This window comes from Dama dama, unplaced genomic scaffold (genome assembly GCF_033118175.1).
Source record: "Dama dama isolate Ldn47 unplaced genomic scaffold, ASM3311817v1 ptg000064l, whole genome shotgun sequence".
NCBI lineage: Eukaryota > Metazoa > Chordata > Mammalia > Artiodactyla > Cervidae > Dama > Dama dama.
Window position 1 is genome coordinate 21647 of NW_026870889.1, and position 144179 is coordinate 165825.

Genomic DNA, 144179 nt, shown 5'->3' on the forward strand with positions numbered 1-144179 from the left:
TGAAGCTTTTCATATTTTTCACAACTTTTCAGGCTCTTCAGGTTTTTGAACACCGCTTCATGCTTATCCTATTTTTCACACCATATCATGCTCCTCATATTTCTCACACCTTTTGAAGCTTTTCATATTTTTCACACATTTTCAGGCTCTTCAGGTTTTTCAACACCACTTCATGCTTCTCATATTTTTCAGCCCATTTCATGCTCCCCATGTATTTCACACCTTTTGAAGCTCTTCATATTTTTCACACCTTTTCTGGCTCTTCATGTTTTTGGTCACCGTTACATGCTCCTCCTATTTTTCAGACCGTTTCATGCTCCTCATATTTTTGACACCTATTGAAGCTCTTCATATTTTTCACATCTTTTCAGGCTCTTCATGTTTTTGAACACCGCTTTATCTTCCTCCTATTTTTCAGACCGTTTCATGCTCCTCATATTTTTGACACCTTTTGAAGCTCTTCATATTTTTCGCACCTTTTCATGCTCTTCATGTTTTTCAACACCACTTCATGCTCCTCCTATTTTTCAGACCGTTTAATGCTCCTCATATTTTTGACACCTTTAGAAACTCCTCAGAATTTTCACACCTTTTCAGGCTCTTCATGTTTTTAAACACCGATTCATGCTCCTCCTATTTTTCAGACCATTTCATTCTCCTCATATTTTTGCCACCTTTTGAAGCTCTTCATATATTTCACACCTTTTCAGGCTCTTCATTTTTTTCAACACCACTTCATGCTCCTCCTATTATTCAGACCGTTTCATGGTCATCTCATTTTTGACACCTTTTAAAGCTCTTCATATTTTTCACACCTTTTGAAGCTCTTCATATTTTTCACACCTTTTCAGACTCTTCATGTTTTTCAACACCGCTTCATGCTCCTCCTATTTTTCAGACCGTTTCATGCTCCTCATATTTTTGACACCTTTTGAAGCTCTTCATATTTATCACACGTTTTCAGGCTCTTCATGTTTTTCAACAACACTTCATGCTCCTCCTATTTTTAAGACCGTTTCATGCTCCTCATATTTTTGACACCTTTTGAAGCTCTTAATATTTTTCACACTTTTTCAGGCTCTTCATGTTTTCAAACACCGCTTCATACTCCTGCTATTTTTCAGACCGTTTCATGCTCCTCATATATTTGACACGTTTTGAAGCTCTTCATATTTTTCACACCTTTTCAGGCTCTTCATGTTTTTGAACACCGTTTCATGCTCCTCCTATTTTTCAGACCGTTTCATGCTCCTCATATTTTTGACACGTTTTGAAGCTCTTCATATTTTTCACGCCTTTTCAGGCTCTTCATGATTTTCAACACCGCTTCATGCCCTCCTATATTTCAGACCGTTTCATGCTCATCTAAATTTTGACAACTTTTGAAGCTCTTCATATTTTTCACACCTTTTGAAGCTCTTCATATTTTTCACACTTTTTCAGGCTCTTCATGTTTTTCAACACCGTTTCATGCTGGTTCTATTTTTCAGACCTTTCATGCTCATCTCATTTTGACACCTTTTGAAGCTCTTCATATTTTTCACACCTTTTGAAGCTCTTCATATTTTTCATATTTTTGAAGCTCTTCATACTTTCACACCTTTTCAGGCTCTTCATGTTTTTCAATACCGCTTCATGCTCCTCCTCTTTTTCAGACCATTTCATGCTCCTCTTATTTTTGACAACTTTTGGAACTCTTCATATTTTTCACACCTTTTCAGGCTCTTCATGTTTTTCATCACCGTTTCATGCTCCTCCTATTTTTCAGATCTTTTCATGCTCCTCATATTTTTGAAAATTTTGAAGTTCTTCATATTTTTCAGACGTTTTCAGGCTCTTCATATTACTGAACACCGCTTCATGCTCCTATTTTTCAGACGGTTTCATGCTCCTCATATTTTTCACACTTTTTGAAGTTCTTCATATTTTTCACGCCTTCTGAGGCTCTTCATGTTTTTGAGCACAGCTTCATGCTCCTCCTATATTTCAGACCGTTTCATGCTCCTCATGTATTTCAAACCTTTTGAAGCTCTTCATATATTTCACACCTTTTCAGTCTCTTCATGATTTTCAACACCACTTCATGCTCCTCGTATTTTTAAGACCGTTACATGCTCCTCATATTTTTGACTCCTTTAGAAGCTCTTCATATTTTTCACACCTTTTCAGGCTCTTCATGTTTTTCAATACCGCTTCATGCTCCTCCTCTTTTTCAGACCGTTTCATGCTCCTCATATTTTTGACACTTTTTGAAGCTCTTCATATTTCTCACACCTTTTCAGGTTCTTCATGTTTTTCAACACCGCTTCATGCTCCTACTATTTTTCAGACCGTTTCATGCTCATCTCATTTTTGACACCTTTTGAAGCTCTTCATATTTTTCACATCTTTTGAAGCTCTTCATATTTTTCACACGTTTTCAGGCTCTTCATGTTTTTCAACACCCTTTCTTGCTCCTCCTTTTTTTCAGACCCTGTCATGCTCCTCATATTTTTGACACCTTTTGAAGCTCTTCATATTCCTCACACCTTTCAGGCTGTTCATGTTTTTCAACACCGCTTCATGCACCTCCTATTTTTCTGAAAGTTTCATGCTCATCTCATTTTTGACAACTTTTGAAGCTTTTCATATTTTTCACAACTTTTCAGGCTCTTCAGGTTTTTGAACACCGCTTCATGCTAATCCTATTTTTCAAACCATATCATGCTCCTCATATTTCTCACACCTTTTGAAGCTCTTCATATTTTTCACACCTTTTCAGGCTTTTCATGTTTTTGAAAACCACTTCATGCTCCTTCTATTTTCCAGAGAGTTTCATGCTCCTCATGTATTTCACACCTTTTCAAGCTCTTCATATTTTTCCCACCTTTTCAGGCTCTTCAGGTTTTTCCACACCTCTTCATGCTTCTCCTATTTTTCAGCCCGTTTCATGCTCCCCATGTATTTCACACCTTTTGAAGCTCTTCATATTTATCACACCTTTTCTGGCTCTTCATGTTTTTTGTCACCGTTACATGCTCCTCCTATTTTTCAGACCGTTTCATGCTCCTCATATTTTTGACACCTATTGAAGCTCTTCATATTTTTCACACCTTTTCAGGCTCTTCATGTTTTTGAAAACCGCTTCATGTTCCTCCTATTTTTCAGACCGTTTCATGCTCCTCATATTTTTGACTCCTTTAGAAGCTCTTCATATTTTTCTCAGCTTTTCAGGCTCTTCATGTTTTTGAACAACGCTTCATGCTCCTCCTATTTTTCAGACGGTTTCATGCTCCCCATATTTTTCACACTTTTTGAAGTTCTTCATATTTTTCACGCCTTCTGAGGCTCTTCATGTTTTTGAGCACAGCTTCATGCTCCTCCTATATTTCAGACCGTTTCATGCTCCTCATGTATTTCAATCCTTTTGAAGCTCTTCATATATTTCACACCTTTTCAGTCTCTTCATGATTTTCAACACCACTTCATGCTCCTCGTATATTTAAGACCGTTACATGCTCCTCATATTTTTGACTCCTTTAGAAGCTCTTCATATTTTTCACACCTTTTCAGGCTCTTCATGTTTTTCAATACCGCTTCATGCTCCTCCTCTTTTTCAGACCATTTCATGCTCCTCTTATTTTTGACAACTTTTGGAACTCTTCATATTTTTCACACCTTTTCAGGCTCTTCATGTTTTTCAACACCGTTTCATGCTCCTCTTATTTTTCAGATCTTTTCATGCTCCTCATATTTTTGAAAATTTTGAAGTTCTTCATATTTTTCAGACGTTTTCAGGCTCTTCATATTACTGAACACCGCTTCATGCTCCTATTTTTCAGACGGTTTCATGCTCCTCATATTTTTCACACTTTTTGAAGTTCTTCATATTTTTCACGCCTTCTGAGGCTCTTCATGTTTTTGAGCACAGCTTCATGCTCCTCCTATATTTCAGACCGTTTCATGCTCCTCATGTATTTCAAACCTTTTGAAGCTCTTCATATATTTCACACCTTTTCAGTCTCTTCATGATTTTCAACACCACTTCATGCTCCTCGTATTTTTAAGACCGTTACATGCTCCTCATATTTTTGACTCCTTTAGAAGCTCTTCATATTTTTCACACCTTTTCAGGCTCTTCATGTTTTTCAATACCGCTTCATGCTCCTCCTCTTTTTCAGACCGTTTCATGCTCCTCATATTTTTGACACTTTTTGAAGCTCTTCATATTTCTCACACCTTTTCAGGTTCTTCATGTTTTTCAACACCGCTTCATGCTCCTACTATTTTTCAGACCGTTTCATGCTCATCTCATTTTTGACACCTTTTGAAGCTCTTCATATTTTTCACATCTTTTGAAGCTCTTCATATTTTTCACACGTTTTCAGGCTCTTCATGTTTTTCAACACCCTTTCTTGCTCCTCCTTTTTTTCAGACCCTGTCATGCTCCTCATATTTTTGACACCTTTTGAAGCTCTTCATATTTCTCACACCTTTCAGGCTGTTCATGTTTTTCAACACCGCTTCATGCACCTCCTATTTTTCTGAAAGTTTCATGCTCATCTCATTTTTGACAACTTTTGAAGCTTTTCATATTTTTCACAACTTTTCAGGCTCTTCAGGTTTTTGAACACCGCTTCATGCTAATCCTATTTTTCAAACCATATCATGCTCCTCATATTTCTCACACCTTTTGAAGCTCTTCATATTTTTCACACCTTTTCAGGCTTTTCATGTTTTTGAAAACCACTTCATGCTCCTTCTATTTTCCAGAGAGTTTCATGCTCCTCATGTATTTCACACCTTTTCAAGCTCTTCATATTTTTCACACCTTTTCAGGCTCTTCAGGTTTTTCCACACCACTTCATGCTTCTCCTATTTTTCAGCCCGTTTCATGCTCCACATGTATTTCACACCTTTTGAAGCTCTTCATATTTATCACACCTTTTCTGGCTCTTCATGTTTTTGGTCACCGTTACATGCTCCTCCTATTTTTCAGACCGTTTCATGCTCCTCATATTTTTGACACCTATTGAAGCTCTTCATATTTTTCACACCTTTTCAGGCTCTTCATGTTTTTGAAAACCGCTTCATGTTCCTCCTATTTTTCAGACCGTTTCATGCTCCTCATATTTTTGACTCCTTTAGAAGCTCTTCATATTTTTCTCAGCTTTTCAGGCTCTTCATGTTTTTGAACAACGCTTCATGCTCCTCCTATTTTTCAAACCGTTTCATGCTCCTCATGTATTTCACAATTTTTGAAGCTCTTCATACTTTTCCCACCTTTTCAGGCTCTTCATGTTTTAGAACAGGGTTTCATGCTCCTCCTATTTTTCAGACCGTTTCATGCTCCTCATATTTTTCACACCTTTTGAAGCTCTTCATATTTTTGAACACCGTTTCATGCTCCTCCTATTTTTCAGGCCGTTTCATGCTCCTCATATTTTGACAACTTTTGAAGCTCTTCATATTTTTCACACCTTTTCAGGCTCTTCATGTTTTTCAACACCGCTTCATGCTCCTCTTCTTTTTCAGACCCTTTCATGCTCCTCATATTTTTGACACCTTTAGAAGCTCTTCATATTTTTCACACCTTTTCAGACTCTTCATGTTTTTCAACACCGCTTCTTGCTCCTCCTCTTCTTCAGACCGTTTCATGCTCCTCATATTTTTGACACCTGTTGAAGCTCTTCGTATTTCTCACAACTTTTCAGGTTCTTCATGCTTTTCAACACCGCTTCATGCTCCTCCTATTTTTCAGAGCGTTTCATGCTCATCTCATTTTTGACCCCTTTTGAAGCTCTTCATATTTTTCACATCTTTTGAATCTCTTTATATTTTTGACACATTTTCAGGCTCTTCATGTTTTTCAATACCCCTTCCTGCTCCTCCTATTTTTTACACCTTTTCATGCTCCTCATATTTTTGACACCTTTTGAAGCTCTTCATATTTCTCACACCTTTTCAGGCTCTTCATGTTTTTGAACACCGCTTCTTGCTCCTCCTATTTTTCAGACCGTTTCATGCTCCTCATATTTTTCACACATTTTGAAGCTCTTCATATTTTTCACACCTCTTCTGGCTCTTCATGTTTTTGAACACCGCTTCATGCTCCTCCTATTTTTCAGACCATTTAATCCTCCTCATGTATTACACAACTATTGAAGCTCTTCATATTTTTCACACCTTTTCATGCTCTTCATGTTTTTGAACACCATTTCATGGTCCTCCTATTTTGCAGACCGTTTCATTCTCCTCATATTTTTGAAACCTTTTGAAGCTCTTCATATATTTCACAACTTTTCAGGCTTTTCATTTTTTTCAACACCATTTCATGCTCCTCCTATTTTTTAGACCGTTTCATGCTCATCTCATTTTGACACCTTTTGAAGCTCTTCATATTTTTCACGCGTTTTCAGGCTCTTCATGATTTTCAACATCGCTTCATGCTCCTCGTATTTTTCAGACCGTTTCATGCTCCTCATATTTTTGACAACTTTTGAAGCTCTTCATATTTTTCACACCTTTTGAAGGTCTTCATATTTTTCACACCTTTTGAAGCTCTTCATATTTTTCACACTTTTTCAGGCTCTTCATGTTTTTCAACACCGTTTCATGCTGGTTCTATTTTTCAGAACGTTTCATGCTCATCTCATTTTGACAACTTTTGAAGCTCTTCATATTTTTCACATCTTTTGAAGCTCTTCATATTTTTCACACTTTTTCAGGCTCTTCATGTTTTTCAACACCGTTTCATGCTGCTTCTATTTTTCAGACCTTTTCATGCTCATCTCATTTTGACACCTTTTGAAGCTCTTCATATTTTTCACACCTTTTCTGGCTCCTCATGTTTTTGGTCACCGTTACATGCTCCTCCTATTTTTCAGACCGTTTCATGCTCCTCATATTTTTGACACTTTTTGAAGCTCTTCATATTTTTCACACCTTTTCAGACTCTTCATGTTTTTGAACACCGTTTCATGCTCCTCCTATTTTTCAGACCGTTTCATGCTCCTCATATTTTTGACACGTTTTGAAGCTCTTCATATTTTTCACGCCTTTTCAGGCTCTTCATGTTTTTCAACACCGCTTCATGCTCCTCCTGTTTTTCAGAGCATTTCATGCTCTTCATGTATTTCACATCTTTGAAGCTCTTCATATTTTTGACACTTTTTGAAGCTCTTCATATTTTCCACAACTTTTCAGGCTCTTCATTTTTTTGAACACCGCTTCATGCTCCTCCTATTTTTCAGACCGTTTCATGCTCCTCATATATTTCACACCTTTTGAAGCTCTTCCTATTTTTCACACCTTTTGAAGCTCTTCGTATTTTTTACAACTTTTCAGGCTCTTCATGTTTTTCTACACCGCTTCATGCTCCTCCTATTTTTCAGACCATTTCATGCTCATCTCATTCTTGACACTTTTTGCAGCTCTTCATATTTTTCACACGTTTTCAGGCTCTTCATGTTTATGAACACCGTTTCATGCTCCTCCTATTTTTCAGACCGTTTCATGCTGCTCAAATTGTTGACACCTTTTCAAGCTCTTCATATTTTTCATACCTTTTCAGGCTCTTCATGGTTTTGAAGACCGTTTCATGCTGCTCAAATTGTTGACACCTTTTGAAGCTCTTCATATATTTCACACCTTTTCAGGCTCTTCATGTTTTTGAACACAACTTCAAGCTCTTCCTATTTTTAAGACAGTTTCATGGTCCTCATATATTTCTCACCTTTTGAAGCTCTTCATATTTTTCACACCTTTCAGGCTCTTTATGTTTTTCACCACCGCTTCATGCTCCTCCTATTTTTCAGACCGTTTCATGCTCCTCATATTTTTGACACCTTTTGAAGCTCTTCATATTTTTCACAAATTTTCAGGCTCTTCATATTTTTGAACACCGCTTCATGCTCCTCCTATTTTTCAGAGCGTTTCATGCTCATCTCATTTTTGACACCTTCTGAAGCGCTTCATAGTTTTCACAAATTTTCAGGCTCTTCATATTTTTGAACACCGCTTCATGCTCCTCCTATTTTTTAGACCGTTTCATGCTCCTCATATTTTTGACACCTTTTTAAGCTCTTCATATTTTTCACACTTTTCAGGCTCTTTATGTATTTGAAAACCGTCTCATGCTCCTCCTATTTTTCAGACCGTTTCATGTCCAAATGTATTTCACACCTTTTGAAGCTCTTTATATTTTTCAAAACTTTTCAGGCCCTTCATGTGTTTGATCACCATTTCATGCTCCTCCTATTTTTCAGACCGTTTCATGCTCCTCATATATTTGACACCTTTTGAAGCTCTTCATATTTTTCACACCTTTACAGGCTCTTCATATTTTTGAACACCCCTTCATGCTCCACCTATTTTTCAAACCGTTTCATTCTCCTCATATTTTTGACACCTTTTGAAGCTCTTCATATATTTCACACCTTTTCAGGCTCTTCCTTTTTTTCAACACCACTTCATGCTCGTCCTATTTGTCAGACCCTTTCATGCTCATCTCATTTTTGACACCTTTTGAAGCTCTTCATATTTTTCACACCTTTTGAAGCTCTTCATATTTTCCACACGTTTTCAGGCTCTTCATGTTTTTGAACACCGCTTCATGCTCCTCATATTTTTCAGACCGTTTCGTTCTCCTCATATTCTTGACACCTTATGAAGCTCTTCATATTTTTCACACCTATTCAGGCTCTTCATGTTTTTGAACACCGCTTCATGCTCCTCCTATATTTCAGACCGTTTCATTCTCCTCATAGTTTTCACACCTTTTGACGCTCTTCATATTTTTCACAACTTTTCAAGCTCTTCATGTAATTGAACATCGCTTCATGCTCCTCCTATTTTTCAGACCGTTTCATGCTCATCTCATCTTTAACACCTTTAGAAGCTTTTCATATTTTTCACAAATTTTCAGGCTCTTCATGTTTTTGAACACCACTTCATGCTCCTCCTATTTTTCAGAGAGTTTCATGCTCATCATGAATTTCACACCTTTTGAAGCTCTTCATATTTTTCATAACTTTTCAGGCTCTTCAGGTTTTTCAACACCGCTTCATGCTTCTCCTATTTTTCAGACCGTTTCATGCTCCTCATATTTTTGACAGCTTTTGAAGCTCTTCATATTTGTCATATATTTTCAGGCTCTTCATGTTTTTGAACACCGCTTCATGCTCCTCTTATTTTTCAGACCGTTTCATGCTCATTTCATTTTTGACACCTTTTGAAGCTCTTCATATTTTTCACACCTTTTCAAGCTCTTCATGCTTTTCAACACCGTTTCATGCTCCTCCTATTTTTCAGACCGTTTCATGCTCATCTCATTTTCGACACCTTTTGAAGCTCTTCATATTCTTCACACATTTTGAAGCTCTTCATATTTTTTCACACGTTTTCAGGCTCTTCATGTTTTTCAACACCGCTTCATGCTCCTCCTATTTTTCAGACCGTTTCATGCTCCTCGTATTCTTCACACATTTTGAAGCTCTTCATATTTTTTCACACGTTTTCAGGCTCTTCATTTTCTTCAACATCTCTTCATGTTCCTCGTATTTTTCAGACCGTTTCTTGCTCCTCGTATTTTTGACACTTTTTGAAGCTCCTCATATTTTTCACATATTTTGAAGCTCTTCATATATTTCACACCATTTCAGGCTTTTCATGTTTTTCAACACCACTTCATGATCCTCCTAATTTTCAGACCGTTTCATTCTCCTCATATTTTTGACACCTTTTGAAGCTCTTCATATATTTCACACCTTTTCAGGCTTTTCATGTTTTTAACACCACTTCATGCTCCTCCTATTTTTCAGACCATTTCCTGATCTTCGATTTTTGACACCTTTTGAAGTTCTTCATATTTTTCACACCTTTTGAAGCTCTTAATATTTTACACACGTTTTCAGGCTCTTCACGTTTTTTAACAATGCTTCATGCTCCTCCTATTTTTCAGACCGTTTCATGCTCCTCATATATTTGACACGTTTTGAAGCTCTTCATATTTTTCACACCTTTTCAGGCTCTTCATGTTTTTGAACACCGTTTCATGCTATTCCTATTTTTCAAACTGTTTCATGGTCCTCATATTTGTTACACCTTTTGAAGCTATTCATATATTTTACACCTTTTCAGTGTCTTCTTGTTTTTCAACACAGCTTCATTCTCCTCCTATTTTACAGACCGTTTCATGCTCCTCATATTTTTGACACCTTTTGAAGCTCTTCATATTTTTCACACTTTTCAGGCTCTTCATGTATTTGAAAACCGCCTCATGCTCCTCCTATTTTTCAGACCGTTTCATGTCCAAATGTATTTCACACCTTTTGAAGCTCTTTATATTTTTCAAAACTTTTCAGGCCCTTCATGTGTTTGATCAGCATTTCATGCTCCTCCAATTTTTCAGACCGTTTCATGTCCAAATGTATTTCACACCGTTTGAAGCTCTTTATATTTTTCAAAACTTTTCAGGCCCTTCATGTGTTTGATCAGCATTTCATGCTCCTCCTATTTTTCAGACCGTTTCATGCTCCTCATATTTTTGACACCTTTTGTACCTCTTCATATTTTACACGTATTGAGGCTCTTCATGTTTTTCAACACCGTTTCTTGATCCTCCTATTTTTCAGACCGTTTCAAGCTCTTTATATTTTTCACAACTTTTGAAGCTCTTCATATTTTTCACACCTTTTCAGGCTATTCATGTTATTCAACACCGCTTCATGCTCGTCCTATTTTTCAGACCTTTTCATGCTCCTCATATTTTTGACACCTTTTGAAGCTCTTCATATTTTTCACATTATTTCAGGCTCTTCATGTATTTGAACTCCGCTTCATGCTCCTCCTATTTTTCAGACCGTTTCATGCTCCTCATATATTTCACACCTTTTGAAGCTCTTCCTATTTTTCACACCTTTTGAAGCTCTTCGTATTTTTTACAACTTTTCAGGCTCTTCATGTTTTTCTACACCGCTTCATGCTCCTCCTATTTTTCAGACCATTTCATGCTCATCTCATTCTTGACACTTTTTGCAGCTCTTCATATTTTTCACACGTTTTCAGGCTCTTCATGTTTATGAACACCGTTTCATGCTCCTCCTATTTTTCAGACCGTTTCATGCTGCTCAAATTGTTGACACCTTTTCAAGCTCTTCATATTTTTCACATTATTTCAGGCTCTTCATTTTTTTGAACACCGCTTCATGCTCCTCCTATTTTTCAGACCGTTTCATGCTCCTCATATATTTCACACCTTTTGAAGCTCTTCCTATTTTTCACACCTTTTGAAGCTCTTCGTATTTTTTACAACTTTTCAGGCTCTTCATGTTTTTCTACACCGCTTCATGCTCCTCCTATTTTTCAGACCATTTCATGCTCATCTCATTCTTGACACTTTTTGCAGCTCTTCATATTTTTCACACGTTTTCAGGCTCTTCATGTTTATGAACACCGTTTCATGCTCCTCCTATTTTTCAGACCGTTTCATGCTGCTCAAATTGTTGACACCTTTTCAAGCTCTTCATATTTTTCATACCTTTTCAGGCTCTTCATGGTTTTGAAGACCGTTTCATGCTGCTCAAATTGTTGACACCTTTTGAAGCTCTTCATATATTTCACACCTTTTCAGGCTCTTCATGTTTTTGAACACAACTTCAAGCTCTTCCTATTTTTAAGACAGTTTCATGGTCCTCATATATTTCTCACCTTTTGAAGCTCTTCATATTTTTCACACCTTTCAGGCTCTTTATGTTTTTCACCACCGCTTCATGCTCCTCCTATTTTTCAGACCGTTTCATGCTCCTCATATTTTTGACACCTTTTGAAGCTCTTCATATTTTTCACAAATTTTCAGGCTCTTCATATTTTTGAACACCGCTTCATGCTCCTCCTATTTTTCAGAGCGTTTCATGCTCATCTCATTTTTGACACCTTCTGAAGCGCTTCATAGTTTTCACAAATTTTCAGGCTCTTCATATTTTTGAACACCGCTTCATGCTCCTCCTATTTTTTAGACCGTTTCATGCTCCTCATATTTTTGACACCTTTTTAAGCTCTTCATATTTTTCACACTTTTCAGGCTCTTTATGTATTTGAAAACCGTCTCATGCTCCTCCTATTTTTCAGACCGTTTCATGTCCAAATGTATTTCACACCTTTTGAAGCTCTTTATATTTTTCAAAACTTTTCAGGCCCTTCATGTGTTTGATCACCATTTCATGCTCCTCCTATTTTTCAGACCGTTTCATGCTCCTCATATATTTGACACCTTTTGAAGCTCTTCATATTTTTCACACCTTTACAGGCTCTTCATATTTTTGAACACCCCTTCATGCTCCACCTATTTTTCAAACCGTTTCATTCTCCTCATATTTTTGACACCTTTTGAAGCTCTTCATATATTTCACACCTTTTCAGGCTCTTCCTTTTTTTCAACACCACTTCATGCTCGTCCTATTTGTCAGACCCTTTCATGCTCATCTCATTTTTGACACCTTTTGAAGCTCTTCATATTTTTCACACCTTTTGAAGCTCTTCATATTTTCCACACGTTTTCAGGCTCTTCATGTTTTTGAACACCGCTTCATGCTCCTCATATTTTTCAGACCGTTTCGTTCTCCTCATATTCTTGACACCTTATGAAGCTCTTCATATTTTTCACACCTATTCAGGCTCTTCATGTTTTTGAACACCGCTTCATGCTCCTCCTATATTTCAGACCGTTTCATTCTCCTCATAGTTTTCACACCTTTTGACGCTCTTCATATTTTTCACAACTTTTCAAGCTCTTCATGTAATTGAACATCGCTTCATGCTCCTCCTATTTTTCAGACCGTTTCATGCTCATCTCATCTTTAACACCTTTAGAAGCTTTTCATATTTTTCACAAATTTTCAGGCTCTTCATGTTTTTGAACACCACTTCATGCTCCTCCTATTTTTCAGAGAGTTTCATGCTCATCATGAATTTCACACCTTTTGAAGCTCTTCATATTTTTCATAACTTTTCAGGCTCTTCAGGTTTTTCAACACCGCTTCATGCTTCTCCTATTTTTCAGACCGTTTCATGCTCCTCATATTTTTGACAGCTTTTGAAGCTCTTCATATTTGTCATATATTTTCAGGCTCTTCATGTTTTTGAACACCGCTTCATGCTCCTCTTATTTTTCAGACCGTTTCATGCTCATTTCATTTTTGACACCTTTTGAAGCTCTTCATATTTTTCACACCTTTTCAAGCTCTTCATGCTTTTCAACACCGTTTCATGCTCCTCCTATTTTTCAGACCGTTTCATGCTCATCTCATTTTCGACACCTTTTGAAGCTCTTCATATTCTTCACACATTTTGAAGCTCTTCATATTTTTTCACACGTTTTCAGGCTCTTCATGTTTTTCAACACCGCTTCATGCTCCTCCTATTTTTCAGACCGTTTCATGCTCCTCGTATTCTTCACACATTTTGAAGCTCTTCATATTTTTTCACACGTTTTCAGGCTCTTCATTTTCTTCAACATCTCTTCATGTTCCTCGTATTTTTCAGACCGTTTCTTGCTCCTCGTATTTTTGACACTTTTTGAAGCTCCTCATATTTTTCACATATTTTGAAGCTCTTCATATATTTCACACCATTTCAGGCTTTTCATGTTTTTCAACACCACTTCATGATCCTCCTAATTTTCAGACCGTTTCATTCTCCTCATATTTTTGACACCTTTTGAAGCTCTTCATATATTTCACACCTTTTCAGGCTTTTCATGTTTCTAACACCACTTCATGCTCCTCCTATTTTTCAGACCATTTCCTGATCTTCGATTTTTGACACCTTTTGAAGTTCTTCATATTTTTCACACCTTTTGAAGCTCTTAATATTTTACACACGTTTTCAGGCTCTTCACGTTTTTTAACAATGCTTCATGCTCCTCCTATTTTTCAGACCGTTTCATGCTCCTCATATATTTGACACGTTTTGAAGCTCTTCATATTTTTCACACCTTTTCAGGCTCTTCATGTTTTTGAACACCGTTTCATGCTATTCCTATTTTTCAAACTGTTTCATGGTCCTCATATTTGTTACACCTTTTGAAGCTATTCATATATTTTACACCTTTTCAGTGTCTTCTTGTTTTTCAACACAGCTTCATTCTCCTCCTATTTTACAGACCGTTTCATGCTCCTCATATTTTTGACACCTTTTGAAGCTCTTCATATTTTTCACACTTTTCAGGCTCTTCATGTATTTGAAAACCGCCTCATGCTCCTCCTATTTTTCAGACCGTTTCATGTCCAAATGTATTTCACACCTTTTGAAGCTCTTTATATTTTTCAAAACTTTTCAGGCCCTTCATGTGTTTGATCAGCATTTCATGCTCCTCCAATTTTTCAGACCGTTTCATGTCCAAATGTATTTCACACCGTTTGAAGCTCTTTATATTTTTCAAAACTTTTCAGGCCCTTCATGTGTTTGATCAGCATTTCATGCTCCTCCTATTTTTCAGACCGTTTCATGCTCCTCATATTTTTGACACCTTTTGTACCTCTTCATATTTTACACGTATTGAGGCTCTTCATGTTTTTCAACACCGTTTCTTGATCCTCCTATTTTTCAGACCGTTTCAAGCTCTTTATATTTTTCACAACTTTTGAAGCTCTTCATATTTTTCACACCTTTTCAGGCTATTCATGTTATTCAACACCGCTTCATGCTCGTCCTATTTTTCAGACCTTTTCATGCTCCTCATATTTTTGACACCTTTTGAAGCTCTTCATATTTTTCACATTATTTCAGGCTCTTCATGTATTTGAACTCCGCTTCATGCTCCTCCTATTTTTCAGACCGTTTTATCCTACTCATATTTTTGACACCTTTTGAAGCTCTTCATATTTTTCACAACTTTTCAGGCTCTTCATGTTTTTGAGCACATCTTCATGCTCCTCCTATTTTTCAGAGAGTTTCATGTTCCTCATGTATTTTAAACCTTTTGAAGCTCTTCCTATTTTTCACACCTTTTCAGGCTCTTCAAGTTTTTCCACAACACTTCATGCTTCTCCTATTTTTCAGCCCGTTTCATGCTCATCATGTATTTCACACCTTTTGCAGCTCTTCATATTTTTCACACCTTTTCAGGCTCTTCATGTTTTTGATCAATGTTTCATGCACCTCCTATTTTTCAGACCGTTTCATGCTCCTCATAATTTTCACATCTTTTGAAGCTCTTCATATTTTTCACACTTTTTCAGGCTCTTCAGGTTTTTGAACACGGCTTCATGCTCCTCCTATTTTTCAGACCGTTTCATGCTCCTCATATTTTTGATACCTTTAGAAGCTCTTCATATATTTCAAGCCTTTTCAGGCTCTTCTTTTTTTTCAACAAGACTTCATGCTCCTCCTATTTTTCAGACCGTTTCATGCGCATCGCATTTTTGACACCTTTTGAATCTCTTCATATTTTTCACACCTTTGGAAGCTCTTCATATTTTTTCACACGTTTTCAGGCTCTTCATGTTTTTCAACACTGCTTCATGCTCCTCCTATTATTCAGACCGTTTCATGCTCCTCATATTTTTGACACTTTTGAAGCTCTTCATATTTTTCACATATTTTCACGCTCTTCAGGTTTTTGAACACCGCTTCATGCTCCTCCTATTTTTCAGACCGTGTCATGCTCCTCATATTTTTGACTCTTTTTGAAGCTCTTCATATTTTTAACACTTTTCAGGCTCTTCATGTTTTTCAACACCACTTCATGCTCTTCCTATTTTTCAGACCTTCATGCTCCTCATATTTTTGACACCTTTAGAAGCTCTTCATATTTTTCACACCTTTTCAGGCTCTTCATTTTCTTCAACACCTCTTCATGCTCCTCGTATTTTTCAAACCGTTTCTTGCTCCTCATATTTTAGACACTTTTTGGAGCTCCTCATATTTTTCACACATTTTGAACCTCTTCATATTTTTCACACCTTTTCAGGCTCTTCATGTTTTTCAACACTGCTTCATGCTCCTCCTATTTTTCAGACCTTTTCATGCTCCTCATATTTTTGACAACTTTTGAAGCTCTTCATATTTTCCACACCTTTTCAGGCTCTTCATATTTATGAACACCGTTTCATGCTCCTCCTATATTTCAGACCGTTTCATGCTCCTCATATTTTTGACACCTTTTGAAGCTCTTCATATTTTTCACAAACTTTCAGGCTCTTCATGTTTTTCAACATGGATTCATGATCCTCCTATATTTCAGATCGTTTCATGCTCCTCATATTTTTGACACATTTTGAAGCTCTACATATTTTTCAAACCTTTTCAGGCTCTTCATGTCTTTCAACACCACTTCATGCCTCTCCTATTTTTCAGACCGTTTAATGTTCCTCCTATTTTTCAGATCATTTCATGCTCCTCATATTTTTGACACCTTTTGAAGCTCTTCATATTTTTCACCCCTTTTCAGGCTCTTCATTTTTTTCAACATCGCGTCATGCTCCTCCTTTTTTTCAGAACGTTTCATGCTCCTCATGTATTTCACACCTTTTGAAGCTCTTCATTTTTCACACCTTTTCAAGCTCTTCATGTTTTCGAACACCGTTTCATGCTCCTCCTATTTATCAGACAGTTTCATGCTCCTCATATTTTTGACACCTTTTGAAGCTCTCCATATATTTCATACCTTTTCAGACTCTTCATGTTTTTGAACACCGCTTCATGCTCCTCCTATTTTTCAGACTGTTTCATGTTCCTCCTATTTTTCAGTTCATTTCATTCTCCTCATATTTTTGACACCTTTTAAAGCTCTTCATATTTTTCACACCTTTTCAGGCTCTTCATGTTTTTCAACACCGCTTCATGCTCCTCCTATTTTTCAGACCTTTTCATGCTCCTCATATTTTTGACTCCTTTTGAAGGTCTTCATATTTTTCACAGCTTTTCATGCTCTTCATATTTTTCAACACCGTGTCATGCTCCTCCTATTTTTCACAGGGTTTCATGCTCCTCATATTTTTCACACCTTTAAATCTCTTCATATTTTTCTCACATTTTAAGGCTCTTCATGTTTTTCAACACCGTGTCATGCTCCTCCTATTTTTCAGATGGTATCATGCTCCTCATAATGTTCACACCTTTAAAGCTCTTCATATTTTTCACACCTTTTAAGGCTCTTCATGTTTTTGAACACCACTTCATGCCCCTCCTATTTTTCAGACCGTTTCATGTTCCTCCTATTTTTCAGATCATTTCATGCTCCTCATATTTTTGACACCTTTTGAAGCTCTTCATATTTTTCACACATTTTCATGCTCTTCATGTTTTTCAACACCACTTCATGCTCCTCCTATTTTTCAGACAGTTTCATGCTCCTCATGTATTTCACACCATTTGAAGCTCTTCATATTTTTCACACCTTTTCAGGCTCTTCATGTTTTTGGACACCGTTTCCTGTTACTCCTCTTCTTCAGACAGTTTCAGGCTCCTCATATTTTTTACTCATTTTGAAGCACTTCATATTTCTCACACCTTTTCTCTTTCATGATGTTTTTCAACACCGCTTCATGCTCCTCCTATTTTTCAGGCTGTTTCATGCTCCTCTTGTATTTCACACCTTTGGAAGCTCTTCATATTTTTCACACCTTTTCATGCTCTTCATGTTTTTGAACATCGCTACAATCCTCCTCCTACTCTTCAGACCGTTTCATGCTCCTCATATTTTTCAAACCTTTTGAAGCTCTTCATATTTTTCACACCTTTTCAGGCTCTTCATATTTTTCAACACCGCTTCATGCTCCTCCGTTTTTTAAGACCGTTTCATGCTCCTCATATTTTTGACACCTTTTGAAGCTCTTCATATATTTCACACTTTTTCAGTATCTTCATGTTTTCAACACCACTTCATGCTCCTCCTATTTTTCAGACCGTTTCATGCTCATCTCATTATTGACAGCTTTTGAAGCTCTTCATATATTTCACACCTTTTGAAGCTCTTCATATTTTTCACACCTTTTCAGGCTCTTCATATTTTTGAACATCGTTTCATGCACCTCCTATTTTTCAGACCATTTCATGCTCCTCATATTTTTGACACTTTTTGAAGCTCTTCATATATTTCACACCTTTTCAGGCTCTCCATGTTTTTGAACACCGCTTCATGCTCCTCCTATTTTTCAGACCGTTTCATGCTCCTCATAGTTTTGACACCATTTGAACCTCTTCATATATTTCACACCTTTTCATGCTCTTCATGTTTTTCAACAACGCTTCATGCTCCTCCTACTTTTCAGAACTTTTCATGCTCCTCATATTTTTGACTCCTTTTGAAGCTCTTCATATTTTTCACACCTTTTCATTCTCTTCATATTTTTCAACACCGTGTCATGCTCCTCCGATTTTTCACACGGTTTCATGCTCCTCATATTTTTCACACCTTTAAAGCTCTTCATATTTTTCTCACATTTTAAGGCTCTTCATGTTTTTCAACACCGTGTCATGCTCCTCCTATTTTTCAGACGGTTTCATGCTCCTCATAATTTTCACACCTTTAAGCTCTTCATATTTTTCACACCTTTTAAGGCTCTTCATGTTTTTGAACACCACTTCAAGCTCCTAATATTTTTCAGACCGTTTCATGCTCCTCATATTTTTCAGATCATTTCATGCTGCTGATATATTTGACACCTTTTGAATCTCTTCATATTTTTCACACCTTTCCAGGCTCTTCATGATTTTCAACACCGCTTCATGCTCCTCCTTCTTTTCAGACCGTTTCATGCTCCTCATATTTTTGACACCTTTTGAAGCTCTTCATATATTTCACACCTTTTCAGACTCTTCATGTTTTTGAACACCGCTTCATGCTCCTCCTATTTTTCACACCGTTTCATGTTCCTCCTATTTTTCAGATCATTTCATGCTCCTCATATTTTTGACACAGTTTGAAGCTCTTCATATTTTTAACACCTTTTCAGGCTCTTCATGTTTTTCAACACCGCTTCATGCTCCTCCTTGTTTTCAGACCATTTCATGCTCATCTCATTTTTGACACCTGTTGAAGCTCTTCATATTGCTCACACCTATTGAAGCTCTTCATTTATTTCACTCGTTTACAGGCTCTTCGTTTTTTTCAACAAGACTTCATGCTCCTCCTATTTTTCAGACCGTTTCATGCGCATCGCATTTTTGACACCTTTGAATCTCTTCATATTTTTCACACCTTTTGAAGCTCTTCATATTTTTTCACACGTTTTCAGGCTCTTCATGTTTTTCAACACCGCTTCATGCTCCTCCTATTATTCAGAGCGTTTCATTCTCCTCATATTTTTGATACTTTTTGAAGCTCCTCATATTTTCACACATTTTGAAGCTCTTCATATATTTCACACCATTTCAGGCTCTTTATGTTTTTCAACACCACTTCATGCTCCTCCTATTTTTCAGACCGTTTCATTCTCCTCATATTTTTGACACCTTTTGAAGCTCTTCATATTTTTCACAAATTTTCAGGCTCTTCAAGTTTTTCCACACCACTTCATGCTTCTCCTATTTTTCAGCCCGTTTCATGCTCATCATGTATTTCACACCTTTTGAAGCTCTTCATATATTTCACACCATTTCAGGCTCTTTATGTTTTTCAACACCACTTCATGCTCCTCCTATTTTTCAGACCGTTTCATGCTCCTCATATTTTTGACACCTTTTGAAGCTCTTCATATTTTTCACACTTTTCAGGCTCTTCATGTATTTGAAAACCGCCTCATGCTCCTCCTATTTTTCAGACCGTTTCATGCTCCCCATATTCTTCACACCTTTTGAAGCTCTTCATATTTTTTCACACGTGTTCAGGCTCTTCATGTTTTTCAACACCACTTCATGCTTCTCCTATTTCTCAGACCGTTTCATGCTCATCTCATTTTTGACAGCTTTTGAAGTTCTTCATATTTTTCACATCTTTTGAAACTCTTCATATTTTTCACACCTTTTCAGGCTTTTCATGTTTTTCAACACCGCTTCATGCTCCTCCTATTATTCAGACCGTTTAATGCTCCTCATATTTTTGACACCTTTTGAAGCTCTTCATATTTTTCACACCTTTTCACGCTCTTCATGTTTTTCAACACCGCTTCATGCTCCTCCTATTTTTCAGACCGTTTCATGCTCCTCATATTTTTGACACCTTTAGAAGCTCTTCATATTTTTCACACCTTTTCACGCTCTTCATGTTTTTCAACACCGCTTCATGCTCCTCCTATATTTCAGACCGTTTCATGCTCCTCATATTTTTGACACCTTTTGAAGCTCTTCATATATTTCACAGCTTTTCAGGCTCTTCTTTCTTTTTCAACACCACTTCATGCTCCTCCTATTTTTCAGACCGTTTCATGCTCATCTCATTTTTGACACCTTTTGTAGCTCTTCATATTCTTCACACATTTTGAAGCTCTTCATATATTTCACACCATTTCAGGCTCTTCATGTTTTTCAACACCACTTCATGCTCCTCCTATTTTTCAGACCGTTTCAGTCTCCTCATATATTTGACACCTTTTGAACCTCTTCATATTTTTCACACTTTTCAGGCTCTTCATGTATTTGAAAACCGCCTCATGCTCCTCCTATTTTTCAGACCGTTTCATGTCCAAATGTATTTCACACCTTTTGAAGCTCTTTATATTTTTCAAAACTTTTCAGGCCCTTCATGTGTTTGATCAGCATTTCATGCTCCTCCTATTTTTCAGACCGTTTCATGCTCATCTCATATTTGACACCTTTTGAAGCTCTTCATATTTTTCACACATTTTCAGGCTCTTCATGTTTTTCAGCACCGTTTTATGATCCTCCTATTTTTAAGAACTTCTCATGCTCATCTCATTTTTGACAGCTTTTGAAGCGTTTCATATTTTTCACAAATTTTGAGGCTCCTCATGTTTTTGAACCCCGCTTCATGATCCTCTTATTTTTCAGAGAGTTTCATGCTCCTCATGTATTTCACACCTTTTGAAGCTCTTCGTATTTTTCACACCTTTTCAGGCTCTTCATGTTTTTCCACACCACTTCATGCTTCTCCTATTTTTCAGCCCGTTTCATGCTCCTCATGTATTTCACACCTTTTGAAGCTCTTCATATTTTTCACACCTTTTCAGGCTCTTCATGTTTTTGAACACCGCTTCATGCTCCTCCTATATTTCAGACCGTTTCTTGCTCCTCATATTTTTGACACTTTTTGAAACTCTTCATATTTTTCACACCTTTTCAGGTTTTCCATGTTTTTGAACCCCGCTTCATGATCCTCCTCTTTTTCAGACCGTTTCATGCTCCTCGTATTTTTGACACCTTTTGAAGCTCTTCATGTTTTTCACACCTTCAGGGTCTTCATGTTTTTCAACACCACTTCATGCTCCTCCCATTTTTCAGACCGTTTCATTCTCCTCATATTTTTCATACCTTTAGAAGCTCTTCATATTTTTCAAACCTTTTCAGGCTCTTCATGTTTTCAACACAGCTTCATGCTCCTCCTATTTTTGAGACGCTTTCATTCTCCTCATATTTTTGACACCTTTTGAGGCTGTGATATTTTTCACAAATTTTCAGTTTCTTCCTCTTTTTGAACACCGTTTCATGCTCCTCCTATTTTTCAGACCGTTTCATGATCCTCATGTATTTCACACCTTTTGAAGCTCTTCATATTTTTCACACCTTTTCAGGCTCTTCATGTTTTTCCACACCACTTCATGCTTCTCCTATTATTCAGACCGTTTCTTGCTCCCCATGTATTTCACACCTTTTGAAGGTCTTCATATTTTTCACACATTTTCAGGCTCCTCATATTTTTGATCATCGCTTCATACTCCTCCTATTTTTCAGACCGTTTCATGCTCCTCATATTTTTGACACCTTTTGAAGCTCTTCATATTTTTCACACCTTTTCAGGCTCTTCATGTTTTTGAACACCGCTTCATGCTCCTCCTATTTTTTCAGACCGTTTCATGATCCTCATATTTTTGACTCCTTTTGAAGCTCTACATATTTTTCACACTTTTTCAGACTCTTCATGTTTCTCAACACCACTTCATGCTCCTCCTATTTTTCAGACCGTTTCATTCTCCTCATATTTTTGACACCTTTTGAAGCTCTTCATATATTTCACACCTTTTCAGGCTCTTCATGTTTTTAACACCACTTCATGCTCCTCCTGTTTTTCAGACCATTTCCTGCTCTTCGATTTTTGACACCTTTTGAAGTTCTTCATATATTTCACACCTTTTGAAGCTCTTAATATTTTTCACACCTTTTCAGGCTCTTCATGTTTTTCAACACCGCTTCATGCTCCTCCTATTTTTCAGACCGTTTCATGCTCCTCATATATTTGACACGTTTTGAAGCTCTTCATATTTTTCACACCTTTTCAGGCTCTTCATATTTTTGAACATTGCTTCATGATGCTCCTATTTTTCAGACCGTTTCATGCTCATCTCATTTTTGACACCTTTGAAGCTCTTCATATTTTTCACACCTTTTGAAAGTCTTCATATATTTCACACCTTTTCAGGCTCTTCATGTTTTTCAACACCGCTTCATGCTCCGCCTATTTTTCAGACCGTTCATTCTCCTCATAATTTTGAAACATTTTGAAGCTCTTCTTATTTTTCACACCTTTTCAGGCTCTTTATGGTTTTCAAGACCGCTTCATGCTCCTGCTATTTTCCAGACTGTTCATGCTCCTCATATTTTTGACACCTTTTGAAGGTCTTCATATTTTTCACACTTTTCAGGCTCTTCATGTTTTTCAACACCGCTTCATGCTCCTCCTAATTTTCAGACGGTTTCATACTCCTCATATTTTTGACACCTTTTGAAGCTCTTCATATATTTCACACTTTTTCAGGCTCATCATGTTTTTCAACACCACTTCATGCTCCTCCTATTTTTCGGGCCGTTTCATGCTCGTCTCATTTTTGACACCTTTTGAAGCTCTTCATATTTTTCACACCTTTAGAAGCTCTTCATATCTTTCACACATTTTTAGGCTCTTCACGTTTTTCAACACCACTTCATGCTTCTCATATTATTGAGACAGTTTCATGCTCCTAATATTTTTGACACCTTATGAAGCTCTTCATATTTTTCACACCTTTTCAGACTCTTCATGCTTTTCAAAACCGCTTCATGCTCCTCCTATTTTTCAGACCGGTTCATGCTCCTCATATTTTTCACATCTTTTGATGATCTTCATATTTTTCACACCTTTTCAGGCTCTTCATGTTTTTAAACATCACTTCTTGCTCCTCCTATTTTTCAGACCGTTTCATGCTCCTCTTATTTTTGACGCATTTTGAAGATCTTCATATTTCTCACACCTTTTCAGGGTCTTCATGTTTTTCAACACCGCTTCATGCCCCTCCTATCTTTCAGAACTTTTCATGCTCATCTCATTTTTGAAACATTTTGAAGCTCTTCATATATTTCAAACCTTTTGAAGCTCTTCATAATTTTCACACGTTTTCAGGCTCTTCATGTTTTTCAACACGGCTTCATGATCCTCCTATTTTCATACCGTTCATGCTCCTCATATTTTTGACACCTTTTGAAGTTCTTCCTATTTTTCACAACTCTTCATGCTCTTCATGTTTTTCGACACCGCTTCATGCTCCTCCTATTTTTCAGCCTGTTTCATGCTCCTCATATTTTTGACACCTTTTGAAGCTCTTCATATTTTTCACACCTTTTCATGCTCTTCATGATTATCAACAACGTCTCATGCTCCTCCTATTTTTTTGACCGTTTCATGCTCCTCATATTTTTGACACCTTTTTAAGCTCTTCATGTTTTTCACACCCTTTCATGGTCTTCATATTTTTCAACACCGTTTCATGCTTCTTCTAATTTTCAGACCGTTTCATGCTCCTCATAATTTTGACGCCTTTTGCAGCTCTTCTTATACTTCACAACTTTTCAGGCTCTTCATGATTTTCAACACATTTTCAGGCTCCTTCTATTTTTCAGACCGTTTCGTGCTCCTCATATTTTTTACACCTTTTGACGCTCTTTATATTATTCAGACCTTTCCATGCTCTTCATGTTTTAGAACACCGCTTCATGCTCCTCCTATTTTTCAGACCGTTTCATGCTCCTCATATTTTTGATACCTTTTGAAGCTCTTCATATTTTTCACACCTTTTCAGGCTCTTCATGTTTTTCAACAACACTTCATGCTTCTCCTACTTTTTAAGACCGTTTCATGCTCCTCATATATTTGACACCTTTTGAAGCTCTTCATATTTTTCACACCTTTTCAGGCTCTTCATTTTTTTCAACACCGCTTAATGCTCCTCCTGTTTTTCAGACCTTTTCATGCTCCTCATTTTTTGACACCTTTTGAAGCTCTTCATATATTTCACACCTTCAGGCTCTTCATGTTTTTCAACACCGCTTCATGATCCTCCTATTTTTCAAACCTTTTCATGCTCCTCATATGTTTCACACCTTTTCAAGTTCTTCATGTTTTTTAACACCTTTTCTTGCTCCTGCTATATTTCAGACCGTTTCATGTTCCTCATATTTTGACACCTTTTGAAGCTCTTCAAGTTTTTCACACCTTTCCATGCTCTTCATGTTTTTCAAATCCGTTTCATGCTCCTCCTATTTTTCAGACCGTTTCAGGCTCCTCATATTTTTCAGATCGTTTTATGGTCCTCATATTTTTGACACCTTTTGAAGCTCTTCATATTTTTCACACCTTTTCAGGCTCTTCATGTGTTTCAACACCGTTTCTTGCTCCTCATATTTTTGACACCTTTTTAAGCTCTTCATATTTTTAACACCTTTTCATGCTCTTCATGTTTATCATCAACGTCTCATGCTCCTCCTATTTTTTGACCGTTTCATGCTCCTCATACTTTTGACACCTTTTTAAGCTCTTCATGTTTTTCACACCTTTTCATGGTCTTCATATTTTTCAACACCATTTCATGCTTCTTCTAATTTTCAGACCGTTTCATGCTCCTCATAATTTTGACGCCTTTTGCAGCTCTTCTTATTCTTCACACGTTTTCAGGCTCTTCATGATTTTCAACACCTTTTCAGGATCCTCCTATTTTTCAGACCGTTTCTTGCTCCTCATAATTTTTACACCTTTGAAGCTCTTCATATTTTTCACACGTTTTTAGGCTCTTCATGTTTTTGAACACCGTTTCATGCTCCTCCTAATTTTCAGACCTTTTCATGCACTTCATATTTTTGACATCTTTTGAAGCTCTTCATAATTTTCACACCTTTCAAGGACTTTATGTTTTTCAACACCATTTCATGCTCCTCCTATTTTTCAGACCGTTTCATGCACTTCATATTTTTGACACCTTTTGAAGCTTCATATATTTCACACCTTTTCTGGCTCTTCATGTTTCTCTACACCGCTTCATTCTCCTCCTAATTTTAATACTGTTTCATGCTCTTCATAATTTTGGCACCTTTTGAACCTCTTCATATTATTCACACCTTTTCTGGCTCTTCATGTTTTTCAACACCGCTTCATGCTCCTCCTATTTATCAGACGATTTCATGCTCCTCCTATTTTTCAGACAGTTTCATGCTCTTCATATTTTTGACACCTTTTGAAGCTCTTCATATATTTCACACCTTTTCAGGCTCTTCATGTTTTTGAACACAGTTACATGCTCCTCATATTTTTCAGACCATATCATGCTCTTCATATTTTTGACACCTTTTGAAGCTCTTCATATTTTTCACACCTTTTCAGGCTTTTCATGTTTTTCAACGCCGCTTCATGCTCCTCGTATTTTTCAGACCGTTTCATGCTCTTCATATTTTTGACACCTTTTGAAACTCTTCATATATTTCACACCTTTTCAGACTCTTCATGTTTTTGAACACAGTTTCATGCTGCTCCTATTTTTCAGACCCTTTCATGCTCCTCATATTTTTGACACCTTTTGAAGTTCCTCATATTTTTTCACACCATTTCAGGCTCTTCATGTTTTTGAACACCGTTTCATGCTCCTCCTACTTTTCAGAGCGTTTCATGCTCCTCTTATTTTTGACACCTTTTGAAGTTCCTCATATTTTTCACACCTTTTCAGGGTCTTCATGTTTTTCTACACCACTTCATGCTCCTCCTATTTTTCAGACCGTTTCATGCCCCTCATATTTTTGACACCTTTTGAAGCTCTTTATATGTTTCACACCTTTTGATGCTCTTCATGTTTTTTAACAACGTTTCATGCTCCTCCTATGTTTCAGACCGTTTCATGCCCCTCATATTTTCGACACCTTTTGAAGCTCTTCATGTTTTTTAACACCGTTTCATGCTCCTACTATTTTTCAGACCGTTTCCTGCTCCTCATATTTTCCACACCTTTGAAGCTTGACATAATTTCACAGCTTTTCAGGATCTTCATGTTTTTGAATACCGCTTCATGCTCCTCCTATTTTTCAGACCGTTTCATGCTCCTTATATTTTTGACACCTTTTGAAGCTCTTCGTATTTTTCACACCTTTTCTGGCTCTTCATGTTTTTGAATACCGCTTCATGCTCCTCCTAATTTTCGGACCGTTTCATGCTCCTCATATATATGACACCTTTTGAAGCTCTTCATATTTTTCACACCTTTTCAGGCTCTTCATGTTTTTGAACTCCGTTTCTTGCTCCTCCGATTTTTCAGACCATTTCATTCTCCTCATATTTTTGACAACTTTTAAAGCTCCTCATATTTTTCACACATTTTCAGGCTCTTCATGTTTTTCAACACCGCTTCATGCTCCTCCTATTTTTCAGACCGTTTCATGCTCCTCATATTTTTGACACCTTTTGAAGCTCTTCATATTTTTCACACCTTTTCAGGTTCTTCATGTTTTTCAACACAACTTCATGCTCATCCTATTTTTCACACCGTTTCATGCTCCTCATATTTTTGACACCATTTGAAGCTCTTCATATGTTTCACACCTCTTCAGGCTCTTCATGTATTTCAACACCGTTTCATGCTACTCCTATTTTTCAGACCGTTTCATGCTCCTCATATTTTTGACACCTTTTGAAGCTCTTCATATATTTCACACCTGTTCAGGCTCTTCATGTTCTTTAACACCGCTTCATGCTCCAACTATTTTTCAGACCGTTTCCTGCTCCTCATATTTTTCACACCTTTTGAAGCTTCACATAATTTCACAGCTTTTCAGGCTCTTCATGTTTTGAATACCGCTTCATGCTCCTCCTATTTTTCAGATAGTTTCATGCTCTTCATATATATGACACCTTTTGAAGCTCTTCATATTTTTCTCACCTTTTCAGGGTTTTCATGTTTTTGAACACCGCTTCATGCTCCTCCTATTTTTCAGACAGTTTCATGCTCTTCATAATTTTGGCACCTTTTGTAGCTCTTCATATTATTCACACCTTTTCAGGCTCTTCATGTTTTTGAACACCGCTTCATGCTCCTCCTATTTTTCAGACCGTTTCATGCTCTTCATAATTTTGACACCTTTTAAAGCTCTTCATATTTTACCCACCTTTTCAGCTGTTCATGTTTTCAACACCGCTTCATGCTCCTCCTATTTTTCAGACCGTTTCATGCTCCACATGTATTTCCAACCTTTTGAAGCTCTTCATATTTTTCACACCATTTCACGCTCTTCATGTTTTTGAACACCGTTTAATGCTGCTCCTATTTTTCAGACCGTTTCATGCTCCTCATATTTTTGACACCTTTTGAAGCTCTTCATATTTTACCCACCTTTTCAGGCTCTTCATGTTTTTGAACACCGCTTCATGCTCCTCCTATTTTTCAGACCATTTCATGCTCCTCATGTATTTCCAAACTTTTGAAGCTCTTCATATTTTTTACACCCTTTCAGGCTCTTCATGTTTTTCAAGACGGCTTCATGCTCCTCCTATTTTTCAGACAGTTTCATGCTCCTCATATTTTACACATTTTGTGAAGCTCATCATATTTTTCACACCTTTTCAGGCTCTTCATGTTTTTCAACACCGCTTCATGCTCCTCCTATTTTTCAGACCGTTTCATGCTCCTCATGTATTTCACACCTTTTGAAGCTCTTCATATTTTTCACACCTTTTGAAGCTCTTCATATTTTTCACACCTTTTGAAGCTCTTCATATTTTTCACACCTTTTCAGGCTATTCATGTTTTGAACACCGTTTCATGCTCCTCATAATATTGACACCTTTTGAAGCTCTTCATATTTTTCACACCTTTTCAGGCTCTTCATGTTTTTCAAACCTCTTCATGCTCCTCCAATTTTCGATCGTTTCATGCTTCTCATATTTTTGACACCTTTTGAAGCTCTTCATATTTTTGACACCTTTTGAAGCTCTTCATATTTTTCACACCTTTTGAAGCTCTTCATATTTTTCACACCTTTTCAGGCTATTCATGTTTTTGAACACCGTTTCATGCTCCTCATAATTTTGACACCTTTTGAAGCTCTTCATATTTTTCACACCTTTTCAGGTTCTTCATGTTTTTCAACACCACTTCATGTTCCTCCTATTATTCAGACCATTTCATTCTCATCGCTTTTTTGACACCTTTTGAAGCTCTTCATATTTTTCACACCTTTTGAAGCTCTTCATATTTTTCACACGTTTTCAGGCTCTTCATGTTTTTCAACACTGCTTCATGCTCCTCTTGTTTTTCAGACCGTTTCAAGCTCCTCATGCATTTCACACCTTTTGAAGCTCTTCATATTTTTCACACCTTTTCAGGCTCTTCATGTTTTTCCACACCGCTTCATGATCCTCCTATTTTTCAGACCGTTTCATGCTCTTCATATTTTTGACAGCTTTTGAAGCTCTTCATATTTTTCACACCTTTCCAGGCTCTACATGTTTTTGAACACTGCTTCCTATTCCTCCTATTTTTCAGACCGTTTCATGCTCCTCATATTTTTGACACCTTTTGAAGCTCTTCATATTTTTTCACACCTTTTCAGGCTCTTCAAGTTTTTGAACACCGTTTCATGCTCCTCCTATTTTTCAGACCGTTACATTCTCCTCATATTTTTGACACCTTTTGAAGCTCTTCATATTTTTCACACCTTTTCAGGCTCTTCAAGTTTTTGAACACCGTTTCATGCTCCTCCTATTTTTCAGACCGTTTGATGCTCCTCATATTTTAACACCTTTTGAAGCTCTTCATATTGTTCACACCTTTTCATGCTCTTCATGTTTTTGAACACCATTTCATGTTCCTCCTATTTTGCAGACCGTTTCATTCTCATCTCATTTTGACACCTTTTGAAGCTCTTCATATTTTTCACGCCTTTTCACGCTCTTCATGATTTTCAACACTGCTTCATGCTCCTCGTATTTTTCAGACCGTTTCATGCTCTTCATATTTTTGACACCTTTAGAACCTCTTAATATTTTACATACCTTTTCAGGCTCTTCATGTTTTTCAACACCGCTTCATACTCCTCCTCTTTTTCAGACCGTTTCATGCTCCTCATATTTTTGACAGGATTTGAGGCTTTTCATATATTTCACACATTTTCATGCTCTTCATGTTTTTCAACTCCACTTCATTCTCCTCGTATTTTTCAGACCGTTTCATGCTCCTCATATTTTTGACACCTTTAGAACCTCTTAATATTTTACACACCTTTTCAGGCTCTTCATGTTTTTCAACACCGCTTCATACTCCTCCTCTTTTTCAGACCGTTTCATGCTCCTCATATATTTGACACCTTTTGAAGTTCTTCATATTTCTCACACCTTTTCAGGTTCTTCATGTTTTTAAACACCGCTTCATTCTCCTACTATTTTTCAGACCGTTTCATGCTCATCTCATTTTTGACACCTTTTAAAGCTCTTCATATTTTTCACATCTTTTGAAGCTCTTCGTATTTTTCACACGTTTTCAGGCTCTACATGTTTTTCAACCCTGCTTCTTGCTCCTCCTATTTTTCAGACCGTTTCATGCTCCTCATATTTTTGACAACTTTTGAAGCTCTTCATATTTTTCACACCTTTTCAGGCTCTTCATGTTTTTGAACACCGTTTCATGCTCCTCCTATTTTTCAGACCGTTTCCTGCTCCTCATATTTTTGACACGTTTTGAAGCTCTTCATATTTTTCACAGCTTTTCAGGCTCTTCATGTTTTTCAACACCGCTTCATGCCCTCCTATATTTCAGACCGTTTCATGCTCATCTAATTTTTGACACCTTTTGAAGCTCTTCATATTTTTCACACCTTTTGAAGCTCTTCATATTTTTCACACTTTTTCAGGTTCTTCATGTTTTTCAACACCGTTTCATGCTGCTTCTATTTTTCAGACCGTTTCATGCTCATCTCATTTTGTCACCTTTTGAAGCTCTTCATATTTTTCACATCTTTGAAGCTCTTCATATTTTTCACACCTCTTCTGGCTCTTCATGTTTTTGAACACCACTTTATGCTCCTCCTATTTTTCAGACCATTTAATCCTCCTCATGTATTTCACAACTTTTGAAGCTCTTCATATTGTTCACACCTTTTCATGCTCTTCATGTTTTTGAACACCGCTTCATGCTAATCCTATTTTTCAAACCATATCATGCTCCTCATATTTCTCACACCTTTTGAATCTCTTCATATTTTTCACACTTTTTCAGGCTCTTCAGGTTTTTCCACACCACTTCATGCTTCTCATATTTTTCAGCCCATTTCATGCTCCCCATGTATTTCACACCTTTTGAAGCTCTTCATATTTTTCACACCTTTTCTGGCTCTTCATGTTTTTGGTCACCGTTACATGCTCCTCCTATTTTTCAGACCGTTTCATGCTCCTCATATTTTTGACACCTATTGAAGCTCTTCATATTTTTCACACCTTTTCAGGCTCTTCATGTTTTTGAACACCGCTTTATCTTCCTCCTATTTTTCAGACCGTTTCATGCTCCTCATATTTTTGACACCTTTTGAAGCTCTTCATATTTTTCGCACCTTTTCATGCTCTTCATGTTTTTCAACACCACTTCATGCTCCTCCTATTTTTCAGACTGTTTAATGCTCCTCATATTTTTGACACCTTTAGAAACTCCTCATAATTTTCACACCTTTTCAGGCTCTTCATGTTTTTAAACACCGATTCATGCTCCTCCTATTTTTCAGACCATTTCATTCTCCTCATATTTTTGCCACCTTTTGAAGCTCTTAATATTTTACACACCTTTTCAGGCTCTTCATGTTTTTCAACACCGCTTCATGTTCCTCCTCTTTTTCAGACCGTTTCATGCTCCTCATATTTTTGACAGGATTTGAGGCTTTTCATATATTTCACACATTTTCACGCTCTTCATGTTTTTCAACTCCACTTCATTCTCCTGGTATTTTTAAGACCGTTTCATGCTCCACATATTTTTTACACCTTTAGAACCTCTTAATATTTTACACACCTTTTTAGGCTCTTCATGTTTTTCAACACCTCTTCATTCTCCTACTATTTTTCAGACCGTTTCATGCTCATCTCATTTTTGACACCTTTTAAAGCTCTTCATATTTTCCACATCTTTTGAAGCTCTTCGTATTTTTCACACGTTTTCAGGCTCTACATGTTTTTCAACCCTGCTTCTTGCTCCTCCTCTTTTTCAGACCGTTTCATGCTCCTCATATTTTTGACAACTTTTGAAGCTCTTCATATTTTTCACAACTTTTCAGGCTCTTCATGTTTTTGAACACCGTTTCATGCTCCTCTTATTTTTCAGACCGTTTCGTGCTCCTCATATTTTTGACACGTTTTGAAGCTCTTCATATTTTTCACACCTTTTCAGGCTCTTCATGTTTTTCAACACCGCTTCATGCCCTCCTATATTTCAGACCGTTTCATGCTCATCTAATTTTTGACACCTTTTGAAGCTCTTCAGATTTTTCACACCTTTTGAAGCTCTTAATATTTTTCACACTTTTTCAGGCTCTTCATGTTTTTCAACACAGTTTCATGCTGCTTCTATTTTTCAGACCGTTTCATGCTCATCTCATTTTGACACCTTTTGAAGCTCTTCATATTTTTCACATCTGTGAAGCTCTTCATATTTTTCACGCCTTTTCAGGCTCTTCATGATTTTCAACACCGCTTCATGCTCCTCGTATTTTTCAGACTGTTTCATGCTCATCTCATTTTTGACACCTTTTGAAGCTCTTCATATTTTTCACACCTTTTGAAGCTGTTCATATATTTCATATTTTTGAAGCTCTTCATACTTTCACACGTTTTCAGACTCTTCATGTTTTTCAACACCGCTTCATGCTCCTCCTATTTTTCAGACCGTTTCATGCTCCTCATATTTTTGACAACTTTTGGAACTCCTCATATTTTTCACACCTTTTCAGGCTCTTCATGTTTTAGAACACGGTTTCATGCTCCTCCTATTTTTCAGACCGTTTCATGCTCCTCATATTTTTCACACCTTTTGAAGCTCTTCATATTTCTCACACCTTTCAGGCTGTTCATGTTTTTCAACACCGATTCATGCACCTCCTATTTTTCAGACCGTTTCATGCTCATCTCATTTTTGACACCTTTTGAAGCTTTTCATATTTTTCACAACTTTTCAGGCTCTTCAGGATTTTGAACACCGCTTCATGCTAATCCTATTTTTCAAACCATATCATGCTCCTCATATTTCTCACACCTTTTGAATCTCTTCATATTTTTCACACATTTTCAGGCTCTTCAGGTTTTTCCACACCACTTCATGCTTCTCATATTTTTCAGCCCATTTCATGCTCCCCATGTATTTCACACCTTTTGAAGCTCTTCATATTTTTCACACCTTTTCTGGCTCTTCATGTTTTTGGTCACCGTTACATGCTCCTCCTATTTTTCAGACCGTTTCATGCTCCTCATATTATTGACACCTATTGAAGCTCTTCATATTTTTCACACTTTTTCAGGCTCTTCATGTTTTTGAACACCACTTTATCTTCCTCCTATTTTTCAGACCGTTTCATGCTCCTCATATTTTTGACACCTTTTGAAGCTCTTCATATTTTTCACACCTTTTCATGCTCTTCATGTTTTTCAACACCACTTCATGCTCCTCCTATTTTTCAGACCGTTTAATGCTCCTCATATTTTTGACACCTTTAGAAACTCCTCATAATTTTCACACATTTTCAGGCTCTTCATGTTTTTAAACACCGATTCATGCTCCTCCTATTTTTCAGACCATTTCATTCTCCTCATATTTTTGCCACCTTTTGAAGCTCTTAATATTTTACACACCTTTTCAGGCTCTACATGTTTTTCAACCCTGCTTCTTGCTCCTCCTCTTTTTCAGACCGTTTCATGCTCCTCATATTTTTGACAACTTTTGAAGCTCTTCATATTTTTCACACCTTTTCAGGCTCTTCATGTTTTTCAACACCACTTCATGCCCTCCTATATTTCAGACCGTTTCATGCTCATCTAATTTTTGACACCTTTTGAAGCTCTTCAGATTTTTCACACCTTTTGAAGCTCTTAATATTTTTCACACTTTTTCAGGCTCTTCATGTTTTTCAACACCGTTTCATGCTGCTTCTATTTTTCAGACCGTTTCATGCTCATCTCATTTTGACACCTTTTGAAGCTCTTCATATTTTTCACACCTTTTCAGGCTCTTCATGATTTTCAACACCGCTTCATGCTCCTCGTATTTTTCAGACCGTTTCATGCTCATCTCATTTTTGACACCTTTTGAAGCTCTTCATATTTTTCACACCTTTTGAAGCTGTTCATATTTTTCATATTTTTGAAGCTCTTCATACTTTCACACGTTTTCAGACTCTTCATGTTTTTCAACACCGCTTCATGCTCCTCCTATTTTTCAGACCGTTTCATGCTCCTCATATTTTTGACAACTTTTGGAACTCCTCATATTTTTCACACCTTTTCAGGCTCTTCATGTTTTAGAACACGGTTTCATGCTCCTCCTATTTTTCAGACCGTTTCATGCTCCTCATATTTTTCACACCTTTTGAAGCTCTTCATATTTTTGAACACCGCTTCATGCTCCTCCTCTTTTTCAGACCGTTTCACGCTCCTCATATTTTTCACACCTTTTGAAGCTCTTCATATTTTTCACACCTTTTCAGGCTTCATGTTTTTGAACACCGTTTCATGCTCCTCCTGTTTTTCAAACCATTTCATGCTCCTCATATTTTTGACACCTTTTGAAGCTCCTCATATTTTTCACACCTTTTGAAGCTCTTCATATATTTCACACTTTTTTAGGCTCTTCATGTTTTTCAACACCGCTTCATGCTCCTCCTATTTTTCAGACCGTTTCATGCTCATCTCTTTTTTGACAGCTTTTGAAGCTCATGATATTTATCACACCTTTTGAAGCTCTTCATATATTTCACACCTTTTCATGCTCTTAATGTTTTCATCACCGACTCATGCTCCTCCTATTTTTCAGACCGTTTCATGCTCCTCCTCTTTTTCAGACCGATTCATGCACCTCATATTTTTGACACCTTTAGAAGCTCTTCATATTTTTCACACCTTTTGAGGCTCTTCATGTTTTTCAACACGGCTTCTTGCTCCTCCTCTTTTTCAGACCGTTTCATTCTCCTCATATTTTTGACACCTGTTGAAGCTCTTCATATTTCTCACAACTTTTCAGGTTCTTCATGTTTTTCAACACCGCTTCATGCTCCTCCTATTTTTCAGAGCGTTTCTTGCTCATCTCATTTTTGACTCCTTTTGAAGCTCTTCATATTTTTCACATCTTTTGAAGCTCTTTATATTTTTCACACATTTTCAGGCTCTTCATGTTTTTCAACACCCCTTCTTGCTCCTCCTATTTTTCACACCGTTTCATGCTCCTCATATTTTTGACACCTTTTGAAGCTCTTCATATTTCTCACACCTTTTCTGGCTCTTCATGTTTTTGGTCACCGTTACATGCTCCTCCTATTTTTCAGACCGTTTCATGCTCCTCATATTTTTGACACCTATTGAAGCTCTTCATATTTTTCAAACCTTTTCAGGCTCTTCATGTTTTTGAACACCGCTTTATCTTCCTCCTATTTTTCAGACCGTTTCATGCTCCTCATATTTTTGACACCTTTTGAAGCTCTTCATATTTTTCGCACCTTTTCATGCTCTTCATGTTTTTCAACACCACTTCATGCTCCTCCTATTTTGCAGACCGTTTAATGCTCCTCATATTTTTGACACCTTTAGAAACTCCTCATAATTTTCACACCTTTTCAGGCTCTTCATGTTTTTAAACACCGATTCATGCTCCTCCTATTTTTCAGACCATTTCATTCTCCTCATATTTTTGCCACCTTTTGAAGCTCTTAATATTTTACACACCTTTTCAGGCTCTTCATGTTTTTCAACACCGCTTCATACTCCTCCTCTTTTTCAGACCGTTTCATGCTCCTCATATTTTTGACAGGATTTGAGGCTTTTCATATATTTCACACATTTTCACGCTCTTCATGTTTTTCAAGTCCACTTCATTCTCCTCGTATTTTTAAGACCGTTTCATGCTCCTCATATTTTTTACACCTTTAGAACCTCTTAATATTTTACACACCTTTTCAGGCTCTTCATGCTTTTCAACACCGCTTCATACTCCTCCTCTTTTTCAGACCGTTTCATGCTCCTCATATATTTGACACCTTTTGAAGTTCTTCATATTTCTCACACCTTTTCAGGTTCTTCATGTTTTTAAACACCGCTTCATTCTCCTACTATTTTTCAGACCGTTTCATGCTCATCTCATTTTTGACACCTTTTAAAGCTCTTCATATTTTTCACATCTTTTGAAGCTCTTCGTATTTTTCACACGTTTTCAGGCTCTACATGTTTTTCAACCCTGCTTCTTGCTCCTCCTATTTTTCAGACCGTTTCATGCTCCTCATATTTTTGACAACTTTTGAAGCTCTTCATATTTTTCACACCTTTTCAGGCTCTTCATGTTTTTGAACACCGTTTCATGCTCCTCCTATTTTTCAGACCGTTTCCTGCTCCTCATATTTTTGACACGTTTTGAAGCTCTTCATATTTTTCACACCTTTTCAGGCTCTTCATGTTTTTCAACACCGCTTCATGCCCTCCTATATTTCAGACCGTTTCATGCTCATCTAATTTTTGACACCTTTTGAAGCTCTTCATATTTTTCACACCTTTTGAAGCTCTTCATATTTTTCACACTTTTTCAGGCTCTTCATGTTTTTCAACACCGTTTCATGCTGCTTCTATTTTTCAGACCGTTTCATGCTCATCTGATTTTGACACCTTTTGAAGCTCTTCATATTTTTCACATCTTTTGAAGCTCTTCATATTTTTCACACCTTTTCAGGCTCTTCATGATTTTCAACACCGCTTCATGCTCCTCGTATTTTTCAGACCGTTTCATGCTCATCTCATTTTTGACACCTTTTGAAGCTCTTCATATTTTTCACACCTTTTGAAGCTCTTCATATTTTTCATATTTTTGAAGCTCTTCATACTTTCACACGTTTTCAGACTCTTCATGTTTTTCAACACCGCTTCATGCTCCTCCTATTTTTCAGACCGTTTCATGCTCCTCATATTTTTGACAACTTTTGGAACTCTTCATATTTTTCACACCTTTTCAGGCTCTTCATGTTTTTCAACACCGCTTCATGCTCCTCCTATTTTTCAGACCTTTGCATGCTCCTCATATTTTTGAAAATTTTGAAGTTCTTCATATTTTTCACACGTTTTCTGGCTCTTGATATTATTGAACACCGCTTCATGCTCCTCCTATTTTTCAGACGGTTTCATGCTCCTCATATTTTTCACACCTTTTGAAGTTCTTCATATTTTTCACGCCTTCTGAGGCTCTTCATGTTTTTGAGCACAGCTTCATGCTCCTCCTATATTTCAGACCGTTTCATCCTCCTCATGTATTTCAAACCTTTTGAAGCTCTTCATATATTTCACACCTTTTCAGGCTCTTCATGATTTTCAACAGCACTTCATGCTCCTTGTATTTATAAGACCGTTTCATGCTCCTCATATTTTTGACTCCTTTAGAAACTCTTCATATTTTTCACACCATTTCAGGCTCTTCATGTTTTTCAACACCGCTTCATGCTCCTACTATTTTTCAGACCGTTTCATGCTCACCTCATTTTTGACACCTTTTGAAGCTCTTCATATTTTTCACATCTTTTGAAGCTCTTCATATTTTTCACACGTTTTCAGGCTCTTCATGTTTTTCAATACCGCTTCATGCTCCTCCTCTTTTTCAGACCGTTTCATGCTCCTCATATTTTTGACACTTTTTGAAGCTCTTCATATTTCTCACACCTTTTCAGGTTCTTCATGTTTTTCAACACCGCTTCATGCTCCTACTATTTTTCAGACCGTTTCATGCTCATCTCATTTTTGACACCTTTTGAAGCTCTTCATATTTTTCACATCTTTTGAAGCTCTTCATATTTTTCACACGTTTTCAGGCTCTTCATGTTTTTCAACACCCTTTCTTGCTCCTCCTTTTTTTCAGACCCTGTCATACTCCTCATATTTTTGACACCTTTTGAAGCTCTTCATATTTCTCACACCTTTCAGGCTGTTCATGTTTTTCAACACCGCTTCATGCACCTCCTATTTTTCTGAAAGTTTCATGCTCATCTCATTTTTGACAACTTTTAAAGCTTTTCATATTTTTCACAACTTTTCAGGTTCTTCAGGTTTTTGAACACCGCTTCATGCTAATCCTATTTTTCAAACCATAACATGCTCCTCATATTTCTCACACCTTTTGAAGCTCTTCATATTTTTCACACCTTTTCAGGCTTTTCATGTTTTTGAAAACCACTTCATGCTCCTTCTATTTTCCAGAGAGTTTCATGCTCCTCATGTATTTCACACCTTTTCAAGCTCTTCATATTTTTCACACCTTTTCAGGCTCTTCAGGTTTTTCCACACCACTTCATGCTTCTCCTATTTTTCAGCCCATTTCATGCTCCCCATGTATTTCACACCTTTTGAAGCTCTTCATATTTATCACACCTTTTCTGGCTCTTCATGTTTTTGGTCACCGTTACATGCTCCTCCTATTTTTCAGACCGTTTCATGCTCCTCATATTTTTGACACCTATTGAAGCTCTTCATATTTTTCACACCTTTTCAGGCTCTTCATGTTTTTGAAAACCGCTTCATGTTCCTCCTATTTTTCAGACCGTTTCATGCTCCTCATATTTTTGACTCCTTTAGAAGCTCTTCATATTTTTCTCAGCTTTTCAGGCTCTTCATGTTTTTGAACAACGCTTCATGCTCCTCCTATTTTTCAAACCGTTTCATGCTCCTCATGTATTTCACAATTTTTGAAGCTCTTCATACTTTTCCCACCTTTTCAGGCTCTTCATGTTTTAGAACAGGGTTTCATGCTCCTCTTCTTTTTCAGACCGTTTCACGCTCCTCATATTTTTCACACCTTTTGAAGCTCTTCATATTTTTCACTCCTTTTCAGGCTCTTCATGTTTTTCAACACCGCTTCTTGCTCCTCCTATTTTTCAGACCGTTTCATGCTCCTCCTATTTTTCAGGCCGTTTCATGCTCCTCATATTTTGACAACTTTTGAAGCTCTTCATATTTTTCACACCTTTTCAGGCTCTTCATGTTTTTCAACACCGCTTCATGCTCCTCTTCTTTTTCAGACCCTTTCATGCTCCTCATATTTTTGACACCTTTAGAAGCTCTTCATATTTTTCACACCTTTTCAGACTCTTCATGTTTTTCAACACCGCTTCTTGCTCCTCCTCTTCTTCAGACCGTTTCATGCTCCTCATATTTTTGACACCTGTTGAAGCTCTTCATATTTCTCACAACTTTTCAGGTTCTTCATGCTTTTCAACACCGCTTCATGCTCCTCCTATTTTTCAGAGCGTTTCATGCTCATCTCATTTTTGACCCCTTTTGAAGCTCTTCATATTTTTCACATCTTTTGAAACTCTTTATATTTTTCACACATTTTCAGGCTCTTCATGTTTTTCAATACCCCCTCCTGCTCCTCCTATTTTTTACACCTTTTCATGCTCCTCATATTTTTGACACCTTTTGAAGCTCTTCATATTTCTCACACCTTTTCAGGCTCTTCATGTTTTTGAACACCGCTTCTTGCTCCTCCTATTTTTCAGACCGTTTCATGCTCCTCATATTTTTCACACATTTTGAAGCTCTTCATATTTTTCACACCTCTTCTGGCTCTTCATGTTGTTGAACACCGCTTCATGCTCCTCCTATTTTTCAGACCATTTAATCCTCCTCATGTATTACACAACTATTGAAGCTCTTCATATTTTTCACACCTTTTCATGCTCTTCATGTTTTTGAACACCATTTCATGCTCCTCCTATTTTGCAGACCGTTTCATTCTCCTCATATTTTTGAAACCTTTTGAAGCTCTTCATATATTTCACAACTTTTCAGGCTTTTCATTTTTTTCAACACCATTTCATGCTCCTCCTATTTTTTAGACCGTTTCATGCTCATCTCATTTTGACACCTTTTGAAGCTCTTCATATTTTTCACGCGTTTTCAGGCTCTTCATGATTTTCAACATCGCTTCATGCTCCTCGTATTTTTCAGACCGTTTCATGCTCCTCATATTTTTGACAACTTTTGAAGCTCTTCATATTTTTCACACCTTTTGAAGCTCTTCATATTTTTCACACCTTTTGAAGCTCTTCATATTTTTCACACTTTTTCAGGCTCTTCATGTTTTTCAACACCGTTTCATGCTGGTTCTATTTTTCAGAACGTTTCATGCTCATCTCATTTTGACAATTTTGAAGCTCTTCATATTTTTCACATCTTTTGAAGCTCTTCATATTTTTCACACTTTTTCAGGCTCTTCATGTTTTTCAACACCGTTTCATGCTGCTTCTATTTTTCAGACCTTTTCATGCTCATCTCATTTTGACACGTTTTGAAGCTCTTCATATTTTTCACACCTTTTCAGACTCTTCATGTTTTTCAACACCACTTCTTGCTCCTCCTATTTTTCAGACCGTTTCATGCTCCTCATATTTTTGACACTTTTTGAAGCTCTTCATATTTTTCACACCTTTTCAGACTCTTCATGTTTTTGAACACCGTTTCATGCTCCTCCTATTTTTCAGACCGTTTCATGCTCCTCATATTTTTGACACGTTTTGAAGCTCTTCATATTTTTCACGCCTTTTCAGGCTCTTCATGTTTTTCAACACCGCTTCATGCCCTCCTATATTTCAGACCGTTTCATGCTCATCTAAATTTTGACACCTTTTGAAGCTCTTCATATTTTTCACACCTTTTGAACCTCTTCATATTTTCACACTTTTTCAGGCTCTTCATGTTTTTCAACACCGTTTCATGCTGCTTCTATTTTTCAGACCGTTTCATGCTCATCTCATTTTGACACCTTTTGAAGCTCTTCATATTTTTCACATCTTTTGAAGCTCTTCATATTTTTCACGCCTTTTCAGGCTCTTCATGATTTTCAATACCGCTTCATGCTCCTCGTATTTTTCAGACCGTTTCATGCTCATCTCATTTTTTACACCTTTTGAAGCTCTTCATATTTTTCACAACTTTTGAAGCTCTTCATATTTTTCATATTTTTGAAGCTCTTCATACTTTCACACGTTTTCAGACTCTTCATGTTTTTCAACACCGCTTCATGCTCCTCCTATTTTTCAGACCGTTTCATGCTCCTCTTATTTTTGACAACTTTTGGAACTCTTCATATTTTTCACACCTTTTCAGGCTCTTCATGTTTTTCAACACCGTTTCATGCTCCTCCTATTTTTCAGACCTTTTCATGCTCCTCATATTTTTGAAAATTTTGAAGTTCTTCATATTTTTCACACGTTTTCAGGCTCTTCATATTACTGAACACCGCTTCATGCTCCTATTTTTCAGACGGTTTCATGCTCCTCATATTTTTCACACTTTTTGAAGTTCTTCATATTTTTCACGCCTTCTGAGGCTCTTCATGTTTTTGAGCACAGCTTCATGCTCCTCCTATATTTCAGACCGTTTCATGCTCCTCATGTATTTCAAACCTTTTGAAGCTCTTCATATATTTCACACCTTTTCAGTCTCTTCATGATTTTCAACACCACTTCATGCTCCTCGTATTTTTAAGACCGTTACATGCTCCTCATATTTTTGACTCCTTTAGAAGCTCTTAATATTTTTCACACCTTTTCAGGCTCTTCATGTTTTTCAATACCGCTTCATGCTCCTCCTCTTTTTCAGACCATTTCATGCTCCTCATATTTTTGACACTTTTTGAAGCTCTTCATATTTCTCACACCTTTTCAGGTTCTTCATGTTTTTCAACACCGCTTCATGCTCCTACTATTTTTCAGACCGTTTCATGCTCATCTCATTTTTGACACCTTTTGAAGCTCTTCATATTTTTCACATCTTTTGAAGCTCTTCATATTTTTCACACGTTTTCAGGCTCTTCATGTTTTTCAACACCCTTTCTTGCTCCTCCTTTTTTTCAGACCCTGTCATGCTCCTCATATTTTTGACACCTTTTGAAGCTCTTCATATTTCTCACACCTTTCAGGCTGTTCATGTTTTTCAACACCACTTCATGCACCTCCTATTTTCCTGAAAGTTTCATGCTCATCTCATTTTTGACAACTTTTGAAGCTTTTCATATTTTTCACAACTTTTCAGGCTCTTCAGGTTTTTGAACACCGCTTCATGCTAATCCTATTTTTCAAACCATATCATGCTCCTCATATTTCTCACACCTTTTGAAGCTCTTCATATTTTTCACACCTTCTCAGGCTCTTCAGGTTTTTCCACACCACTTCATGCTTCTCCTAATTTTCAGCCCGTTTCATGCTCACCATGTATTTCACACATTTTGAAGCTCTTCATATTTTTCACACCTTTTCTGGCTCTTCATGTTTTTGGTCACCGTTACATGCTCCTCCTATTTTTCAGACCGTTTCATGCTCCTCATATTTTTGACACCTATTGAAGCTCTTCATATTTTTCACACCTTTTCAGGCTCTTCATGTTTTTGAAAACCGCTTCATGTTCCTCCTATTTTTCAGACCGTTTCATGCTCCTAATATTTTTGACACCTTTTGAAGCTCTTCATATTTTTCGCACCTTTTCATGCTCTTCATGTTTTTCAACACCACTTCATGCTCCTCCTATTTTTCAGACCGTTTAATGCTCCTCATATTTTTGACACCTTTAGAAACTCTTCATATTTTTCACACCTTTTCAGGCTCTTCATGTTTTTCAACACTGATTCATGCTCCTCTTATTTACAGACCGTTACATGCTCCTCATAATTTTGACACCTTTAGAAGCTCTTCATATTTTTCACACCTTTTCAGGCTCTTCATGTTTTTCAACACTGCTTCTTGCTCCTCCTCTTTTTCAGACCATTTCATTCTCCTCATATTTTTGACACCTGTTGAAGCTCTTCATATTTCTCACAACTTTTCAGGTTCTTCATGTTTTTCAACACCGCTTCATGCTCCTCCTATTTTTCAGAGCATTTCTTGCTCATCGCATTTTTTACTCCTTTTGAAGCTCTTCATATTTTTCACTTCTTTTGAAGCTCTTTATATTTTTCACACATTTTCAGGCTCTTCATGTTTTTCAACACCCCTTCTTGCTCCTCCTATTTTTCACACCGTTTCATGCTCCTCATATTTTTGACACCTTTTGAAGCTCTTCATATTTCTCACACCTTTTCAGGCTCTTCATGTTTTTGAACACCGCTTCTTGCTCCTCCGATATTTCAGACCGTTTCATGCTCCTCATATTTTTCACACCTTTTGAAGCTCTTCATATTTTTCACACCTCTTCTGGCTCTTCATGTTTTTGAACACCGCTTCATGCTCCTCCTATTTTTCAGACCATTTAATCCTCCTCATGTATTTCACAACTTTTGAAGCTCTTCATATTTTTCACACCTTTTCATGCTCTTCATGTTTTTGAACACCATTTCATGCTCCTCCTATTTTGCAGACCGTTTCATTCTCCTCATATTTTTGAAACCTTTTGAAGCTCTTCATATATTTCACTCCTTTTCAGGCTTTTCATTTTTTTCAACACCATTTCATGCTCCTCCTATTTTTTACACCGTTTCATGCTCATCTCATTTTGACAGCTTTTGAAGCTCTTCATATTTTTCACGCATTTTCAGGCTCTTCATGATTTTCAACACCGCTTCATGCTCCTCGTATTTTTCAGACCGTTTCATGCTCCTCATATTTTGACACCTTTAGAACCTCTTAATATTTTACACACCTTTTCAGGCTCTTCATGTTTTTCCACACCGCTTCATACTCCTCCTCTTTTTCAGACCGTTTCATGCTCCTCATATATTTGACACCTTTTGAAGCTCTTCATATTTCTCACACCTTTTCAGGTTCTTCATGTTTTTCAACACCGCTTCATTCTCCTACTATTTTTCAGAGCGTTTCATGCTCATCTCATTTTTGACACCTTTTAAAGCTCTTCATATTTTTCACATCTTTTGAAGCTCTTCGTATTTTTCACACGTTTTCAGGCTCTACATGTTTTTCAACACTGCTTCTTGCTCCTCCTATTTTTCAGACCGTTTCATGCTCATCTCATTTTTGACACCTTTTGAAGCTCTTCATATTTTTCACACCTTTAGAAGCTCTTCATATTTTTCATATTTTTGAAGCTCTTCATACTTTCACACGTTTTCAGACTCTTCATGTTTTTCAACACCGCTTCATGCTCCTCCTATTTTTCAGACCGTTTCATGCTCCTCATATTTTTGACAACTTTTGGAACTCCTCATATTTTTCACACCTTTTCAGGCTCTTCATGTTTTAGAACACGGTTTCATGCTCCTCCTATTTTTCAGAACGTTTCATGCTCCTCATATTTTTCACACCTTTTGAAGCTATTCATATTTTTGAACACCGCTTCATGCACCTCCTCTTTTTCAGACCTTTTCACGCTCCTCATATTTTTCACACCTTTTGAAGCTCTTCATATTTTTCACACCTTTTCAGGCTTCATGTTTTTGAACACCGCTTCATGCACCTACTTTTTTTCAGACCGTTTCACGCTCCTCATATTTTTCACACCTTTTGAAGCTCTTCATATATTTCACACTTTTTCAAGCTCTTCATGTTTTTCAACACCGCTTCATGCTCCTCCTATTTTTCAGACCGTTTCATGCTCATCTCTTTTTTGACAGCTTTTGAAGCTCATGATATTTATCACACCTTTTGAAGCTCTTCATATATTTCACACCTTTTCATGCTCTTAATGTTTTCATCACCGACTCATGCTCCTCCTATTTTTCAGACCTTTTCATAGTCCTCCTATTTTTCAGGCCGTTTCATGCTCCTCATATTTTGACAACTTTTGAAGCTCTCCATATTTTTCACACCTTTTCAGGCTCTTCATGTTTGTCAACACCGCTTCATGCTCCTCCTCTTTTTCAGTCCGTTTCATGCTCCTCATATTTTTGACACCTTTAGAAGCTCTGCATATTTTTCACACCTTTTGAGGCTCTTCATGTTTTTCAACACCGCTTCTTGCTCCTCCTATTTTTCAGAGCGTTTCATTCTCCTCATATCTTTGACACCTGTTGAAGCTCTTCATATTTCTCACAACTTTTCAGGTTCTTCATGTTTTTCAACACCGCTTCATGCTCCTCCTATTTTTCAGAGCGTTTCTTGCTCATCTCATTTTTGACTCCTTTTGAAGCTCTTCATATTTTTCACATCTTTTGAAGCTCTTTATATATTTCACACATTTTCAGGCTCTTCATGTTTTTCAACACCCCTTCTTGCTCCTCCTATTTTTCACACCGTTTCATGCTCCTCATATTTTTGACACCTTTTGAAGCTCTTCATATTTCTCACACCTTTTCAGGCTCTTCATGTTTTTGAACACCGCTTCATGCTCCTCCTATTTTTCTGACCATTTAATCCTCCTCATGTATTTCACAACTTTTGAAGCTCTTCATATTGTTCACACCTTTTCATGCTCTTCATGTTTTTGAACACCATTTCATGCTCCTCCTATTTTGCAGACCGTTTCATTCTCCTCATATTTTTGAAACCTTTTGAAGCTCTTCATATATTTCACAACTTTTCAGGCTTTTCATTTTTTTCAACACCATTTCATGCTCCTCCTATTTTTTAGACCGTTTCATGCTCATCTCATTTTGACACCTTTTGAAGCTCTTCATATTTTTCACGCGTTTTCAGGCTCTTCATGATTTTCAACACCGCTTCATGGTCCTCGTACTTTTCAGACCGTTTCATGCTCCTCATATTTTTGACACCTTTAGAACCTCTTAATATTTTACACACCTTTTCACTCTCTTCATGTTTTTCAACACTGCTTCATACTCCTCCTCTTTTTCAGACTGTTTCATGCTCCTCATATTTTTGACAGGATTTGAGGCTTTTCATATTTTTCACACATTTTTACGCTCTTAATGTTTTTCAACTCCACTTCATTCTCCTCGTATTTTTAAGACCGTTTCATGCTCCTCATATACTTGACACCTTTAGAACCTCTTAATATTTTACACACCTTTTCAGGCTCTTCATGTTTTTCAACACCGCTTCATACTCCTCCTCTTTTTCAGACCGTTTCATGCTCCTCATATTTTTGACAACTTTTGAAGCTCTTCATATTTTTCACACCTTTTCAGGCTCTTCATGTTTTTCAACACCGCTTCATGCCCTCCTATATTTCAGACCGTTTCATGCTCTTCATATTTTTGACACTTTTTGAAGCTCCTCATATTTTTCACATCTTTTGAACCTCTTCATATATTTCACACCATTTCAGGCTCTTCATGTTTTTCAACAACACTTCATGCTCCTCCTATTTTTCAGACCGTTTCATGCTCCTCATAATTTTGACACATTTAGAAGCTCTTCATATTTTTCACACCTTTTCAGGCTCTTCATGGTTTTCAACACCGCTTCATGCTCCTTCTGTTTTTCAGACAGTTTCATTCCTCTCATGTATTTCACACCTTTTGAAGCTCTTCATATTTTTCACACTTCTTGAGCCTCTTCATGTTGTTGAACACCACTTCATGCTCCTCCTATTTTTCAGACAGTTTCATGCTCCTCATGTATTTTATACCTTTTGAAGCTCTTAATATTTTTCACACCTTTTCAGGCTCTTCATGTTTTTCTACACAACTTCATGCATCTCCTATTTTTCGGACCCTTTCATTCTCCTCATGTTTTTCAAACCTTTTGAAGCTCTTCATATTTATCACACCTTTTCATGCTCTTCATTTGTTTGAACACCATTTCATGCTCCTCCTATTTTTCAGACCGTTTCATGCTCCTCATATTTTTGACACCTTTTGAAGCTCTTCATATATTTCACACCTTTTCAGGTTCTTCATGTTTTTCAACACCGCTTCATGATCCTCCTACTTTTCACACCGTTTCATGCTCCTCATATTTTTGCCACCTTTTCAAGCTCCTCATATATTTCCCACATTTTCAGGCTCTTCATGTTTTTCTACACCGCTTCATGCTCCTCCTATATTTTCAGACCGTTTAATGCTCCTCATATTTTTGACACGTTTTGAGGCTCTTCATTTTTTTCACACATTTTCAGGCTCTTCATGTTTTTGAACACCGCTTCATGCTCCTCCTATTTTTCAGACCGTTTCATGCTCCTCATGTATTTCACACCTTTTGAAGCTCTTCATATTTTTCACACTTTTCAGTCTCTCATGTTTTTGAACACAGCTTCATGCTCCTCCTATTTTTCAGACCGTTTTATGATCCTCCTATATTTGACACCTTTTGAAGCTCTTCATATTTTTCTCACATTTTCAGGCTATTCATGTTTTAAAACACCGCTTCATGCTACTCCTATTTTTCAGACCGTTTCATGCTCCTCATAATTTTGACAACTTTTAAAGCTCTTCATATATTTCACACCTTTTCAGGTTCTTCATGTTTTTCAACACCAATTCAGGCTCCTCCTATTTTTCAGACCGTTTAATGCTCATCTCATTTTTGACATCTTTTGAAGCTCTTCATATATTTCACACCTTTTCAGGCTCTTCATGTTTTTGAACATTGCTTCATGCTCCTCCTACTTTTCAGACCGTTTCATGCTCCTCATGTATTTCACACCTTTTGAAGCTCTTTATTATTTTCCCACCTTTTCAGGCTCTTCATGTTTTTGAACACGGTTTCATGCTCCTCCTATTTTTCAGACAGTTTCATGCTCTTCATATTTTTGACACCTTTAGAAGCTCTTCATAGTTTTCCCCCCTTTTCAGGCTCTTCATGTTTTTGAACACGGTTTCATGCTCCTCCTATTTTTCAGACCGTTTCATGCTCCTCATAATTTTGACACATTTTGAAGCTCTTCATATTTTTCACACCTTTTCAGGCTCTTCATGTTTTAGAACACCGCTTCATGCTCCTATTTTTCAGACCGTTTCATGCTCCTCATGTATTTAACACCTTTTGAAGCTCTTCCTATTTTTCACACCTTTTCAGGCTCTTCATGTTTTTGAACACCTTTTCATGCTCCTACTATTTTGCAGACCGTTTCATGCTCATCATAATTTTGACACATTTTGAAGCTCTTCATATTTTTCACACCTTTTCAGGCTCTTCATGTTTTTGAACACGGCTTCATGCTCCTCCTATTTTTCAGACCCTTTCATGCTCCTCATATTTTTGACATCTTTGAAGCTCTTCATATTTTTCACACCTATTGAAGCTCTTCATACTTTTCATATTTTTTAAGCTCTTCATATTTTTCACACGTTTTCAGGCTCTTCATGTTTTTCTACACCAATTGATGCTCCTCCTATTTTTGAAACCGTTTCATGCTCCTCCTATTTTTTACACCTTTTGAAGCTCTTCATATATTTCACACCTTTTGAAGCTCTTCATATTTTTCACACCTTTTCAGGCTCTTCATGTTTTTCAACACCACTTCATGCTCCTCATATTTTTCAGACCGTTTAATTCTCCTCATATTTTTGAAACCTTTTGAAGCTCTTCATATTTTTCACACCTTTTCAGGCTCTTCATGATTTTCAGCACCGCTTCATGCTACTATTTTTCAGACCGTTTCATGCTCATCTCATTTTTGACATCTTTTGAAGCTCTTCATATTTTTCACACCTTTTGAAGCTCTTCATTTTTTTCATATTTTTGAAGCTCTTTTTATTTTTCACACGTTTTCAGGCTCTTCATGTTTTTCTACACCACTTGATGCTCCTCCTATTTTTAAACTGTTTCATGCTCCTCCTATTTTTTACACCTTTTGAAGCTCTTCATATTTTTCACACATTTTCACTCTCTGCATTTTTTTGAACACCGCTTCATGCTCCTCCTATTTTTCAGACCGTTTCATGCTCCTCATATATTTCACACCTTTTGAAGCTTTTTATATTTTGCACACCTTTTCAGGCTCTTCATGTTATTCACAACCACTTCATGCTCCTCCTATATTTCAGACCATTTCATGCTCCTCATATTTTTACACCTTTAGAAACTCTTCATATTTTTCACACCTTTTCAGGCTCTTCAGGTTTTTCAACACCGCTTCATGCTTCTCCTCTTTTTCAGACCGTTTCATGCTCCTCATGTATTTCACACCTTTTGAGCTCTTCATTTTGCACACCTTTACAGGCTCTTCATGTATTTCAACACGACTTCATGCTCCTCCTATTGTTCAGTTCGTTTCATGCACTTCTCATTTTTGACACCTTTTGAAGCACTTCATATATTTCACACCTTTTCAGGCTCTTCATTTTTTTGAACACCGCTTCATGCTCCTCCTATTTTTCAGACCGTTTCATGCTCCTCATATTTTTGACACGTTTTGAGACTCTTCATATTTATCACACATTTCCAGGCTCTTCATGTTTTTGAACAAATTTTCATGCTACTCCTTTTTCAGAACGTTTCATGCTCCTCATACTTTTGACACCTTTTGAAGCTCTTCATATTTTTCACACGTTTTCAGGCTCTTCTTGTTTTTCAACACCGCTTCATGCTCCTCCTATTTTTCAGACCGTTTCATGCTCCTCATATTTTTGACACTTTTTGAAGCTCTTCATATTTTTCATAGCTTTTCAGGCTCTTCATGTTTTTCAACACCGCTTCATGCTCCTCCTATTTTTCAGACAGTTTCATGCTCCTCATATTTTTGACACCTTTTGAAGCTCTTCATATTTTTCACACCTTTTCAGGCTCTTCATGTTTTTGAGCCCAGCTTCATGCTCCTCCTATTTTTCAGACCGTTTCATGCTCCTCATGTGTTTCACACACTTTGAAGTTCTTCATATTTTTCACACCTTTTCAGGCTCTTCTTGTTTTTCAACACCGCTTCATGCTCCTCCTATTTTTCAGACCGTTTCATGCTCATCTCATTTTTGACATCTCTTGAAGCTCTTCATATTTTTCACACCTTTTGAAGCTCTTCATGTTTTTCAACACCGCTTCATGTTCCTCCTATTTTTCAGACCGTTTCATGCTCCTTATATTTTTGACACCTTTTGAAGCTCTTCATATTTTTCATAGCTTTTCAGGCTCTTCATGTTTTTCAACACTGCTTCATTCTCCTCCTGTTTTTCAGACCGTTTCATGCTCCTCATGTATTTCACACCCTTGAAGCTCTTCATATGTTTCACACCTTTTCAGGCTCTTCTTGTTTTTCAACACCGCTTCATGCTCCACCTATTTTTGAGACCGTTTCATGCTCCTCATGTATTTCACACCCTTTGAAGCTCTTCATATTTTTCAAACCTTTTCAGGCTCTTCTTGTTTTTCAACATCGCTTCATGCTCCTCCTATTTTACAGACCGTTTCATGCTCCTCATATTTTTGACACTTTTTGAAGCTCTTCATATTTTTCATAGCTTTTCAGGCTCTTCATGTTTTTCAACACCGCTACATGCTCCTCCTATTTTTCAGACCGTTTCATGCTCCTCATATTTTTGAGACCTTTTGAAGCTCTTCATATTTTTCAAACTTTTCAGGCTCTTCATGTTTTTGAACACCACTTCATGCTCCTCCTATTTTTCAGACCGTTTCATGCTCCTCATATTTTTGACACCTTTTGAAGCTCTTCAAATTTTTCACACCTTTTCAGACTCTTCATGTTTTGCAACACCGCTTCATGCTCCTCCTATTTTTCAGACCGTTTCATGCTCCTCATGTATTTCACACCTTTAGAAGCTCTTCATATTTTTCACACCATTTCAGGCTCTTCATGTTTTTCAACAACTTTTCATGCTCCTCCTATTTTTCAGACCGTTTCATGCTCCTCATATTTTTCACAACTTTTGAAGCTCTTCATATTTTTCACACCTTTTCAGGCTCTTCATGTTTTTCACACGTTTTCAGTCTCTTCATGTTTTTGAACACCACTTCATGCTCCTCCTGTTTTTCAGACTGTTTCATGCTCCTCGTATTTTTGACACCTTTTGAAGCTCTTCATATTTTTCACACCTTTTCAGACTCTTAATGTTTTAAACACCACTTCATGCTCCTCCTATTTTTCAGAAGGTTTCATGCTCCTCATATTTTTCACACCATTTGAAGCTCTTCATATATTTCACACCTTTTCAGGCTCTTCATGTTTTTCAGCTCGGCTTCATGCTCCTCCTATTTTTCCGAGCGTTTCATGCTCCTCATATTTTTGACACCTTTTGAAGCTCTCCATATTTTTCACACCTTTTCAGGCTCTTCATGTTTTTCAGCACCACTTCATGCTCCTCTTATTTTTCACACCATTTCATGCTCATCTCATTTTTTACACCTTTTGAAGCTCTTAATATATTTCACACCTTTTGAAGCTCTTCATATTTTTCACACGTTTTCACGCTCTTCATGTTTTTCAACACTGCTTCATGCTCCTCTGATTTTTCAGATCGTTTCATGCTCCTCATTTTTTTGACACGTTTTGAGGCTCTTCATATTTTTCACACATTTCCAGGCTCTTCATGTTTTTGAACAACGTTTCATGCTACTCCTTTTTCAGAACGTTTCATGCTCCTCATATTTTTGACACCTTTTGAAGCTCTTCATATTTTTCACACGTTTTCAGGCTCTTCTTGTTTTTCAACACCGCTTCATGCTCCTCCTATTTTTCAGACCGTTTCATGCTCCTCATATTTTTGACAATTTTTGAAGCTCTTCATATTTTTCACACCTTTTCAGGCTCTTCATGTTTTTCAACACCACTTCATGCTCCTCCTATTTATCAGACAGTTTCATGCTCCTCATATTTTTGACACATTTTGAAGCTCTTCATATATTTCACACGTTTTCAGGCTCTTCATGTTTTTCAACACCACTTCATGCTCCTCGTATTTTTCAGAACGTTTCATGCTCATCTCAATTTTGACACCTTTTGAAGCTCTTCATATTTTTCACAGGTTTTCAGGCTCTTCATGTTTTTCAACACCGCTTCATGCTCCTCCTATTTTTCAGACCGTTTCATGATACTCATATTTTTGACACCTTTTGAGGCTCTTCATATTTTTCACACCTTTTCAGGCTCTTCATGTTTTTGAACACCGTTTCATGCTCCTCCTATTTTTCAAACCATTTCATGCTCCTCATATGTTTGACAACTTTTGATGCTCTTCATATTTTTCACACCTTTTCAGGCTTTCTATGTTTTTGAACATCACTTCATGCTTCTCCTATTTTTCTGACAGTTTCATGCTCCTCATGTATTTCACAGCTTTAGAAGCTCTTCATATTTTTCACACCTTTTCAGGTTCGCCATGTTTTTGAACATAGCTTCATTCTCCTCCTATTTTTCAGACCGTTTCATGCTCCTCATATTTTGACACCTTTTGAAGCTCTTCATATTTTGCACACCTTTTCAGGTTCTTCATGTTTTTCACACGTTTTCAGGCTCTTCTTGTTTTTGAGCACCGTTTCATGCTCCTCCTATTTTTCAGACCATTTCATGCTCCTCATATTTTTGACACCTTTTGAAGCTCTTCATATATTTCACACCTTTTAAGGCTCTTCATTTTTTTCAACACCACATCATGCTCCCCCTATTTTTCAGACCCTATCATGCTCATCTCATTTTTGACACCTTTTGAAGCTCTTCATATATTTCACACCTTTTCAAGCTCTTCATATTTTTCACACCTTTTCAGGCTCTTCATGTTTTTCAACACCGCTTCATGCTCCTCCTAATTTTCAGACCGTTACGTGCTCCTCATATTTTTGACACTTTTTGAAGCTCTTCATATTTTTCACACCTTTTCAGGCTCTTCATTTTTTTCAACACTACTTCTTGCTCCTCCTATATTTCACACCGTTCCATGCCCATCTAATTTCTGACACCTTTTGAAGCTCTTCATATATTTCACACCTTTTCAAGCTCTTCATATTTTTCACACCTTTTCAGGCTCTACATGTTTTTCAACACCTCTTCATGCTCCTCCTATTTTTCAAACCGTATCATGGTCCTCATGTTTTTGACACCTTTTTAAGCTCTTCATATTTTTCACATCTTTTCAGGCTCTTCATGTTTTTCAACACCGCTTCATGCTCCTCCTTTTCTTCAGACCGTTTCATGATCCTCATATTTTGACACCTTTTTAAGCTCTTCGTATATTTTACACACCTTTTCAGGCTCTTCATGTTTTTGAACACAGCTTCATGCTCCTCCATTTTTTCAGACCGTTTCATGCTCCTCATATTTTTGACACCTTTTTAAGCTCTTCATATTTTTCACACCTTTTCAGGCTCTTCATTTTTTTCAACACTACTTCTTGCTCCTCCTATATTTCACACCGTTCCATGCCCATCTAATTTCTGACACCTTTTGAAGCTCTTCATATATTTCACACCTTTTCAAGCTCTTCATATTTTTCACACCTTTTCAGGCTCTACATGTTTTTCAACACCTCTTCATGCTCCTCCTATTTTTCAGGCCGTTTCATGCTCCTCATATTTTTGACACCTTTTGAAGCTTTCATATTTTTCACACCTTTTCAGGCTCTTCATTTTTTTCAACACTTCTTCTTGCTCCTCCTATATTTCACACCGTTTCATGCCCATCTAATTTCTGACACATTTTGAAGCTCTTCATATTTTTCACACCTTTTGAAGCTCTTCATATTTTTCACACGTTTTCAGGCTCTTCATGTATTTCAACACCGCTTCATGCTCCTTCTATTTTTCAGAGAGTTTCATGCTCCTCATGTATTTCACACCTTTTGAAGCTCTTCATATTTTTCACAACTTTTCAGGCTCTCCATGTTTTTCAACACCACTTCATGCTTCTCCTATTTTTCAGCCCGTTTCATGCTCCTCATGTATTTCACACCTTTTGAAGCTCTTCATATTTTTCACAACTTTTCAGGCTCTTCATGTTTTTCAACACCGCTTCATCCTCCTCCTATTTTTCAGACCGTTTCATGCTCATTTCATTTTTGACACCTTTTGAAGCTTTGCATATTTTTCACACCTTTTCAGGCTCTCCATGTTTTTCAACACCGTTTCATGATCCTCCTATTTTTAAGACATTTTCATGCTCATCTCATTTTTGACACCTTTTGAAGGTTTTCATATTTTGCACAAATATTCAGGCTCTTCAAGTTTTTGAACACCGCTTCATTCTCCTCTTATTTTTCAGAGACTTTCATACTCCTCATGTATTTCACACCTTTTGAAGCTCTTCATATTTTTCACAACTTTTCACGCTCTTCATGTTTTTCCACACCACTTCACGCTTCTCCTATTTTTCAGCCCATTTCATGCTCCTCATGTAATTCACACCTTTTGAAGCTCTTCACATTTTCCACACCTTTTCATGCTCTTCATGTTTTTGAACACCGCTTCATGCTCCTCCTATTTTTCAGACGGTTTCATGCTCCTCATATTTTTGACACATTTTGAAGCTCTTCATATTTTTCACAACTTTTCATGCTCTTCATGTTTTTGAACACCGCTTCATGCTCCTCTTATTTTCAGACCGTTTCATGCTCATCTCCTTTTTGACACCTTTTGAAGCTCTTCATATTTTTCACACCTTTTCAGGCTCTCCATGTTTTTCAACACCGTTTCATGATCCTCCTGTTTTTAAGACATTTTCATGCTGATCTCATTTTTGACACCTTTTCAAGCTTTTCATATTTTGCACAAATTTTCAGGCTCTTCAAGTTTTTGAACACCGCTTCATGCTCCTCTTATTTTTCAGAGAATTTCATGCTCCTCATGTATTTCACACCTTTTGAAGCTCTTCATATTTTTCACAACTTTTCAGGCTCTTCATGTTTTTCCACACCACTTCACGTTTCTCCTATTTTTCAGCCCATTTCATGCTCCTCATGTAATTCACACCTTTTGAAGCGCTTCATATATTTCACACCTTTTCAGTCTCTTCTTTTTTTTCAACACCACTTCATGCTCCTCCTATTTTTCAGACTCTTTCATGCTCATCTCATTTTTGACACCTTTTGAAGCTCTTCATATTTTTCACACCTTTTCAGGCTTTTCATGTTTTTGAACACCACTCATGCTCCTCCTATTTTTCAGACCGTTTCATGCTCCTCATATATTTGACACCTTTTGAAGCTCTTCATATTTTTCACAACTTTTCAGGCTCTTCCTGTTTTTGAACACCGTTTCATGGTCCTCCTATTTTCAGACCATTTAATGCTCCTTATGTATTTCACACCTTTTGAAGCTATTCATATTTTTCACACGTTTTCAGGCTCTTCATGTTTTTGAACACCGCTTCATGGTGCTCCTATTTTTCAGATCGTTTCATGCTCCTCAGATTTTTCACACCTTTTGAAGCTCCTCAAATTTTTTAAACCTTTTCAGGCTCTTCATGTTTTTCAACACCGTTTCATGATCCTCCTATTTTTCAGACCGTTTCACGCTCATCTCATTTTTGATCCCTTTTGAGGCTTTTCATATTTTTCACAACTTTTCAGGCTCTTCATGTTTTTCAACACCGTTTCATGATCCTCCTATTTTTCAGACCGTTTCACGCTCATCTCATTTTTGATGCGTTTTGAGGCTTTTCATATTTTTCACACATTTTCAGGCTCTTCATGTTTTTCCACACCACTTCATGCTTCTCCTTTTTTCAACCCGTTTCATGCTCCTCATGTATTTCACACCTTTTGAAGCTATTCATATTTTTCACACCTTTTCAGGCTCTTCATGTTTTTAATCACCGTTTCATGCTCCTCCTATTTTTCAGACCGTTTCATGCTCCTCATATATTTGACACATTTTGAAGCTCTTCATATTTTTCACACCTTTTCAGGCTCTTCATGTTTTTGAACACTGCTTCATGATCCTCCTATTTTTCAGACCGGTTCATGCTCTTCATATATTTGACACCTTTTGAAGCTCTTCATATTTCTCACACCTTTTCAGGCTCTTCATGTTTTTTCACACCACTTCATGCCGCTTCTATTTTTCAGACCGTTTCATGCTCCTCATGTATTTCACACCTTTTGAAGCTCTTCATATTTTTCACACCTTTTGAAGCTCTTCATATTTTTCACACCTTTTGAAGCTCTTCATATTTTTCACACGTTTTCAGGCTGTTCATGTTTTTCACACCTTTTGAAGCTCTTCATATTTTTCACACCTTTTGAAGCTCTTCATATTTTTCACACGTTTTCAGGCTGTTCATGTTTTTCACACCTTTTGAAGCTCTTCATATTTTTCACACCTTTTCACGCTCTTCATGTTTTTGAACACCACTTCTCACTCCTCCATCTTTCAGACCGTTTCATGCTCATCTCATTTTTGACACCTTTTATAGCTCTCCATATTTTTCACACGTTTTCAGGCTCTTCATGTTTTCAAAACCGTTTCTTGATCCTCCTTTTTTTCAGACCGTTTCATGCTCCTCATATTTTTTACACCATTTGAAGCTCTTCATATTTTTCACACCTTTTCAGGCTCTTCATGTTTTTCAACACTGCTTCATGATCCTCCTATTTTTCAGAACATTTCATGCTCCTCATTTTTTTCTCACCTTTTGAAGCTCTTCATATTTTTCACACCTTTTCAGGCTCTTCAGGTTTTTCACACGTTTTCAGTCTCTTCATGTTTTTGGACACCACTTCATGCTCCTCCTATTTTTCAGACTGTTTCATGCTCCTCGTATTTATGACACCTTTTGAAGCTCTTCATATTTTTCACACCTTTTCAGACTCTTCATGTTTTAAACACGGCTTCATGCTCCTCCTATATTTCAGAGCGTTTCATGCTCCTCATATTTTTGACACCTTTTGAAGCTCTCCATATTTTTCACACCTTTTCAGGCTCTTCATGTTTTTCAGCACCACTTCATGCTCCTCCTATTTTTCACACCGTTTAATGCTCATCTCATTTTTTACACCTTTTGAAGCTCTTAATATATTTCACACCTTTTGAAGCTCTTCATATTTTTCACACGTTTTCACGCTCTTCATGTTTTTCAACACTGCTTCATGCTCCTCTGATTTTTCAGATCGTTTCATGCTCCTCATTTTTTGGACACGTTTTGAGGCTCTTCATATTTTTCACAAATTGCCAGGCTCTTCATGTTTTTGAACAACGTTTCATGCTACTCCTTTTTCAGAACGTTTCATGCTCCTCATATTTTTGACACCTTTTGAAGCTCTTCATATTTTTCACACCTTTTCAGGCTCTTCTTGTTTTTCAACACCGCTTCATGCTCCTCCTATTTTTGCGACCGTTTCATGCTCCTCATATTTTTGACACCTTTTCAAGCTCTTCGTATTTTTCACGCCTTTTCAGGCTCTTCATGCTTTTCACCACCACTTCATGCACCTCCTATTTTTCAGATCGTTTCATGCTCCTCATATTTTTGACACCTTTTCAAGCTCCTAATATATTTCTCACGTTTTCAGGCTCTTCATGTTTTTCAAAACAACTTCATGCTCCTCCTTTTTTTCAGACCGTTTCATAGTCCTCATATTTTTCACACCTTTGAAGCTCTTCAAATTTTTCACACCTTTTCAGGCTCTTCATGTTTTTCAACACCGCTTCATGCTCCTCCTCTTTTTGAGACCGTTTTATGCTCCACATGTATTTCACAGCTTTTGAATCTCTTCATATTTTTCACACCATTTCAGGCTCTTCATGTTTTTCAACATCACTTCATGCTCCTCCTATTTTTCAGACCGTTTCATGATACTCATATTTTTCACACCTTTTGAAGCTCTTCATATTTTTCACACCTTTTCATGCTCTTCATGTTTTTGAACACCACTTCATGTTCCTCCTATTTTTCAGAGAGTTTCATGCTCCTCATGTATTTCACACCTTTTGAATCTCTTCATATTTTTCACACCTTTTGAAGCTCTTCATATTTTTCACGCGTTTTCATGCTCTTCATGTTTTTTAACACCGCTTCATGCTCCTCCTATTTTTCAGACCGTTTCATGCTCCTCATATTTTTGACAGCTTTTGAAGCTCTTCATCATTTTCACACCTTTTCAGGCTCTTCATGATTTTCAACACCGCTTCATGCTCCTCATATTTTTCAGACCGTTTCATGCTCCTCATATTTTTGACACCTTGTGAAGCTCTTCATATTTTTCACACCTTTTCAGGCTCTTCATGTTTTTCAACACCGCTTCATGCTCCTCCTAATTTTGAGACCGTTTTATGCTCCACATGAATTTCACAGCTTTTGAAGCTCTTCATATATTAAACACCATTTCAGGCTCTTCACGTTTTTCAACACCTCTTTATGCTCCTCCTATTTTTCAGACCATTTCATGCTCATGTCATTTTTGACACATTTTGAATCTCTTCACATTTTTCACACCTATTGAAGCTCTTCATATTTTTCATAATTTTGAAGCTCTTCATATTTTTCACACGTTTTCAGGCTCTTCATCTTTTTCAACATCATTTCATGCTCCTCCTATTTTTAAGACCGTTTCATGCTCCTCATATTTTTGACACGTTTTGAGCTCTTCATATTTTTCAAACAGTTCAGGTTCTTGGTGTTTTTGAAAACCGTTTCATGCTCCTCCTATTTTTCAGACCGTTTCATGCTCCTCATATTTTTGACGCCTTTAGAAGCTCTTCATATTTTTCACACCTTTTCAGGCTGTTCATGTTTTACAACACCACTTCATGCTCCTCCTATTTTTATGATCGTTTCATGTTCCTCATATTTTTCATACCTTTTGAAGGTCTTCATATTTTTCACACCTTTTCAGGCTCTTCATGTTTTTGAGCACCGTTTCATGCTCCTCCTATTTTTCACAGGTTTTGAAGCTCTTCATATTTTTTCACACATTTTCAGTCTCTTCATGTTTTTCAACAACGCTTCATGGTCCTCCTATTTTTCCCACCTTTTGAAGCTCTTCATATTTTACACATCTTTTCACGCTCTTCATGTTTTTGAACAACACTTCATGCTCCTACTATTTTCAGACCGTTTCAAGTTCCTCATGTATTTCACACCGTTTGAAGCTCTTCATATTTTTCCCACCTTTTCAGGCTCTTCATGATTTTGAACAGCATTTCATGCTGCTCCTATTTTTCAGACCCTTTCATACTCCTCATATTTTTGACACATTTTGAATCTCTTCATATATTTCACACCTTTTCAGGCTCTTCATATTTTTCAACACCACTTCATGCTCCTGCTATTTTTCAGACCGTTTCATGCTCCTCATATTTTTGGCACCTTTTGAGCTCTTCATATTTTTCACACCTTTTCAGGCTCTTCATGTTTTTAAACACTGTTTCATGCTCCACCTATTTTTCAGACCGTTTCATTCTCCTCATATTTTTCACACCTTTTGAAGCTCTTCATATTTTTCACACCTTTTCAGGCTCTTCATGTTTTTGAACACCATTTCATGCTGCTCCTATGTTTCAGACCATTTCATGCTCATCTCATTTTTGACACCATTTTAAGCTCTTCATATTTTTCACACCTTTTGAACCTCTTCATATTTTTCATAGTTTTTCACGCTCTTCATGTTTTTCAACACCGCTTCTGATCCACCTATTTTTCAGACCGTTTCATGCTTCTCATATATTTGACACGTTTTGAAGCTCTTCATATTTTTTCACACATTTTTAGGCTCTTCATGTTTTTGAACACCGCTTCATGCTCCTCCTATTTTTAACACCTTTTGAAGCTCTTCATATTTTTCACACCTTTTCAGGCTCTTCATGTTTTTGAACACGGTTTCCTGCTCCTCCTTTTTTTCAGACCGTTTCATGCTCCTAATATCTTTGACACCTTTTGAAGCTCTTCATATTTTTCACACCTTTTCAGGCTCTTCATATATTTGAACAACGCTTCATGCTCCTCCTATTTTTCAGACGGTTCCATCCTCCTCATATATTTCACACCTTTTGAAGCTCTTCATATTTTTCACACCTTTTCAGGCTCTTCATGTTTTTAAACACTGCTTCATGCTCCACCTATTTTTCAGACCGTTTCATTCTCCTCATATTTTTGACACCTTTTGAAGCTATTCATATTTTTCACATCTTTTCAGGCTCTTCATGTTTATCAACACAGCTTCATGCTCCTTCTGATTTTCAGACCGTTTCATGCCCCTATGTATTTCACACCTTTTGAAGCTCTTCATATTTTTCACACCTTTTCAGGCCCTTCGTGTTTTTCAAAACCGTTTCATGCTCCTCCTATTTTTCAGTCCGTTTCATGCTCCTCATTTTTTTGACCTCTTTTGAAGCTCCTAATATTTTTCACACCTTTTGAAGCTCTTTATATATTTTACACTTTTTCAGGCTCTTCATGTTTTTCAACACCACTTCATGCTCCTCCTATTTTTCAGACCGTTCCATGCTAATCTAATTTTTGACACCATTTTAAGCTCTTCATAATTTTCACACCTTTTGAACCTCTTCATATTTTTCACACTTTTTCACGCTATTCATGTTTTTCAACACCGCTTCTGATCCACCTATTTTTCAGACCGTTTCATGCTTCTCATATTTTTGACACGTTTTGAAGCTCTTCATATTTTACACACATTTTCAGGCTCTTCATGTTTTTGAACACCGCTTCATGCTCCTCCTATTTTTAACACCTTTTGAAGCTCTTCATATTTTTCACACCTTTTCAGGCTCTTCATGTTTTTGAACACGGTTTCCTGCTCCTCCTTTTTTTCAGACCGTTTCATGCTCCTAATATCTTTGACACCTTTTGAAGCTCTTCATATTTTTCACACCTTTTCAGGCTCTTCATATATTTGAACAACGCTTCATGCTCCTCCTATTTTTCAGACGGTTCCATCCTCCTCATATATTTCACACCTTTTGAAGCTCTTCATATTTTTCACACCTTTTCAGGCTCTTCATGTTTTTAAACAATGCTTCATGCTCCACCTATTTTTCAGACCGTTTCATTCTCCTCATATTTTTGACACCTTTTGAAGCTATTCATATTTTTCACATCTTTTCAGGCTCTTCATGTTTATCAACACAGCTTCATGCTCCTTTTTTTTTTTTTTTCAGACCGTTTCATGCCCCTATGTATTTCACACCTTTTGAAGCTCTTCATATTTTTCACACCTTTTCAGGCCCTTTGTGTTTTTCAAAACCGTTTCATGCTCCTCCTATTTTTCAGACCGTTTCATGCTCCTCATTTTTTTGACCTCTTTTGAAGCTCCTAATATTTTTCACACCTTTTGAAGCTCTTCATATATTTTACACTTTTTCAGGCTCTTCATGTTTTTCAACACCACTTCATGCTCCTCCTATTTTTCAGACCGTTCCATGCTAATCTAATTTTTGACACCTTTTGAAGCTCTTCATATTTTTCACACCTTTTCAGGCTCTTCATGTTTTTGAACACCGTTTCATGCTGCTCCTATTTTCAGACCGTTTCATACTCCTCATAGTTTTCACACCTTTTGAAGCTCTTCATATTTTTCACCCCTTTTCATGCTCTACATGTTTTTTAACACCTCTTCATGCTCCTCCTATTTTTCAGACCGTTTCATGCTTCTCATATTTTTGACACATTTTGAAGCTCTTCATATTTTTCACACCTTTTCAGGCTCTTCATGGTTTTCAACACCGCTTCATTTTCCTCCTATTTTTCAGACCGTTTCGTGCTCCCATATTTTTGACACCTTTTGAAGCTCTTCATATTTTTCACAGCTTTTCATGCTCTTCATGTTTTTCAACACCGCTTCATGATCCTCCAATTTTTCAGACCGTTTCATGCTCCTCATATTTGTGACATCTTTTGAAGCTTTTCATATTTTTCACACTTTTTAGGCTCTTCATGTTTTTCACAACATTTCAGATCTGTAGAAAACCCAAGATCACTATTTCAAGTCTAGAGGGATCCTGAGGTCACTGGAGCAACATGAAAGGTCTCCGTGGACCCCAAATCAACTCGAGATTAGAGCTTAGTCCCTGGCTTCGAATCAAGAGGAATACCAACTTTCCACAAGCACCTCAAGAGGAGGCTTCTCTCAGCTACAGGTATGTGAGAGGGACCCTGAGTTTGTGGCCTCAAGTGGAATGGACACCGAGATTATCTGACTCCAAGTAAGGCCGCATATCCCTGCAGTGAATTGAATGCAGACTCGTCTTGCATCTCCCAAGACGAAGGGATGTCTGAATCCCCTGTGGAGACCACAGAGAAAGTCCTAGTTCTCTGCCTCATAGAGACCGGAGGCCTCACATCCTTTGAAAACTGGAGAGGTCCACGGAGATGAATGCTTCCAAAGGAGACGATGCCTGACTCCTCTTGAAAATGGTTAGGTGTCCCAGGATCCCTGTGGCATGGGGAAAGAGACACCGGGTCTCCCGTCAAACGTGGAGATGCGTCCCAATTGCCATGCCACGACTCGAGGAGAATCCCGAGGTGTCCCTCGCACCTAGACAGGAGTCCTTACGTCGCTGAACAAACACGTGTCTGGAAGGGCCCTCCCCGTCGTAACTCGAGAATATACCCCAGGTTCCGGCCGCAACTCGAGAAAAACCATGAGACTTCCCCCTCGCCGTGAGATGAGGCCCGATTCCCCTGCACTGCTTGCAGAGCAATTCTGTGTTCCACATCAAACGTGAAAGGAGCCTTGATTTCCTTGATGGCACTCCAGAGAAAACCCAAGATCACTGTCTCAAGTCTAGAGGGATCCTGAGGTCACTGTAGCAACACGAAAGGGCTCTGTGGACCCCAAATCAACTCGAGATGAGAGCTTAGTCCCTGGCTTCGACTCAAGAGGAATACCAACTTTCCACAAGCACCTCAAGAGGAGGCTTCTCTCAGCTACAGGTATGTGTGAGGGACCCTGAGTTTGTGGCCTCAAGTGGAATGGACACCGAGATGCTCTGACTCGAAGTAAGGCCGGATATCCCTGCAGTGAATTGAATGCAGGCTCCTCTTGCATCTCCCAAGACGAAGGGATGTCTGAATCCCCTTTGGAGACCACAGAGAAAGACCCAGTTCTCCGCCTCATCGCGACCGGAGGCCTCACATCCTTTGAAAACTCGAGAGGTTCGCGGAGATCAATGCTTCCAAAGGAGACGATGCCTGACTCCTCTTGAAAATGGATAGGATTCCCGGATCCCTGTGGCACGTGGAAAGGGACCCTGGGTCTCCCGCCTCACGTGGAGACGCGTCCCAATTGCCATGCCAAGACTCGATGAGAATCCCGAGGTGTCCCTCGCACCTAGGCAGGAGTCCTGACGTCACTGAACAAACACGAGTCTGGAACGGCGCTCCCCGTTGTAACTCGAGAATATACGCCAGATTCCGTCCGCAACTCGAGAAAAACTATGAGACTTCCCCCTCGCCACGAGAGGAGGCCCGATTCCCCTGCACTGTGTGCAGAGCAATTCCGTGTTCCACATCAAACGTTCAAGGAGCCTTGATTTCCTTGATGGCACTCCAGAGAAAACCCAAGATCACTGTGTCAAGTCTAGAGGGATCCTGAGGTCACTGTAGCAACACGAAAGGGCTCCGTGGACGGTAAATCAACTCGAGATGAGAGCTTAGTCCCTGACTTCAACTCAATAGAAATACCAACTTTCCACAAGCACCTCAAGAGGAGGCTTCTCTCAGCTACAGGTATGTGAGAGGGACCCTGAGTTTGTGGCCTCAAGTGGAATGGACACCGAGATTCTCTGACTCAAAGTAAGGCCGGAAAGCCCTGCAGTGAATTGAATGCAGGCTCTTCTTGCATCTCCCAAGACAAAGGGATGTCTGAATCCCCTGTGGAGACCACAGAAAAAGACCTAGTTCTCCCCCTCATCGCGACCGGAGGCCTCACATCCTTTGAAAACTCGAGAGGTCCGCGGAGATCAATGCTTCCAAAGGAGACGATGCCTGACTCCTCTTGAAAATGGATAGGAGTCCCAGGATCCCTGTGGCACGTGGAAAGGGACACTGGGTCTCCCGCCTCACGGGGAGACGCGTCCCAATTGCCATGCCAAGACTCGAGGAGAATCCCGAGGTGTCCCTCGCACCTAGGCAGGAGTCCTGACGTCGCTGAACAAACACGTGTCTGGAAGGGCCCCCCCCATCTTAACTCGAGAATTTACCCCAGGTTCCGGCCGCAACTCGAGAAAAACCATGAGACTTCCCCCTCGCCGCGAGGTGAGGCCCGATTCCCCTGCACTGCATGCAGAGCAATTCCGTGTTCCACATCAAACGTGAAAGGAGCCTTGATTTCCTTGATGGCACTCCAGAGAAAACCCAAGATCACTGTCTCAAGTCTAGAGGGATACTGAGGTCACTATAGCAACACGAAAGGGCTCCGTGGACCCCAAATCAACCTGAGATGAGAGCTTAGTCCCTGGCTTCGACTCAAGAGGAATACCAACTTTCCACAAGCACCTCAAGAGGAGGCTTCTCTCAGCTACAGGTATGTGTGAGGGACCCTGAGTTTGTGGCCTCAAGTGGAATGGACACCGAGATGCTCTGACTCGAAGTAAGGCCGGATATCCCTGCAGTGAATTGAATGCAGGCTCCTCTTGCATCTCCCAAGACGAAGGGATGTCTGAATCCCCTTTGGAGACCACAGAGAAAGACCCAGTTCTCCGCCTCATCGCGACCGGAGGCCTCACATCCTTTGAAAACTCGAGAGGTTCGCGGAGATCAATGCTTCCAAAGGAGACGATGCCTGACTCCTCTTGAAAATGGATAGGATTCCCGGATCCCTGTGGCACGTGGAAAGGGACCCTGGGTCTCCCGCCTCACGTGGAGACGCGTCCCAATTGCCATGCCAAGACTCGATGAGAATCCCGAGGTGTCCCTCGCACCTAGGCAGGAGTCCTGACGTCACTGAACAAACACGAGTCTGGAACGGCGCTCCCCGTTGTAACTCGAGAATATACGCCAGATTCCGTCCGCAACTCGAGAAAAACTATGAGACTTCCCCCTCGCCACGAGAGGAGGCCCGATTCCCCTGCACTGTGTGCAGAGCAATTCCGTGTTCCACATCAAACGTTCAAGGAACCTTGATTTCCTTGATGGCACTCCAGAGAAAACCCAAGATCACTGTGTCAAGTCTAGAGGGATCCTGAGGTCACTGTAGCAACACGAAAGGGCTCCGTGGACGGCAAATCAACTCGAGATGAGAGCTTAGTCCCTGACTTCAACTCAATAGAAATACCAACTTTCCACAAGCACCTCAAGAGGAGGCTTCTCTCAGCTACAGGTATGTGAGAGGGACCCTGAGTTTGTGGCCTCAAGTGGAATGGACACCGAGATTCTCTGACTCAAAGTAAGGCCGGAAAGCCCTGCAGTGAATTGAATGCAGGCTCTTCTTGCATCTCCCAAGACGAAGGGATGTCTGAATCCCCTGTGGAGACCACAGAAAAAGACCTAGTTCTCCCCCTCATCGCGACCGGAGGCCTCACATCCTTTGAAAACTCGAGAGGTCCGCGGAGATCAATGCTTCCAAAGGAGACGATGCCTGACTCCTCTTGAAAATGGATAGGAGTCCCAGGATCCCTGTGGCACGTGGAAAGGGACACTGGGTCTCCCGCCTCACGTGGAGACGCGTCCCAATTGCCATGCCAAGACTCGAGGAGAATCCCGAGGTGTCCCTCGCACCTAGGCAGGAGTCCTGACGTCGCTGAACAAACACGTGTCTGGAAGGGCCCCCCCCATCTTAACTCGAGAATTTACCCCAGGTTCCGGCCGCAACTCGAGAAAAACCATGAGACTTCCCCCTCGCCGCGAGATGAGGCCCGATTCCCCTGCACTGCGTGCAGAGCAATTCCGTGTTCCACATCAAACGTGAAAGGAGCCTTGATTTCCTTGATGGCACTCCAGAGAAAACCCAAGATCACTGTCTCAAGTCTAGAGGGATACTGAGGTCACTATAGCAACACGAAAGGGCTCCGTGGACCCCAAATCAACCTGAGATGAGAGCTTAGTCCCTGGCTTCGACTCAAGAGGAATACCAACTTTCCACAAGCACCTCAAGAGGAGGCTTCTCTCAGCTACAGGTATGTGAGAGGGACCCTGAGTTTGTGGCTCAAGTGGAATGGACACCGAGATGCTCTGACTGGAAGTAAGGCCGGATATCCCTGCAGTGAATTGAATGCAGGCTCCTCTTGCATCTCCAAAGATGAATGGATGTCTGAATCCCCTGTGGAGACCACAGAGAAAGACCTAGTTCTCCGCTTCATCGCGACCGGAGGCCTCACATCCTTTGAAAACTCGAGAAGTCCGCAGAGATCAATGCTTCCAAAGGAGACGATGCCTGACTCCTCTTGAAAATGGATAGGAGTCCCAGGATCCCTGTGGCACGTGGAAAGGGACACTGGGTCTCCCGCCTCACGTGGAGACGCGTCCCAATTGCCATGCCAAGACGCTTGGAGAATCCCGAGGTGTCCCTTGCACCTAGGCAGGAGTCCTGACGTCGCTGAACAAACACGTGTCTGGAAGGGCCCTCCCCATCATAACTCGAGAATATACCCCAGGTTCCGGCCGCAACTCGAGAAAAACCATGAGACTTCCCCCTCGCCGCGAGATGAGGCCCGATTCCCCTGCACTGCGTGCAGAGCAATTCTGTGTTCCACATCAAACGTGAAAGGAGCCTTGATTTCCTTGATGGCACTCCAGAGAAAACCCAAGATCACTGTGTCAAGTCTAAAGGGATCCTGAGGTCACTGTAGCAACACGAAAGGGCTCCGTGGACCCCAATCACCTCGAGATGAGAGCTTAGTCCTTGGCTTCGCCTCAAGAGGAATACCAACTTTCCACAAGCACCTCAAGAGGAGGCTTCTCTCAGCTACAGGTATGTGAGAGGGACTCTGAATTTGTGGCCTCAAGTGGAATGGACACCGAGATGCTCTGACTGAAAGTAAGGCCGAATATCCCTACAGTGAACTGAATGCAGGCTCGTCTTGCATCTCCCAAGACGAAGGGATGTCTGAATCCCCTGTGGAGACCACAGAGAAAGACCTAGTCTCCGCCTCATCGCGACTGGAGGCCTCACATCCTTTGAAAACTCGAGAGGTCCGAGGAGATCAATGCTTCCCAAGGAGACGATGCCTGACTCCTCTTGAAAGTGGATAGGAGTCCCAGGATCCCTGTGGCACGTGGAAAGGGACCCTGGGTCTTCCACTTCACGTGGAGACGCGTCCCAATTGCCATGCCACGACTCGAGGAGAATCCCGAGGTGTCCCTTGCACCTAGTCAGGAGTCCTGACGTCGCTGAACAAACACGTGTCTGGAAGGGCCCTCCCTGTCATAAATCGAGAATATACCCCAGGTTCTGGCCGCAACTCGAGAAAAACCATGAGACTTCCCCCTCGCCGCGAGATGAAGCCCGATTCCCCTGCACTGCGTGCAGAGCAATTCCGTGTTCCACATCAAACGTGAAAGGAGCCTTGATTTCCTTGATGGCACTCCAGAGAAAACACAAAGTCACTGTCTCAAGTCTAGAGGGATCCTGAGGCAACAGTAGCAGCATGAAAGGGCTCCGTGGACCCCAAATCAACTCGAGATGAGAGCTTAGTTCCTGGCTTCGACTTAAGAGGAAATCCAACTTTCCACAACACCTCAAGAGGAGGCTTCTCTCAGCTACAGCTATGTGAGAGGGACCCTGAGTTTGTGGCCTCAAGTGGAATGGACACCGAGATGCTCTGACTCGATGTAAGTCCGGATATCCCTGCAGTGAATTGAATGCAGGCTCGTCTTGCATCTCCCAAGACGAAGGGATGTCTGAATCCCCTGTGGAGACCACAGAGAAAGACCTAGTCCTCTGCCTCATCGTGACCGGAGGCCTCATATCCTTTGAAAACTCGAGAGGTCCGCGGAGATCAATGCCTCCAAAGGAGACGATGCCTGACTCCTCTTGAAAATGGATAGGAGTCCGAGGATCCCTGTGGCACGTGGAAAGGGACCCTGGGTCTCCCGCCTCACGTGGAGACGCGTCCCAATTGCCATGCCAAGACTCGAGGAGAATCCCGAGGTGTCCCTCGCACCTAGACAGGAGTCCTTACGTCGCTGAACAAACACGTGTCTGGAAGGGCCCTCCCCGTCGTAACTCGAGAATATACCCCAGGTTCCGGCCGCAACTCGAGAAAAACCATGAGACTTCCCCCTCGCCGTGAGATGAGGCCCGATTCCCCTGCACTGCTTGCAGAGCAATTCTGTGTTCCACATCAAACGTGAAAGGAGCCTTGATTTCCTTGATGGCACTCCAGAGAAAACCCAAGATCACTGTCTCAAGTCTAGAGGGATCCTGAGGTCACTGTAGCAACACGAAAGGGCTCTGTGGACCCCAAATCAACTCGAGATGAGAGCTTAGTCCCTGGCTTCGACTCAAGAGGAATACCAACTTTCCACAAGCACCTCAAGAGGAGGCTTCTCTCAGCTACAGGTATGTGTGAGGGACCCTGAGTTTGTGGCCTCAAGTGGAATGGACACCGAGATGCTCTGACTCGAAGTAAGGCCGGATATCCCTGCAGTGAATTGAATGCAGGCTTCTCTTGCATCTCCCAAGACGAAGGGATGTCTGAATCCCCTTTGGAGACCACAGAGAAAGACCCAGTTCTCCGCCTCATCGCGACCGGAGGCCTCACATCCTTTGAAAACTCGAGAGGTTCGCGGAGATCAATGCTTCCAAAGGAGACGATGCCTGACTCCTCTTGAAAATGGATAGGATTCCCGGATCCCTGTGGCACGTGGAAAGGGACCCTGGGTCTCCCGCCTCACGTGGAGACGCGTCCCAATTGCCATGCCAAGACTCGATGAGAATCCCGAGGTGTCCCTCGCACCTAGGCAGGAGTCCTGACGTCACTGAACAAACACGAGTCTGGAACGGCGCTCCCCGTTGTAACTCGAGAATATACGCCAGATTCCGTCCGCAACTCGAGAAAAACTATGAGACTTCCCCCTCGCCACGAGAGGAGGCCCGATTCCCCTGCACTGTGTGCAGAACAATTCCGTGTTCCACATCAAACGTTCAAGGAGCCTTGATTTCCTTGATGGCACTCCAGAGAAAACCCAAGATCACTGTGTCAAGTCTAGAGGGATCCTGAGGTCACTGTAGCAACACGAAAGGGCTCCGTGGACGGTAAATCAACTCGAGATGAGAGCTTAGTCCCTGACTTCAACTCAATAGAAATACCAACTTTCCACAAGCACCTCAAGAGGAGGCTTCTCTCAGCTACAGGTATGTGAGAGGGACCCTGAGTTTGTGGCCTCAAGTGGAATGGACACCGAGATTCTCTGACTCAAAGTAAGGCCGGAAAGCCCTGCAGTGAATTGAATGCAGGCTCTTCTTGCATCTCCCAAGACGAAGGGATGTCTGAATCCCCTGTGGAGACCACAGAAAAAGACCTAGTTCTCCCCCTCATCGCGACCGGAGGCCTCACATCCTTTGAAAACTCGAGAGGTCCGCGGAGATCAATGCTTCCAAAGGAGACGATGCCTGACTCCTCTTGAAAATGGATAGGAGTCCCAGGATCCCTGTGGCACGTGGAAAGGGACACTGGGTCTCCCGCCTCACGGGGAGACGCGTCCCAATTGCCATGCCAAGACTCGAGGAGAATCCCGAGGTGTCCCTCGCACCTAGGCAGGAGTCCTGACGTCGCTGAACAAACACGTGTCTGGAAGGGCCCCCCCCATCTTAACTCGAGAATTTACCCCAGGTTCCGGCCGCAACTCGAGAAAAACCATGAGACTTCCCCCTCGCCGCGAGGTGAGGCCCGATTCCCCTGCACTGCGTGCAGAGCAATTCCGTGTTCCACATCAAACGTGAAAGGAGCCTTGATTTCCTTGATGACACTCCAGAGAAAACCCAAGATCACTGTCTCAAGTCTAGAGGGATACTGAGGTCACTATAGCAACACGAAAGGGCTCCGTGGACCCCAAATCAACCTGAGATGAGAGCTTAGTCCCTGGCTTCGACTCAAGAGGAATACCAACTTTCCACAAGCACCTCAAGAGGAGGCTTCTCTCAGCTACAGGTATGTGTGAGGGACCCTGAGTTTGTGGCCTCAAGTGGAATGGACACCGAGATGCTCTGACTCGAAGTAAGGCCGGATATCCCTGCAGTGAATTGAATGCAGGCTCGTCTTGCATCTCCCAAGACGAAGGGATGTCTGAATCCCCTTTGGAGACCACAGAGAAAGACCCAGTTCTCCGCCTCATCGCGACCGGAGGCCTCACATCCTTTGAAAACTCGAGAGGTTCGCGGAGATCAATGCTTCCAAAGGAGACGATGCCTGACTCCTCTTGAAAATGGATAGGATTCCCGGATCCCTGTGGCACGTGGAAAGGGACCCTGGGTCTCCCGCCTCACGTGGAGACGCGTCCCAATTGCCATGCCAAGACTCGATGAGAATCCCGAGGTGTCCCTCGCACCTAGGCAGGAGTCCTGACGTCACTGAACAAACACGAGTCTGGAACGGCGCTCCCCGTTGTAACTCGAGAATATACGCCAGATTCCGTCCGCAACTCGAGAAAAACTATGAGACTTCCCCCTCACCACGAGAGGAGGCCCGATTCCCCTGCACTGTGTGCAGAGCAATTCCGTGTTCCACATCAAACGTTCAAGGAACCTTGATTTCCTTGATGGCACTCCAGAGAAAACCCAAGATCACTGTGTCAAGTCTAGAGGGATCCTGAGGTCACTGTAGCAACACGAAAGGGCTCCGTGGACGGCAAATCAACTCGAGATGAGAGCTTAGTCCCTGACTTCAACTCAATAGAAATACCAACTTTCCACAAGCACCTCAAGAGGAGGCTTCTCTCAGCTACAGGTATGTGAGAGGGACCCTGAGTTTGTGGCCTCAAGTGGAATGGACACCGAGATTCTCTGACTCAAAGTAAGGCCGGAAAGCCCTGCAGTGAATTGAATGAAGGCTCTTCTTGCATCTCCCAAGACGAAGGGATGTCTGAATCCCCTGTGGAGACCACAGAAAAAGACCTAGTTCTCCCCCTCATCGCGACCGGAGGTCTCACATCCTTTGAAAACTCGAGAGGTCCGCGGAGATCAATGCTTCCAAAGGAGACGATGCCTGACTCCTCTTGAAAATGGATAGGAGGCCCAGGATCCCTGTGGCACGTGGAAAGGGACACTGGGTCTCCCGCCTCACGTGGAGACGCGTCCCAATTGCCATGCCAAGACTCGAGGAGAATCCCGAGGTGTCCCTCGCACCTAGGCAGGAGTCCTGACGTCGCTGAACAAACACGTGTCTGGAAGGGCCCCCCCCATCTTAACTCGAGAATTTACCCCAGGTTCCGGCCGCAACTCGAGAAAAACCATGAGACTTCCCCCTCGCCGCGAGATGAGGCCCGATTCCCCTGCACTGCGTGCAGAGCAATTCCGTGTTCCACATCAAACGTGAAAGGAGCCTTGATTTCCTTGATGGCACTCCAGAGAAAACCCAAGATCACTGTCTCAAGTCTAGAGGGATACTGAGGTCACTATAGCAACACGAAAGGGCTCCGTGGACCCCAAATCAACCTGAGATGAGAGCTTAGTCCCTGGCTTCGACTCAAGAGGAATACCAACTTTCCACAAGCACCTCAAGAGGAGGCTTCTCTCAGCTACAGGTATGTGAGAGGGACCCTGAGTTTGTGGCTCAAGTGGAATGGACACCGAGATGCTCTGACTGGAAGTAAGGCCGGATATCCCTGCAGTGAATTGAATGCAGGCTCCTCTTGCATCTCCAAAGATGAATGGATGTCTGAATCCCCTGTGGAGACCACAGAGAAAGACCTAGTTCTCCGCTTCATCGCGACCGGAGGCCTCACATCCTTTGAAAACTCGAGAAGTCCGCAGAGATCAATGCTTCCAAAGGAGACGATGCCTGACTCCTCTTGAAAATGGATAGGAGTCCCAGGATCCCTGTGGCACGTGGAAAGGGACACTGGGTCTCCCGCCTCACGTGGAGACGCGTCCCAATTGCCATGCCAAGACGCTTGGAGAATCCCGATGTGTCCCTTGCACCTAGGCAGGAGTCCTGACGTCGCTGAACAAACACGTGTCTGGAAGGGCCCTCCCCATCATAACTCGAGAATATACCCCAGGTTCCGGCCGCAACTCGAGAAAAACCATGAGACTTCCCCCTCGCCGCGAGATGAGGCCCGATTCCCCTGCACTGCGTGCAGAGCAATTCCGTGTTTCACATCAAACGTGAAAGGAGCCTTGATTTCCTTGATGGCACTCCAGAGAAAACCCAAGATCACTGTGTCAAGTCTAAAGGGATCCTGAGGTCACTGTAGCAACACGAAAGGGCTCCGTGGACCCCAATCACCTCGAGATGAGAGCTTAGTCCTTGGCTTCGCCTCAAGAGGAATACCAACTTTCCACAAGCACCTCAAGAGGAGGCTTCTCTCAGCTACAGGTATGTGAGAGGGACCCTGAATTTGTGGCCTCAAGTGGAATGGACACCGAGATGCTCTGACTGAAAGTAAGGCCGAATATCCCTACAGTGAACTGAATGCAGGCTCGTCTTGCATCTCCCAAGACGAAGGGATGTCTGAATCCCCTGTGGAGACCACAGAGAAAGACCTAGTCTCCGCCTCATCGCAACTGGAGGCCTCACATCCTTTGAAAACTCGAGAGGTCCGAGGAGATCAATGCTTCCCAAGGAGACGATGCCTGACTCCTCTTGAAAGTGGATAGGAGTCCCAGGATCCCTGTGGCACGTGGAAAGGGACCCTGGGTCTTCCACTTCACGTGGAGACGCGTCCCAATTGCCATGCCACGACTCGAGGAGAATCCCGAGGTGTCCCTTGCACCTAGTCAGGAGTCCTGACGTCGCTGAACAAACACGTGTCTGGAAGGGCCCTCCCTGTCATAAATCGAGAATATACCCCAGGTTCTGGCCGCAACTCGAGAAAAACCATGAGACTTCCCCCTCGCCGCGAGATGAGGCCCGATTCCCCTGCACTGCGTGCAGAGCAATTCCGTGTTCCACATCAAACGTGAAAGGAGCCTTGATTTCCTTGATGGCACTCCAGAGAAAACACAAAGTCACTGTCTCAAGTCTAGAGGGATCCTGAGGCAACAGTAGCAGCATGAAAGGGCTCCGTGGACCCCAAATCAACTCGAGATGAGAGCTTAGTTCCTGGCTTCGACTTAAGAGGAAATCCAACTTTCCACAACACCTCAAGAGGAGGCTTCTCTCAGCTACAGCTATGTGAGAGGGACCCTGAGTTTGTGGCCTCAAGTGGAATGGACACCGAGATGCTCTGACTCGATGTAAGTCCGGATATCCCTGCAGTGAATTGAATGCAGGCTCGTCTTGCATCTCCCAAGACGAAGGGATGTCTGAATCCCCTGTGGAGACCACAGAGAAAGACCTAGTCCTCTGCCTCATCGTGACCGGAGGCCTCATATCCTTTGAAAACTCGAGAGGTCCGCGGAGATCAATGCTTCCAAAGGAGACGATGCCTGACTCCTCTTGAAAATGGATAGGAGTCCGAGGATCCCTGTGGCACGTGGAAAGGGACCCTGGGTCTCCCGCCTCACGTGGAGACGCGTCCCAATTGCCATGCCAAGACTCGAGGAGAATCCAGAGGTGTTCCTCGCACCTAGGCAGGAGTCCTGACGTCACTGAACAAACGCGTGCCTGGAAGGGCCCTCCCCGTCGTAACTCGAGAATATACCCCAGGTTCCGGCCGCAACTCGAGAAAAACCATGAGACTTCCCCCTCGCCGCGAGATGAGGCTCGATTTCCCTGCACTGCGTGCAGAGCAATTCCGTGTTCCACATCAAGCCTGAAAGGAGCCTTGATTTCCTTGATGGCACTCCAGAGAAAACCCAAAGTCACTGTCTCAAGTCTAGAGGGATCCTGAGGTCACTGGAGCAACACGAAAGGGCTCCGTGGACCCCAAATCAACTCGAGATGAGAGCTTAGTCCCTGGCTTCGACTCAAGAGGAATACCAAATTTCCACAAGCACTTCAAGAGGAGGCTTCTCTCAGCTACAGGTATGTGTGAGGGACCCTGAGTTTGTGGCCTCAAGTGGAATGGACACCGAGATGCTCTGACTCGAAGTAAGGCCGGATATCCCTGCAGTGAATTGAATGCAGGCTCCTCTTGCATCTCCCAAGACGAAGGGATGTCTGAATCCTCTTTGGAGACCACAGAGAAAGACCCAGTTCTCCGCCTCATCGCGACCGGAGGCCTCACATCCTTTGAAAACTCGAGAGGTTCGCGGAGATCAATGCTTCCAAAGGAGACGATGCCTGACTCCTCTTGAAAATGGATAGGATTCCCGGATCCCTGTGGCACGTGGAAAGGGACCCTGGGTCTCCCGCCTCACGTGGAGACGCGTCCCAATTGCCATGCCAAGACTCGATGAGAATCCCGAGGTGTCCCTCGCACCTAGGCAGGAGTCCTGACGTCACTGAACAAACACGAGTCTGGAACGGCGCTCCCCGTTGTAACTCGAGAATATACGCCAGATTCCGTCCGCAACTCGAGAAAAACTATGAGACTTCCCCCTCGCCACGAGAGGAGGCCCGATTCCCCTGCACTGTGTGCAGAGTAATTCCGTGTTCCACATCAAACGTTCAAGGAGCCTTGATTTCCTTGATGGCACTCCAGAGAAAACCCAAGATCACTGTGTCAAGTCTAGAGGGATCCTGAGGTCACTGTAGCAACACGAAAGGGCTCCGTGGACGGCAAATCAACTCGAGATGAGAGCTTAGTCCCTGACTTCAACTCAATAGAAATACCAACTTTCCACAAGCACCTCAAGAGGAGGCTTCTCTCAGCTACAGGTATGTGAGAGGGACCCTGAGTTTGTGGCCTCAAGTGGAATGGACACCGAGATTCTCTGACTCAAAGTAAGGCCGGAAAGCCCTGCAGTGAATTGAATGCAGGCTCTTCTTGCATCTCCCAAGACGAAGGGATGTCTGAATCCCCTGTGGAGACCACAGAAAAAGACCTAGTTCTCCCCCTCATCGCGACCGGAGGCCTCACATCCTTTGAAAACTCGAGAGGTCCGCGGAGATCAATGCTTCCAAAGGAGACGATGCCTGACTCCTCTTGAAAATGGATAGGAGTCCCAGGATCCCTGTGGCACGTGGAAAGGGACACTGGGTCTCCCGCCTCACGGGGAGACGCGTCCCAATTGCCATGCCAAGACTCGAGGAGAATCCCGAGGTGTCCCTCGCACCTAGGCAGGAGTCCTGACGTCGCTGAACAAACACGTGTCTGGAAGGGCCCCCCCCATCTTAACTCGAGAATTTACCCCAGGTTCCGGCCGCAACTCGAGAAAAACCATGAGACTTCCCCCTCGCCGCGAGATGAGGCCCGATTCCCCTGCACTGCGTGCAGAGCAATTCCGTGTTCCACATCAAACGTGAAAGGAGCCTTGATTTCCTTGATGGCACTCCAGAGAAAACCCAAGATCACTGTCTCAAGTCTAGAGGGATACTGAGGTCACTATAGCAACACGAAAGGGCTCCGTGGACCCCAAATCAACCTGAGATGAGAGCTTAGTCCCTGGCTTCGACTCAAGAGGAATACCAACTTTCCACAAGCACCTCAAGAGGAGGCTTCTCTCAGCTACAGGTATGTGAGAGGGACCCTGAGTTTGTGGCTCAAGTGGAATGGACACCGAGATGCTCTGACTGGAAGTAAGGCCGGATATCCCTGCAGTGAATTGAATGCAGGCTCCTCTTGCATCTCCAAAGATGAATGGATGTCTGAATCCCCTGTGGAGACCACAGAGAAAGACCTAGTTCTCCGCTTCATCGCGACCGGAGGCCTCACATCCTTTGAAAACTTGAGAGGTCCGCGGAGATCAATGCTTCCAAAGGAGACGGTGCCTGACTCCTCTTGAAAATGGATAGGAGTCCCAGGATCCCTGTGGCACGTGGAAAGGGACCCTGGGTCTCCCGCCTCATGTGGAGACGCGTCCCAATTGCCATGCCAAGACTCGATGAGAATCCCGAGGTGGCCCTTGCACCTAGGCAGGAGTCCTGAAGTCGCTGAACAAACACGTGTCTGGAAGGGCCCCCCCCCATCGTAACTCGAGAATTTACCCCAGGTTCCGGCCGCAACTCGAGAAAAACCATGAGACTTCCCCCTCGCCGCGAGATGAGGCTCGATTCCCCTGCACTGCATGCAGAGCAATTCCGTGTTCCACATCAAACGTGAAAGGAGCCTTGATTTCCTTGATGGCACTCCAGAGCAAACCCAAGATCACTGTCTCAAGTCTAGAGGGATCCTGAGGTCACTGTAGCAACACGAAAGGGCTCCGTGGACCCCAATCACCTAGAGATGAGAGCTTACTCCGTGGCTTCAACTCAAGAGGAATACCAACTTACCACAAGCACATCAAGAGAAGGCTTCTCTCAGCTATAGGTATGTGAGAGGGAAACTGAGTTTGTGGCCTCAAGTGGAATGGACACCGAGATGCTCTGACTCGAAGTAAGGCCGGATATCCCTACAGTGAATTGAACGCAGGCTCCTCTTGCATCTCCCAAGACGAAGGGATGTCTGAATCCCCTGTGGAGACCACAGAGAAACACCTCGTTCTCCGCCTCATCGTGACCGAAGGCCTCACATACTTTGAAAACTCGAGAAGTCCGCAGAGATCAATGCTTCCAAAGGAGACGATGCCTGACTCCTCTTGAAAATGGATAGGAGTCCCAGGATCCCTGTGGCATGTGGAAAGGGACACTGGGTCTCCCGCCTCACGTGGAGACGCGTCCCAATTGCCATGCCAAGACGCTTGGAGAATCCCGAGGTGTCCCTTGCACCTAGGCAGGAGTCCTGACATCGCTGAACAAACACGTGTCTGGAAGGGCCCTCCCCATCATAACTCGAGAATATACCCCAGGTTCCGGCCGCAGCTCGAGAAAAACCATGAGACTTCCCCCTCGCCGCGAGATGAGGCCCGATTCCCCTGCACTGCGTGCAGAGCAATTCCGTGTTCCACATCAAGCCTGAAAGGAGCCTTGATTTCCTTGATGGCACTCCAGAGAATACCCAAGATCACTGTGTCAAGTCTAAAGGGATCCTGAGGTCACTGTAGCAACACGAAAGGGCTCTGTGGACCCCAATCACCTCGAGATGAGAGCTTAGTCCTTGGCTTCGCCTCAAGAGGAATACCAACTTTCCACAAGCACCTCAAGAGGAGGCTTCTCGCAGCTACAGGTATGTGAGAGGGACCCTGAATTTGTGGCCTCAAGTGGAATGGACACCGAGATGCTCTGACTGAAAGTAAGGCCGAATATCCCTACAGTGAAGTGAATGCAGGCTCGTCTTGCATCTCCCAAGTCGAAGGGATGTCTGAATCCCCCTGTGGAGACCACAGAGAAAGACCTAGTCTCCGCCTCATCGCGACTGGAGGCGTCACATCCTTTGAAAACTCGAGAGGTCCGAGGAGATCAATGCTTCCCAAGGAGACGATGCCTGACTCCTCTTGAAAGTGGATAGGAGTCCCAGGATCCCTGTGGCACGTGGAAAGGGACCCTGGGTCTTCCACTTCACGTGGAGACGCGTCCCAATTGCCATGCCACGACTCGAGGAGAATCCCGAGGTGTCCCTTGCACCTAGTCAGGAGTCCTGACGTCGCTGAACAAACACGTGTCTGGAAGGGCCCTCCCTGTCATAAATCGAGAATATACCCCAGGTTCTGGCCGCAACTCGAGAAAAACCATGAGACTTCCCCCTCGCCGCGAGATGAGGCCCGATTCCCCTGCACTGCGTGCAGAGCAATTCCGTGTTCCACATCAAACGTGAAAGGAGCCTTGATTTCCTTGATGGCACTCCAGAGAAAACACAAAGTCACTGTCTCAAGTCTAGAGGGATCCTGAGGCAACAGTAGCAGCATGAAAGGGCTCCGTGGACCCCAAATCAACTCGAGATGAGAGCTTAGTTCCTGGCTTCGACTTAAGAGGAAATCCAACTTTCCACAACACCTCAAGAGGAGGCTTCTCTCAGCTACAGCTATGTGAGAGGGACCCTGAGTTTGTGGCCTCAAGTGGAATGGACACCGAGATGCTCTGACTCGAAGTAAGGCTGGATATCCCTGCAGTGAATTGAATGCAGGCTCGTCTTGCATCTCCCAAGACGAAGGGATGTCTGAATCCCCTGTGGAGACCACAGAGAAAGACCTAGTCTCCGCCTCATCGCGACTGGAGGCCTCACATCCTTTGAAAACTCTAGAGGTCCAAGGAGATCAATGCTTCCAAAGGAGATGATGCCTGACTCCGCTTGAAAATTGATAGGAGTCCCAGGATCCCTGTGGCACGTGGAAAGGGACCCTGGGTCTCCCGCCTCACGTGGAGACGCGTCCCAATTGCCATGCCAAGACTCGAGGAGAATCCAGAGGTGTCCCTCGCACCTAGGCAGGAGTCCTGACGTCGCTGAACAAACACGTGCCTGGAAGGGCCCTCCCCGTCGTAACTCGAGAATATACCCCAGGTTCCGGCTGCAACTCGAGAAAAACCATGAGACTTCCCCCTCGCCGCGAGATGAGGCTCGATTTCCCTGCACTGCGTGCAGAGCAATTCCGTGTTCCACATCAACCCTGATAGGAGCCTTGATTTCCTTGATGGCACTCCAGAGAAAACACAAAGTCACTGTCTCAAGACTAGACGGATCCTGAGGCCACTGTAGCAGCATGAAAGGTCTCCGTGGACCCCAAATCAACTCGAGATGAGAGCTCAGTCCTTGGCTTCGACTTAAGAGGAATACCAACTTTCCACAAGCACCTCAAGAGGAGGCTTCTCTCAGCTACAGGTATGTGAGAGCGACCCTGAGTCTGTGGCCTCAAGTGGAATGGACACTGAGATGCTCTGACTCGAAGTAAGGCTGGATATCCCTGCAGTGAATTGAATGCAGGCTCGTCTTGCATTTCCCAAGACGAAGGGATGTCTGAATCCCCTGTGGAGACGACAGAGAAAGACCTAGTCCTCCGCCTCATCGCGACCGGAGGCCTCACATCCTTTGAAAACTCGAGAGGTCTGCGGAGATCAATGCTTCCAAAGGAGATGATGCCTGACTCCTCTTGAAAGTGTATAGGAGTCCCAGGATCCCTGTGGCACGTCGAAAGGGACACTGGGTCTCCCGCTTAACATGGAGACGCGTCCCATTTGCCATGCCAAGGCTCGAGGAGAATCCTGAGGTATCCCTCGCACCTAGGCAGGAGTCCTGACGTCGCTGAACAAACACGTGGCTGGAAGGGCCCTCCCCGTCGTAACTCGAGAATATACCCCAGGTTCCGGCCGCAATTCGAGAAAAACCATGAGACTTCCCCCTCGCCGCGAGATGAGGCCCGATTCCCCTGCACTGCATGCAGAGCAATTCCGTGTTCCACATCAAACGTGAAAGGAGCCTTGATTTCCTTGATGGCACTCCAGAGAAAACCCAAGATCACTGGCTCAAGTCTAGAGGGATCCTGAGGTCACTGGAGCAACACAAAAGGGCTCCGTGGACCCCAAATCATCTCGAGATGAGGGCTTAGTCCCTGGCTTCGACTCAAGAGGAATACCAACTTTCCACAAGCACCTCAAGAGGAGGCTTCTCTCAGCTACAGGTATGTGAGAGGGACCCTGAGTTTGTGGCCTCAAGTGGAATGGACACCGAGATGCTCTGACTCGAAGTAAGGCTGGATATCCCTGCAGTGAATTGAATGCAGGCTCTTCTTGCATCTCCCAAGACGAAGGGATGTCTGAATCCCCTGTGGAGACCACAGAGAAAGACCTAGTCTCTGCCTCATCGCGACTGGTGGCCTCACATCCTTTGAAAACTCTAGAGGTCCGCGGAGATCAATGCTTCCAAAGGAGATGATGCCTGACTCCGCTTGAAAATTGATAGGAGTCCCAGGATCACTGTGCCACGTGGAAAGGGACCCTGGGTCTCCCGCCTCACGTGGAGACGAGTCCCAATTGCCATGCCAAGACTCGAGGAGAATCCAGAGGTGTCCCTCGCACCTAGGCAGGAGTCCTGACGTCGCTGAACAAACACGTGCCTAGAAGGGCCCTCCCCGTCGTAACTCGAGAATATACCCCAGGTTCCGGCTTCAACTCGAGAAAAACCATGAGACTTCCCCCTCGCCGCGAGATGAGGCTCGATTTCCCTGCACTGCGTGCAGAGCAATTCCGTGTTCCACATCAACCCTGAAAGGAGCCTTGATTTCCTTGATGGCACTCCAGAGAAAACCCAAAGTCACTGTCTCAAGACTAGACGGATCCTGAGGCCACTGTAGCAGCATGAAAGGTCTCCGTGGACCCCAAATCAACTCGAGATGAGAGCTTAGTCCTTGGCTTCGACTTAAGGGGAATACCAACTTTCCACAAGCACCTCAAGAGGAGGCTTCTCTCAGCTACAGGTATGTGAGAGCGACCCTGAGTTTGTGGCCTCAAGTGGAATGGACACTGAGATGCTCTGACTCGAAGTAAGGATGGATATCCCTGCAGTGAATTGAATGCAGGCTCGTCTTGCATTTCCCAAGATGAACGGATGTCTGAATCCCCTGTGGAGACGACAGAGAAAGACCTAGTCCTCCGCCTCATCGCGACCGGAGGCCTCACATCCTTTGAAAACTCGAGAGGTACGCGGAGATCAATGCTTCCAAAGGAGACGATGCCTGACTCCTCTTGAAAGTGGATAGGAGTCCCAGGATCCCTGTGGCACGTCGAAAGGGACACTGGGTCTCCCGCCTCACATGGAGACGCGTCCCAATTGCCATGCCAAGGCTCGAGGAGAATCCCGAGGTGTCCCTCGCACCTAGGCAGGAGTCCTGACGTCGCTGAACAAACACGTGTCTGGAAGGGCCCTCCCCATCGTAACTCGAGAATATACCCCAGGTTCCTGCCGCAACTCGAGAAAAACCATGAGACTTCCCTCTCGCCGCGAGATGAGGCTCGATTTACCTGCACTGCGTGCAGAGCAATTCCGTGTTCCACATCAAGCCTGAAAGGAGCCTTGATTTCCTTGATGGCACTCCAGAGAAAACCCAAAGTCACTGTCTCAAGTCTAGAGGGATCCTGAGGCCACTCTAGCAGCACGAAAGGGCTCCGTGGACCCCAAATCAACTCGAGATGAGAGCTTAGTCCCTGGCTTCGACTTAAGAGGAATACCAACTTTCCACAAGCACCTCAAGAGGAGGCTTCTCTCAGCTACAGGTATGTGAGAGGGACCCTGAGTTTGTGGCCTCAAGTGGAATGGACACCGAGATGCTCTGACTCGAAGTAAGGCCAGATATCCCTGCAGTGAATTGAATGCAGGCTCGTCTTCCATCTCCCAAGACGAAGGGATGTCTGAATCCCCTGTGGAGGCCACAGAGAAAGACCTAGTCCTCCGCCTCATCGCGACCGGAGGCCTCACATCCTTTGAAAACTCGAGAGGTCCACGGAGATCAATGCTTCCAAAGGAGACGATGGCTGACTCCTCTTGAAAATGGATAGGAGTCCCAGGATCCCTGTGGCACGTGGAAAGGGATCCTGGGTCTCCCGCCTCACGTGGAGACAAGTCCCAATTGCCATGCCAAGACTCGAGGAGAATCCCGATGTGTCCCTCGCACCTGGCAGGAGTCCTGACGTCGCTGAACAAACATGTGTCTGGAAGGGCCCTCGCCGTCGTAACTCGAGAATATACCCCAGGTTCCGGCCGCAACTCGAGAAAAACCATGAGACTTCCCCCTCGCCGCGAGATGAGGCCCGATTCCCCTGCACTGCGTGCAGAGCAATTCCGTGTTCCACATCAAACGTGAAAGGAGCCTTGATTTCTTTGATGGCACTCCAGAGAAAACCCAAGATCACTGTCTCAAGTCTAGAGGGATCCTGAGGTCATTGGAGCAACACGAAAGGGATCCGTGGACCCCAAATCAACTCGAGATGAGAGCTTAGTCCCTGGCTTCGACTCAAGAGGAATACCAACTTTCCACAAGCACCTCAAGAGGAGGCTTCTCTCAGCTACAGGTATGTGAGAGGGACCCTGAGTTTGTGGCCTCAAGTGGAATGGACACCGAGATGCTCTGACTCGAAGTAAGGCTGGATATCCCTGCAGTGAATTGAATGCAGGCTCGTCTTGCATCACCCAAGACAAAGGGATGTCAGAATCCCCTGTGAAGACCACAGAGAAAGACCTAGTCCTCCCCCTCATCGCGATCGGAGGCCTCACATCCTTTGAAAACTCGAGAGGTCCGCGGAGATCAATGCTTCCAAAGGAGACGATGCCTGACTCCTCTTGAAAATGGATAGGAGTCCCAGGATCCCTGTGGCACATGGAAAGGGACCCTGGGTCCCCCGTCTCACGTGGAGACGCGTCCCAATTACCATGCCAAGACTCGAGGAGAATCCCGAGGTGTCCCTCGCACCTAGACAGGAGTCCTGATGTCGCTGAACAAACACGTGTCTGGAAGGGCCCTAACCGTCGTAACTCGAGAATATACCCCAGGTTCCGGCCGCAACTCGAGAAAAACCATGAGACTTCCCCCTCGCCGCGAGGTGAGGCCCGATTCCCCTGCACTGCGTGCAGAGCAATTCCGTGTTCCACATCAAACGTGAAAGGAGCCTTGATTTCCTTGATGCCACTCCAGAGAAAACCCAAAGTAACTGTCTCAAGTCTAGAGGGATCCTGAGGTCACTGGAGCAACACGAAAGGGCTCCATGGACCCCAAATCAACTCGAAATGAGAGCTTAGTCCCTGGCTTCGACTCAAGAGGAATACCAAGTTTCCACAAGCACCTCAAGACGAGGCTGCTCTCAGCTACATGTATGTGAGAGGTACCCTGAGTTTGTGGCCTCAAGTGGAATGGACACCGAGATGCTCTGACTCGAAGTAAGGCCGGATATCCCTGCAGTGAATTGAATGCAAGCTCGTCTTGCATCTCCCAAGACGAAGGGATGTCTGAATCCCCTGTGGAGACCACAGAGAAAGACCTAGTTCGCCGCCTCATCGCGACCGGAGGCCTCACATCCTTTGAAAACTCGAGAGGTCCGCGGAGATCAATGCTTCCAAAGGAGACGATGCCTGACTCCTCTTGAAAATGGTTGGGAGTCCCAGGATCCCTGTCCACATGGACGGGGATTCTGGGTCTCCCGCTTCACGTGGAGACGCGTCCCAATTGCCATGCCAAGACTCGAGGAGAATCCCGAGTTGTCCCTCGCACCTAGGCCCGAGTCCTGACGTCGCTGAACAAACACGTGTCCGGAAGGGCCCTCCCCGTCGTAACTCGAGAATATACCCCAGGTTCCGGCCGCAACTCAAGAAAAACCATGAGACTTCCCCCTCGCCGCGAGATGAGGCCCGATTCCCCTGCACAGCGTGCAGAGCAATTCCGTGTTCCACATCAAAAGTGAAAGGATCCTTGATTTCCTTGATGGCACTCCAGAGAAAACCCAAAGTCACTGTCTCAAGTCTAGAGGGATCTTGAGGTCACTGGAGCAACACCAAAGTGCGCGTGGGACCCCAAATCAACTGGAGATGAGAGATTAGTCCCTGGCTTCGACTCAAGACGAATACCAACTTTCCACAAGCACCTCAATAGGAGGCTTCTCTCAGCTACAGGTATGTGAGAGTGACCCTGAGTTTGTGTCCTCAAGTGGAATGGACACCGAGATGCTCTGACTCGAAGTAAGGCCGGATATCCCTGCAGTGAATTGAATGCAGGCTCGTCTTGCATCTTCCAAGAAGAAGGGATGTCTGAATCCCCTGTGGAGACCACAGAGATAGACCTAGTTCTCCGCCTCATCGCGACCGGAGGCCTCACATCCTTAGAAAACTCGAGAGTTCCGCGGTGATCAATGCTTCCAAATGAGATGATGCCTGACTCCTCTTGAAGATGGATAGGAGTCCCAGGATCCCTGTGGCACGTGGAAAGGGACCCTGGGTCTCCCGCCTCACGTGTAGACGCATCCCAATTGCCATGCCAAGACACGAGGAGAATCCCGAGTGGTCCCTCGCACCTAGGCAGGAGTCCTGACTTCGCTGAACAAACACGTGTCTGGAAGGGCCCTCCCCGGCGTAACTCGAGAATATACCCCAGGTTCCGGCCAGAACTCGAGAAAAACCATGAGACTTACCCCTCACCGCGAGATGAGGCCGGATTCCCCTGCACTGCGTGCAGAGTAATTCCGTGTTCCACATCAAACGTGAAAGGAGCCTTGATTTCCTTGATGGCACTCCAGAGAAAACCCAAGACCACTGTCTCATGTCTAGAGGGATCCTGAGGTCACTGGAGCAACACGAAAGGGCTGAGTGGACCCCAAATTAACTCCAGATGAGAGCTTTGTCCCTGGCTTCCACTCAAGGGGAATATCAACTTTCCACAAGCACCTCAAGAGGAGGCTTCTCTCAGCTACAGGTATGTGAGAGGGACCCTGAGTTTGTGACCTCAAGTGGAATGGACACCGAGATGCACTCATTCGAAGTAAGGCCAGATATCCCTGCAGTGAATTGAATGCAGGCTCGTCTTGCATCTCCCAAGACGAAGGGATGTCTGAATCCCCTGTTTAGACCACAGAGAAAGACCTAGTTCTCCACCTCATCGCGACCGGAGGCCTCACATCCTTTGAAAATTCGAGAGGACCGCGGAGATCAATGCTTCCAAATGAGGCGATGACTGACTCCTCTTGAAAATGGATAGGAGTCCCAGGATCCCTGTGGCACGTGGAAAGGGACGCTGGGTCTCCCGCCTCAGGTGGAGACGCGTCCCAATTGCCATGCCAAGACTCGAGGAGAATCCCGAGGTGTCCCTCGCACCTAGGCAGGAGTCCTAACGTCACTGAACAATCACGTGTCTGCAAGGGCCCTCCCATTGGTAACTTGAGAATATACCCCAGGTTCCGGCCGCAACTCGAGAAAAACCATGAGACTTCCCCCTCGCCGCGAGATGAGGCCCGATTCCCCTGCACTGCGTGCAGAGCAATTCCGTGTTCCACATCAAACGTGAAAGGAGCCTTGATTTCCTTGATGGCACTCCAGAGAAAACCCAAGATCACTGTGTCAAGTCTAGAGGGATCCTAAGGTCACTGTAGCAACAGGTAAGGGCTGCCTGGACCCCAAATCAACTCGAGATGAAAGCTTAGTCCCTGGCTTCGACTCAAGAGGAATATCAACTTTCCACAAGCACCTCAAGAGGAGGCTTCTCTCAGCTACAGGTATGTGAGAGGGACCCTGAGTTTGTGGCCTCAAGTGGAATGGACACCGAGATGCTCTGACTCGAAGTAAGGCTGGATATCCCTGCAGTGAATTGAATGCAGGCTCTTCTTGCATCTCCCAAGACGAAGGGATGTCTGAATCCCCTGTGCAGAACACAGAGAAAGACCTAGTTCTCCGCCTCATAGCGACCCGAGGCCTCACATCCTTTGAAAACTCGAGAGGTCCGCGGAGATCAATGCTTCCAAAGGAGACGATGCCTGACTCCTCTTGAAAATGGATAGGAGTCCCAGGATCCCTGTGGCACGAGGAAAGGTACCCTGGGTCTCCCGCCTCACGTGGAGACGCGTCCCCATTGCCATGCCAAGACTCGAGGAGAATCCCGAGGTGTCCCTCGCACCTAGGCAGGAGTCCTCACGTCGCTGAACAAACACGTGTCTGGAAGGGCCCTCCCCGTCGTAACTCGAGAATATACCCCAGGTTCCGGCCGCAACTCGAGAAAAACCATGAGACTTCCCCCTCGCCGCTGGATGAGGCCCCATTCCCCTGCACTGCGTGCAGAGCAATTCCGTGTTCCACATCAAACGTGAAAGGAGCCTTGATTTCCTTGATGGCACTCCAGAGAAAACCCAAGATCACTGTCTCAAGTCTAGAGGGATCCAGAGGTCACTGGAGCAACACGAAAGTTCTCCGTGGACCCCAAATCAACTCGAGATGAGAGCTTAGTCCCTGACTTCGACTCAAGAGGAATACCAACTTTCCACAAGCACCTCAAGAGGTGGCTTCTCTCAGCTACAGGTATGTGAGAGGGACCCTGAGTTTGTGGCCTCAAGTGGAATGGACACCGAGATGCTCTGACTCGAAGTAAGGCCAGATATCCCTGCAGTGAATTGAATGCACGCTCGTCTTGCATCTCCCAAGACGAAGGGATGTCTGAATCCGCTGTGGAGACCACAGAGAAAGACCTAGTCCTCCGCGTCATCGCGACCGGAGGCCTCACATCCTTTGAAAACTCGAGAGGTCGGCGGAGATCAATGCTTCCAAAGGAGACGATGCCTGACTCCTCTTGAAAATGGATAGGAGTCCCAGGATCCCTGTGGCACGTGGAAAGGGACCCTGGGTCTCCCGCCTCACGTGGAGACACGTCCCAATTGCCATGCCAAGACTCGAGGAAAATCCCGAGGTGTCGCTCGCACCTAGGCAGGACTCCTGACGTCACTGAACAAACACGTGTCTGGAAGGGCCCTCCCCGTCGTAACTCGAGAATATACCCCAGGTTCCAGCCGCAACTCGAGAAAAAGCATGAGACTTCCCCTTCGCCGTGAGATGAGGCCCGATTCCCCTGCACTGCGTGCAGAGAAATTCCGTGTTCCACATCAAACATGAAAGGAGCCTTGATTTCCTTGATGGCACTCCAGAGGAAACCCAAGATCACTGTCTCAAATCTAGAGGGATCCTGAGGTCACTGGAGCAACACAAAAGGGCTCCGTGGACCCCAAATCACCTCGAGATGAGAGCTTAGTCCCTGGCTTCGACTCTAGAGGAATACCAACTTTCCACAAGCACCTCAAGAGGAGGCTTCTCTCAGCTACAGGTATGTGAGAGGGACCCTGAGATTGTGGCCTCAAGTGGAATGGACACCGAGATGCTCTGACTCGAAGTAAGGCCGGATATCCCTGCAGTGAATTGAATGCAAGCTCGTCTTGCATCTCCCAAGACGAACGGATGTCCGAATCCCCGGTGGAGACGACAGAGAAAGACCTAGTCGTCCGCCTCATCGCTACCGGAGGCCTCACATCCTTTGAAAACTCGAGAGGTCCGCGGAAATCAATCCTTCCAAAGGAGATGATGCCTGACTCCTCTTGAAAATGGATAGGAGTCCCAGGATCCCTGTGGCACGTGGAAAGGAACACTGGGTGTCCCGCCTCACGTGGTGACGCGTCCCAAGAGCCATGCGAAGACTCGAGGAGAATCCCGAGGTGTCCCTCTCACCTAGGCAGGAGTACTGACGTCCCTGAACAAACACGTGTCTAGAAGGGCCCTCCCCGTCGTAACTAGAGAATATACCCCAGGTTCCGGCAGCAACTCGAGGAAAACCGTGAGACTTCCTACTCTCCGCGACATGAGGCCCGATTCCCCTGCAATGCGTGCAGAGCAATTCCGTGTTCCACATCAAACGTGAAAGGAGCCTTCATTTCCTTGATGGCACTCCAGAGAAAACCCAAGATCACTGTCTCAAGTCTAGAGGGATCCTGAGGTCACTGGAGCAACTCGAAAGGGCTCCGTGGACCCCAAATCAACTCGAGATGAGAGCTTAGTCCCTGGCTTCGACTCAAGAGGAATATCAACTTTCCACAAGCACCTCAAGAGGAGGCTTCTCTCAGCTACAGGTAAGTGAGAGGGACCCTGAGTTTGTGGCCTCAAGTGGAATGGACACCGAGATTCTCTGACTCGAAGTAAGGCCGGATATCACTGCAGTGAATTGAATGCAGGCTCGTCTTGCATCTCCCAAGACGAAGGAATGTCTGAATCCCCTGTGGAGACCACAGAGAAAGACCTAGTCCACCGCCTCATCTCGAGCGGAGGCCTCACATCCTTTGAAAACTCGAGAGGTCCGCGGAGATCAATGCTTCCAAAGGAGACGATGCCTGACTCCTCTTGAAAATGGATAGGAGTCCCAGGATCCCTGTGGCACGTGGAAAGGGACCCTGGGTCTCCCGCCTCATGTTGAGACACGTCCCAATTGCCATGCCAAGACTCGAAGAGAATCCCGAGTTGTCCCTCGCACCTACGCAGGAGTCCTGACGTCGCTGAACAAACACGTGAGAAGGGCCCTCCCCGTCGTAACTCGAGAATATACCCCAGGTTCCGGCCGCAACTCGAGAAAAATCATGAGACTTCCCCCTCGCCGCTAGATGAGGCCCGATTCCCCTGCACTGCGTGCAGAGCAATTCCGTGTTCCACATCAAACGTGAAAGGAGCCTTGATTTGCTTGATGGCACTCCAAAGAAAACCCAAGATCACTGTCTCAAGTCTAGAGGAATCCTGAGGTCACTGGAGCAACACAAAAGGGCTCCGTGGACCCCAAATCAACTCGAGATGAGAGCTTAGTCCCTGGCTTCAACTCAAGTGGAATACCAACTTTCCACAAGCACCTCAAGAGGAGGCTTCTCTCAGCTACAGGTATGTGAGAGGGACCCTGAGTTTGTGGCCTCAAGTGGAATGGACACCAAGATGCTCTGACTCGAAATAAGGAGGGATATCTTTGCAGTGAAATGAATGCAGGCTCGTCTTGCATCTCCCAAGACGAAGGGATGTCTGAATCCCCTGTTGAGACCACAGAGAAAGACCTACTCCTCCGCCTCATCGAGACCGAAAGCATCACATCCTTTGAAAACTCGAGAGGTCTGCGGAGGTCAATGCTTCCAAAGGAGACGATGCCTGACTCTTCTTGGAAATGGATAGGAGTCCCAGGATCCCTTTGGCACGTGGAAAGGGACCCTGGGTCTCCCGCCTCATGTGGAGACGCGTCCCAATTGCCATGCCAAGACTCGAGGAGAATCCGGAGGTGTCCCTTGCACCTAGGCAGGAGTCCTGACGTCGCTGAACAAACACGTGTCTGGAAGGTCCCTCCCCGTCGTAACTCGAGAATATACCCCAGGTTCCGGCCACAACTCGAGAAATACCATGAGACTAACCCCTCGCCGTGAGATGTGGCCCGATTCCCCTGCCCTGCGTGCAGAGCAATTTTGTATTCCACATCAAAAATGAAAGGAGACTTGATTTCCTTGACGGCACTCCAGAGAAAACCCAAGATCACTGTCTCAAGTCTAGAGGGATCCAGAGGTCACTGGAGCAACACGAAAGGGCTCCGTGGACCCCAAATCAACTCGAGATGAGAGCTTAGTAACTGGTTTCGACTCAAGTGGAATACCAACTTTCCACAAGCACCTCAAGAGGAGGGTTCTCTCAGCTACAGGTATGTGAGAGGGCCCCTGAGTTTGTGGCCTCAAGTGGAATGGACACCGAGATGCTCTGACTCGAAGTAAGGCCGGATATCCCTGCAGTGAATTGAATGCAGGCTCGTCTTGCATCTCCCAAGACGAAGGGATGTCTGAATCCCCTGTGGATACCACAGAGAAGGACCTAATTCTCCGCCTCATCGCGAGCGGAGGCCTCACATCCTTTGAAAACTCGAGAGGTCCGCGGAGATCAATGGTTCCAAAGGAGACGATGCCTGACTCCTCTTGAAAATTGATAGGAGTCCCAGGATCCCTGTGGCACGTGGAAAGGGACCCTGGGTCTCCCGCCTCACGTGGAGACGCGTCCCAATTGCCATGCCAAGACTCGAGGAGAATCCCGAGGTGTCCCTCGCACCTAGGCAGGAGTCCTGACGTCGCTGAACAAACACGTGTCTGGAAGGGCCCTCCCCGTCGTAACTCGAGAATATACCCCAGGTTCCGGCCGCAACTGGAGAAAAACCATGAGATTTCCGCCTCGCCGCGAGTTGAGGCCCGATTCCCCTGCATTGCATGCAGAGCAATTCCGTGTTCCACATCCAACGTGAAAGGAGCCTTGATTTCCTTGATGGCACTGCAGAGAAAACCCAAGATCACTGTCTCAAGTCTAGAGGGATCCTGAGGTCACTGGAGCAACATGAAAGGGCTCCGTGGACCCCAAATCAACTCGAGATGAGAGCTTAGTCCCTGGCTTCGACTCAAGAGGAATACCGACTTTCCACAAGCACCTCAAGAGGAGGCTTCTCTCAGCTACAGGTATGTGAGAGGGACCCTGAGTTTGTGGCCTCAAGTGGAATGGACACCTAGACGCTCTGACTCGAAGTAAGCCCGGATATCCCAATAGTGAATTGAATGCAGGCTCGTCTTGCATCTCCCAAGATGAAGGGATGTCTGAATCCCCTGTTGAGACCACAGAGAAAGACCTAGTCCTCCGCCTCATCTCGAGCGGAGGCCTCACATCGTTTGAAAACTCGAGAGGTCTGCGGAGGTCAATTCTTCCAAAGGAGACTATGCCTGACTCTTCTTGGAAATGGATAGGAGTCCCAGGATCCCTGTGGCACGTGGAAAGGGACCCTGGGTCTCCCACCTCACGTGGAGACGCGTCCCAATTGCCATGCCAAGACTCGAGGAGAATCCCGAGGTGTCCCTCGCACCTAGGCAGGAGTCCTGACTTAGCTGAACAAACACGTGTCTGGAAGGGACCTCCCCGTCATAACTCGAGAATATACCCCAGGTTCCGGCCTCAACTCGAGAAAAACCATGAGACTTCCCCCTCGCCGCGAGAAGAGGCCTGATTCCCCTGCACTGCGTGAAGAGCTATTCGGTGTTCCACATCCAACGTGAAAGGAGCCTTGATTTCCTTGATGGCACTCCAGAGAAAACCCAAGATCACTGGCTCAAGTCTAGAGGGATCCTGAGGTCCCTGTAGCAACACAAAAGGGCTCCGTGGACTCCAAATCAACTCGAGATGAGAGCTTAGTCCCTAGCTTCGACTCTAGAGGAATACCAACTTTCCACAAGCACCTCAAGAGGAGGCTTCTCTCTGCTACAGGTATGTGAGAGGGACCCTGAGTTTGTGGCCTCAAGTGGAATGGACACCGAGATGCTCTGACTCGAAGTAAGGCCGGATATCCCTGCAGTGAATTGAATGCAGGCTCGTCTTGCATCTCCCAAGACGAAGGGATGTCTGAATCCCCTGAGGAGTCCACAGAGAAAGACCTAGTTCTCCGCCTCATCGTGACCGGAGGCCTCACATCATTTGAAAACTCGAGAGGTCCGCGGAGATCAATGCTTCCAAAGGAGACGATGCCTGAGTCTTCTTGAAAATGGATAGGAGTCCCAGGATCCCTGTGGCACGTGGAAAGGGACCCTGGGTCTCACGCCTCATGTGGAGACGAGTCCCAATTGCCATGCCAAGACTCGAGGAGAATCCCGAGGTGTCCCTCGCAGCTAGGCAGGAGTCCTGACGTCGCTGAACAAACACGTGTCTGGAAGGGCCTTCCCCGTCGTAACTCGAGAATATACCCCAGGTTCCGGCCGCAACTCGAGAAAAACCATGAGACTTCCCCCTCGCCGCTGGATGAGGCCCGATTCCCCTGCACTGCATGCAGAGCAATTCCGTGTTCCACATCAAACGTGGAAGGAGCCTTGATTTCCTTGATGGCACTCCAGAGAAAACCCAAGATCACTGTCTCAAGTCTAGAGGGATCCTGAGGTCACTGGAGCAACACGAAAGGGCTCCGTGGACCCCAAATCAACTCGAGATGAGAGCTTTGTCCCTGGCTTCGACTCAAGAGGAATACCAACTTTCCACAAGCACCTCAAGAGGAGGCTGCTCTCAGCTACAGGTATGTGAGCGGGACCCTGAGTTTGTGGCCTCAAGTGGAATGGACACCGAGATGCTCTGACTCGAAGTAAGGCCGGATATCCCTGCAGTAAATGGAATGCAGGCTCGTCTTGCATCTCCCAAGACGAAGGGATGTCTGAATCCCCTGTGGAGACCACAGAGAAAGACCTAATTCTCCGCCTCATCGCGACCGGAGGCCTCACATCCTTTGAAAACTCGAGAGGTCCACGGAGATCAATGCTTCCAAAGGAGACGATGCCTGACTCCTCTTGAAAATGGATAGGAGTCCCAGGATCCCTGTGGCACGTGGAAAGGGATCCTGCGTCTCCCGCCTCACGTCGAGACGCATCCCAATTGCCATGCCAAGACTCGAGGAGAATCCGATGTGTCCCTCGCACCTAGGCAGGAGTCCTGACGTCGCTGAGCAAACACGTGTCTGGAAGGGCTCTCCCCGTCGTAACTCGAGAATATACCCCAGGTTCCGGCCGCAACTCGAGAAAAACCATGAGACTTCCCCTTCGCCGTGAGATGAGGCCCAATTCCCCTGCACTGCCTGCAGAGCAATTCCGTGTTCCACATCAAACGTGAAAGGAGCCTTGATTTCCTTGATGGCACTACAGAGAAAACCCAAGATCACTGTCTCAAGTCTAGAGGGATCCTGAGGTCACTGGAGCAACACGAAAGGGCTCCGTGGACCCCAAATCAACTCGAGATGAGAGCTTAGTCCCTGGCTTCGACTCAAGAGGAATACCAACTTTCCACAAGCACCTCAAGAGGAGGCTACTCTCAGCTACAGGTATGTGAGAGGGACCCTGAGTTTGTGGCCTCAAGTGGAATGGACACCGAGATGCTCTGACTCGAAGTAAGGCCAGATATCCCTGCAGTGATTTGAATGCAGGCTCGTCTTGCATCTCCCAAGACGAAGGGTTGTCTGAATCCCCTGTGGAGACCACAGAGAAAGACCTTGTCCTCCACCTCAAGGCAACCGGAGGCCTCATATCCTTTGAAAACTCGAGAGGACCGCGGAGATCAATACTTCCGAAGGAGACGACGCCTGACGCCTCTTGAAAATGGATAGGAGTCCCAGGATCCCTTTGGCACGTGGAAAGGGACCCTGGGTCTCCCGCCTCACGTGGAGACGCGTCCCCATTGCCATGCCAAGACTCGAGGAGAATCCCGAGGTGTCCCTCGCACCTAGGCAGGATTCCTGACGTTGCTGAACAAACACGTGTCTGGAAGGGCCCTCCCCGTCGTAACTCGAGAATATACCCCAGGTTCCGGCCGCAACTCGAGAAAAACCATGAGACTTCCCCCTCGCCGCTGGATGAGGCCCGATTCCCCTGCACTGCGTGCAGAGCAATTCCGTGTTCCACATCAAACGTGAAAGGAGCCTTGATTTCCTTGATGGCACTCCAGAGAAAACCCAAGATCACTGTCTCAAGTCTAGAGGGATCCTGAGGTCACTGGAGCAACACGAAAGGGCTCCGTGGACCGCAAATCAACTCGAGATGAGAGCTTAGTCCCTGGCTTCGACTCAAGAGGAATACCAACTTTCCACAAGCACCTCAAGAGGAGGCTTCTCTCAGCTACATGTATGTGAGAGGGACACTGATTTTGTGGCCTCAAGTGGAATGGACACCGAGATGCTCTGACTCGAAGTAAGGCCTGATATCCCTGCAGTGAATTGAATGCAGGCTCGTATTGCATCTCCCAAGACGAAGGGATGTCTGAATCCCCTGTGGAGACCACAGAGAAAGACCTAGTTCTGCGGCTCATCGCGACCGGAGGCCTCACATCCTTTGAAAACTCGAGAGGTCCACGGAGATCAATGCTTCCAAAGGAGACGATGCCTGACTCCTCTTGAAAATGGATAGGAGTCCCAGGATCCCTGTGGCACGTGGAAAGGGACACTGGGTCTCCCGACTCACGTGGAGACGCGTCCAAATTGCCATGCCAAGACTCGAGGAGAATCCCGAGGTGTCCCTCGCACCTAGGCAGGAGTCCTGACGTCGCTGAACAAACACGTGTCTGGAAGGGCCCTCCCCGTCGTAACTCGAGAATATACCCCAGGTTCCGGCCGCAACACGAGAAAAACCATGAGACCTCCCCCTCGCCGCGAGATGAGGCCCGATTCCCCTGCACTGCGTGCAGAGCAATTCCGTGTTCCACATCAAATGTGAAAGGAGCCTTGATTTCCTTGATGGCACTCCAGAGAAAACCCAAGATCACTGTCTCAAGTCTAGAGGGATCCTGTGGTCACTGGACCAACATGAAAGGGCTTCGTGGACCCCAAATCAACTCGAGAAGAGAGCTTAGTCCCTGTCTTCGACTCAAGAGGAATACCAACTTTCCACAAGCACCTCAAGAGGAGGCTTCTCTCAGCTACAGGTATGTGAGAGGGACCCTGAGATTGTGGCCTCAAGTGGAATGGACACCGAGATGCTCTGACTCGAAGTAAGGCTGGATATCCCTGCAGTGAATTGAATGCAGGCTCTTCTTGCATCTCCCAAGACGGAGGGATGTCTGAATCACCGGTTGAGAAGACAAAGACCTAGTCGTCCGCCTCATCGCGACCGGAGGCCTCACATTCTTTGAAAACTCGAGAGGTCTGCGGAGGTCAATGCTTCCAAAGGAGACGATGCCTGACTCCTCTTGAAAATGGATATGGGTCCCAGGATCCCTGTGGCACCTGGAAAGGGACCCTGGGGCTCCCGGCTCCCGTGGAGACGCGTCACAATTGCCATGCCAAGACTCAAGGAGAATCCCGAGGTGTCCCTCGCACCTAGGCAGGAGTCCTGACGTCGCTGAACAAACACGTGTCTGGAAGGGCCCTCCCCGTCGTAACTCGAGAATATACCCCAGGTTCCGGCCGCAACACGAGAAAAACCATGAGACTTCCCCCTCGCCGCGAGATGAGGCCCGATTCCCCTGCTCTGCGTGCAGAGCAATTCCGTGTTCCACATCCAACGTGAAAGGAGCCTTGATTTCCTTGATGGCACTCCAGAGAAAACCCAAGATCACTGTCTCAAGTCTAGAGGGATCCTGAGGTCACTGGAGCAACACGAAAGGGCTCCGTGGACCCCAAATCAACTCGAGATGAGAGCTTAGTCCCTGGCTTCGACTCAAGAGGAATACCAACTTTCCACAAGCACCTCAAGAGGAGGCTTCTATCAGCTACAGGTATGTGAGAGGGACCCTGAGTTGCTGGCCTCAAGTGGAATGGACACCGAGATGGTCTGACTCGAAGTAAGGCCGGATATCCCTGCAGTGAATTGAATGCCGGCTCGTCTTGCATCTCCCAAGACGAAGGGATGTCTGAATGCCCTGTGGAGACCACAGAGAAAGACCTAATTCTCCGCCTCATCGCGACCGGAGGCTTCACATCCTTTGAAAACTGGAGATTTCCGCGGGGATCAATGCTTCCAAAGGAGACGATGCCTGACTCCTCTTGAAAGTGGATAGGAGTCCCAGGATCCCTGTGGCACGTGGAAAGGGACCCTGGGGCTCCTGCCTCACGTGGAGACGCGTCCCCATTGCCATGCCAAGACTCGAGGAGAATCCCGAGGTGTCCTCGCACCTAGGCAGGAGTCCTGACGTCGCTGAACAAACAAGTGTCTGGAAGGGCCCTCCCCGTGGTAACGCGAGAATATACCCCAGGTTCCGGCCGCAACTCGAGAAAAACCATGAGACTTCCCCCTCTCCGCAACATGAGGCCCGATTCCCCTGCACTGCTTGCAGAGCAATTCCGTGTTCCACATCAAACGTGAAAGGAGCCTTGATTTCCTTGATGGCACTCCAGAGAAAAATCAAGATCACTGTCTCAAGTCTAGAGGGATCCTGTGGTCACTGGAGCAACACGAAAGGGCTCCGTGGACCCCAAATCAACTGGAGATGAGAGCTTATTCCCTGGCGTCGACTCAAGAGGAATACCAACTTTCCACAAGCACAGAAAAAGGAGGCTTCTCTCAGCTACAGGTATGTGAGAGGGACCCTGAGTTTGTGGCCTCAAGTGGAATGGACACCGATATGCTCTGACTCGAAGTAAGGCCAGATATCCCTGCAGTGAATTGAATGCAGGCTCGTCTTTCATCTCCGAAGATGAAGGGATGTCAGAATCCCCTGTGGAGACCACAGAGAAAGACCTAGTTCTCGCCACATCGCGACCGGAGGCCTCACATCCTTTGAAAACTCCAGAGATCCGCGGAGATCAATGCTTCCAAAGGAGAGGATGCCTGACTCCTCTTGAAAATGGATCGGAGTACCAGGATTCCTGTGGCACGTGGAAAGGGACACTGGGTCTCCCGCGTCACCTGGAGACGCATCCCAATTGCCATGCGAAACCTCGGGTAGAATCCCGAGGTGTCCATCGCACCTAGGCAGGAGTTCTGACGTCGCTGACAAACACGTGTCTGGAAGCGCCCTCCCCGTCGTAACTCGAGATATACCCCAGGTTCCGGCCGCAACTCGAGAAAAACCATGAGACTTCCCCCTCGCCGCGAGATGAGGCCCGATTCCCCTGCACTGTGTGCAGAGCAATTCCGTGTTCCACATCAAACATGAAAGGAGCCTTGATTTCCTTGATGGCACTTCAGAGAAAACCCAACATCACTGTCTCAAGTCTAGAGGGATCCTGAGGACACTGTAGCAACAAGAAAGGGCTCCGTGGACCCCAAATCAACTCGAGATGACAGCTTCGTCCCTGGCTTTGACTCAAGAGGAATAACCACTTTCCACAAGCACCTCAAGAGGAGGCTTCTCGCAGCTACAGGTATGTGAGAGGGACCCTGAGTTTGTGGCCTCAAGTGGAATGGACACCGAGATGCTCTCATTCGAAGTAAGGCCGGATATCCCTACAGTGAATTGAATGCAGGCTCGTCTTGCATCTCCCAAGACGAAGGGATGTCTGAATCCCCTGTGGAGACCACAGACAAAGACCTAGTTCTACGCCTCATTGGGACCGGAGGCCTCACATCCTTTGAAAACTCTAGAGGTGCGCGGAGATCAATGCTTCCTAAGGAGACAATGGCTGACTCCTCTTGAAAATGGATAGGAGTCCCAGGATCCCTGTGGCACGTGGAAAGGGACCCTGGGACTCGCGCCTCACGTGGAGACGCGTCCCAATAGCCATGCCAAGTCTCGAGGAGGATTCCGAGGTGTCCCTCGCACGTAGGCAGGAGTCCTGACGTCGCTGAACAGACACGTGTCTGGAAGGTCCGTCCCCGTTGTAACTCGAGAATATACCCCAGGTTCCGGCCGCAACTCGAGAAAAACCATGAGACTTCCCCCTCGCCGCGAGATGAGGCCCGATTACCCTGCACTGCGTGCAGAGCAATTCCGTGTTCCACATCAAACGGGAAAGGAGACTTGGTTTCCTTGATTTTACTCCAGAGAAAACCCAAGATCACTGTCTCAAGTATAGAGGGATCCTGAGATCACTGTAGCAACACGAAGGGGCTCCGTGGACCCCAAATCAACTCGAGATGAGAGCTTAGTCCCTGGCTTCGACTCAAGAGGAATACCAACTTTCCACAAACACCTCAAGAGGAGGCTTCTCTCAGCTACAGGAATGTGAGAGGGACCCTGAGTTTGTGGCCTCAAGTGGAATGGACATCGAGATGCTCTGACTCGAAGTAAGGCCGGATATTCCTGCAGTGAATTGAATGCAGGCTCGTCTTGCATCTCCCAAGACGAAGGGTTGTCTGAATCCCCTGTGGAGACCACAGAGAAAGACCTAGTTCTCGGCCTCATCGCGACAGGAGGCCTCATATCCTTTGAAAATTCGAGAGGTCCACGGAGATCAATCCTTCCAAAGGAGACGATGCCTGACTCCTCTTGAAAATGGATAGGAGTCCCAGGATCACTGTGGCACGTGGAAAGGGACCCTGGATCTCCCGCCTCACGTGGAGATGCGTCCCAATTGCCATGCCAAGACTTGAGGAGAATCCCGAGGTGTCCCTCGCACCTAGGCAGAAGTCCTGACGTCGCTGAACAAACACGTGTCTGGAAGGGCCCTCCCCGTCGTAACTCGAGAATATACCCCAGGTTCCGGCCGCAACTCGATAAAAACCATAAGACTTCCCCCTCACCGCGAGATGAGGCCCGATTCCCCTGCACTGCGTGCAGAGCAATTCCGTGTTCCACATCAAACGTGAAAGGAGCCTTGATTTCCTTGACGGCACTCCAGACAAAACCCAAGATCACTGTCTCAAGTCTAGAGGGATCCTGAGGTCACTGTAGCAAAATGAAATGGCTCCGTGGACCCCAAATCAACTCGAGATGAGAGCTTAGTCCCTGGCTTCGACTCAAGGGGAATACCAACTTTCCACAAGCACCTCAAGAAGAGGCTTCTCTCAGCTACAGGTATATGAGACGGACCCTGAGTTTGTGGCCTCAAGTGGAATGGACACCGAGATGCTCTGACTCTTAGTAAGGCCGGATATCCCTACAGGGAATTGAATGCAGGCTCGTCTTGCATCTCCCAAGACGAAGGGATGTCTGGATCCCCTGTGGAGACCACAGAGAAAGACCTAGTTCTCCGCCTCATCGCGACCGGAGGCCTCACATCCTTTGAAATCTCCAGAGGTACGCCGACGTCTGTGCTTCAAAAGGAGACGATGCCTGACAGCTCTTTAATATGGATAGTAGTCCCAGGATTCCTGTGGCAAGTGGAACGGGACCCCTGGTCTCCCCCCTCAGCTGGAGAGGCATCCCAATTGCCCTGCCAAGCCTCGAGGAGAGTCCCGAGGTGTCGCTCGCATCTAGGCACAAGTCCTGACGTCGCTCTTCATGTTCTTCATATTTTTCAGACCTTTTCATGCTCTTCATATGTTTCACACCTTATCATGCTCTTCATATTTTTCACACCTTTTCATGCTGTTAATATTTTTCACACCTTTTTATGCTCCTCATATTTAACACACCTTTTCATGCTCTTCTTATTTTTCAGACCTTTTCATGCTCCTTATATTTTTCAGACCTTTTCATGCTCTTTGTATTGTTCACAACTTTTCCTGCTCCTCGGATTGTTCACACCATTTCATGCTCCTCGTATTGTTCACACCATTTCATGCTCCTCATAATTTTCACACCTTTTCATGCTCTTCATATTTTTCACAGCATTTCATGCTCTTCATATTTTTCACACTTTTTCAATCACTTCATATTTTTCAGATCTTTTCATGCTCTTAAAATTTTTCAGACCTTTTCATGCTCTTCATAGTTTTCAGACTGTTTCATGCTCCTCGTATTTTTCTGACCTTTTCATGCTCTTCTTATTTTTCAGATCTTTTCATGCTCCTCGTATTTTTTAGACCTCCTCATGCTCTTAGTATTTTTCAGACCTCTTCATGCTCCTCTGATATTTCAGACCTATTCATGCTCTTCGTATTTTTCAGAACTCTTCATGCTACTCGTATTTTTCAGAAATTTTCATGCTCTTCATACTGTTCACACATTTTCATGCTCTTCGTATATTTCAGACCTTTTCAAGTTCTTGATATTTTTCAGACCTTTTCATGCTCTTCGTATTTTTCAGACCATTTCATGCTCCTCATATTTTTCACACCTTTTCATGCTCTTTGTAATATTTCACACCTGTTCATGCTCTTCGTGTTTTTGACACCTTTTCATACTCCTCGTATTTTTCACACCTTTTTATGCTCCTTCTATTTTTCAGACCTTTTCATGCTCCTCGTATTTTTCACACCGTTTAATGCTGTTCATATTTTTCACACCTTTTCATGCTCTTCGTATTTTTCACACCTTTTCATGCTCTTTTTATTTTTCACATCTTTTCATGGTCTTCGTAATTTTTTACAACTTTTCCTGCACTTCGTAATTTTTCACACCTTTTCATGCTCTCCGTATATTTCACACCTTTTCATGCTACTCGTATTTTTCAGACCTTTGCAAGCTCCTCGTATTTTTCAGACCTTTGCATGCTCCTCGTATTTTTCAGAACTTTTCACGCTCCTCGTGTTGTTCACAGCTTCTCATGCTCCTCACATTGTTCACACCTTTTCATACTCCTCATATTATTCACACCTTTTTATGCTCCTGGTATTTTTCAGACCTTTTCATGCTCCTCCTATTTTTCAGAACTTTTCATTCTGCTCGTAAATCACAGCTTTTTATGCTCCTGGTATTTTTCACACCTTTTCATGCTCTTCATATTTACACACCATTTCATGCTCTTCATATTTTTCACACCATTTCATGAACCTCATATTGTTCACAACTTTTCATGCTCTTCATAGTTTTCAAACCTTTGCATGCTCTTCGTATGTTTCAGAATTTTTCATGCTCTTCGTATTGTTCACAGCTTTTCATGCTCCTGGTATTTTTCACACCTTTTCATGCTCTTCATATTTTTCAGAACTTTTCAAGCTCTTCCTATTTTTCACAGCGTTTCATGCACTTTGTATTTTTCACACCGTTTAATGCTCTTCATATTTTTCACACCTTTTCATGCTCTTCGTATTTTTCACAGCTTTTCATGCTCTTTGTATTTTTCACATCTTTTCATGGTCTTCGTAATTTTTCACAACTTTTCATGCACTTCATAATTTTTCACACCTTTTCATGCTCTTTGTATATTTCACACCTTTTCATGCTTTTTGTATTATTCACACCTTTTCATGCTCCTTGTATGTTTTAGACCTTTTCATGCTCCTCGTATTATTCACACCTTTTCATGCTCCTCGTATATTTTAGACCTTTTCATGCTACTCGTATTTTTCAGACCTTTGCAAGCTCCTCGTATTTTTTAGACCTTTGCATGCTCCTCGTATTTTTTAGACCTTTGCATGCTCCTCGTATTTTTCAGAACTTTTCACGCTCCTTGTGTTTTTCACAACTTCCCATGCTCCTCATATTGTTCACACCTTTTCATACTCCTCATATTATTCACAACTTTTTATGCTCCTGGAATTTTTCAGACCTTTTCATGCTCCTCGCATTTTTCACACCTTTTCATGCTCTTCCTATTTTTCAGAACTTTTCATTCTCCTCGTAAATCACAGCTTTTCATGCTCCTGGTATTTTTCACACCTTTTCATGCTTTTCATACTTTACACACCGTTTCATGCTCTTCATATTTTTCACACCATTTCATGAACCTCATATTGTTCACAACTTTTCATGCTCTTCATAGTTTTCAGACCTTTACATGCTCTTTGTATTTTTCACAGCTTTTCATGCTCCTGGTATTTTTCACACCTTTTCATGCTCTTCATATACTTCAGAACTTTTCAAGCTCTTGATATTTTTCAGACTTTTTCAAGCTCTTCGTAGTTTTCATAACCTTTCATGCTCTGCACATTTTTCACACCGTTTCAGGCTCTTCGTATGTTTCACACCTTTTCATGCACTTCTTGTTTTTCACAACTTTTCATGCTCTTCGTATTTTTCACACCTCTTCAGGCTCTTTGAAATTTTTCACACTTTTTCATGCTCTTCATATTTTTCACACATTTTCATCCTCTTCTCATTTTTCACACCATTTCATGCTCAATGTATTTTTCAGACCTTTTCATGCTCTTTGTATTTTTCAGACCTTTTCATGCTCCTCGTATTTTTCAGACCTTTGCATGTTCCTCATATTTTTCTGAACTTTTCACGCTCCTCGTATTTTTCACAACTTCTCATCCTCCTCATATTGTTCACACCTTTCATACTCCTCATATTATTCACAACTTTTCATGCTCATTATATTTTTCACACCTTTTCAGCTCTTCATATTTTTCAGAAATTTTCATGCTCTTCATGCTCTTCGTATTTTTCAGACCTTTTCATGCTCTTCTTATTTTTCAAAACTTTTCATGCTCTTCGTATTTTTCACACCTTTTCATGCTCTTGATATTTTTCAGAAGTTTTCATGTTCTTGATATTTTTCAGACATTTCATGCTCTTCAATTTTTCACAACTTTTCATGCCTTTCATATTTTTCAGACCTTTTCAATCTCTTGATATTTTTCAGACCTTTTCATGCTCTTCGTATTTTTCAGACCTTTTCATGCTCTTCATATTTTTTACAGCTTTTCATGCTCTTCTTATTTTTCACACCATTTCATGCTCCTCATATATTTCACATCTTTTCATGAGCTTCATGTTGTCACACCGTTTCATGCTCCTCAGATTTTTCACACCTTTTCATGCTCTTCATATTTTTCAGACCTTTTCATGCTCCACATATTTTTCACACGTTTACATGCTCTTCATATTTTACACAACTTCTCATGCTCTTCTTATTTTTTAAACCTTTTCTTGCTCTTCTTATTTTTCACACATTTTCATGCTCCTCGTATTTTTCACACCTTTGCATGCTCTTCGTGATTTTCACGCCTTTTCATGCTCTTTGTATTTTTCAGACCTTTTCATGCTCCGGGTATTTTTCAGAACTTTTCATGCTCTTCATATTTTTCAGAATTTTTCAACCTCCTCGTATTTTTCAGATCTTTTCATGCTCCTCAAATTTTTCAGACCTTTCAAGCTCCTCTTATTTTTCAGACCTTTTCATGCTCCTCATATTTTTCACAGCTTTTCATGCTCTTCATATAGTTCACACCTTTTCATGCTCTTCATATTGTTCAGAACTTTTCATGCTCCTCGTATTTTTCACAACTTCTCATGCTCCTCATATTGTTCACACCTTTTCATGCTCGTCATAATATTCACACATTTTCATGCTCTTCATATTTTTCACAACTTTTCATGCTCTTCATATTTTTCAGAACTTTTCATTCTCTTCATGCTCTTCGTATTTTCAGACCTATTCATGCTCCTCCTATTTTTCAGACCTTTTCATATTCTGCGTATTTTTCACACCTTTTCTTGCTCTTCATATTTTACACACCGTTTCATGCTCTTCATATTTTTCACACCATTTCATTAACCTTATATTATTCACACCTTTTCATGCTCTTCATATTTTACACACCGTTTCAGGCTCTTCGTATGTTTCCCACCTTTTCATGCACTTCGTATTTTTCACAAATTTTCATGCTCTTCGTATTTTTCACACCTTTTCAGGCTCTTCGAAATTTTTCACCCCTTTTCATGCTCTTAGTATTTTTCACACCCTGTCGTGCTCTTCATATTTTTTACATCTTTTCATCCTCTTCGTATTTGTCCCATCTTTTCATGTTCTTCGTATTTTTCAGAACTTTTCATGCTCTTCGTATTTTTCACACTATTTCATGCTCTTCGTATTTTTCAGACATTCTGATGCTTCGTATTTTTCACAGCATTTCATGCATTTCGTATTTTTCACACCGTTTAATGCTCTTCATATTTTTCACACCTTTTCATGCTCTTCGTATTTTTCACACCTTTTCATGCTCTTTTTATATTTCACATCTTTTCATGGTCTTCGTAATTTTTCACAAATTTTCATGCACTTTGTAATTTTTCACACCTTTTCATGCTCTTCGTATTTTTCACACCTTTTCATGCTTTTCGTATTATTCACACCTTTTCATGCTCCTTGTATATTTTAGACCTTTTCATGCTCCTCGTATTATTCACACCTTTTCTTGCTCCTCGTATATTTTAGACCTTTTCATGCTACTCGTATTTTTCAGACGTTTGCAAGCTCCTCGTATTTTTCAGACCTTTGCATGCTCCTCGTATTTTTCAGAACTTTTCACGCTCCTCGTGTTTTTCACAACTTCTCATGCTCCTCATATTGTTCACACCTTTTCATACTCCTCATATTATTCACAACTTTTTATGCTTCTGGTATTTTTCAGACCTTTTCATGCTCCTCCTATTTTTCAGAACTTTTCATTGTCCTTGTAAATCACAGCTTTTCATGCTCCTGGTATTTTTCACACCGTTTCATGCTCTTCATATTTTACACACCGTTTCATGCTCTTCATATTTTTCACACCATTTCATGAACCTCATATTGTTCACAACTTTTCATGCTCTTCATAGTTTTCAAACCTTTACATGCTCTTCGTATGTTTCAGAATTTTTCATGCTCTTCGTATTGTTCACAGCTTTTCATGCTCCTGGGATTTTTCACACCTTTTCATGCTCTTCATATTTTTCATACCTTTTCATGCTCTTGATATTTTTCAGAAGTTTTCATGTTCTTGATATTTTTCAGACCTTTTCATGCTCTTCAATTTTTCACAACTTTTCATGCCTTTCATATTTTTCAGACCTTTTCAATCTCTTGATATTTTTCAGACCTTTTCATGCTCCTCCTATTTTTCAGAACTTTTCATGCTCTTCGTATTTTTCCCACCTTTTCATGCTCTTTGTATTTTTCACACCTTTTCATGCTCTTCATATTTTTCACACCTTTTCATGCTCTTCATATTTTTTAGAGCTTTTCATGCTCTTCTTATTTTTCACACCATTTCATGCTCCTCATATTTTTCACATCTTTTCATGATCTTCATATTGTCACACCGTTTCATGCTCCTCAGATTTTTCACAGCTTTTCATGCTCTTCATATTTTTCAGACCTTTTCATGCTCCACATATTTTTCACACGTTTACATGCTCTTCATATTTTACACAACTTCTCATGCTCTTCTTATTTTTTAAACCTTTTCTTGCTCTTCTTATTTTTCACACCGTTTGATGCTCTTCATATTTTTCACACCTTGTCATGCATTTCAAATTTTTCACATCTTTTCACGCTCTTCGTATTTTTTAAACCTTTTCTTGCTCCTCATATTTTACACAACTTTTCATGCTCTTCATATTTTTCAGAACTTTTCATTCTCTTCATGCTCTTCGTATTTTCAGACCTATTCATGCTCCTCCTATTTTTCAGACCTTTTCATGCTCTTCGTATTTTTCACTCCTCTTCATGCTCCTCGTATTTTTCAGACCTTTTCATGCTCCACATATTTTTCACACGTTTACATGCTCTTCATATTTTACACAACTTCTCATGCTCTTCTTATTTTTTAAACCTTTTCTTGCTCTTCTTATTTTTCACACCGTTTGATGCTCTTCATATTTTTCACACCTTGTCATGCTTTTCAAATTTTTCACACCTTTTCATGCTCTTCGTATTTTTTAAACCTTTTCTTGCTCTTCATATTTTACACAACTTTTCATGCTCTTCATATTTTTCAGAACTTTTCATTCTCTTCATGCTCTTCGTATTTTCAGACCTATTCATGCTCCTCCTATTTTTCAGACCTTTTCATGCTCTTCGTATTTTTCACTCCTCTTCATGCTCCTCGTATTTTTCAAACCTTTTCATGCTCCGTGTATTTTTCACATCTTTTCATGCTCTTCATATTTTACAGACCGTTTCATGCTCTTCATATTTTTCACACCATTTCATTAACCTCATATTATTCACAACTTTTCATGCTCTTCATATTTTACACACCGTTCAGGCTATTCGTATGTTTCACACCTTTAATGCACTTCGTATTTTTCACAACTTTTCATGCTCTTCGTATTTTTCACACCTTTTCAGGTTCTTCGAAATTTTTCACACCTTTTTATGCTCTTCATATTTTTCACACCTTTTCATCCTCTTCTCTTTTTTCACACCGTTTCATGCTCTACTTATTTTTCACACCTTGTCATGCACTTCATATTTTTTACATCTTTTCATGCTCTTCGTATTTGTCCCATGTTTTCAAGCTCTTCGTATTTTTCAGACCTTTTCATGCTCTTCGTATTTTTCACACTTTTTCCTGCTCCTCATATTTTTCAGACCTTTTAATGCTCCTCGTGTTTTTCAGACGTATTCACGCTCCTCGTATTTTTCAGACATTCTGGCCCCTCGTATTTTTCAGACCTTTTCATGCTCCTCATATTTTCAGACCGTTTCATGCTCCTCATATTTTTCAAACCGTTTCATGCTCCTCATATTTATCACACCGTTTCGTGCTCCTTGTGTTTTACAGACATTTTCATGCTTCTCGTATTTTTCAGAACTTTTCATGCTCCTCATGTTTTTCAGACCTTTTCATGCTCCTCGTATTTTTCACACATTTTCATACTCCTCGTATTTTTCACACCTTATCACGCTCATCGTATTTTTCAGACATTAAGGCCCCTCGTATTTTTCAGACCTTTCCATGCTCATCGTATTTTTCATACCTTTTCATGATCCTCATATTTTTCACACCTTTTAATGCTCTTAATATTTTTCAGGCCGTTTCATGCTCCTCATATTTTTCACACCTTTTCATGCTCTTCATATTTTTCACACCGTTTCATGCTCTTCATGTTTCCACACTGTTTCATGCTCCTCATATTTTTCAGATATTTTCATGCTCCTCGTATTTTCCAGACCTTTTCATGCTCCTCGTAATTTTCACAACTTTTCATGCTCCTTGTAGTTTTCAGACCTTTTCATACTCCTCATATTTCTCACACCTTTCATGTTCTTCATATTTTTCACACCGTTTCATGCTCTTTATATTTTCACACTGTTTCATGCTCCTCATATTTTTGACACCTTTTCATGCTCCTCTTATTTTTCAGACCTTTTCATGCTAGTCGTATTTTTCAGACCTTTTCATGCTCCCTATATTTTTCATACCTTTCTTGGTCCTCGTATTTTTCAGAACGATTCATGCTTCTCGTATTTTTCACACCTTTTCTTGTTCCTCGTATTTTTCAGACCTTTTCATGCTCCTTGTATTTTTCAGACCGTTTCATGCTCCTCGTATTTTTCAGAACTTTTCATGCTCCTCGTATTTTACAGAGCTTTTCATGCTCCTCTTATTTTTCAGAATTTTTCGTGCTCCTCGTATTTTCAGACCTTTTCGTGCTCCTCAAATTTTTCACACCTTTTCTTGCTCCTCGTATTTTTCACACCTTTTCATGCTCCTCATGTTTTCCACACCTTTCATGCTCTTCATATTTTTCACAGCGTTTCATGCTCTTCATATTTTCACACCGTTTCATCCTCCTCATATTTTTGAGACGTTTTCATGCTCCTCATGTTTTTCACACATTTTCATGCTCCTCGTATTTTCCAGACCTTTTCATGCTCCTCGTATTTTTCAGACCTTTTCTTGCTCCTCATATTTTTCAGACCTTTTCATGCTCCTCGTATTTTTCAGACCATTTCATGCTCCTCATATTTTTCAGACCTTTTCATTCTCCTAGTATTTTTCCGATCTTTTCATGCTCCTCATATTTCTCACACCTTTCATGCTCTTCATATTTTTCACACGGTTTCATGCTCATGATATTTTCACACCATTTCATGCTCCTCATATTTTTGATAACTTTTCATGCTCCTCTTATTTTTCACAACTTTTCATGCTCCTCGTATTTTTCAGACCTTTTCATGCTCCCTTTATTTTTCATAGCATTCATGGTCCTCGTATTTTTCAGACCGTTTCATGCTTCTCGTATTTTTCACACATTTTCATGCTCTTCCTGTTTTTCACACATTTTCATGCTCTTCGTGTTTTTCACTCCTTTTAATGCTCTTCATATTTTTCAGGCCTTTTCACCCTCTTGATAGTTTACACACCTTTTCATGCTCTCCATGTTTTTCACACCTTTTCTTGCTCTTCGAGTTTTCCACACCTTTTCATGCTCCTGATATTTCTTCACAGCACTTCATGCTCTTCATATTTTCACAGCATTTCATGCAAGTCATATTTTTGACACCTTTTTATGCTCCTCATATTTTTCAGACCTTTTCATGCTCCTCGTATTTTTCAGACCTTTTCTCGCTCCTCGTATTTTTCAGACATTCAGGCCCCTCATATTTTTCAGACATTTTCATGCTCCTCGTGTTTTTCAGACCTTTTCATGCTCCTCGTATTTTTAACACATTTTCATATTCCTCCGATTTTTCACACCTATTCACGCTCCTCGTATTTTTCAGACATTAAGGCCCCTCGTATTTTTCAGACCTTTTCATGCTCCTCGTATTTTTCACACCTTTTCATGCTCCTCATATTGTTCCCAACTTTTCATGCTCTTCATATTTTTCACATCTTTTCATGCTTTTCATATTTTTCATTCCTTTTCATGCTCCTCGTATTTTTCAGACCTTTTCATGCTCCCTGTATTTTCATACCTTTCATGGTCCTCGTATTTTTCAGACCGTTTCATGCTTCTCGAATTTTTCACACCTTTTCATGCTCTTCCTGTTTTTCACACGTTTTCATGCTCTTCGTGTTTTTCACTCCTTTTCTTGCTCTTCGTGTTTCCACACCTTGTCCTGCTCCTCATATTTCTTCACACCATTTCATGCTCTTCATATTTTCACAGCATTTCATGCTAGTCATATTTTTGACACCTTTTCATGCTCCTCATATTTTTCAGACCTTTTCATGCTCCTCGGGTTTTTCAGACCTTTTCACGCTCCTAGTATTTTTCAGACATTCAGGCCCCTCGTATTTTTCAGACATTTTCATGCTCCTCGTGTTTTTCAGAACTTTTCATGCTCCTCGTATTTTTCACACATTTTCATATTCCTCCTATTTTTCACACCTTTTCACGCTCCTCGTATTTTTCAGACATTAAGGCCCATCGTATTTTTCACACATTTTCATGCTCCTCGTATTTTTCACACCTTTTCATGCTCCTCATATTGCTCACAACTTTTCATGCTCTTCATATTTTTCACATCGTTTCATGCTCCTCATATTTTTCATACCGTTTCATGCTCCTCATATTTTTCACAACTTTTTATGTTCGTCATATATTTGATACGATTTAAAGCTCTTCATATTTTTCATACCATTTCATGCTCTTCATATTTTCACAACGTTTCATGCTCCTCATATTTTTCAGACCGTTTCATGTTCCTCATATATTTCACACATTTTCATGCTCCTCATATTTTTGAAACCTTTTCATGATCCTCGTATTTTTCAGATCGTTTCATGCTTCTCGTATTTTTCACACCTTTTCATGCTCCTCGTATTTTTCACAACTTTTCATGCTCCTCATATTTTTCAAACCTTTTCATGCTCCTCTTATTTTTCACACATTTTCATGCTCTTGTGTTTTTCACTCCTTTTCATGCTCCTCGTATTTTTCAGACCTTTTCATGCTCCTTGTAATTTTCAGACCTTTTCATGCTCCTCGTATTATATAGACCTTTTCATGCTCCTAGTATTTTTCAGACGTTTTCATACTCCTCGTATTTCTCAGACCTTTTTTTGCTCCTCGTATTTTTACACCTTTTCATGCTCCTCGTATTGTTCAGACCTTTTCATGCTCCTCGTATTTTACAGAGCTTTTCATGCTCCTCGTATTTTTCAGAACTTTTCGTGCTCCTCGTATTTTCAGACCTTTTCATGCTCCTCGAATTTTTCACACCTTTTCATGCTCCTCATGTTTTCCACACCTTTCATGCTCTTCATATTTTTCACAGCGTTTCATGCTCTTCATATTTTCACACCGTTTCATCCTCCTCATATTTTTGAGACGTTTTCATGCTCCTCATGATTTTCACACATTTTCATGCTCCTCGTATTTTCCATACTTTTTCATGCTCCTCGTATTTTTCAGACCTTTTCATGTTCCTCATATTTTTGACATCTTTTCATGCTCCTCGAAATTTTCAGACCATTTCATGCTCCTCATATTTTTCAGACCTTTTCATTCTCCTAGTATTTTTCCGATCTTTTCATGCTCCTTGTACTTTTCAGACCTTTTCATTCTCCTCATATTTCTCACACCTTTCATGCTCTTCATATTTTTCACAGAGTTTCATGCTCATGATATTTTCACACCGTTTCATGCTCCTCATATTTTTGATAACTTTTCATGCTCCTCTTATTTTTCACACCTTTTCATGCTCCTCATATTTTTCAGACCTTTTCATGCTCCCTGTATTTTTCATACCTTTCATGCTCCTCGTATTTTTCAGACCTTTTCATGCTCCCTGTATTTTTCATACCTTTCATGCTCCTCGTATTTTTCAGACCTTTTCATGCTCCCTGTATTTTTCATACCTTTCATGGTCTTCGTATTTTTCAGACCTTTTCATGCTCCTCGTGTTTTTCAGACCTTTTCACGCTCCTCGTATTTTTCAGACATTTAGGCACCTCGTATTTTTCAGACATTTTCATGCTCCTCGTGTTCTTCAGAACTTTTCATGCTCCTCGTATTTTTCACACATTTTCATATTCCTCCTATTTTTCACACCTTTTCACGCTCCTCGTATTTTTCAGACATTAAGGCCCATCGTATTTTTCACACATTTTCATGCTCCTCGTATTTTTCACACATTTTCATGCTCCTCATATTGTTCACAACTTTTCATGCTCTTCATATTTTTCACATCGTTTCATGCTCCTCATATTTTTCATACCGTTTCATGCTCCTCATATTTTTCACAACTTTTTATGTTCGTCATATATTTGATACGATTTAAAGCTCTTCATATTTTTCATACCATTTCATGCTCTTCATATTTTCACAACGTTTCATGCTCCTCATATTTTTCAGACCGTTTCATGTTCCTCATATATTTCACACATTTTCATGCTCCTCATATTTTTGAAACCTTTTCATGATCCTCGTATTTTTCAGATCGTTTCATGCTTCTCGTATTTTTCACACCTTTTCATGCTCCTCGTATTTTTCACAACTTTTCATGCTCCTCATATTTTTCAAACCTTTTCATGCTCCTCTTATTTTTCACACATTTTCATGCTCTTGTGTTTTTCACTCCTTTTCATGCTCCTCGTATTTTTCAGACCTTTTCATGCTCCTTGTAATTTTCAGACCTTTTCATGCTCCTCGTATTATATAGACCTTTTCATGCTCCTAGTATTTTTCAGACGTTTTCATACTCCTCGTATTTCTCAGACCTTTTTTTGCTCCTCGTATTTTTACACCTTTTCATGCTCCTCGTATTGTTCAGACCTTTTCATGCTCCTCGTATTTTACAGAGCTTTTCATGCTCCTCGTATTTTTCAGAACTTTTCGTGCTCCTCGTATTTTCAGACCTTTTCATGCTCCTCGAATTTTTCACACCTTTTCATGCTCCTCATGTTTTCCACACCTTTCATGCTCTTCATATTTTTCACAGCGTTTCATGCTCTTCATATTTTCACACCGTTTCATCCTCCTCATATTTTTGAGACGTTTTCATGCTCCTCATGATTTTCACACATTTTCATGCTCCTCGTATTTTCCATACTTTTTCATGCTCCTCGTATTTTTCAGACCTTTTCATGTTCCTCATATTTTTGACATCTTTTCATGCTCCTCGAAATTTTCAGACCATTTCATGCTCCTCATATTTTTCAGACCTTTTCATTCTCCTAGTATTTTTCCGATCTTTTCATGCTCCTTGTACTTTTCAGACCTTTTCATTCTCCTCATATTTCTCACACCTTTCATGCTCTTCATATTTTTCACAGAGTTTCATGCTCATGATATTTTCACACCGTTTCATGCTCCTCATATTTTTGATAACTTTTCATGCTCCTCTTATTTTTCACACCTTTTCATGCTCCTCATATTTTTCAGACCTTTTCATGCTCCCTGTATTTTTCATACCTTTCATGCTCCTCGTATTTTTCAGACCTTTTCATGCTCCCTGTATTTTTCATACCTTTCATGGTCTTCGTATTTTTCAGACCTTTTCATGCTCCTCGTGTTTTTCAGACCTTTTCACGCTCCTCGTATTTTTCAGACATTTAGGCACCTCGTATTTTTCAGACATTTTCATGCTCCTCGTGTTCTTCAGAACTTTTCATGCTCCTCGTATTTTTCACACATTTTCATATTCCTCCTATTTTTCACACCTTTTCACGCTCCTCGTATTTTTCAGACATTAAGGCCCCTCGTATTTTTCAGACATTTTCATGCTCCTAGTATTTTTCACACCTTTTTATGCTCCTCATATTGCTCACAACTTTTCATGCTCTTCATATTTTTCACATCGTTTCATGCTCCTCATATTTTTCATACCGTTTCATGCTCCTCATATTTTTCACATCTTTTTATGTTCGTCATATATTTGATACGATTTAAAGCTCTTCATATTTTTCATACCATTTCATGCTCTTCATATTTTCACAACGTTTCATGCTCCTCATATTTTTCAGACCGTTTCATGTTCCTCATATATTTCACACCTTTTCATGCTTCTCATATTTTTGACACCTTTTCATGATCCTCATCTTTTTCAGACTGTTTCATGCTTCTCGTATTTTTCACACCTTTTCATGCTCCTCGTATTTTTCACACCTTTTCATGCTCCTCGTATTTTTCAAACCTTCTCATGCTCCTCGTATTTTTCACACATTTTCATGCTCTTGTGTTTTTCACACCTTTTCATGCTCCTCGTATTTTTCAGACCTTTTTTGCTCCTCGTATTTTTACACCTTTTCATGCTCCTTGTATTTTTCAGACCGTTTCATGCTCCTCGTATTTTACAGAGCTTTTCATGCTCCTCGTATTTTTCAGAACTTTTCGTGCTCCTCGTATTTTCAGACCTTTTCATGCTCCTCGAATTTTTCACACCTTTTCTTGCTCCTCGTATTTCTCACACCTTTTCATGCTCCTCATGTTTTCCACACCTTTCATGCTCTTCATATTTTTCACAGCGTTTCATGCTCTTCATATTTTCACACCGTTTCATCCTCCTCATATTTTTGAGACGTTTTCATGCTCCTCATGTTTTTCACACATTTTCATGCTCCTCGTATTTTCCAGACCTTTTCATGCTCCTCGTGTTTTTCAGACTTTTTCATGCTCCTCATATTTTTCAGACATTCAGGCCCCTCATATTTTTCAGACATTTTCATGGTCCTCGTATTTTTCAGACCTTTTCATGCCCCCTGTATTTTTCATACCTTTCATGCTCCTCGTATTTTTCAGACCTTTTCATGCTCCCTGTATTTTTCATACCTTTCATGGTCTTCGTATTTTTCAGACCTTTTCATGCTCCTCGTGTTTTTCAGACCTTTTCACGCTCCTCGTATTTTTCAGACATTTAGGCACCTCGTATTTTTCAGACATTTTCATGCTCCTCGTGTTCTTCAGAACTTTTCATGCTCCTCGTATTTTTCACACATTTTCATATTCCTCCTATTTTTCACACCTTTTCACGCTCCTCGTATTTTTCAGACATTAAGGTCCCTCGTATTTTTCAGACATTTTCATGCTCCTAGTATTTTTCACACCTTTTTATGCTCCTCATATTGCTCACAACTTTTCATGCTCTTCATATTTTTCACATCGTTTCATGCTCCTCATATTTTTCATACCGTTTCATGCTCCTCATATTTTTCACATCTTTTTATGTTCGTCATATATTTGATACGATTTAAAGCTCTTCATATTTTTCATACCATTTCATGCTCTTCATATTTTCACAACGTTTCATGCTCCTCATATTTTTCAGACCGTTTCATGTTCCTCATATATTTCACACCTTTTCATGCTTCTCATATTTTTGACACCTTTTCATGATCCTCATCTTTTTCAGACTGTTTCATGCTTCTCGTATTTTTCACACCTTTTCATGCTCCTCGTATTTTTCACACCTTTTCATGCTCCTCGTATTTTTCAAACCTTCTCATGCTCCTCGTATTTTTCACACATTTTCATGCTCTTGTGTTTTTCACACCTTTTCATGCTCCTCGTATTTTTCAGACCTTTTTTGCTCCTCGTATTTTTACACCTTTTCATGCTCCTTGTATTTTTCAGACCGTTTCATGCTCCTCGTATTTTACAGAGCTTTTCATGCTCCTCGTATTTTTCAGAACTTTTCGTGCTCCTCGTATTTTCAGACCTTTTCATGCTCCTCGAATTTTTCACACCTTTTCTTGCTCCTCGTATTTCTCACACCTTTTCATGCTCCTCATGTTTTCCACACCTTTCATGCTCTTCATATTTTTCACAGCGTTACATGCTCTTCATATTTTCACACCGTTTCATCCTCCTCATATTTTTGAGACGTTTTCATGCTCCTCATGTTTTTCACACATTTTCATGCTCCTCGTATTTTCCAGACCTTTTCATGCTCCTCGTATTTTCCAGACCTATTCATGCTCCCCGTATTTTTCAGACCTTTTCATTTTCCTCGTATTTTTGACATCTTTTCATGCTCCTCATAATTTTCAGACCATTTCATGCTCCTCATATTTTTCAGACCTTTTCATTCTCCTAGTATTTTTCCGATCTTTTCCTGCCTCTTGTACTTTTCAGACCTTTTCATGCTCCTCATATTTCTCACACCTTTCATGCTCTTCATATTTTTCACACGGTTTCATGCTCATGATATTTTCACACCGTTTCATGCTCCTCATATTTTTGATAACATTTCATGCTCCTCTTATTTTTCACACCTTTTCATGCTTCCCGTATTTTCCAGACCTTTTCATGCTCCTCGTATTTTTCAGACATTTACATGCTCCTCGTGTTTTTCAGACCTTTTCATGCTCCTCGTATTTTTCACACATTTTCGTATTCCTCCTATTTTTCACACCTTTTCATGCTCCTCGTATTTTTCACACCTTTTCATGCTCCTCATATTGTTCACACCTTTTCTTGCTCTTCATATTTTTCACATCTTTTAATGCTCCTCATATTATTCAGACCTTTTCATGCTCCCTGTATTTTTCATACCTTTCATGGTCCTCGTATTATTCAGACCGTTTCATGCTTCTCATATTTTTCACACCTTTTCATGCTCTTCCTGTTTTTCACACCTTTTCATGCTCTTCGTGTTTTTCACTCCTTTTAATGCTCTTCATATTTTTCAGGACTTTTCACGCCCTTGATATTTTTCTCACCTTTTCATGCTCTCCGTGTTTTTCACACCTTTTCTTGCTCTTCGTGTTTTCCACACCTTTTCCTGCTCCTCATATTTCTTCACACCATTTCATGCTCTTCATATTTTCACAGCATTTCATGCTAGTCATATTTTTGACACCTTTTCATGCTCCTCATATTTTACAGACATTTTCATGCTCCTCATGTTTTTCAGACTTTTTCACGCTCCTCATATTTTTCAGACATTCAGGCCCCTCATATTTTCAGACATTTTCATGGTCCTCGTATTTTTCAGACCTTTTCATGCTCCCTGTATTTTTCATACCTTTCATGCTCCTCGTATTTTTCAGACCTTTTCATGCTCCCTGTATTTTTCATACCTTTCATGGTCGTCGTATTTTTCAGACCTTTTCATGCTCCTCGTGTTTTTCAGACCTTTTCACGCTCCTCGTATTTTTCAGACATTCAGGCACCTCGTATTTTTCAGACATTTTCATGCTCCTCGTGTTTTTCAGACCTTTTCATGCTCCTCGTATTTTTCACACCTTTTCATGCTCCTCATATTGTTCACAACTTTTCCTGCTCTTCATATTTTTCACATCGTTTCATGCTCCTCATATTTTTCATACCGTTTCATGCTCCTCATATTTTTCACATCTTTTTATGTTCGTCATATATTTGATACGATTTAAAGCTCTTCATATTTTTCATACCATTTCATGCTCTTCATATTTTCACAACGTTTCATGCTCCTCATATTTTTCAGACCGTTTCATGTTCCTCATATATTTCACACCTTTTCATGCTTCTCATATTTTTGACACCTTTTCATGATCCTCGTCTTTTTCAGACCGTTTCATGCTTCTCGTATTTTTCACACCTTTTCATGCTCCTCGTATTTTTCACACCTTTTCATGCTCCTCGTATTTTTCAAACCTTTTCATGCTCCTCGTATTTTTCACACATTTTCATGCTCTTGTGTTTTTCACACCTTTTCATGCTCCTCGCATTTTTCACACCTTTTCATGCTCCTTGTAATTTTCAGACCTTTTCTTGCTCCTCGTATTATATAGACCTTTTCATGCTCCGAGTATTTTTCAGACCTTTTCATGCTCCTCGTAATTTTCAGACCTTTTTTGCTCCTCGTATTTTTACACCTTTTCATGCTCCTTGTATTTTTCAGACCGTTTCATGCTCCTCGTATTTTTCAGACCTTTTCATGCTCTTCGTATTTTACAGAGCTTTTCATGCTCCTCGTATTTTTCAGAACTTTTCGTGCTCCTCGTATTTTCAGACCTTTTCATGCTCCTCGAATTTTTCACACCTTTTCTTGCTCCTCGTATTTCTCACACCTTTTCATGCTCCTCATGTTTTCCACACCTTTCATGCTCTTCATATTTTTCACAGCGTTTCATGCTCTTCATATTTTCACACCGTTTCATCCTCCTCATATTTTTGAGACGTTTTCATGCTCCTCATGTTTTTCACACATTTTCATGCTCCTCGTATTTTCCAGACCTTTTCATGCTCCTCGTATTTTCCAGACCTATTCATGCTCCCCGTATTTTTCAGACCTTTTCATTTTCCTCGTATTTTTGACATCTTTTCATGCTCCTCGTAATTTTCAGACCATTTCATGCTCCTCATATTTTTCAGACCTTTTCATTCTCCTAGTATTTTTCCGATCTTTTCCTGCTCCTTGTACTTTTCAGACCTTTTCATGCTCCTCATATTTCTCACACCTTTCATGCTCTTCATATTTTTTACACGGTTTCATGCTCATGATATTTTCACACCGTTTCATGCTCCTCATATTTTTGATAACATTTCATGTTCCTCTTATTTTTCACACCTTTTCATGCTTCCCGTATTTTCCAGACCTTTTCATGCTCCTCGTATTTTTCAGACATTTACATGCTCCTCGTGTTTTTCAGACCTTTTCGTGCTCCTCGTATTTTTCACACATTTTCATATTCCTCCTATTTTTCACACCTTTTCACGCTCCTTGTATTTTTCAGACATTAAGGCCCCTCGTACTTTTCACACCTTTTCATGCTCCTCGTATTTTTCACACCTTTTCATGCTCCTCATATTGTTCACACCTTTTCTTGCTCTTCATATTTTTCACATCTTTTAATGCTCCTCATATTTTTCATACCTTTTCATGCTCCTCGTATTTTTCAGACCTTTTCATGCTCCCTGTATTTTTCATACCTTTCATGGTCCTCGTATTTTTCAGACCGTTTCATGCTTCTCATATTTTTCACACCTTTTCATGCTCTTCCTGTTTTTCACACCTTTTCATGCTCTTCGTGTTTTTCACTCCTTTTAATGCTCTTCATATTTTTCAGGACTTTTCACGCCCTTGATATTTTTCTCACCTTTTCAGGCTCTCCGTGTTTTTCACACCTTTTCTTGCTCTTCGTGTTTTCCACACCTTTTCCTGCTCCTCATATTTCTTCACACCATTTCATGCTCTTCATATTTTCACAGCATTTCATGCTAGTCATATTTTTGACACCTTTTCATGCTCCTCATATTTTACAGACATTTTCATGCTCCTCATGTTTTTCAGACTTTTTCACGCTCCTCATATTTTTCAGACATTCAGGCCCCTCATATTTTCAGACATTTTCATGGTCCTCGTATTTTTCAGACCTTTTCATGCTCCCTGTATTTTTCATACCTTTCATGCTCCTCGTATTTTTCAGACCTTTTCATGCTCCCTGTATTTTTCATACCTTTCATGGTCGTCGTATTTTTCAGACCTTTTCATGCTCCTCGTGTTTTTCAGACCTTTTCACGCTCCTCGTATTTTTCAGACATTCAGGCACCTCGTATTTTTCAGACATTTTCATGCTCCTCGTGTTTTTCAGACCTTTTCATGCTCCTCGTATTTTTCACACCTTTTCATGCTCCTCATATTGTTCACAACTTTTCCTGCTCTTCATATTTTTCACATCGTTTCATGCTCCTCATATTTTTCATACCGTTTCATGCTCCTCATATTTTTCACATCTTTTTATGTTCGTCATATATTTGATACGATTTAAAGCTCTTCATATTTTTCATACCATTTCATGCTCTTCATATTTTCACAACGTTTCATGCTCCTCATATTTTTCAGACCGTTTCATGTTCCTCATATATTTCACACCTTTTCATGCTTCTCATATTTTTGACACCTTTTCATGATCCTCGTCTTTTTCAGACCGTTTCATGCTTCTCGTATTTTTCACACCTTTTCATGCTCCTCGTATTTTTCACACCTTTTCATGCTCCTCGTATTTTTCAAACCTTTTCATGCTCCTCGTATTTTTCACACATTTTCATGCTCTTGTGTTTTTCACACCTTTTCATGCTCCTCGCATTTTTCAGACCTTTTCATGCTCCTTGTAATTTTCAGACCTTTTCTTGCTCCTCGTATTATATAGACCTTTTCATGCTCCGAGTATTTTTCAGACCTTTTCATGCTCCTCGTAATTTTCAGACCTTTTTTGCTCCTCGTATTTTTACACCTTTTCATGCTCCTTGTATTTTTCAGACCGTTTCATGCTCCTCGTATTTTTCAGACCTTTTCATGCTCTTCGTATTTTACAGAGCTTTTCATGCTCCTCGTATTTTTCAGAACTTTTCGTGCTCCTCGTATTTTCAGACCTTTTCATGCTCCTCGAATTTTTCACACCTTTTCTTGCTCCTCGTATTTCTCACACCTTTTCATGCTCCTCATGTTTTCCACACCTTTCATGCTCTTCATATTTTTCACAGCGTTTCATGCTCTTCATATTTTCACACCGTTTCATCCTCCTCATATTTTTGAGACGTTTTCATGCTCCTCATGTTTTTCACACATTTTCATGCTCCTCGTATTTTCCAGACCTTTTCATGCTCCTCGTATTTTCCAGACCTATTCATGCTCCCCGTATTTTTCAGACCTTTTCATTTTCCTCGTATTTTTGACATCTTTTCATGCTCCTCGTAATTTTCAGACCATTTCATGCTCCTCATATTTTTCAGACCTTTTCATTCTCCTAGTATTTTTCCGATCTTTTCCTGCTCCTTGTACTTTTCAGACCTTTTCATGCTCCTCATATTTCTCACACCTTTCATGCTCTTCATATTTTTTACACGGTTTCATGCTCATGATATTTTCACACCGTTTCATGTTCCTCATATTTTTGATAACATTTCATGTTCCTCTTATTTTTCACACCTTTTCATGCTTCCCGTATTTTCCAGACCTTTTCATGCTCCTCGTATTTTTCAGACATTTACATGCTCCTCGTGTTTTTCAGACCTTTTCGTGCTCCTCGTATTTTTCACACATTTTCATATTCCTCCTATTTTTCACACCTTTTCACGCTCCTTGTATTTTTCAGACATTAAGGCCCCTCGTACTTTTCACACCTTTTCATGCTCCTCGTATTTTTCACACCTTTTCATGCTCCTCATATTGTTCACACCTTTTCTTGCTCTTCATATTTTTCACATCTTTTAATGCTCCTCATATTTTTCATACCTTTTCATGCTCCTCGTATTTTTCAGACCTTTTCATGCTCCCTGTATTTTTCATACCTTTCATGGTCCTCGTATTTTTCAGACCGTTTCATGCTTCTCATATTTTTCACACCTTTTCATGCTCTTCCTGTTTTTCACACCTTTTCATGCTCTTCGTGTTTTTCACTCCTTTTAATGCTCTTCATATTTTTCAGGACTTTTCACGCTCTTGATATTTTTCTCACCTTTTCATGCTCTCCGTGTTTTTCACACCTTTTCTTGCTCTTCGTGTTTTCCACACCTTTTCCTGCTCCTCATATTTCTTCACACCATTTCATGCTCTTCATATTTTCACAGCATTTCATGCTAGTCATATTTTTGACACCTTTTCATGCTCCTCATATTTTTCAGACCTTTTCATGCTCCTCGTGTTTTTCAGACTTTTTCACGTTCCTCATATTTTTCAGATATTCAGGCCCCTCATATTTTTCAGACATTTTCATGGTCCTCGTATTTTTCAGACCTTTTCATGCTCCCTGTATTTTTCATACCTTTCATGGTCTTCGTATTTTTCAGACCTTTTCATGCTCCTCGTGTTTTTCAGACCTTTTCATGCTCCTCGTGTTTTTCAGACCTTTTCATGCTCCTCGTATTTTTCACACCTTTTCATGCTCCTCATATTGTTCACACCTTTTCTTGCTCTTCATATTTTTCACATCTTTTAATGCTCCTCATATTTTTCATACCTTTTCATGCTCCTCGTATTTTTCAGACCTTTTCATGCTCCCTGTATTTTTCATACCTTTCATGGTCCTCGTATTTTTCAGACCGTTTCATGCTTCTCATATTTTTGACACCTTTTCATGCTCTTCCTGTTTTTCACACCTTTTCATGCTCTTCGTGTTTTTCACTCCTTTTAATGCTCTTCATATCTTTCAGGCCTTTTCACGCTCTTGATATTTTTCTCACCTTTTCATGCTCTCTGTGTTTTTCATACCGTTTCTTGCTCTTCGTGTTTTCCACACCTTTTCATGCTCCTCATATTTCTTCACACCATTTCATGCTCTTCATATTTTCACAGCATTTCATGCTAGTCATATTTTTGACACCTTTTCATGCTCCTCATATTTTTCAGACCTTTTCATGCTCCTCGTGTTTTTCAGACTTTTTCATGCTCCTCATATTTTTCAGACATTCAGGCCCCTCATATTTTTCAGACATTTTCATGGTCCTCGTATTTTTCAGACCTTTTCATGCCCCCTGTATTTTTCATACCTTTCATGCTCCTCGTATTTTTCAGACCTTTTCATGCTCCCTGTATTTTTCATACCTTTCATGGTCTTCGTATTTTTCAGACCTTTTCATGCTCCTCGTGTTTTTCAGACCTTTTCACGCTCCTCGTATTTTTCAGACATTTAGGCACCTCGTATTTTTCAGACATTTTCATGCTCCTCGTGTTCTTCAGAACTTTTCATGCTCCTCGTATTTTTCACACATTTTCATATTCCTCCTATTTTTCACACCTTTTCACGCTCCTCGTATTTTTCAGACATTAAGGCCCCTCGTATTTTTCAGACATTTTCATGCTCCTCGTATTTTTCACACCTTTTCATGCTCCTCATATTGCTCACAACTTTTCATGCTCTTCATATTTTTCACATCGTTTCATGCTCCTCATATTTTTCATACCGTTTCATGCTCCTCATATTTTTCACATCTTTTTATGTTCGTCATATATTTGATACGATTTAAAGCTCTTCATATTTTTCATACCATTTCATGCTCTTCATATTTTCACAACGTTTCATGCTCCTCATATTTTTCAGACCGTTTCATGTTCCTCATATATTTCACACCTTTTCATGCTTCTCATATTTTTGACACCTTTTCATGATCCTCATCTTTTTCAGACTGTTTCATGCTTCTCGTATTTTTCACACCTTTTCATGCTCCTCGTATTTTTCACACCTTTTCATGCTCCTCGTATTTTTCAAACCTTCTCATGCTCCTCGTATTTTTCACACATTTTCATGCTCTTGTGTTTTTCACACCTTTTCATGCTCCTCGCATTTTTCAGACCTTTTCATGCTCCTTGTAATTTTCAGACCTTTTCATGCTCCTCGTATTATATAGACCTTTTCATGCTCCGAGTATTTTTCAGACCTTTTCATGCTCCTCGTATTTTTCAGACCTTTTTTGCTCCTCGTATTTTTACACCTTTTCATGCTCCTTGTATTTTTCAGTCCGTTTCATGCTCCTCGTATTTTACAGAGCTTTTCATGCTCCTCGTATTTTTCAGAACTTTTCGTGCTCCTCGTATTTTCAGACCTTTTCATGCTCCTCGAATTTTTCACACCTTTTCTTGCTCCTCGTATTTCTCACACCTTTTCATGCTCCTCATATTTTCCACACCTTTGATGCTCTTCATATTTTTCACAGCGTTTCATGATCTTCATATTTTCACACCGTTTCATCCTCCTCATATTTTTGAGACGTTTTCATGCTCCTCATGTTTTTCACACATTTTCATGCTCCTCGTATTTTCCAGACCTTTTCATGCTCCTCGTATTTTCCAGACCTATTCATGCTCCCCGTATTTTTCAGACCTTTTCATTTTCCTCGTATTTTTGACATCTTTTCATGCTCCTCATAATTTTCAGACCATTTCATGCTCCTCATATTTTTCAGACCTTTTCATTCTCCTAGTATTTTTCCGATCTTTTCCTGCTCCTTGTACTTTTCAGACCTTTTCATGCTCCTCATATTTCTCACACCTTTCATGCTCTTCATATTTTTCACACGGTTTCATGCTCATGATATTTTCACACCGTTTCATGCTCCTCATATTTTTGATAACATTTCATGCTCCTCTTATTTTTCACACCTTTTCATGCTTCCCGTATTTTCCAGACGTTTTCATGCTCCTCGTATTTTTCAGACATTTACATGCTCCTCGTGTTTTTCAGACCTTTTCATGCTCCTCGTATTTTTCACACATTTTCATATTCCTCCTATTTTTCACACCTTTTCACGCTCCTTGTATTTTTCAGACATTAAGGCCCCTCGTACTTTTCACACCTTTTCATGCTCCTCGTATTTTTCAGACCTTTTCATGCTCCTCATATTGTTCTCACCTTTTCTTGCTCTTCATATTTTTCACATCTTTTAATGCTCCTCATATTATTCATACCTTTTCATGCTCCTCGTATTTTTCAGACCTTTTCATGCTCCCTGTATTTTTCATACCTTTCATGGTCCTCGTATTTTTCAGACCGTTTCATGCTTCTCATATTTTTCACACCTTTTCATGCTCTTCCTGTTTTTCACACCTTTTCATGCTCTTCGTGTTTTTCACTCCTTTTAATGCTCTTCATATTTTTCAGGACTTTTCACGCTCTTGATATTTTTCTCACCTTTTCATGCTCTCCGTGTTTTTCACACCTTTTCTTGCTCTTCGTGTTTTCCACACCTTTTCCTGCTCCTCATATTTCTTCACACCATTTCATGCTCTTCATATTTTCACAGCATTTCATGCTAGTCATATTTTTGACACCTTTTCATGCTCCTCATATTTTACAGACATTTTCATGCTCCTCATGTTTTTCAGACTTTTTCACGCTCCTCATATTTTTCAGACATTCAGGCCCCTCATATTTTTCAGACATTTTCATGGTCCTCGTATTTTTCAGACCTTTTCATGCTCCCTGTATTTTTCATACCTTTCATGCTCCTCGTATTTTTCAGACCTTTTCATGCTCCCTGTATTTTTCATACCTTTCATGCTCCTCGTATTTTTCAGACCTTTTCATGCTCCTCGTGTTTTTCAGACCTTTTCACGCTCTTCGCATTTTTCAGACATTCAGGCACCTCGTATTTTTCAGACATTTTCATGCTCCTCGTGTTTTTCAGACCTTTTCATGCTCCTCGTATTTTTCACACCTTTTCATGCTCCTCATATTGTTCACAACTTTTCATGCTCTTCATATTTTTCACATCGTTTCATGCTCCTCATATTTTTCATACCGTTTCATGCTCCTCATATTTTTCACATCTTTTTATGTTTGTCATATATTTGATACGATTTAAAGCTCTTCATATTTTTCATACCATTTCATGCTCTTCATATTTTCACAACGTTTCATGCTCCTCATATTTTTCAGACCGTTTCATGTTCCTCATATATTTCACACCTTTTCATGCTTCTCATATTTTTGACACCTTTTCATGATCCTCGTCTTTTTCAGACCGTTTCATGCTTCTCGTATTTTTCACACCTTTTCATGCTCCTCGTATTTTTCACACCTTTTCATGCTCCTCGTATTTTTCAAACCTTTTCATGCTCCTCGTATTTTTCACACATTTTCATGCTCTTGTGTTTTTCACACCTTTTCATGCTCCTCGCATTTTTCACACCTTTTCATGCTCCTTGTAATTTTCAGACCTTTTCATGCTCCTCGTATTATATAGACCTTTTCATGCTCCAAGTATTTTTCAGACCTTTTCATGCTCCTCGTAATTTTCAGACCTTTTTTGCTCCTCGTATTTTTACACCTTTTCATGCTCCTTGTATTTTTCAGACCGTTTCATGCTCCTCGTATTTTTCAGACCTTTTCATGCTCTTCGTATTTTACAGAGCTTTTCATGCTCCTCGTATTTTTCAGAACTTTTCGTGCTCCTCGTATTTTCAGACCTTTTCATGCTCCTCGAATTTTTCACACCTTTTCTTGCTCCTCGTATTTCTCACACCTTTTCATGCTCCTCATGTTTTCCACACCTTTCATGCTCTTCATATTTTTCACAGCGTTTCATGCTCTTCATATTTTCACACCGTTTCATCCTCCTCATATTTTTGAGACGTTTTCATGCTCCTCATGTTTTTCACACATTTTCATGCTCCTCGTATTTTCCAGACCTTTTCATGCTCCTCGTATTTTCCAGACCTATTCATGCTCCCCGTATTTTTCAGACCTTTTCATTTTCCTCGTATTTTTGACATCTTTTCATGCTCCTCGTAATTTTCAGACCATTTCATGCTCCTCATATTTTTCAGACCTTTTCATTCTCCTAGTATTTTTCCGATCTTTTCCTGCTCCTTGTACTTTTCAGACCTTTTCATGCTCCTCATATTTCTCACACCTTTCATGCTCTTCATATTTTTTACACGGTTTCATGCTCATGATATTTTCACACCGTTTCATGCTCCTCATATTTTTGATAACATTTCATGTTCCTCTTATTTTTCACACCTTTTCATGCTTCCCGTATTTTCCAGACCTTTTCATGCTCCTCGTATTTTTCAGACATTTACATGCTCCTCGTGTTTTTCAGACCTTTTCGTGCTCCTCGTATTTTTCACACATTTTCATATTCCTCCTATTTTTCACACCTTTTCACGCTCCTTGTATTTTTCAGACATTAAGGCCCCTCGTACTTTTCACACCTTTTCATGCTCCTCGTATTTTTCACACCTTTTCATGCTCCTCATATTGTTCACACCTTTTCTTGCTCTTCATATTTTTCACATCTTTTAATGGTCCTCATATTTTTCATACCTTTTCATGCTCCTCGTATTTTTCAGACCTTTTCATGCTCCCTGTATTTTTCATACCTTTCATGGTCCTCGTATTTTTCAGACCGTTTCATGCTTCTCATATTTTTCACACCTTTTCATGCTCTTCCTGTTTTTCACACCTTTTCATGCTCTTCGTGTTTTTCACTCCTTTTAATGCTCTTCATATTTTTCAGGACTTTTCACGCTCTTGATATTTTTCTCACCTTTTCATGCTCTCCGTGTTTTTCACACCTTTTCTTGCTCTTCGTGTTTTCCACACCTTTTCCTGCTCCTCATATTTCTTCACACCATTTCATGCTCTTCATATTTTCACAGCATTTCATGCTAGTCATATTTTTGACACCTTTTCATGCTCCTCATATTTTTCAGACCTTTTCATGCTCCTCGTGTTTTTCAGACTTTTTCACGTTCCTCATATTTTTCAGATATTCAGGCCCCTCATATTTTTCAGACATTTTCATGGTCCTCGTATTTTTCAGACCTTTTCATGCTCCCTGTATTTTTCATACCTTTCATGGTCTTCGTATTTTTCAGACCTTTTCATGCTCCTCGTGTTTTTCAGACCTTTTCATGCTCCTCGTGTTTTTCAGACCTTTTCATGCTCCTCGTATTTTTCACACCTTTTCATGCTCCTCATATTGTTCACACCTTTTCTTGCTCTTCATATTTTTCACATCTTTTAATGCTCCTCATATTTTTCATACCTTTTCATGCTCCTCGTATTTTTCAGACCTTTTCATGCTCCCTGTATTTTTCATACCTTTCATGGTCCTCGTATTTTTCAGACCGTTTCATGCTTCTCATATTTTTCACACCTTTTCATGCTCTTCCTGTTTTTCACACCTTTTCATGCTCTTCGTGTTTTTCACTCCTTTTAATGCTCTTCATATTTTTCAGGACTTTTCACGCCCTTGATATTTTTCTCACCTTTTCAGGCTCTCCGTGTTTTTCACACCTTTTCTTGCTCTTCGTGTTTTCCACACCTTTTCCTGCTCCTCATATTTCTTCACACCATTTCATGCTCTTCATATTTTCACAGCATTTCATTCTAGTCATATTTTTGACACCTTTTCATGCTCCTCATATTTTTCAGACCTTTTCATGCTCTTCGTGTTTTTCAGACATTTAGGCCCCTCGTATTTTTCAGAACTTTTCATGGTCCTCGTCTTTTTCAGACCGTTTCATGCTTCTCGTATTTTTCACACCTTTTCATGCTCCTCGTATTTTTCACACCTTTTCATGCTCCTCGTATTTTTCAAACCTTTTCATGCTCCTCGTATTTTTCACACATTTTCATGCTCTTGTGTTTTTCACACCTTTTCATGCTCCTCGCATTTTTCAGACCTTTTCATGCTCCTTGTAATTTTCAGACCTTTTCTTGCTCCTCGTATTATATAGACCTTTTCATGCTCCGAGTATTTTTCAGACCTTTTCATGCTCCTCGTAATTTTCAGACCTTTTTTGCTCCTCGTATTTTTACACCTTTTCATGCTCCTTGTATTTTTCAGACCGTTTCATGCTCCTCGTATTTTTCAGACCTTTTCATGCTCTTCGTATTTTACAGAGCTTTTCATGCTCCTCGTATTTTTCAGAACTTTTCGTGCTCCTCGTATTTTCAGACCTTTTCATGCTCCTCGAATTTTTCACACCTTTTCTTGCTCCTCGTATTTCTCACACCTTTTCATGCTCCTCATGTTTTCCACACCTTTCATGCTCTTCATATTTTTCACAGCGTTTCATGCTCTTCATATTTTCACACCGTTTCATCCTCCTCATATTTTTGAGACGTTTTCATGCTCCTCATGTTTTTCACACATTTTCATGCTCCTCGTATTTTCCAGACCTTTTCATGCTCCTCGTATTTTCCAGACCTATTCATGCTCCCCGTATTTTTCAGACCTTTTCATTTTCCTCGTATTTTTGACATCTTTTCATGCTCCTCGTAATTTTCAGACCATTTCATGCTCCTCATATTTTTCAGACCTTTTCATTCTCCTAGTATTTTTCCGATCTTTTCCTGCTCCTTGTACTTTTCAGACCTTTTCATGCTCCTCATATTTCTCACACCTTTCATGCTCTTCATATTTTTTACACGGTTTCATGCTCATGATATTTTCACACCGTTTCATGTTCCTCATATTTTTGATAACATTTCATGTTCCTCTTATTTTTCACACCTTTTCATGCTTCCCGTATTTTCCAGACCTTTTCATGCTCCTCGTATTTTTCAGACATTTACATGCTCCTCGTGTTTTTCAGACCTTTTCGTGCTCCTCGTATTTTTCACACATTTTCATATTCCTCCTATTTTTCACACCTTTTCACGCTCCTTGTATTTTTCAGACATTAAGGCCCCTCGTACTTTTCACACCTTTTCATGCTCCTCGTATTTTTCACACCTTTTCATGCTCCTCATATTGTTCACACCTTTTCTTGCTCTTCATATTTTTCACATCTTTTAATGCTCCTCATATTTTTCATACCTTTTCATGCTCCTCGTATTTTTCAGACCTTTTCATGCTCCCTGTATTTTTCATACCTTTCATGGTCCTCGTATTTTTCAGACCGTTTCATGCTTCTCATATTTTTCACACCTTTTCATGCTCTTCCTGTTTTTCACACCTTTTCATGCTCTTCGTGTTTTTCACTCCTTTTAATGCTCTTCATATTTTTCAGGACTTTTCACGCTCTTGATATTTTTCTCACCTTTTCATGCTCTCCGTGTTTTTCACACCTTTTCTTGCTCTTCGTGTTTTCCACACCTTTTCCTGCTCCTCATATTTCTTCACACCATTTCATGCTCTTCATATTTTCACAGCATTTCATGCTAGTCATATTTTTGACACCTTTTCATGCTCCTCATATTTTTCAGACCTTTTCATGCTCCTCGTGTTTTTCAGACTTTTTCACGTTCCTCATATTTTTCAGATATTCAGGCCCCTCATATTTTTCAGACATTTTCATGGTCCTCGTATTTTTCAGACCTTTTCATGCTCCCTGTATTTTTCATACCTTTCATGGTCTTCGTATTTTTCAGACCTTTTCATGCTCCTCGTGTTTTTCAGACCTTTTCATGCTCCTCGTGTTTTTCAGACCTTTTCATGCTCCTCGTATTTTTCACACCTTTTCATGCTCCTCATATTGTTCACACCTTTTCTTGCTCTTCATATTTTTCACATCTTTTAATGCTCCTCATATTTTTCATACCTTTTCATGCTCCTCGTATTTTTCAGACCTTTTCATGCTCCCTGTATTTTTCATACCTTTCATGGTCCTCGTATTTTTCAGACCGTTTCATGCTTCTCATATTTTTGACACCTTTTCATGCTCTTCCTGTTTTTCACACCTTTTCATGCTCTTCGTGTTTTTCACTCCTTTTAATGCTCTTCATATCTTTCAGGCCTTTTCACGCTCTTGATATTTTTCTCACCTTTTCATGCTCTCTGTGTTTTTCATACCGTTTCTTGCTCTTCGTGTTTTCCACACCTTTTCATGCTCCTCATATTTCTTCACACCATTTCATGCTCTTCATATTTTCACAGCATTTCATGCTAGTCATATTTTTGACACCTTTTCATGCTCCTCATATTTTTCAGACCTTTTCATGCTCCTCGTGTTTTTCAGACTTTTTCATGCTCCTCATATTTTTCAGACATTCAGGCCCCTCATATTTTTCAGACATTTTCATGGTCCTCGTATTTTTCAGACCTTTTCATGCCCCCTGTATTTTTCATACCTTTCATGCTCCTCGTATTTTTCAGACCTTTTCATGCTCCCTGTATTTTTCATACCTTTCATGGTCTTCGTATTTTTCAGACCTTTTCATGCTCCTCGTGTTTTTCAGACCTTTTCACGCTCCTCGTATTTTTCAGACATTTAGGCACCTCGTATTTTTCAGACATTTTCATGCTCCTCGTGTTCTTCAGAACTTTTCATGCTCCTCGTATTTTTCACACATTTTCATATTCCTCCTATTTTTCACACCTTTTCACGCTCCTCGTATTTTTCAGACATTAAGGCCCCTCGTATTTTTCAGACATTTTCATGCTCCTCGTATTTTTCACACCTTTTCATGCTCCTCATATTGCTCACAACTTTTCATGCTCTTCATATTTTTCACATCGTTTCATGCTCCTCATATTTTTCATACCGTTTCATGCTCCTCATATTTTTCACATCTTTTTATGTTCGTCATATATTTGATACGATTTAAAGCTCTTCATATTTTTCATACCATTTCATGCTCTTCATATTTTCACAACGTTTCATGCTCCTCATATTTTTCAGACCGTTTCATGTTCCTCATATATTTCACACCTTTTCATGCTTCTCATATTTTTGACACCTTTTCATGATCCTCATCTTTTTCAGACTGTTTCATGCTTCTCGTATTTTTCACACCTTTTCATGCTCCTCGTATTTTTCACACCTTTTCATGCTCCTCGTATTTTTCAAACCTTCTCATGCTCCTCGTATTTTTCACACATTTTCATGCTCTTGTGTTTTTCACACCTTTTCATGCTCCTCGCATTTTTCAGACCTTTTCATGCTCCTTGTAATTTTCAGACCTTTTCATGCTCCTCGTATTATATAGACCTTTTCATGCTCCGAGTATTTTTCAGACCTTTTCATGCTCCTCGTATTTTTCAGACCTTTTTTGCTCCTCGTATTTTTACACCTTTTCATGCTCCTTGTATTTTTCAGTCCGTTTCATGCTCCTCGTATTTTACAGAGCTTTTCATGCTCCTCGTATTTTTCAGAACTTTTCGTGCTCCTCGTATTTTCAGACCTTTTCATGCTCCTCGAATTTTTCACACCTTTTCTTGCTCCTCGTATTTCTCACACCTTTTCATGCTCCTCATATTTTCCACACCTTTGATGCTCTTCATATTTTTCACAGCGTTTCATGATCTTCATATTTTCACACCGTTTCATCCTCCTCATATTTTTGAGACGTTTTCATGCTCCTCATGTTTTTCACACATTTTCATGCTCCTCGTATTTTCCAGACCTTTTCATGCTCCTCGTATTTTCCAGACCTATTCATGCTCCCCGTATTTTTCAGACCTTTTCATTTTCCTCGTATTTTTGACATCTTTTCATGCTCCTCATAATTTTCAGACCATTTCATGCTCCTCATATTTTTCAGACCTTTTCATTCTCCTAGTATTTTTCCGATCTTTTCCTGCTCCTTGTACTTTTCAGACCTTTTCATGCTCCTCATATTTCTCACACCTTTCATGCTCTTCATATTTTTCACACGGTTTCATGCTCATGATATTTTCACACCGTTTCATGCTCCTCATATTTTTGATAACATTTCATGCTCCTCTTATTTTTCACACCTTTTCATGCTTCCCGTATTTTCCAGACGTTTTCATGCTCCTCGTATTTTTCAGACATTTACATGCTCCTCGTGTTTTTCAGACCTTTTCATGCTCCTCGTATTTTTCACACATTTTCATATTCCTCCTATTTTTCACACCTTTTCACGCTCCTTGTATTTTTCAGACATTAAGGCCCCTCGTACTTTTCACACCTTTTCATGCTCCTCGTATTTTTCAGACCTTTTCATGCTCCTCATATTGTTCTCACCTTTTCTTGCTCTTCATATTTTTCACATCTTTTAATGCTCCTCATATTATTCATACCTTTTCATGCTCCTCGTATTTTTCAGACCTTTTCATGCTCCCTGTATTTTTCATACCTTTCATGGTCCTCGTATTTTTCAGACCGTTTCATGCTTCTCATATTTTTCACACCTTTTCATGCTCTTCCTGTTTTTCACACCTTTTCATGCTCTTCGTGTTTTTCACTCCTTTTAATGCTCTTCATATTTTTCAGGACTTTTCACGCTCTTGATATTTTTCTCACCTTTTCATGCTCTCCGTGTTTTTCACACCTTTTCTTGCTCTTCGTGTTTTCCACACCTTTTCCTGCTCCTCATATTTCTTCACACCATTTCATGCTCTTCATATTTTCACAGCATTTCATGCTAGTCATATTTTTGACACCTTTTCATGCTCCTCATATTTTACAGACATTTTCATGCTCCTCATGTTTTTCAGACTTTTTCACGCTCCTCATATTTTTCAGACATTCAGGCCCCTCATATTTTTCAGACATTTTCATGGTCCTCGTATTTTTCAGACCTTTTCATGCTCCCTGTATTTTTCATACCTTTCATGCTCCTCGTATTTTTCAGACCTTTTCATGCTCCCTGTATTTTTCATACCTTTCATGCTCCTCGTATTTTTCAGACCTTTTCATGCTCCTCGTGTTTTTCAGACCTTTTCACGCTCTTCGTATTTTTCAGACATTCAGGCACCTCGTATTTTTCAGACATTTTCATGCTCCTCGTGTTTTTCAGACCTTTTCATGCTCCTCGTATTTTTCACACCTTTTCATGCTCCTCATATTGTTCACAACTTTTCATGCTCTTCATATTTTTCACATCGTTTCATGCTCCTCATATTTTTCATACCGTTTCATGCTCCTCATATTTTTCACATCTTTTTATGTTTGTCATATATTTGATACGATTTAAAGCTCTTCATATTTTTCATACCATTTCATGCTCTTCATATTTTCACAACGTTTCATGCTCCTCATATTTTTCAGACCGTTTCATGTTCCTCATATATTTCACACCTTTTCATGCTTCTCATATTTTTGACACCTTTTCATGATCCTCGTCTTTTTCAGACCGTTTCATGCTTCTCGTATTTTTCACACCTTTTCATGCTCCTCGTATTTTTCACACCTTTTCATGCTCCTCGTATTTTTCAAACCTTTTCATGCTCCTCGTATTTTTCACACATTTTCATGCTCTTGTGTTTTTCACACCTTTTCATGCTCCTCGCATTTTTCACACCTTTTCATGCTCCTTGTAATTTTCAGACCTTTTCATGCTCCTCGTATTATATAGACCTTTTCATGCTCCAAGTATTTTTCAGACCTTTTCATGCTCCTCGTAATTTTCAGACCTTTTTTGCTCCTCGTATTTTTACACCTTTTCATGCTCCTTGTATTTTTCAGACCGTTTCATGCTCCTCGTATTTTTCAGACCTTTTCATGCTCTTCGTATTTTACAGAGCTTTTCATGCTCCTCGTATTTTTCAGAACTTTTCGTGCTCCTCGTATTTTCAGACCTTTTCATGCTCCTCGAATTTTTCACACCTTTTCTTGCTCCTCGTATTTCTCACACCTTTTCATGCTCCTCATGTTTTCCACACCTTTCATGCTCTTCATATTTTTCACAGCGTTTCATGCTCTTCATATTTTCACACCGTTTCATCCTCCTCATATTTTTGAGACGTTTTCATGCTCCTCATGTTTTTCACACATTTTCATGCTCCTCGTATTTTCCAGACCTTTTCATGCTCCTCGTATTTTCCAGACCTATTCATGCTCCCCGTATTTTTCAGACCTTTTCATTTTCCTCGTATTTTTGACATCTTTTCATGCTCCTCGTAATTTTCAGACCATTTCATGCTCCTCATATTTTTCAGACCTTTTCATTCTCCTAGTATTTTTCCGATCTTTTCCTGCTCCTTGTACTTTTCAGACCTTTTCATGCTCCTCATATTTCTCACACCTTTCATGCTCTTCATATTTTTTACACGGTTTCATGCTCATGATATTTTCACACCGTTTCATGCTCCTCATATTTTTGATAACATTTCATGTTCCTCTTATTTTTCACACCTTTTCATGCTTCCCGTATTTTCCAGACCTTTTCATGCTCCTCGTATTTTTCAGACATTTACATGCTCCTCGTGTTTTTCAGACCTTTTCGTGCTCCTCGTATTTTTCACACATTTTCATATTCCTCCTATTTTTCACACCTTTTCACGCTCCTTGTATTTTTCAGACATTAAGGCCCCTCGTACTTTTCACACCTTTTCATGCTCCTCGTATTTTTCACACCTTTTCATGCTCCTCATATTGTTCACACCTTTTCTTGCTCTTCATATTTTTCACATCTTTTAATGGTCCTCATATTTTTCATACCTTTTCATGCTCCTCGTATTTTTCAGACCTTTTCATGCTCCCTGTATTTTTCATACCTTTCATGGTCCTCGTATTTTTCAGACCGTTTCATGCTTCTCATATTTTTCACACCTTTTCATGCTCTTCCTGTTTTTCACACCTTTTCATGCTCTTCGTGTTTTTCACTCCTTTTAATGCTCTTCATATTTTTCAGGACTTTTCACGCTCTTGATATTTTTCTCACCTTTTCATGCTCTCCGTGTTTTTCACACCTTTTCTTGCTCTTCGTGTTTTCCACACCTTTTCCTGCTCCTCATATTTCTTCACACCATTTCATGCTCTTCATATTTTCACAGCATTTCATGCTAGTCATATTTTTGACACCTTTTCATGCTCCTCATATTTTTCAGACCTTTTCATGCTCCTCGTGTTTTTCAGACTTTTTCACGTTCCTCATATTTTTCAGATATTCAGGCCCCTCATATTTTTCAGACATTTTCATGGTCCTCGTATTTTTCAGACCTTTTCATGCTCCCTGTATTTTTCATACCTTTCATGGTCTTCGTATTTTTCAGACCTTTTCATGCTCCTCGTGTTTTTCAGACCTTTTCATGCTCCTCGTGTTTTTCAGACCTTTTCATGCTCCTCGTATTTTTCACACCTTTTCATGCTCCTCATATTGTTCACACCTTTTCTTGCTCTTCATATTTTTCACATCTTTTAATGCTCCTCATATTTTTCATACCTTTTCATGCTCCTCGTATTTTTCAGACCTTTTCATGCTCCCTGTATTTTTCATACCTTTCATGGTCCTCGTATTTTTCAGACCGTTTCATGCTTCTCATATTTTTCACACCTTTTCATGCTCTTCCTGTTTTTCACACCTTTTCATGCTCTTCGTGTTTTTCACTCCTTTTAATGCTCTTCATATTTTTCAGGACTTTTCACGCCCTTGATATTTTTCTCACCTTTTCAGGCTCTCCGTGTTTTTCACACCTTTTCTTGCTCTTCGTGTTTTCCACACCTTTTCCTGCTCCTCATATTTCTTCACACCATTTCATGCTCTTCATATTTTCACAGCATTTCATTCTAGTCATATTTTTGACACCTTTTCATGCTCCTCATATTTTTCAGACCTTTTCATGCTCTTCGTGTTTTTCAGACATTTAGGCCCCTCGTATTTTTCAGAACTTTTCATGGTCCTCGTCTTTTTCAGACCGTTTCATGCTTCTCGTATTTTTCACACCTTTTCATGCTCCTCGTATTTTTCACACCTTTTCATGCTCCTCGTATTTTTCAAACCTTTTCATGCTCCTCGTATTTTTCACACATTTTCATGCTCTTGTGTTTTTCACACCTTTTCATGCTCCTCGCATTTTTCACACCTTTTCATGCTCCTTGTAATTTTCAGACCTTTTCATGCTCCTCGTATTATATAGACCTTTTCATGCTCCGAGTATTTTTCAGACCTTTTCATGCTCCTCGTAATTTTCAGACCTTTTTTGCTCCTCGTATTTTTACACCTTTTCATGCTCCTTGTATTTTTCAGACCGTTTCATGCTCCTCGTATTTTTCAGACCTTTTCATGCTCTTCGTATTTTACAGAGCTTTTCATGCTCCTCGTATTTTTCAGAACTTTTCGTGCTCCTCGTATTTTCAGACCTTTTCATGCTCCTCGAATTTTTCACACCTTTTCTTGCTCCTCGTATTTCTCACACCTTTTCATGCTCCTCATGTTTTCCACACCTTTCATGCTCTTCATATTTTTCACAGCGTTTCATGCTCTTCATATTTTCACACCGTTTCATCCTCCTCATATTTTTGAGACGTTTTCATGCTCCTCATGTTTTTCACACATTTTCATGCTCCTCGTATTTTCCAGACCTTTTCATGCTCCTCGTATTTTCCAGACCTATTCATGCTCCCCGTATTTTTCAGACCTTTTCATTTTCCTCGTATTTTTGACATCTTTTCATGCTCCTCGTAATTTTCAGACCATTTCATGCTCCTCATATTTTTCAGACCTTTTCATTCTCCTAGTATTTTTCCGATCTTTTCCTGCTCCTTGTACTTTTCAGACCTTTTCATGCTCCTCATATTTCTCACACCTTTCATGCTCTTCATATTTTTTACACGGTTTCATGCTCATGATATTTTCACACCGTTTCATGCTCCTCATATTTTTGATAACATTTCATGTTCCTCTTATTTTTCACACCTTTTCATGCTTCCCGTATTTTCCAGACCTTTTCATGCTCCTCGTATTTTTCAGACATTTACATGCTCCTCGTGTTTTTCAGACCTTTTCGTGCTCCTCGTATTTTTCACACATTTTCATATTCCTCCTATTTTTCACACCTTTTCACGCTCCTTGTATTTTTCAGACATTAAGGCCCCTCGTACTTTTCACACCTTTTCATGCTCCTCGTATTTTTCACACCTTTTCATGCTCCTCATATTGTTCACACCTTTTCTTGCTCTTCATATTTTTCACATCTTTTAATGGTCCTCATATTTTTCATACCTTTTCATGCTCCTCGTATTTTTCAGACCTTTTCATGCTCCCTGTATTTTTCATACCTTTCATGGTCCTCGTATTTTTCAGACCGTTTCATGCTTCTCATATTTTTCACACCTTTTCATGCTCTTCCTGTTTTTCACACCTTTTCATGCTCTTCGTGTTTTTCACTCCTTTTAATGCTCTTCATATTTTTCAGGACTTTTCACGCTCTTGATATTTTTCTCACCTTTTCATGCTCTCCGTGTTTTTCACACCTTTTCTTGCTCTTCGTGTTTTCCACACCTTTTCCTGCTCCTCATATTTCTTCACACCATTTCATGCTCTTCATATTTTCACAGCATTTCATGCTAGTCATATTTTTGACACCTTTTCATGCTCCTCATATTTTTCAGACCTTTTCATGCTCCTCGTGTTTTTCAGACTTTTTCACGTTCCTCATATTTTTCAGATATTCAGGCCCCTCATATTTTTCAGACCTTTTCATGCTCCCTGTATTTTTCATACCTTTCATGGTCTTCGTATTTTTCAGACCTTTTCATGCTCCTCGTGTTTTTCAGACCTTTTCATGCTCCTCGTGTTTTTCAGACCTTTTCATGCTCCTCGTATTTTTCACACCTTTTCATGCTCCTCATATTGTTCACACCTTTTCTTGCTCTTCATATTTTTCACATCTTTTAATGCTCCTCATATTTTTCATACCTTTTCATGCTCCTCGTATTTTTCAGACCTTTTCATGCTCCCTGTATTTTTCATACCTTTCATGGTCCTCGTATTTTTCAGACCGTTTCATGCTTCTCATATTTTTCACACCTTTTCATGCTCTTCCTGTTTTTCACACCTTTTCATGCTCTTCGTGTTTTTCACTCCTTTTAATGCTCTTCATATTTTTCAGGACTTTTCACGCCCTTGATATTTTTCTCACCTTTTCAGGCTCTCCGTGTTTTTCACACCTTTTCTTGCTCTTCGTGTTTTCCACACCTTTTCCTGCTCCTCATATTTCTTCACACCATTTCATGCTCTTCATATTTTCACAGCATTTCATTCTAGTCATATTTTTGACACCTTTTCATGCTCCTCATATTTTTCAGACCTTTTCATGCTCTTCGTGTTTTTCAGACATTTAGGCCCCTCGTATTTTTCAGAACTTTTCATGGTCCTCGTATTTTTCAGACCTTTTCATGCTCCTCGTATTTTTCACACATTTTCATATTCCTCGTATTTTTCACACCTTTTCACGCTCCTCGTATTTTTCAGACATTAAGGCCCCTCGTATTTTTCAGACCTTTTCATGCTCCTCGTATTTTTCACACCTTTTCATGCTCCTCATATTGTTCACAACTTTTCATGCTCTTCATATTTTTCACATCTTTTCATGCTCCTCATATTTTTCATACCGTTTCATGATCCTCATATATTTCACACCTTTTCATGCTCCTCATATTTTTCAGACCTTTTCATGCTCCTCGTGTTTTTCAGACATTCAGGCCCCTCGTATTTTTCAGAACTTTTCATGGTCCTCGTATTTTTCAGACCTTTTCATGCTCCTCGAATTTTTCACACCTTTTCTTGCTCCTCGTATTTTTCACACCTTTTCACGCTCCTCGTATTTTTCAGACATTAAGGCCCCTCGTATTTTTCAGACCTTTTCATGCTCCTCGTATTTTTCACACCTTTTCATGCTCCTCATATTGTTCACAACTTTTCATGCTCTTCATATTTTTCATACCGTTTCATGATCCTCATATATTTCACACCTTTTCATGCTTCTCATATTTTTGACACCTTTTCATGATCCTTGTATTTTTCAGACTGTTTCATGCTTCTCATATTTTTCACACCTTTTCATGCTCCTCGTATTTTTCACAACTTTTCATGCTCATCGTATTTTTCATACCTTTTCATGATCCTCATATTTTTCACACCTTTTAATGCTCTTCATATTTTTCAGGCCGTTTCATGATCCTCATATTTTTCACACCTTTTCATGCTCCTCATATTTTTCAGACCTTTTCATGCTCCTCATGTTTTTCAGACTTTTTCACACTCCTCATATTTTTCAGACATTCAGGCCCCTCATATTTTTCAGACATTTTCATGGTCCTCGTATTTTTCAGACCTTTTCATGCTCCCTGTATTTTTCATACCTTTCATGCTCCTCGTATTTTTCAGACCTTTTCATGCTCCCTGTATTTTTCATACCTTTCATGGTCGTCGTATTTTTCAGACCTTTTCATGCTCCTCGTGTTTTTCAGACCTTTTCACGCTCCTCGTATTTTTCAGACATTCAGGCACCTCGTATTTTTCAGACATTTTCATGCTCCTCATGTTTTTCAGACCTTTTCATGCTCCTCGTATTTTTCACACCTTTTCATGCTCCTCATATTGTTCACAACTTTTCCTGCTCTTCATATTTTTCACATCGTTTCATGCTCCTCATATTTTTCATACCGTTTCATGCTCCTCATATTTTTCACATCTTTTTATGTTCGTCATATATTTGATACGATTTAAAGCTCTTCATATTTTTCATACCATTTCATGCTCTTCATATTTTCACAACGTTTCATGCTCCTCATATTTTTCAGACCGTTTCATGTTCCTCATATATTTCACACCTTTTCATGCTTCTCATATTTTTGACACCTTTTCATGATCCTCGTCTTTTTCAGACCGTTTCATGCTTCTCATATTTTTCACATCTTTTCATGCTCCTCGTATTTTTCACAACTTTTCATGCTCCTCGTATTTTTCAAACCTTTTCATGCTCCTCGTATTTTTCACACATTTTCATGCTCTTGTGTTTTTCACACCTTTTCATGCTCCTCGCATTTTTCAGACCTTTTCATGCTCCTTGTAATTTTCAGACCTTTTCATGCTCCTCGTATTTTACAGAGCTTTTCATGCTCCTCGTATTTTTCAGAACTTTTTTGCTCCTCGTATTTTTACACCTTTTCATGCTCCTTGTATTTTTCAGACCGTTTCATGCTCCTCATGTTTTCCACACCTTTCATGCTCTTCATATTTTTCATAGCGTTTCATGCTCTTCATATTTTCACACCGTTTCATCCTCCTCATATTTTTGAGACGTTTTCATGCTCCTCATGTTTTTCACACATTTTCATGCTCCTCGTATTTTCCAGACCTTTTCATGCTCCTCGTATTTTCCAGACCTATTCATGCTCCCCATATTTTTCAGACCTTTTCATTTTCCTCGTATTTTTGACATCTTTTCATGCTCCTCGTAATTTTCAGACCATTTCATGCTCCTCATATTTTTCAGACCTTTTCATTCTCCTAGTATTTTTCCGATCTTTTCCTGCTCCTTGTACTTTTCAGACCTTTTCATGCTCCTCATATTTCTCACACCTTTCATGCTCTTCATATTTTTCACACGGTTTCATGCTCATGATATTTTCACACCGTTTCATGCTCCTCATATTTTTGATAACATTTCATGTTCCTCTTATTTTTCACACCTTTTCATGCTTCCCGTATTTTCCAGACCTTTTCATGCTCCTCGTATTTTTCAGACATTTACATGCTCCTCGTGTTTTTCAGACCTTTTCGTGCTCCTCGTATTTTTCACACATTTTCATATTCCTCCTATTTTTCACACCATTTCACGCTCCTTGTATTTTTCAGACATTAAGGCCCCTCGTACTTTTCACACCTTTTCATGCCCCTCATATTTTTCACACCTTTTCATGCTCCTCATATTGTTCACACCTTTTCTTGCTCTTCATATTTTTCACATCTTTTAATGCTCCTCATATTTTTCATACCTTTTCATGCTCCTCGTATTTTTCAGACCTTTTCATGCTCCCTGTATTTTTCATACCTTTCATGGTCCTCGTATTTTTCAGACCGTTTCATGCTTCTCATATTTTTCACACCTTTTCATGCTCTTCCTGTTTTTCACACCTTTTCATGCTCTTCGTGTTTTTCACTCCTTTTAATGCTCTTCATATTTTTCAGGACTTTTCACGCTCTTGATATTTTTCTCACCTTTTCATGCTCTCCGTGTTTTTCACACCTTTTCTTGCTCTTTGTGTTTTCCACACCTTTTCCTGCTCCTCATATTTCTTCACACCATTTCATGCTCTTCATATTTTCACAGCATTTCATGCTAGTCATATTTTTGACACCTTTTCATGCTCCTCATATTTTTCAGACCTTTTCATGCTCCTCATGTTTTTCAGACTTTTTCACACTCCTCATATTTTTCAGACATTCAGGCCCCTCATATTTTTCAGACATTTTCATGGTCCTCGTATTTTTCAGACCTTTTCATGCTCCCTGTATTTTTCATACCTTTCATGCTCCTCGTATTTTTCAGACCTTTTCATGCTCCCTGTATTTTTCATACCTTTCATGGTCGTCGTATTTTTCAGACCTTTTCATGCTCCTCGTGTTTTTCAGACCTTTTCACGCTCCTCGTATTTTTCAGACATTCAGGCAACTCGTATTTTCAGACATTTTCATGCTCCTCGTGTTTTTCAGACCTTTTCATGCTCCTCGTATTTTTCACACCTTTTCATGCTCCTCATATTGTTCACAACTTTTCATGCTCTTCATATTTTTCACATCGTTTCATGCTCCTCATATTTTTCATACCGTTTCATGCTCCTCATATTTTTCACATCTTTTTATGTTCGTCATATATTTGATACGATTTAAAGCTCTTCATATTTTTCATACCATTTCATGCTCTTCATATTTTCACAACGTTTCATGCTCCTCATATTTTTCAGACCGTTTCATGTTCCTCATATATTTCACACCTTTTCATGCTTCTCATATTTTTGACACCTTTTCATGATCCTCGTCTTTTTCAGACCATTTCATGCTTCTCGTATTTTTCACACCTTTTCATGCTCTTGTGTTTTTCACACCTTTTCATGCTCCTCGCATTTTTCAGACCTTTTCATGCTCCTCGTATTTTACAGAGCTTTTCATGCTCCTCGTATTTTTCAGAACTTTTTTGCTCCTCGTATTTTTACACCTTTTCATGCTCCTTGTATTTTTCAGACCGTTTCATGCTCCTCGTATTTTTCAGACCTTTTCATGCTCCTCGTATTTTACAGAGCTTTTCATGCTCTTCGTATTTTTCAGAACTTTTCGTGCTCCTCGTATTTTCAGACCTTTTCATGCTCCTCGAATTTTTCACACCTTTTCTTGCTCCTCGTATTTTTCACACCTTTTCACGCTCCTCGTATTTTTCAGACATTAAGGCCCCTCGTATTTTTCAGACCTTTTCATGCTCCTCGTATTTTTCACACCTTTTCATGCTCCTCATATTGTTCACAACTTTTCATGCTCTTCATATTTTTCATACCGTTTCATGATCCTCATATATTTCACACCTTTTCATGCTTCTCATATTTTTGACACCTTTTCATGATCCTTGTATTTTTCAGACTGTTTCATGCTTCTCATATTTTTCACACCTTTTCATGCTCCTCGTATTTTTCACAACTTTTCATGCTCATCGTATTTTTCATACCTTTTCATGATCCTCATATTTTTCACACCTTTTAATGCTCTTCATATTTTTCAGGCCGTTTCATGATCCTCATATTTTTCACACCTTTTCATGCTCCTCATATTTTTCAGACCTTTTCATGCTCCTCATGTTTTTCAGACTTTTTCACACTCCTCATATTTTTCAGACATTCAGGCCCCTCATATTTTTCAGACATTTTCATGGTCCTCGTATTTTTCAGACCTTTTCATGCTCCCTGTATTTTTCATACCTTTCATGCTCCTCGTATTTTTCAGACCTTTTCATGCTCCCTGTATTTTTCATACCTTTCATGGTCGTCGTATTTTTCAGACCTTTTCATGCTCCTCGTGTTTTTCAGACCTTTTCACGCTCCTCGTATTTTTCAGACATTCAGGCAACTCGTATTTTTCAGACATTTTCATGCTCCTCGTGTTTTTCAGACCTTTTCATGCTCCTCGTATTTTTCACACATTTTCATGCTCCTCATATTGTTCACAACTTTTCATGCTCTTCATATTTTTCACATCGTTTCATGCTCCTCATATTTTTCATACCGTTTCATGCTCCTCATATTTTTCACATCTTTTTATGTTCGTCATATATTTGATACGATTTAAAGCTCTTCATATTTTTCATACCATTTCATGCTCTTCATATTTTCACAACGTTTCATGCTCCTCATATTTTTCAGACCGTTTCATGTTCCTCATATATTTCACACCTTTTCATGCTTCTCATATTTTTGACACCTTTTCATGATCCTCGTCTTTTTCAGACCATTTCATGCTTCTCATATTTTTCACATCTTTTCATGCTCCTCGTATTTTTCACAACTTTTCATGCTCCTCGTATTTTTCAAACCTTTTCATGCTCCTCGTATTTTTCACACATTTTCATGCTCTTGTGTTTTTCACACCTTTTCATGCTCCTCGCATTTTTCAGACCTTTTCATGCTCCTTGTAATTTTCAGACCTTTTCATGCTCCTCGTATTTTACAGAGCTTTTCATGCTCCTCGTATTTTTCAGAACTTTTTTGCTCCTCGTATTTTTACACCTTTTCATGCTCCTTGTATTTTTCAGACCGTTTCATGCTCCTCGTATTTTTCAGACCTTTTCATGCTCCTCGTATTTTACAGAGCTTTTCATGCTCCTCGTATTTTTCAGAACTTTTCGTGCTCCTCGTATTTTCAGACCTTTTCATGCTCCTCGAATTTTTCACACCTTTTCTTGCTCCTCGTATTTTTCACACCTTTTCATGCTCCTCATGTTTTCCACACCTTTCATGCTCTTCATATTTTTCATAGCGTTTCATGCTCTTCATATTTTCACACCGTTTCATCCTCCTCATATTTTTGAGACGTTTTCATGCTCCTCATGTTTTTCACACATTTTCATGCTCCTCGTATTTTCCAGACCTTTTCATGCTCCTCGTATTTTCCAGACCTATTCATGCTCCCCATATTTTTCAGACCTTTTCATTTTCCTCGTATTTTTGACATCTTTTCATGCTCCTCGTAATTTTCAGACCATTTCATGCTCCTCATATTTTTCAGACCTTTTCCTTCTCCTAGTATTTTTCCGATCTTTTCCTGCTCCTTGTACTTTTCAGACCTTTTCATGCTCCTCATATTTCTCACACCTTTCATGCTCTTCATATTTTTCACACGGTTTCATGCTCATGATATTTTCACACCGTTTCATGCTCCTCATATTTTTGATAACATTTCATGTTCCTCTTATTTTTCACACCTTTTCATGCTTCCCGTATTTTCCAGACCTTTTCATGCTCCTCGTATTTTTCAGACATTTACATGCTCCTCGTGTTTTTCAGACCTTTTCGTGCTCCTCGTATTTTTCACACATTTTCATATTCCTCCTATTTTTCACACCATTTCACGCTCCTTGTATTTTTCAGACATTAAGGCCCCTCGTACTTTTCACACCTTTTCATGCCCCTCATATTTTTCACACCTTTTCATGCTCCTCATATTGTTCACACCTTTTCTTGCTCTTCATATTTTTCACATCTTTTAATGCTCCTCATATTTTTCATACCTTTTCATGCTCCTCGTATTTTTCAGACCTTTTCATGCTCCCTGTATTTTTCATACCTTTCATGGTCCTCGTATTTTTCAGACCGTTTCATGCTTCTCATATTTTTCACACCTTTTCATGCTCTTCTTGTTTTTCACACCTTTTCGTGCTCTTCGTGTTTTTCACTCCTTTTAATGCTCTTCATATTTTTCAGGACTTTTCACGCTCTTGATATTTTTCTCACCTTTTCATGCTCTCCGTGTTTTTCACACCTTTACTTGCTCTTTGTGTTTTCCACACCTTTTCCTGCTCCTCATATTTCTTCACACCATTTCATGCTCTTCATATTTTCACAGCATTTCATGCTAGTCATATTTTTGACACCTTTTCATGCTCCTCATATTTTTGACACCTTTTCATGCTCCTCATATTTTTCAGACCTTTTCATGCTCCTCGTGTTTTTCAGACTTTTTCACGTTCCTCATATTTTTCAGACATTCAGGCCCCTCATATTTTTCAGACATTTTCATGGTCCTCGTATTTTTCAGACCTTTTCATGCTCCCTGTATTTTTCATACCTTTCATGGTCTTCGTATTTTTCAGACCTTTTCATGCTCCTCGTGTTTTTCAGACCTTTTCATGCTCCTCGTATTTTTCACACCTTTTCATGCTCCTCATATTGTTCACACCTTTTCTTGCTCTTCATATTTTTCACATCTTTTAATGCCCCTCATAGTTTTCTTACCTTTTCATGCTCCTCGTATTTTTCAGACCTTTTCATGCTCCCTGTATTTTTCATACCTTTCATGGTCCTCATATTTTTCAGACCGTTTCATGCTTCTCATATTTTTCACACCTTTTCATGCTCTTCCTGTTTTTCACACCTTTTCATGCTCTTCGTGTTTTTCACTCCTTTTAATGCTCTTCATATTTTTCAAGACTTTTCACGCTCTTGATATTTTTCTCACCTTTTCATGCTCTCCGTGTTTTTCACACCTTTTCTTGCTCTTCGTGTTTTCCACACCTTTTCCTGCTCCTCATATTTCTTCACACCATTTCATGCTCTTCATATTTTCACAGCATTTCATGCTAGTCATATTTTTGACACCTTTTCATGCTCCTCATATTTTTCAGACCTTTTCATGCTCCTCGTGTTTTTCAGACCTTTTCACGCTCCTCATATTTTTCAGACATTCAGGCCCCTCGTATTTTTCAGACATTTTCATGCTCCTCGTGTTTTTCAGACCTTTTCACGCTCCTCGTATTTTTCAGACATTAAGGCCCCTCGTATTTTTCAGACCTTTTCATGCTCCTCGTATTTTTCGCACATTTTCTTTCTCATCGTATTTTTCACACCTTTTCATGCTCCTCGTATTTGTGACACCTTTAATGCTCCTCGTATTTTTCACACCTTTATATGCTCTTCGTATTTTCAATCCTTTTCATGCTCTTCGAATTTTTCACACATTTTCATGCTCTTCGTGTTTTCCACATTTTTTCATGCTGCTCGTGTTTTTCACACCATTTCATGCTCTTCATATTTTTAACACCGTTTCATGCTCTTCATATTTTCACACCGTTTCATGCTCCTCATATTTTTCACACCTTTTCATGCTCCTCGTATTTTTCACACCCATTCATGCTCCTTGTATTTTTCAGACCTTTTCATGCTCTTCGTATTTTTCACACCTTTTCATGCTCCTCATATTTTTGAAACCTTTTCATGTTCCTCATATTTATCACACCGTTTCATACTCCTCATATTTTTCACACCTTTTCATGTTCCTCGTATTTTTCAAACCTTTTCATGCTCCTCATTTTTTTCAGACATTTTCATGCTCCTAGTATTGTTCACACCTTTTCATGTTCCTCGTTTTTTTCACACCTTTTCATATTCCTCGTATTTTTCACACCTATTCATGCTCCTTGTATTTTTCAGACCTTTTCGTGCTCTTCATATTTTTCACAGCATTTCATGCTTTCGCATTTTTAACACCGTTTCATGCTCCTCGTATTTTTCACACCTTGTCATGCACTTTGTATTTTTCAAACCTTTTCATGCTCTTTGTATTTTTCACAACTTTTCATGCTTTTCATAATTTTTCACACCTTTTCATTGTCTTCGTATATTTCACACCAGTCATGCTCTTTGTATTTTTCACACCTTTTCAAGCTCTTCATACTTTTCAAACCATTTCATGCTCTTCATATTTTTCACAACTTTTCATGCTCTTCATATTTTTTACATATTTCATGCTTCTCATATTTTTCATACCATTTCATGCTCCTCATATTTTTCACATCTTTTCATGCTCCTCATATTTTTGACACCTTTTGAAGTCTTCATATTTTTCACACCATTTCATGCTCTTTATATTTTCACACCATTTCATGTTCCTCGTATTTTTCAGACCTTTTCATGCTCCTACTATTTTTCCCACCTGTTCATGCTCCTTGTATTTTTAGCAGATTTTCTTTCTCATCGTATTTTTCACACCTTTTCATGCTCCTCGTATTTTTCACACCT